Genomic DNA, 144,179 nt, shown 5'->3' on the forward strand with positions numbered 1-144,179 from the left:
CACTGTTGGGAACATGATGTACTCTGTCTAATCCTCCCGAGTCCTGCAAAGGTGGGCATGAAGAGCCATGTTTCAGAGATGAGGAAACGGGGAGAGGCTGAATAACTCTCCAAAGCTTATCCTGATAGTGAGTTGTGACGCTGGGATGGGAGCCAGGCCTGTGAAGCCTCCCGCAAGGCAGCGGCTGACTCGGAAAAGGTGTGAACCCAGCCTCAGCCAACACAGGAAAGGAAAGGAGCGACAATGGTAATCGAGGAAATTAAGAGTCTAGGTTCCATTCTGAAGGTGGCATGCTGCCTGCACTGGTAATTGGGCAATTTAGGACTAGGAGGGTCCATCTGTTCTCAACACTCTGCTTCCTCAAGGCTTTCAGTCTCTGGCTCACATCAACTCCAAGGATGGTGTAGGTGAGGGGAGTACAAGTGCCTCTAGAGCTGGAAGAGGCTCAGCCTCGAGCAGAGTTACGGCAGGCTGAGGGCAGGAGGGGAAGAAAGATTTGTTTGAGCTGAGGCTTGACATTTTTATAACTTTTGAAGGTTTGGAGACAGAGGTTCATACGCTGGGATTGCATTCATTTTAATGTTATTTCCACTTAAAAGGTTCTTTTTTGGAGATGGAGTTTTGCTCTTGTCGCCCAGACTGGAGTGCAGTGGTGTGATCTCGGCTCACTGCAACCTGTACCTCCCGGATTCGAACGATTTTCCTGCCTCAGCCTCCCGAGTAGCTGGGATTACAGGCGCATGCCACCACGTCTGGCTAATTTTTTTGTATTTTTAGTAGAGATGGGGTTTCACCATGTTGGCCAGGCTGGTCTCGAACTCCTGACCTCGTGATCCACCCGCCTTAGCCTCCCAAAGTGTTAGGATTACAGGCATGAGCCACTGCACCTGGCCATCACTTAACAGTTTTTCTCAAGGTCATCCTCAAAAGCTTTTCTTGTCTCTAATCTGAAACTAATCACCCAGGGATAAAATCATCTCCAATTTAAGCACAAATCACTTCAAGGCATCTCTTGTTATTTCAACTTCCCTGGACCAGCACAATGAATATTTTCAATTCAGTTTTATTGTTGATCACTCCAGGAGAAAGCTAATAAGATCAAATTTATAAGCCACTCATAACAGGCTATTATTATAGTTCTTTTGTGAATAACTTGTTTGTAAGCTAACATTTTAGTTGATATTGAATACCTTTAAAAATTTTTTTCATACATCTCTATTTTTTCCCCCAATAATCTCATCATTCTTCTCTGATCCTTTTTAAAAGTTCCTGGGGTTGAGGGTGCTATATATCTTGACTCAAGAACTCACCATCTGGGAAACAAGTTATGCATTGAGAATCCCCAAAGAACAGGCCATATGTATGAACTTCCTAGCACTTAAATACTAACATGTTTTTCACAATTGAGTTAGTCTGCAGTTTCTTCTGGTTAAATCCAGGCCCATTCATGTTTCAATCTGGCTAAGTCTACGCTATACATATGACTAAGGACTTAATTTCTCCATTTAAGAACACCTATTTAAGATCACTTTATACTTTAAAATTACTGGTTTTGCTAAATCTGTATTTCCTAATAGGTTGAAATAAAATTTTGTTACATTCTCAGAATCTACAGGAATGTTGAAGCTATTTTCAGAGGACATAAACTAAAAACCATTACTTTAAAGACCAGTATTTATTATTTATTTGCTAATGTTGGATTCCCACTATTTGATTATTTTTATGCTAACTTCTCACGTAAACAATAATGATTTAATGGACAGATGGATGTTACACCAATGGCACAGCAATGTATTCAAATGTTAAAAATACATCCATAGCGCTATGTGATTGCTTTACAACCGCTGTATTTCTTACAGGATAGAACAAAAAAATACAACAACAAAGCAGATGCCACTTCTCCTAAGTGTGTAACATGGGGAAAAACCCAATAATGCCCAAGTCTGTCAGTGTAAGATGTAAGAAAATATATTTATTTTTTCCATGACAATACTATGATAAAATTGTTAAATACATGCATGTTTTAAAAACAGACATAAGTAACATCTTTAGAGTTAACAGCCAAGCATACTAGTTTTACATTTATGGTGTTTTAGTAATAGATGACTTATTTTCTATGTTTTTGCTATAATCATGTTTTCCAAAAGATACAGAAACTAAATTCTGAAATTATACAATGATATAAAGTGTCCAAATTTCCCATTCTAACAGCAATTTAATATCCACATTTTCACAAGGCAGGAAATGCTTCAGTTATCATCTAAGTGGAACTGTTTTATTCCATATTACTCTCAGAATTCTGTGAATCAGACTCTATCACACACATGTACTTCATCTATAGTTTTCTTCCTGTATATGTGTATTGAAATGTTTCCTTCTACGATTAAACATGATTTTAGGTACAGCACATCACAACTGTTCATTCACCTTAAAAAAAAAATGGCTGTAGTGGTAACATTTCAAGAAATGAAAAAGGGAACAGTTTGGGATCCGCAGTTTCTCTCTATCTTCTTTCAGCTACATTTACAAGCATTTGACCAAACAAAAATTAGTAAACAGTTACTAGTATTTATAAAAAACTTAAAATATTTAACATATAATACTCACTTTAAAAAAATATTCTACAAACAACCTTATAAAAGACAGAAACATATCTGTTCACAGTATGTGTATTTTGTAAACAGTAATTCACTATAATGCAATTTTTAAAAGTAAAAGAAGGTAATTTCCTGGAGTTATAAGGACCTTGACTTATGGCCAGCTAATGACAGAGAAGAAAACCTAACATTCTTATTAGGAAAGTTAAGTATTTTGAAATGATTTATTTTACCTTTCAACATACCTTTAAGGTGGTACTATCTTAAATCCAGGATGTCTATCTATCCAGGCCAATCTTTTGCAAGCAATTCTGAATTTAAATGTATTTAAGAAAAAGCCATGCTCTTTTTTGAGAAAATAACAGGATAAAACAAATGCCAGGAAGGGCATCAATCACATAATACCTACACCTCCAAAACAATGAAAGGTTTCTTTTTCGTGTTGTCTCCTGCTACTCACAATGTTATTCATATTTTTCCTCAATATTGTGTTGGAAGGAAAAATTAAATAGAAGGAAACACTAGCTTATGATATATTAGAAAATTTGGGGAAAAGCATTTGGAATCAAACTGGAAAAAGAATGTTTTACAAAAATTGTATGAAAACCATTATTCAGTGTTCTTTTCTATGAGCAATTGCAAAAACACTATACTAATGTTAAATCTAACAGTTAACTTTTCCACATTATAAATGAAAATTGTATTACCACCTAGAGATATTTTGATCTTTTATAATACACTACTGGAATGTTTAGGAAAATAGTTCAGAAGCTGAAAGTTACCCATTTAAAATGGAATAATACTAAATGGAAGTACACTTTAAATGTATAAGGAAATTCAACAACTTAAGTGAGCCATTCAATCAGGTGTGCAAAGTATTTTAGTCTTAAGTGCAACACATAGGATCTATGTTGTTACCTTTTTTTTTTAAAGTTCTGATTGGCTACTGTAAAGGCAATCTTAGAAGACACATGTAAATATAATATAAATCAACTTTCTTATCAATTAGACATTTTCCCCACTCAATCTCTTAGTTTTTAGGGTATTCAGTCCCAGCAACCAAAAAAAAAATGTAAATTATATTTTGTTTCTGGTTAATGTTTAGTTTTTCTTTTATAAGAGCTTTTGATGTATTGTTTCTATGGTTCTTTAGGCACTTACACATAAAAACATTCAGAAGGTTTTCCCCTTAACACACAACTTTTAATTCTCATGAAAATGTTGCACAGTTAGAATTTGTCTTGCATAGGTAAAATTCTGTTTATAACATGGACTCTGATAATCCAAATATTAACATTCCTAATATAGGGAAAAATAAGCACCATTCATGGCTAAAAATAATAGAATCCTGTCATAACCCAATATCATAATTATAAGGATCTGGATACATTCTAGACCAAATCACACTCCCTGAAACATTACCATGTACAATAAAGCCTGAAATATCAGCCAACTAATTGCATGTTATTCTTAATCCTTTACACTGGCACTAAAAATAGTTCATCTGTAATAAGCATGAATACGACCATGTAATAATTAACAGCACTAATTGAAAAGGAATAAAAAAATATAACCAGCATAGCAAAATAAGGGGTTTAAGTATTATTAATAGCCCTGGTACATAATCCATAAAGATATAAATGAACCAAATTCAAGCCAAGTAATTTCCAATGATATTCTAAGGCTAAGTCTAAAAGATGGATGTTCTGTAACTTTGGCCATAAATCATTTTCTTCTATGAAAATTTTCTTCTAGAATAAATAAGATGGGCATGACAGTATGAAACTTCATTTCAGCAGGAAATAAAGACTTAAAATAAATGCTTTCAAGAAATAGTTTATCAAGAGAATGAGTTCTGAATCAGTTAACCTCACACACGGACACACTGCTGGGCAGAACACACGCTGGCTGGTACAAACAGGCCCCAGTTGCACGCCCAAAGAAGAAGAAACTATGAACACTTAAAATTATGGAGAAATAAGATATCTAGAGATATACAGGCATGAGTCCTTCCTCAGTTTTCACTCAAACCGTGGAGTCACTTCCAAAGTAGATTTGAATCTTTGAGTCAATAGTCTCAGATCTACACAAGCTCGATTTTGGTGTGTATCACCCTTCAGGAAAATTCTGTTGAATCTGTGACACTCTGGGATAGGACTCAGTCAAGAAAATTAGTTACTGAGCTTTCACGGTGTGCCTAGTCTTTGTAGCTAATAATCCCACATTTTACTTTGAGATGCCCAATTTTACACTTTCAAAATAAGAAAAAAGGCATTTCATAAAATGCACACAAATTTTAACATAATTCAAAATAGAGAATAGCAAAAATAACCTTAGAGCAAACAAAAAATTTTATCAGATTATATACCTGAGCAATAGAAAACTTTGAGATAACATTTTAAAAATATTGACATGTTAAGGAGCATTTTACTTTCAAAATACCATAAAATTGATTTTAAATTCCCTTTGGAAGAAAACATCCCCTAGTCTCCTTCATAAATTACAAATAATTACCCAAATACAAAAAGGACTTGTAATGTTCGTTAAATGTGGACGGCATGAAGACAATTAAACTACAGGACTTATTTCCAACAAGAATACAATATGCATAAAGTTTTGAAAATGTGACTTTTTACCACAGTTTCTGAGAGTGTAATAGTACTAAATGTTCTAAATGTAATCTTTCAGATCCATGAGCCGTGAAAGTAATGCTGGTTTGGAAAATGAGGTTGATACTTCCTCTCTTAAGCTTCTCAATGAATGGCTGTTTCTGTTTCTAAGCTGCAGGAACAAAGCACCTCTATCACATAAGCACATAAACACACAACTCAACTATCCAGATACTCAGGGCCACAATCTCAAATCCAGGGCTGTATAAATTCAACAAACTGATGACCTAGATGCATACATGTGCTAATCTATGCAATATATGATTCACAAGGTTCATCTAATGTTAAAAGTCTAGCTGTCTTTAATAATTTAATATTAAATAAAATATTACTTATTTAAAATGGTCACTCATAAAAGAAATGTAGTCATAACGAGCCCCATAATGATCTCCATTCCTCGCAAGGGAAGCTTGATTTGAAACTGGCTTGTAAGTGAATTGACTTGTAAGAGAGGTAAAAATGTGTCTTACGTGAATTACTATCTCACAGATATGATGGAACATAATGCTAGTTTGGCAATTAGATTTTTCTAACCAATGACTGGGCTTTTACTGAGGAAAAGAGGGATTTCTCAATTATTTTCCCAGTCAGTAAGGGCTGGAGAGAACACATCTAGACTCTGCTTCTAATTAGTCCTTAATTGTTGCTTCCAAGGGAGAAGCCACAAATCTAACTGGACAGAGCACAATCAGTATGAGACCACCTTGTAATTGGAGGCATGCAACCTTCACTGACAAACTGCACATTTACCAGTGTCTCAGACAACTGAACATGTGACCCATCTCCTTCCCACATCCCTCCCCTCTTCCTGTGTTGTTACTCTCCTTACACACACAGGATGGGGGGAGTAGAGGTAATATCCTGGGATCTGCACAAGGGTCTAGCTGTCTTCAATTCAATGAGGAAGAAGAAGGAAAACCGCTTTGGCCCCAGACATAAACCACATTCTCTTAAGCATACAGCAACTTATAAGGAACTTGCCCAGATTTAATAGTGTTACTCTGCTTCTCATTAAGCTGGTGATCCTCGTGTATGAAACTCCAAAAGTAGGGGAAAGGTGAGCGATATTCTGCACTTTTTTCATACAACGAAAGGACTTAAGAGCCCCAGTGATATTCATCATTAGCCAAACAAATGAGTTGTTATATAGGTTAGAAAGGGCCCTGGATCCAGATGGTCACAGTTGAAATGCATATATATTGACAGACAGAGATCAAACAATCTCTCCTGGCCTTTTCTCGTTATCTCAGGTTAGCGTCGTTTAAAGCGATAAACTTTTACTGTAGCCACACTTATCCTTGTCCTGGAGAGATAAAGTATGGGATTGATACATTTCAACAGGGAACAAGGCAGGAGTTGAGGGCAAGTAGACAACGCTAACAGCAAGCTTTGGTAGGGAGAGAAGGCAGCCCCAGGTCTGATGTCTGGGGTGGAAGCTAAGGGAAGGAGCCAAAGAGGATACAAAGGAAGACAAGAAGACACTAGGGATGGCTCTGATTGGATATAGTTTTCATTACTGAACATTTCTATGAACTATTATATAGTTTTAATATACTATGTATGTACAAAATGAATTGTATTTCACTCCAAATTTCCACAGATCATAAAGCTCAGAAATTTAGCTGAATCCTAGCAGTTAAAATCAGGATTCATACACAGAGAACCTAAATAGATTTTGTCCCTTGTCACTCTGGCTTTTTTCCACAACATGGTTTTTAAAAAGATACAATATGAGCTTCAAAAACAATTAATTGATCCATTATTTGCAAATACATTACAGAATCTCAGATGATAAAAAACAACCAACCAACCAAAAAAACAAACAAAAAAGACATCTTATTCGGACACTTAAAATTTTCAAGTACTTTTGCCTTAACTATGAAAAGGTAAAATACATAGGCAACCTGAGGGCAGGGAAAATACAAGATACATTTTTTAGTTTTTCCTTCTGCTTTTCCAAGAACCACAATCACTCCAGACATCGCTTATGAGAAACAAGGGTGGGCAGAGGATGCTGTGCTGAAGGCACTCAACTCTGCACAGCTCACCAAGCAATTGCTGCACCTGCAACACAGGTTCACCCATGGATTTAGACCAGTTTATGACAGTTACTAAGAAACAGCCCTTGGTTAACTGTTCCTGTAAGAAGCATTCTCTCTTTAGTTTTATATTTAAAAATGTGAGGACTGGATCAGATAATCTGGCATGATGAAAAGACTCATGAGCGGGAGGAACATCCACTAGAAGGTGTCAAAGATCACCACTGCCTGGGTAGCCAGGCTCAATGGCATGGTCTCCTCAGGAGGAATGAAATCCAATCAGAACTATATGGACAGCTAATGCTGCTAGATATTGCTTAGTAGTCATCTCACATAGTAAGTCACTGGAATTATATGCTTATGAATAATATTGAATTTGCTCATATAAAGCTGTCACTGTATCACAAAATAAAATGATTTTAAAAAAAGTGGGTCTCTAGTCTTAGAAATGTAAATTTTAAATATTAGGGCAACCAACTGAAATAATAGAAGCAAGCATAAAAGCTAAAAAATAATGAAAAGGCTTGCAAAACCTATCACAGCAAGAAAACATGATTATGATTTGGGCTGGTCAGTGTCACACTTGTTTTCAAAGTTTGTACCCCTGAGACAACTGTTTGATAACCATTATACAGTAGGCACAGAAATCAGCATACTTTATCAAACAAAACACTAAATCGCTGTCACTACATTAAAAATTATATTAATTTTTGTGAATGCTGTGGATAGAGGAGAATAATCTCAGAAGTTTTAAAATCTGTGCTTGGTTTTCATCTAGAAAGGAGTAAACGTCAGGTAAATAAACATCACCTGTTACTTGGACATTTTCTCCCTGGCCTGCAAATCCACTTGCAATTCCACCAAGTATACATATGAGAAAACCACAAACAACAGAACAGAAAACATTTGCGGTGGGATTTGTTTTACATGTACGTACAAGTAGGTATTAGCCTTGAAATGCTTCTTGAAGGTAGAGTACATGAGAATTCTTTGGCTTGATCACAAAGAGCTCCAAATCTTGAGTTTTGTGGATTGAGGATTCTGAGTCACTATACTTTGGCTTTTAGACTACATTAAAAGCACATGAACACTTGTAGTGTAACTTAACATGTAGTGAAGTTCACCTCCTAACAATACTTCACAGGATCCCTCCAAGAATGCCCAGTGCTGATGTAGCAACACTAGCAATAAGAGCTTATTGAGATGGCCAACTGAAGTGACATGGTGACACTGTTAATCGTTTGGTTTGTTCTGAAAAAAGTTTGTAAAGGACCACCCTCCTCCATTAGATTTAGGAGAGTCTTCATCTTTAGGAGGAATCAAAAATTGTCGGGAATTAATGGAGCATGGACTTCCAAATGAGACAATCTCACTATTGCTGTCTATGGATCTAGGAGAGTCTGGAGACACTAAATTCCATGTATTTACATTGGCCTGAGGTCTGTAACCCGCAGTTTTATCTAAGTCCTCTTCTGCAGCTATATCTTCCACAGTAGAATTAATGGGGAGGTGCATCTGTGGCTTATAGCCTGCCCCTCCTACAGGGTCATTTTCTTGTTCTTCTTCTGGTTTTGCTTGAGGCTGATACATCGACTGAACATCAATGTAAATGACCTGTGCAGTCCCTCCAGCTTCATCTGCGGCTGGGTTTGGTATTTCTTCCTCAATGATGGGTGGACAATAGGACACAACCACATGGTTTTCAGGCTCTGCATCACAGCGATCTTCGGGACGCTCAGCTACTGGGGAAATTATTTCTGTATCTTCTATTTTAGGAAATGCTGATCGAGTTTCCAGAACCTCAACATTATTTGGGGTACAAGGATTCATTTCCAATGTTTTAAGAGCACTGCTTCCCTAGAAATAAATTTAAAAACAGTGATTAAAAATAGCACTAAATGCTATTGCAATGCTCCTCCTATAAAAAGGGACACTTTTTTCCCCAAATCTGCTTGTAAACAGGTGTCTCTACTACTCTGTATTTCACACTACAGCACAGCCACTTTTTTCTTCTGTATCAGTATTTTCCTTGTTATTAATATTTGTAGGAGAAAAAAGAGCATGGTATAATTTAAAATTAATAATTTTAGAAGCTGAGATGTTTTAAAGTATACAATTTTCCCAATACTTTTTACTTAAAATGACATTTGCATGTTAAAAACTTTTCACAAAAGATTAAAAAAAGAAGCCAGCACGTCAAAGATAAATATAAGAAAATAAAAGATTACCTCACAGACACTCTTTTGAAACTGTAACGCTTTACAGTTTTCTGGATTTGGAATATCAGGGTAGAAGGTTTCTTTAATCCTTTAAATAAAAAATTATTACTGTAAATTTAATAGTTTTAAGATTATTAGATAATAAGTTAATAAATCATTAGGCTTATTTTGAAGTATTTATGAATCCTTTAATGCACATCTGAGATTAAAATGGAAGATCTTTAGTGTGATCATTCACTAGAGCTATCTATACAATGCACTGAGAAGTTCCAACTTGAAAACCATAAACAGTAATTCCATTTCTAGAACTACAATACCCATGTATCTCATGAAAATGGAAAGCAAGTAATTAAAATCATGGCTGTGCCTTCTAGTCCAAAGGATCTGGACTATGTAAGAACAGCTGTGATCCCATGGCACTGCTTTACTGAGGTGGTTAAAAAGGTGGTCACAAAGGTGATAACTACATGTCATGAGTACACTGCAGGCTGTGCTAAGAAAAAGGCTATTAATCTTGACCAAAAACTAAATGCACCCAAAAATGAGATTTGCCTTTACTGAGGTGGTCATAAAGGTGATAGCCACGTGTCACGAGTACACTGCAGGCTGTGCTAAGAAAAAGGCTATTAATCTTGACCAAAAACTAAATGCAACCAAAAATGAGATTTTCTCAGTGTCCTATCATATTTTTATATTTATAGCTACTAAAAAGAACTGTATTACTTGAAATTCCTACAGAAAAAATAACTTTGTTAATGTGAATTTGAAACGCTGTAACTTCTAAACTCCCTTCTTATTTTGTCTTTTTTTTTTTTTTTTGGTACTTTAATAGTTGGTTTTTTTTTTGAGACAGAGTCTTGCTCTGTTGCTAGGCTGGGGTGCAGTGGCACAATCTTGACTTACTGCAACCTCCAACTCCCTGGTTCAAGTGATTCTCCTGCCTCAGCCTCCTAAGTAGCTGGGATTACAGGCACGTGCCACTATGCCCAGCTAATTTTTTGTATTTTTTGTATAGACAGGGTTTCACCACGTTAGCCAGGATGGTCTTGATCTCCTGACCTCGTGATCCGCCTGCCTTGGCCTCCCAGAGTGCTGGGATTACAGGCGTGAGCCACTGCACCTGGCTTAATAGTTGTTTTAAAAATGTGACTTTTGGTAATGAGAATATGGTTACCAAAATAGACTATTCTATAGTTCTGCAACTATTACTATTTTGATTTATAAGCCAGGATTGCTAAAATATGTTCTCTTGTCATAAATGATGGCATTTTTAAGGTCGGTGAGGACTGGTCTAAGCATGAATGCAGCCACTGGCTCCATACCCAGCCAGGACAGCTCTTGCCAGGTGACCACGCACATGGCCCTCTCTCCCATGGAGCCCCCGCTGACCTCACCTCACCTCACGTCACTCATTCCTGCTTCACCAGGCACACAGCTCCTCCCACTTTCTCTGAAGGTTTGACTCTTTCCAATTTCAGGGCCCTCAAAGAAATAATTCTCTGTCTGTAACATTCTTTTCCCTCTCCTTACCCTTTGGAACTCTCCCACGGACCAGCGGTGACGGGCCGTGGCCGACCAGCTCGCAGGACGTAGCCCCCTGCTGGTCTCCTCAGGGTACCTGGTTCAGTCTTCCTAGCACCCACTCACACTCTGCAAGCACACACTTGCTGGATGCCTATGGTTTACTGTCCCTCTTCCCACACTGTGCTCCAAGTCTATAAGAGCCATGGCTTGTTCTGTGCACCACGATATGATATCCCCCTTCACAAGGAAGAGGTCATTCATATTTGTAGAATAAATGAGCAAATGATCAAAATGACCAGATTTTCTAAATAGGTCACCAGGGCAAGTGAGATCTTAATCATTGAATTATGCTTAATCTTGTAGATAGCTATTGCCATATTTCGGCCTATAAATATTTTTTATAATAGTAACAGCTATGACTTTAAATTATTAGGAAAAACAGTAGAAAACATTTACACATTGACTCTATTAAGACCTTTAAATAATGTCATGTTCTTGCTTAATATTAAATCCAACATTAATTCTAATTAACTTTTTTTACTAACTCATTACAACAAAAAAGATACACTTATTTAATACATAAACTAATCTTACAAATCTTATAATCATGCCCTTAAGAAGAAAACAGCAAGAGTAAATGCAGAACCATTACCATTCTCGTTTCCGATAGCAAAGGATACTTGTCACCACTCCAACAATGACAGCCACTGCCACTGGGATGAGAATGGCAATAATTAATCCCACAGCTGAAACGAGAGCATTGCAAATATTAAAATCACCATTTTTAGTGTGAAGTACAGAATACATTTATGTTAGAAGGTATTTAGGTTGGTAGATTATTTAGGAAAAAAACAAAATTAACTGCTGCAGGGACACTGAAATACTATTAAAATCCAACCTTCAGGTATTGTCATAATTTTTACACAAATACTTAAACTCTTTCAAGTAGGGTTTCTCAATCTTGACACTTTTGACATTTTAGGCCAGACAGATCTTCACTAGAGGATCGGGGGAGGCAGTCCTGTGCACTACTGGAAGTTTAACAGCATCCGTGGCCTCTCACTGCCAGTAGTATCCCCCAGTTATGACAACCAAAAATGACACCAGACAGTGCCAAGTATCTCCTAGGGGACAAAATCACTCTCCGTTGAGAATCACTGCTTTAGAGAACCATGTCCTCATGGCTCTTTATTTAAGAGCTGTGTGTGAACTCCAGCTCAGGGGTAGAGGATAAGCCCATGATCCAAGTGAAGTTCTTTACTGCAGAAAGACAGTCAAGGCCATCACTCTTCTCTCAAATTTGAGTGTTGTGTTTTACAAAAAAATTTTTTAAGAATATCTCCTTCACTCTTCCCTAGATATGTTAAAAATCACATAACAGCTGGAGCAAAATATTTTTAAACGTTGACCGTTAGATAAATTCAATATGACTTTAGACCTCTAGACTTCAGATGTATCCCAAATTCATTAATTTCTTAGGTACTCATTTGGAAATAACTTCAAATAACCAACAAGAATAAACATGAAGTAATCTTATAGCTTTTTAACCCTTCCCTCTACCAGCCAAAAACTGCAACAAAATGTGAATGTTTTTTAGAAAGGGCGGGGAGGGGTTCCTACATAAACCAAGAATCACTAGGAACATTATGCATGCAGGATGGAAAGCACCTCAACAGCAACCTGAAACTTACAGTTTTCCTTTGTCACCACGTACATACTCTTCTCTGGGCCCACTCCACCATCTGTATAGGCTCGCAAGACCAGGTGGTAACTTGTTTTACCTTGAAGATCAGCAATTCTCAGTGTCTTCTGGGATATGTCAGTAATATTCTTAACCTTTATGTCAGAACGACCTATTTTTAAAATGAAGTATGTTAGCACTAATCTCTAACCCGTTTCAAATGCATGGTTACCCACACCTGTCTCACCAACTACCCTTCTAAGTGGGTCTAGCTGCAGCCATCCCAGCCAAGGACTCTGGAGCTGCCACTACCTTGTTCAAGCTCTACCCCCACACCAGTCATTAGCTGTGTGACATGGGCCCGTTATTTAAACCACTCTCATGTGGAGTTTTTCTACTGATGAAATAGAGTATCATGACTTAAGCTGTTTGAAGTTTTCACACACATTCTCTAGCCTAATGCCTGGCACACAGCAGGCAATCAATAAAAGTCCCGTTTCTGCTACTAAAAGCATGAAAACCACCACAACCAAAACCCACTTGGGCTGAGCCTTCCTATGAGTGAGAGTGAAAGATGGGATGAAGCAAACGTGCAGATCAATAGAGATGACTCCAAACCACTTAGAAAAAGGATCAGTGTGATGGGAACTCTCAAATGAGACTAGTGAGAAACCCTTTGGGTTATAACTTCAAAAGGAAGAGTGAGGAATCATTTGAACTACTATTTTATTTTTAAAAATTTAACCAGAATAATGCAGGATAATAGGTTAAAAAATTAAATAGTACTAAATGGTTACTAACAAAAGTGACTGTTCTCTACCAGCTCCTCCCCTCGCCCCCTACAACCACTGTAAAAGCCATGTAATCAGTTTCTTTGGGTATTTACCTCCATATTCCAAAGTAGCAAACTTAGAGAGATGTGACTTTTAACTATTAGACCTTATCTACACATACTTTATAAGGGCAGATAAAGATAGAGCTCTTTTACGCTACCATCACGCTTTCCCCCACCACATCCTTCATATAGAAACATCAGAACATTTGATGAATTCAGTGTTTGGATTACTATGATTATATGAGTTACTGCTAAGACAAATTGCTTGGTGTCATCATGTTTCCTTTCTTGTTTTCCCATTGTTATAACTGCTTTTTCTCTCATTTGCTTGATTTTCTATATACCAGTCAATAATTCTTCCCATATCCTCCAATGTACACTCAGTAAGATTTTCCACGTGGTCAAACACAACAAAATCCCAGCTCCACTTCTTCTCTGCCCTCCCCTCCACCCATCCCTTGCCTCCTGCACTAGACTGGATGCCTTCAGGGCTGCAGCCCTCCTGGAGCTCCCTGCTCTCTCTCCCCTGTGGCTTCCTGGATCGGCCTCACTTCATTTCCTCATTAGGATGCACTCTTCTAGTAGCTTCTTGAGAAAAGCAACATGGGGAAAGTAAGTATTTGCAGCCTTGCATGTATAAAATGTCTGCATTTCACTCTCACATTGGTTGACAGACTGGTGGAGTATCGAATTTTAGGTTGAAAATAATTTTCATTCAGTATTTTGAAGAGACTTCTGTGGTACCTTCTAGTATCTGGAGTGTTGCTGGGCTGTCTGTTGCCATTATTATTCCTGATTCCTTGCACATGACCTGCTTGTCTCTGATCATTTCTTTACACGTTAGCTGCTTGGAAAATTAATAATGACATATCTTGGTGTAGATCTTTTTTCTATTTATTTTGCTGTGTATTTAATGAATTATTTGGCTCTATATACAGTAGTCCTCCGTTTTCCTCAGAGAATAATTGTAACAATATACTGTTATAAAAATTATGTAAATATGGTCTCTCTCTTTCTTAAAGTATCTTATTGTACTGAACTCATCTATTTTCAGACTGCGTTTCACCAGGGGTAAATGAAATGGCAGAAAGCGAAACCATGGAAAGCGAAACCGCGGAGAAGGGGATCTGCTTGTAGTTAGGCCCTTCAGTTCTAAGGAACGTTCTTCAATCGACCCCTCCGTTCAGACCAGATTGATCCTCACCACTCAGCCTCCAAGGCCTGGTCTGGCAGGTACTGGAGAAGTTCCTTCTCGACAATGCCTGACTGCCCACACAGATTTCACAATCCTCCACTCATTTAAGTCATTTGCCCCACTTCCACCCACAAATTTCTGAATCTTCTTGTTCGGTGTTGTTTTGCCTCTTCTGTTCTCTCCTTGTGGCTTTATTAGAGTTTGGGGGTTTTTCCCCTTCTTTATGCTAACTTTAGTGACCAACCTACCATGTCTCACTGGAAATCCAGATGCTACAATTTTAACTGGTTCAAGTGTAAAATTTCCAAGCACGTGAGGCAAGTCACACTAGACTCTGGATGTCTGTGGAATTTGATATTTAGGATGTCCCTCATTCACCAACAACCATGAAGGTTCAGGAAATCCAGAACTTGGGGGCTGAAGGGGAGGCACACACTTCCTGCAGGTGCTCTGGGGAGTGACTGAGACAGTGCCCGGCCAGCACTGCCATACCGTGGTGGAGTTCTCTATTTCTCAGACAGGCATTAAATAATTAAAATGATTTCTTTCTGAGGAGAGGTCATCCAGGGAAATGAAAGCTCTCAAACTGAAAAGATGATATGCTTGTGTTATGCAGCTATGAATAAGAAACAACTGATTCTCGGCAGAAATATAATGAAAGGAAAAGCCAGAAATCTGCACAATTTTGTATTTGTAAATCTGAGAATTGTCTAAAGTCTTTGGATGTACACTTGCCAATTTCCAAGGATTGTCTGTACTTTTTAATACATCCCCAATCAAGTCAATTAAGTTTTCCAGCTTATCAAGGACATGGCTAAGATGCTAATAGGCCAATGGTTTTTTGTCTAATTACCACTGAGGATCTGAAGCTAACTCTTTGGATTCCTGAGTTTTTCTCCTCCACTGTTATAAATACAAGATTTCTTTTTTGGAAGTAAACTTCATGAGATGCCTTGTTATGGATTATGTACAGCTCTAATAAGAGATGGTTTCTGTCCTATGAGGCTTATAATCAACGGCTTCAGAATAAATGATTTAAATGATTTCTGAAAGACTATACATGTCATTTATTACATACTAAAATCTTAAAACTCTTATATTCATAGAATTACTGCCTTTTCATTTCTCTATCTTTCAGATAGTTTTGAAAACCAGTACTAAACTACTGAGCAAGACTTTCTTTTCCTTTTTTTTCTGTTGTGGTTAATGAGAAACTTCGAAGAAACACTATCCTCGTGCTATCAATTTACTTACCTGATTCTAAAACCCTCATCTTAGATGTGTCTCTTTCTCCTTTTCCAAAGTAAAACAAATATCCTCTTAAAAAGCCTCTAAGTTCTTCCACAGGAATGTCTTCCCATTTTACTAATATTGAATCTGCAGAAGTATCCTCAACAGTAAAATTTGGTGCAACAATGGGAGCTGTAAAAGGAAAAAGTCAATTGCTAAAGGGGAGTGTATGAATACAGAGTAATACAGTAATGTTTCCTGAGCTTTCTAGCCTCAAAAATAATTCAACTTGGAATTAAAACTTTATTTAATCATAAAACTTTCAGAGAGAGATGATCACAAACGCTTTTTCTGTGAAGCTTACATACTAATAACTATAGACAAAAATATTTTTAGGAACAAAGGCAGAACTTACAATATCACTTTTAGACAAAACACATATCTAGGGAAGCAATCTATGCAAAATCTTTCAGTGGCTATTCAGATAGATTTCATTCATATTTCCCATCTTTATTGATAGTCCTGAAGAAGTTAATAGTTTTTTAAACTTGTAAAAGTACTAATTAAATATTTTTGACATCCAAGTTCAGACTTAATTTTCCTGAGGATAAGATTAAAATTGTGAAATATAAACATTCAACAAATGATTTCAGAGTAAGCAGGCCCAGTGCAGTGGCTGATGCCTGTAATCCCAGCACTTTAGGAGGCTGAGGTGGAAGGATCGTTTGAGCCCAGGAATTTGAGACCAGCCTGGGCAACATAGTGAAACCTCATCTCTACCAAAAAAAAAAAAAAAAAAAAAAATTAGCTGAGCATGGTGGCATGCACCTGTAGTCCCAGCTACTCAGGAGGCTGAGGTGGGAGGATCACTTGAGCCCAGGAGGTTGAGGCTGAAGTGAGCCATGATCTCGCCACTGCACTTCACCGTGGGTGACAGAGTAAGACCCTCTCTCAAAAAAAAAAAAAAAAAAAAAAAAAAGAGGAAAAGGAGGAAGAGGAGAAGGAGAAAAAAGTAGTAATCAAATACTTTTTAATTTATCAAATTATTTTACCTTCCTTGAATTAAACATCTTATTTTTAGAATTCAATCATACCATTGTTGCCAATTTATAATTTCTCATGTTACCTTGAGCTCTTAAAAATAAGTACCCATTTAACTTACCCAATTCTTCTATATATCCAATCATGGAGCGTAATAATTGATATCCTTGATTTCTGCATCCATACAGGAAAAAATTATATCTTACACCTGGTCGAAACTGATCTATAAGATGAACACATCAGCAAACTTTCATAAATATATTACTATGAATATCTATTTTAGAAACATTAAATTTATAACATACTCTAAAATTTCCAAAGCTAATTTTAAAGATGTTTTCTTATTAAAAAATACATAAACTAGTAAATATTCGAATGAAAATTGACTAAACAAAAATTAAATTTACTTCTATTTTAACAAAAAGTTTAGTAATATAAGATGAGATTGCATTGAAGAGAACAATGATGATTTAAGGCTTACATTTTGTTCCTTTTTCCAGGAAGAAATCATCATTGCTTGATTTTTTTTTTTTTATTTGATGGAGTCTTGCTTTGTCGCCCAGGCTGGAGTGCAGGGTCATGATCTTAGCTCACTGCAACTTCCGCCTCCCGGGTTCAAGTGATTCTCCTGCCTCAGCCTCCCGAGTAGCTGGGATTACAGGTGCCCGCCACCGCACCTGGCTAATTTTTGTATTTTTAGTAGAGAAAGGTTTCACCATCTTGGCCAGGTTGGTCTCAAACTCCTGACCTCATGACCCACCCACCTTGGCCTGCCAAAGTGCTGGCAACTGCTTGATTTTAATGAACAAAATGTAAGTCTAAATCAACTTCCTGGGTCAGTTCACTAAGCCATTCATTCGAGGTCCACATCATGCCTCTATAAATCCCTTCCTTACCTAGTGTTATTTCTGAGTTGGAAAAAGCAAACAAACCCACTCCTCTCTCCTCTTGTTCCAAGAAGCAGAATTATAAGTTGCACTCTGCCTTGAAGCTTCAGTGTTAAAGGAACTGGGTCTTAGAGTTTGTTCCTCTTTATAACATCACCATTAAGTGTCCTTGGGTGAGTTAACTCCACAAGATATAGAAATACTTTGAATTAACTCCACAGGACATAGAGGTAATTCCAATGGACGTACCTTAACTGAAATTCGAAAGGCTGCTTTTAAATGTCTCCTGAATACAATGCAATGTGTGCAATGTGAGCAACACAGACATGCAGAAAACAAATGCCAAGCATGGAGACACTTGCAGAGTGGTGGGGAAGACAGACGAACAAGGGTAACCGTAACAGTGTGTTATATTAGAGGTATGTATCAGATGCCATGGAATCTTAAGTGAGGGGCCAAATGAGTCTAAAAAGATCAGAAACAGCTACCATAAGGGCCATCTGAATAAGGCCTTGAAGGGCAATTAGATGCTCATCAGTGGTGGTTGAGAAAGAAGATAATGCCGGCAGACACGGAGGGGGATTGGCAGCATATGGCATTGCATTTAATTTGCAGAATGCAATTACTCTGGTGTCATTAAAGCATTAGTTCTCCAATCAAGTGCCCATAAAACACCAGTGGCCTGCAGGCTCCAATGTGAGACAGTAGTCAACTTCTAAAATCATACAACCGAAGAAATACTGAATCAACTTGTCTAAAATGTTAACTTTTCTTCTTGCAATGATTTTCCTTAAACGTTTGTTATGTGCTGGCACGTCCCAAGTAAGTAGTAACGCAACTCAAGCTCAGCCAACTGTGTTTAGTTTTGTAACATTTTTCTTTGGAGAAAGGTATGCTTGAGGTTATGATTTTATACTGCATGTACATCTGTGAATCTGTACCTCTTTTTAAGTTAAAATTATTTATTAACAATATTTTATAGGGCTCTGACACTTAAAAAAAAAGAGGCTGAGAAGGTTAGAGCATTAGGAATGTACTAAGGTCAAAAGAGAGCGGACAGCTTAATGAGTAGAGAATGGGATGAGAGAGGAATAAAAGGTGTGCCTACTATGTGCCACTTGCTGTTCCAGAAGCTCAGCAGTAAATAAAAGACAATATTCCCAGCCTCTTGAAGCTCTGAATAACTCTGAATTTGAACCCGGGTTCTATCACATACTAATGTTGTGACCTTGGAAAAGGCACCTAACTTCTCTGAGTTTTTGTTTTCTCAAGTTTTGTGTCTTTGTTCAATTGAGTTGGCACAGAAAGTTCTCTTCCCACAATCATCGCGGGGCAGCTTCTCCATACCCTACAGGTCTCAGCTAAAACTTAAATGGGTAGATACTCCATTTATATCCAGTCCAGCCTACCCCAGTCCATCCTGATTATTCTAAAAGCCCAGGTGAGAAAGGACAGACTGGAATCGTGTAAGGCTCATTCAGCACCATGGGAGGGGATGCAAGGGAAGGTGCAGGAAAGAGAAGGGTAGCCTGTGGCTGGGCCCTCGATAAGGGAAGTACACTGTAAGAAAGGACAAAGGGAGCAACTCAGGAAGATCGTTACCACTTCAGCCAATCATACATGTGGAGGAGTCTGGCTGTATTCCAAGTAGAACTGGAAAATAATCTGAACTCATACATGATAATCCAATGAATGGGACCCATCCTCATCATCTGAGAGAGAAACAGTAAGCAAGTAGGAAGTGTTCCCAGAGAGAGAGGTAAGGAGCAGGCTGCTTGCTCTTCTGCACTTCCCTAACATGCAAGGGAGGCAGGAGACAGGAATCAGCATGAAGCACCACTACTGACAGGCTACAGGGTCCTGAAATCCCATGGGGACAGGCAGGATACACTCCCATCGTGCCAGGAAAAAAACGATGATATTGGAGAGAGGGCTCTAATTCCTAAGGACAAGGCTGGATTAGCCTGTAGGTTATTAAACACTCTTCTGTGGAAAAACTTCTCAGGCTGCATCCCATCAAGGGCCACTCACCTGCAGCTCACAAGCTCCTGAGCATCAGGCTCATGGAACGCAAGGTCTCCCACCCACACTGCGCTCAGTCCGGCCGATGCCCCCTTGCCCTGCATCAGGGAAAGTGGTAAGGGGTTCACGGCCTTTGTGCTCAGTCTCTCCCTAACCTCGGTAACCTGGGCCCTGGGCAAAAAAGGCAAAGGCCCTTGTGTGAGACCAGGCTACAGTTCTGTAGTTTTCTTTTTTCATTAACATTTATTTATCCATGTTGCTAAATTTTCCACATAATTTTTAATGTTACTTAACATTCCGTTTTATAGGTATACCATCATTTACTCATTCCCTTATTTGCTATTTGGGTTATTTTTTCACAATTATCAATAATACTGTTGTGAACATTCTTAGATTAAATCTGTGTTGTTCTCTGATTATTTCTAAGAATAAATTTCTAGACGAGTAATTACCAGATCAAAGGGTTTGGATCCTTCCACGTGCTGCCACAACTACCCTCCCAGGAAAATCAAACCTATTTACACCCACCCAGCAGTAAAGAGAATCACTTCACTGCACCCAGTCTTACGTGTTGCCTTTTAAAAATATTTTGTAGAACTTAATTGAGAGACACTAATTCATCTTACCAGATTCGATTACAGTTTCAGTGCTGTTTGATGGAACTTTTCTCCAGTCCATAAGGCATGGTTCCAACCGAGATGAGTTACACCACTTAATGACGTAGTCGCAAGTCATGTTGGGGTCGTAATGCCAGGTGAGGAGAATCCCCTTTCCCATCCCAACAACTTGTTCTATTTTGAGATCATCTTCAATAAGAAAGGAGGATATTTTACTGGCATTAAAAACAATAAGGTAAGGCAAACCTCATAAAAATGGACATGAGTTAGAAAAATCACTTCACTGCGAAGAAATTATAAAATAGTGTTCAAACTAGATAAACCTTTAGCAAAGATTAGAAGTGTTGCTCTGTTGTTTTTAACAACTGTAGCACTTACCTGTATACATAGATTAACATAGCAGCTGAAAGAAAGTGATTTTTAAAAAGCGCCTAGGATCAGGTAGTGACATACTGGGGCTAGGACCTCAAGATCAAGGCCCAGGAAGGACGCAGCTAAGGACACTGGCTGGGACAGGGCGGGAGACGGGAGACGGGAGACTGGGGAGGGGACGGCGGACAGTCTGAAGCCCTCCTGTCATCACTCACTATGAATGCGTGCAGAGAACAGGCAGGGCCCTGCACAGTGCGCAGAGTAGGTACACAACAAACTTGTGGAAACAGTAGATGAACTAGCCCCCTCTCTTTCTTTCAAGGAAGACTGCAGCCCCAGAGCTGGGCTGAAGGGGTTGTCTGGCTGACCAGGGGTAGGGAGGGGGCAAGGGAGAAAGCTGTGGAGACACCCAGAGGCTATGAGGTGGGATGGCCAGTGTGGGCACCGAGATGGAGAAGCCTGCACAGCATCCTAGGAGATACGAAGGGACAAGGGGCAAAGGCTGAGGGCAGAAGACAGGAGCAGAGGCCCTGGCAAGGTTTTGTTTCCCTGTCTTGCCAGATCTTGGTCTAGGGAAGAAGTGGAACCCAGGGCTGGGGGTGAAGAATTGGGGTGGGAGATAGGGCAGTGTGGTCAAAAGGGAGAAGAAAATTTCCCACTGTAACAGGAGAAAAGAAGTAGATTTTATAACTGATTTGTATTTAAGGGTTCAGTAAAAACAAACATAGAAAGGTTTTTGATTATTTCTAAGAATAAATTTTTAGACAAGTAATTGTCTCAGGAGCCAGATGCTCAGGAGCCTGAGAACTGCAGGTGAGCGGCCCCTGACGGGGTGCAGCCACGGCAGAGTACTTCATCACCCACAGGCTACAGAGAGGGTTCAGTAAAGCCAACACAGACATTACCCACTGTAACAGGAGAAAGTAATAGCTGTAACTGATTTATATTTAAGGGTTCAGTAAAAACAAACATAGAAAAGTTTTTTGAACAAAATGTACATTCATAAAGCAACTACTACTAAACGCAAGACAACAATTTGGCTTAGAATAGAGAACGCTTTGGACCTAACAGCTTTTTTTGCTCAACGTGATTAAAAAGCCACAGTGTAAACCTGAGTTGAGGCTGCAGAGCCTCCCTCCACTCAGGAAATCCTCAAGGAATGAGGATTTGTTCTGAGGCTTCAGAAAGTGTCTGAAAGCTGATGACAGAACTGCTGGTTCTGTAAATTACCATTTTCTAAGGGATACACAGAAAAGGTAGAATTATGTTTCCTGAATTAAAAGACAACATAGCTATTGCCTAGCATTGTGAGAGCAATGAAATATATAATCTAAATCAGTATGTTATCTTCTTATGGATGTTGACATTTCTGTCTCCTTCATTTTTTATTTTGTTATTTTTGCCAGGCCAAAACGAAGAAGCCATTATTAAGCCCCACCTCCCAGCACCTGCCACAACCCCTGGGCATCTCCAGCAGCACTGCTGCCTGGGGTTTGTATCTCTGAAATGCACTTTGTTTTCCCCCTTCCTTCCTCTTAATTCTCCTATGACTGACTCAAAGAACAAAGAAGCAGTCAAGTAACAATGAGAAACGGCCTCAAACTGGAGTTGGAAAGCTACTTAGAGGACCCTAACTGGACCAATTTTTCTTCCTCTAGGAGCTGTGGTTATAGAAAGGTGCTCCCATATTGGGGCAAGGGAGCAAAGGTGGGTAGGCAGAAAATGACTGGAGCACAGAGGTCAGTGGAAGACAAGGTAGGAGTGGCCGTTTAAAGCTCGTAACTCTCAAAGTTGTCAAGGTAGAAGCTGGGAAGAATGTATTAATCACTGGACATCTGTAAAATTTAAAGAAAGGCACTAAATTTAAAAAATTACACCACAGTTGTTTTTCTAAAGCCTATATTGAAGATCGAATCTATACCTTAAGAAGACTTTTTTTAATCAATAAAGAATTTCTATTAATAAGGAATTTCTTATCAAAAAAGATACTAACTAAAATAAGCGTTTTTTTTCTCCTGCCCAACAATTTGGAAAACAGCCTAGCTGATCTAAAATAAACTTTCCTAGTCTTGGGGAAGTGCCTTGAAGTGTCTGAATGTGATTTGAATAAACTGTTAAAATATTTCTTCCTAAAAGTACTATCCACCACTGTACCTCTCCAATATTATCCACTATAGTTACTGAGTACAGTAATGATTGTATCCATCAGTGCACATGCTTCAAGTCAATACGAATGACTTCTTTCTCAATGAACCATAGCCATCAATCTGCTCATTCTGCCTTCTATGTCAGCAGCAACAAGGTATACGAGAAGAATGCTGACATGACAAAAGAGCAAGTAACATCAGATATTTCTCACTTTAGTTTCCCGTTCTTATATACTAAACCATCTCAAGCACTCACCATTTGGAATTTCCATACTCGCTATTTTGGAAGGTGGTGATGAGCCCACAGAATTTTTAGCTACCACGCTGATGATGTAATCATTCTTATCAAGTTGTATCTCTGCTTTGTGCTGAGGATCAGGGATTTCAGAAAGGGACTGTGTTTCCTCATCTGATGAACATGATACATTGTAGGAAAGTATTTTTCCGTTAGCTTCATTAATGGGTAAAGGCTATGAAAAACAGACAAATTGTTATAAAAACCTGCAAAACGTGACTGTGACTAGGCAAGGTAATTGGGTTTAAACTGGACGCTATATTAACAATAACAAGGTTGGCCAGGCATGGTGACTCACGCTTGTAATTCCAGCACTTAGAGAGGCCAAGGCAGGTGGATCACTTGAAGTCAGGAGTTCGAGACCAGCCTGGCCAACATGGTGAAACCCTGTCTCTCCCCAAAATACTAAAATTAACCAGGTGTGGTGGTGAGCGCCTGTAATCCCAGCTACTTGGGAGGCTGAGGCAGGACAATCACTTGAACCCAGGAGGTGAAGGTTGCAGTGAGCCAAGATCATGCCACTGTAATCCAGTCTGGGCAACAGAGTGAGACTCCATCTCGAAAATAAAAAACAACTAGTTACAAGGTAATATCAGAAAAGATGAAGCTGGCCAAGTGCGCCTATAATCCCAGCACTTTGGGAGGCCGAGGCAGGTGGATCATGAGGTCAGGAGTTCGAGACCAGCCTGACAAACATGATGAAACCCTGTCTCTACTAAAAATACAAAAATTAGCCAGGCATGGTGGCGCCTCAGGAGGCTGAGGCAGGAGCATCACTTGAACCTGGGAGGTGGAGGCTGCAGTGAGCCGAGATCGTGCCACTGCACTCCAGACTGGCTAAAAGAGTGAGACTCCGTCTCAACAACAACAACAAAAAAAATGAATCTCTCAACAGTGTGAAACACAGATTCAAAATCCACTGGGAGCAGGGTGAATCAGGAAAGAGACACTGAAGAAAAACTATACTTGCTATAAGCAATAAGAGTACACAAAAATTTAAAAATTAAGTGAATAAAAAACAATATTTACCTCCACATTTTTCAGGAGCAAAACTTTTAAAACTATCCAGAAGCACTGCTCTACTTAGTAACAAACAAAATATTTTAAAAAATAGCATCATGGGTTTTTTCCTAAACATTTGTTTTCTCATTTTAAAGTATTACATGCCCACTATAGAAAATTTGGAAAATATACAGAAGTTGAAACAAGTAAACATCTCCCATATTCCCACCTCTTACGTATTCTTTCATTTTGATATTTCTTTCAAGTTGTTTTTCTAGGTATAGGTTTTTTATTAACATTGTTTTAATCATATTACACCATTTTACTTTTTACTTTTCCATAGTATACACTAATATACACTTGTCCATAATAGTTATATACATTTTCATGGTTTTATGTCTCATGTAGCATTTTTACCAGTGTACTTGAATATACCTTAAATAAATGAAATTTAAGTTGTTCCTAATTTTTCACAATACTAAAACAAATATTTTGGTGAACTTTTTTGTGCCACGTTTTTTTCTTTTTCATAGAAATTTTTAATATGAATTTCTAAAAGTGAACTTACCATATAAAAAGAAATGAACATTCGAACCTCTTCATTTATACTGAAACTGCTTTTCACAACAACTGCCTTAATTTATACACCAATGTATGGGGCTCTCTGGTCGAGACTGAGGATGATGTAATACTGCTAAGCACTCCGCTTCAGCAGAGGTCTCTGTGATGCTCCAAATGGCCTGCTCTAAGGGGCAGGCTTTAGTCCTAAGACTTACGGGCTTCTTGGGATACTCCAGACCACACACTGTTTGAAATGTCCTCCTTCCCCAGCTTCTCTACTTCTATTTTCTTCGTTGTTCCTGCCCCTCTAAACCTTCCCCATCTCCTCTGCTGGTTCCTCCTCCTCTGCTGGTTCTATGCATGCTGCTGTCACCTGGGCTCCATCCCTGGCCCACTTTTCACCTTGCGTCTTCAAGTGATCCCATTTATATGCTACTCAAAGCTGTTTTCAGTGCCAACCTCTCCCCTGAGCTCCAGAGCCTTCCATATATCACTGAGCTCCAGAGCCTTCCATATATCAAACTGCCTACTGAATTCTACTCATGACATCCCAGTGGCATACCTTTTGAAAACTCACTATGACCAAAACAACATAATTTTCTACTCGAACACACTCTGACTTGGCAAATGGCGGCACCATCAGCACAGGTAATGAAGTTAGCATCTAAATCATTTCAATGTTTTTAGTCTTAAGTCTTCGTCTAGTTTGAACAATATTCCAAACTTTCCTATATTGAAGTAAATTGTATAATCATTGCTACATTATCATGAAATCTGACAGGCAACTGAGAGTAGCCAGGGGATTTTCTAATCAAGAGTGGATGTAACAGTCAAATACAATCTCAAAGCAATGGAACTCACATTGAACCTGCATGTACACTTCACTTTACTCAAAGCTGTATCGATGTCAAAAGTTTTTTTAAATAAAATTATGTTTTACTTTCCATAACAAAATTCACTATTTAAAAGAATCCTATTATGACTGCTTGTGTAAAATCTAATATAGACAACAACTGTTCATGTTTTTGACATTCATAAAATACTTAAAAATATAGCAACAAAAAATGTTCCAGCAGAGAAAACTTAGTAAAATATGCAATTCATATTTCATCTAAATATTTTACAAAATCATACAAAACTTTATAACTTGCATGTTATAATGCAATTTATTGAAGGGAAATAAATTACACATGAAATACATAAAAATTTACTTTCCTATTAATAGAAGAAAAATATAACAAACACTTAGGATTCTAACCTATAGATTTCGACTGAAGTGAGGGAGATGCAATTCATGAAATCTTCAGGTCCTTTACAGGGCTTATCAAACTCGAGAAGGCTCAGATCTGACACAGGAGATCCTCAAATGACTGTGGGGAGTTAGGAGTGACGAGGAATTTGGGGGGTTTGGAACCAGGTTAGATTCTCACCAATACTGCAACAAAAGCCAGTCTGGGAAGTTTCAGCCCCTTGATAACCCAAGTACCATGTGTAAGTTAAACGGTTTAGCAAAGTAATGTAAATGTTCACAGAAAAATTAGATATTTACCTTCCAATAGATTATTAAATTTTTTCCATCAGAACTCCACTCTCTCCAAGTGTCAGGCCCCTTTGAAGGAACTAAAAAGGAGGTTTTAAAGTTAATATCTGAAGACACACACTATATGTATATATGGTGCTTGGCATTTTTTTTCTAGGATATTTGGAATTCTCAATAAAATGTGAAGCAGTTTAGTGGCTTCCACTTAGAAAATGAAGCAATGGAAAATCTAAGCTCTCAACAACTTTTGCAAAACACACAGCCCCTTCGAATGGGTGAAAATCTATCTGCAGGCCGGCTGTACTGGTTCCCTGCATTCCCCTCTGCCTCACATCCTCTCACTCCCTCCTTACTTGGCCACACACTGGCTTCCTGGCTGTCCCTCAGATATGCCAAAGACACACCTGCCTCAGGCTCTCTGCATCTTCTGTGTCCTCTCTTCCTCTGCCTACAACTCTCTTCTCCTAGATAAAACAATATGGCATCCTCATCTTTGTATCTCAGCTTGAAGATTACCTTATTAGTGAGGTCTTTTCTAACTACGCTATTTAAAACTGCCATTCCCTTCACCCCCCCTTATCCCTCAGCCTTTATTCCTATCACTTCCTCTCCTCTGTGGCATTTGTCACCACCTGATAAACTGATGTGTCTGTGTCTTTGTGTGTGTGTGTGTACATATATACATACATATAGATGTGTATATATATAAATTTATTTCTAGTCCTGGATCCTACAAACTCCATACGCCAAGATCTCTGTTTTATCTGCTGCTATATCCCTGCTAACTAGAACAATTCCAGACATATACAGGTTGAGTATCCCTTATCCGAAATGCTTGGGAGCTAAAATGTTTCAGATTTTGGATTTTTTCTAATTGTAGAATATTTGCATATACATAATGAACTATCTTGGAGGATGGGATCCAAGAACACATAAAATTCATTTGTGTTTTACATACACCTTATACACACAGCCTGAAGGTAATTTCATACAATATTTTAAATAATTCTGTGCATGAAACAAATTTGTGTTAAGTACTTAAGTGTGGAATTTTCCATTTGTGGCATCTTGGTGGTACTCAAAAAGTTTTGGATCTTGGAGCATTTCAGGTTTTCAGATTACGTATGTTCAACCTGTAATGCATACTCAGTAAATATTTGTTGAGTAAATTGATGCCTTCATCTTAATGAGGTGCAAATAAGATGCTTCCTCTTTCAGACGACAGCTCATTAACTGAAGGCAAAAACTCCTATAGTGGCTAGTCTCCAAAATGACCACTAATCCCCACGTGTGTGGTGCCCTCCCACATTGCATCGGGGTTGGCCTGTGTGACCAACAGTGTACAGTAGACATAATGGTATGTTACTTCTGATTTTAGAGCATAAAAGATACTGTTGGGTCACTGGCTCTGGGAGGAACTGGCTGCCATGTCATGAGCACACTTAAGCAGGTCTAGAGAGAGGCCCACAAGGTGAAGAACTGAGGCCTCCTGCCTTTAGCCACATGAGTGAACCATCTTGAAAGTGGATCCTCTAGCCCCAGTCAAGCCTGCAGTCCCCACCCACATTCCTGACTGCAGCCTCATGAAAGACTCCAAGTCAGAGATATCCAGCTAAGCTGCTCCTGGATTTTTGACCCATAGAAATGGTAAGATAATAAACATGTGCTGTGTTAAGCCACTGAATTTTAGGGTAATTTGTTGCACAGCAATAGATAACTCGTATCCTCCCTCTCTGTACTCATGCATAACTTTCACTTTTGATGATACAAGTAATTCTTACACATGTCGCAAAATGCCCTCATCTCTATTCTTCACATCTCTTCATGCGGAGAGGCAAAAATCTAGATTAACATCTATCATTTATTTGTTTTGCTATTTCTTAATTTTTTGGAGGAAGTATTACATCTCCTGTACTGCATAATATAAATAAAGCTCTTGCTATCTTTTGTTAAATGATTCCTAAAAATTAAACCTATTTCGGCCAGGCACAGTGGCTCACACCTGTAATCCCAGTACTTTGGGAGGCTGAGGCAGGCACATCACAACGTCAGGAGTTCGAGACCAGCCTGACCAACATGGTGAAACCCCATCTCTATTAAAAATACAAAAATTAGCCGGGCGTGGTGGCGGGCCCCTGTAATCCCAGCTACTCGGGAGGCTGAGGCAGGAGAATCGCTTGAACACGGGAGGCGGACGTTGCAGTGAGCCGAGATCGCGCCATTGCACTCCAGCCTGGGCGACAGAGTGAGACTCTGTCTCAAAAAAATAAAAAATTAAATCTATTTGTAAGTTTTTTGTTTGTTTGTTTGTTTACACCTGACATCTGGTTATTCGAGGACAGAATATCATTGTCTTTGGAAATTATCATATTTAGAAAACCAGTTACCTGATTTTATACCTATCTTGACCTAGGTATACTACAGAAACTGAAGTTCAAGACCTTTTAGCCACATCATTTCTCAGGTCTAGGTCACAAATAAAAACTAACAAATTCTCTTTTTTAGTATTTTTTTTTTTTAAAAGGCCAATGAGTTAAAAACATAATTAAAATTCCAAGCAGAAGAGAAAGGAATATCCATAATATGGTGGCAATCATATTATAGATAGAGGAGCCCTGTCCTTTCACATAATTTATGCCAATCATTTTTCTACATTATGACAAAACTTCAAAAACTATCATTTAAAATATCTGTGATATTTTATTAGCAGGTATTACATAATTTATCTACACATTCCCTCACTTTTAAGGACTCTGATAACATTTTTTTTTTTTAATTTTGAGATGGAGTTTCGCTCTTGTTGCCCAGGCTAGAGTGCAATGGCGCAATCTTGGCTCACTGCAACTTCTGCCTCCCAGGTTCAAGCGATTCGCTCCTGCCTCAGCCTCCGGAGTAGCTGGGGTTACAGGCATGCACCACCATGCCCAGCTAATTTTGTATTTTTAGTAGAGACGGGGTTTCTCCATATTGGTCAGGCTGGTCTCAAACTCCCAACCTCAGGTGATCCACCCACCTCGGCCTCCCAAAGTGCTGGGATTACAGGCATGACCCACTGCACCCGGCCACCATCTTTTTAAAGAAGTTGTAAAACTTCAGGACACACAGTAATTATTAGCCATACATCACTTAGTTAACTTACTGGCTTCTGTGGTTAAATGTTGTTTTTTATTGCTCCATTTGCTCCATTTCCAGAAAGTTTCAGTAGAACAACGAATCCGAAAAGTATACAGAGTGTATGGATTTAACTTGTCCAGAGCAACAAGATAACTTGAATTTTCTACTCCTTTGATGGTGACATTCCGCTATTGGAAAACAAATAAATATGTATATATGTATATATTGTGTGTATGAATACATATATATATATAAATATACACATACATACACTTTTTTTTGGTAAGAAAGCCTTCACATTTGTAACACAAACCAACGGAATGTCAATGAGCTTGTATATATAACACCCAAAGCAGTTTATCCACTGTAATATTTTAATTCTTATATACCTGCGAAGCCAATGAAATTATGCCCTCTAATAGTAATAAAAAATTGGGTTGTCTTTTTAATCCAAATACTGGCGCTAAGTAATAATGGTCAATTAAATTATCTAAAGGATTATATAATTTTGATAATCAGTCAAAGGGCTAATGGTGATGCAATAAACCTTAACATGATTTATAATTTGAGATGACTGTGAGGAATAAACATATTATTTGGATGATATTTGGAAGTTTCTTGGAGGCAGGCATTACCTTTTGTGCATCTTTGTTAATATGACACTTAGAACTTCTAGTATGATGCTAAACATGTAGCAAATATTCAACAAATACTTCCTTAAACTAAGTAAATATAGTTAAAATGAAACAATTCTCAACAAATTTGAAGACCTGCCTGTCTCACAAAAGCCTCTGAACTCCCCAAAACATTACAAAGAAGCTTTTCAGGTTTTATTTTACAGTTGTGACTGATTTTCTAGACATCGGTAAATTTCCAAATGAATAGTTAAGTACACCTCATTTATTTTAGACTTACCACAAATTACAACATAGTATAATATAAAAGTCAACCTAAATATTTAAAATGTATTAAAAAGTCACGTTGTGACTTATAAGTACCAATTACAGCTTGTTCCCACTGCCACACTTCACAGTTTTAAAAAATCACTTCTGCTGTCTGGTGCCAATTCATCCATTAATGATGCTAAAGGTTACAGCAAAAACTACTCATTCATTCACAAATTTACTGAGCACCAGCTATGTGCCAGGTACTATACTGCATCTGGGAACATTCTGAGGAGTGAAAGTCAAATTTACAATTGTTTTTCAAATGATACAATGCTGTTATTACATGGATACTAATGTCTTTCTTGGTTCTTAGTAAATCTCTATAATAAATAATCTGAGAGCTTAGGCATATCAATTTGCTTAATTCTTTTTGAGAACTGTTTTATCCAAAATAATCACAAAGGAAGTCTTTAGGAGAATCTTACCTGCTCTTGTACTGAATTAGATTTCTTAATTTCAATTTGACATAAAAAATTAATCTTTGCAAAGTTGCCTGGTAAATGCCAAGAAAGTTTAACAGCTGTTGAATTAATATCCTTCACTTTGAATGAAGTAGGAGTATGGGGATAAACTGCAAATATAATTTTTAAAGATTACTTTAAACACTTATTTAAAGGGGAAATCTATCTTCTAATATGACAGATGAGAAGAAAACATAAAAAACAAGGAGGCATCATTAGTGCTGACCAACAACATCCTACCCAGTATTTGTGGAATCGACAAACCTGCTTTCTACTACTGACATCTTGCCAACATTTTTAAACAATCAATCATGCTCAAAGCTCTTAAGTTAGTGTCAGGAATACTGAAAGGTAGTAAGATCACAGTATCTACCTTTCAGGAACTTCTAATTTACTTGGGGAATGACTAAAAAAAAAAAAAAAGAAAAAAGAAAGATAATAAGAATATAAATGCTAAGTTCTAAATGAATGATACAGATATTAACCACCACGTAAATGTAAGCATGGTAGGGTAAGTCTTACAGTGAAGATGGAACTTAAGATGAGCTATGCAGGAAGAATTAGACAAAAATTGGCTAAAAAAAAAAAAAATGCAGAAAAGCATTTTAGGCATAGATGGCAATAATGAAGGTACAGCGAGGCAAACTGCATATTACACTGGTGATAGTGTGTGTGCCCAATTGAGTGGTGGGAAAGAATCACATGGGAAGTAAGGCTGAAATGGCAGAGGGCAGACAAATACATACAAATACTACCATGCACGGATAAAATGTGGCCATGGTGACACTAGCAAAAATCCAGAAATCACAAAGATGACAGGAAAGAGTAACTGATAAAAGTGACTTATGCTTACAAATAAGGCAACAGGATCATCTACTAATCAGTTGTGAGACTGTATGATACATGCCCTTGGTTTAGGCCCTTTCTCCCCTGCCTGAGACTCCAAGAGAAGGTCTAGGCTGTTGCTCAGTGTGCTGCGAGCCTGACATGGAGTGTTAATGCACATGGACCATGGGAATGAATACCAAAAAGATCAACCACATTTTATTTTTATTTGGAGCTATGTATTAATACGATTGGTAAAAATGCAGAAATCATCAGTAATAAAAGGGACGAACTATTAATACGTACAACAACGTGGATGGCTCTCCAGGACATCCTTAAAAAAAAAAAACGCCAACCTGCACACTGATTTCATTTATGTAACAATCTCAAAATGATAAAACAACAGAGATGAAGAATAGATTCGTTGTTGTCAAGGCATAGGGATGTGACTGTATGTACAGGGGATGCTGGAAGCGCAACATGAGCAAGTTCCTTTGTAGTGACAGGGCAGTTCTGTATCTTGCATGTGGTGGTGGTTACCTGAATCTATACATATAAATTGCATAGAACTACACACACACACACACACACACGAGTACAAATGAATGCACATAAAAACTGAGCAAGGTCAGTAGTCCAGTTAATAGTGTTTTAAGAATGTCAATTCCCTGGTTCTGATATTGTACTAGAATTATATAAGATGACACCACTGGGGATAGCCAGGGGATGGGTTCACAAGGCTCTTATTATTGCAGCTACCAGTGAGTCAACAATTACTTCAAAATAAAAGTTTTTAAAAACTGGGCAGAAGATATTTCAGAAATCAAAAATTATCAGAAAGAGCTACTTACAGTTTATTTGTAAATTACTAATTCAAGTATTTAAATTCAATAAAATAGTAAAACTTGAAATTATACATTTAAAGTTTCTATAAATAAAGTTTATGAAATTAAGTAACTATAAAGAAAATAATCAGCAAAAAGTAATCCCTATAAGCATTTTTCATTAATTAAAGCATTTCACCACTTCTAAAGTTATTTTTAAGACATTAGTTTATGTACAGCTTACCTTTTTCAGTTATATTAACTAAAATTGTTGATTGTGATCGACCCAGAGGATTGTGAGCATTCAAGGTAAAATTATATATTTCTTGATATGGAAGCATTTGAAATAATAATTGATAGCTTTCATTTGTAGGTGCTTCAGTTCTTTTAAGTCTAACATATTTTCCTGAAAAACTGTTAATTAAAAGAAAAATAATTTCAAAATGGCAAGAGATAAATATTGCAGGAAAAAATGGGCAAACTTGTAATAATTTGTATAAAAAGTTTAAATTTCTAATTAGAGGCATATTACATACTCAGAGAAGAAAATGTATATGATACAGAAAATAGAAGAAAATAATCAGCCATAAGTTTACTACCCAGAAACAGTCTCTGTTCAAGTGTCCTTCATTCTAAGCTTCTTAAAAGAGGAGACATGAAATTGAGTGTACATGTGGCTGAACTGCAGTACTTGTAAGTGTAATTTTATACAGCATATTTGGTTTTATATCTTGTTTGTAACATAAATGATCTAGTGCAGTTTCCTATGTCATTTAACATGTACTTCCAACGTACTCCTTGCCATCTGACATCCTTTCCCAGTTACCATTACCTTTCAACTAAAGTGTAGCTTGTAGCACGTGGGCCCACCAATGCTGTCGCTCTTCCTGGATTCCAACTACATATAATTTCTTTTAAATCATGTGTCTCACAATTCAGTTGTTGAGGAGTATCTGGTGGATCTAACAGAAGAAAAATGTAGGTACTTATGATTACACATATTTTCCCTGAAAACATAATATTTTATAAATGTCAATGTTTTCCACAATTTCCTAAAAAATGAAATAATTTACTATTTACATTTTACTTTTGAATAATGCAGGAATTATTCTCTCTGTAGCATGTCTTGTCAGAGTTCATATTACATTAGAATTGACAGATTAAAATATACTGAAAAATGACTCTTAGCTCATTTGGAAACTCCCTATAGCAACTTGAAAGATCAGCTATCACTTTTTTTCCCTTAATCCTATTTCAGAGGCTACCAAATCTCTCAAAGAAACCTGTGTCTAATATGTTAAGTCAGAGAAATCTACAGGGTAAAAGCATTATCATCTATCCTCAATACATTGTGATTTGAAAATACCAAATCATATTGAAAATCAGTAAGTCATGTTACATGTTTCAGAGTTCTAAAATACATTATAAGTACTGTTATTTAGAAAACTCTTGGTAAAATTCTGCATCTCAGTATATTCGAACTGACTGCAGCTCTTTTGTTGTTTTTCTCTTTATCAAAACTGTTCTCCCTGGCTTTAAGGCAGGACTAGAAAAATTAAAAAAAATTTTTTTTTTTTTTTTTTTTAAAGACGAGACCTTCAAAGTGATAAATGAGCCCAGGTGCGGTGGCTCACATCTGTAATCCCAGTACTCTGGGAGGCCAAGGTGGGCAAATCACCTGAGGTCAGGAGTTTGAGACCAGCCTGGCCAACATGGTGAAATCCCATCTCCACTAAAAATACAAAAATTAGCCGGGTGTGGTGGAGGGTGCCTGAAGACTCAGCTACTCGGGAGGCTGAGGCAGGAGAACCGCTTGAACCTGGGAGGTGGAGGTTGCACTGAACTCAGACTGTGCCACTGGACTCTGGCCTGGGCGACAGAGCGATACTCCGTCTCAAAAAAAAAAAAAAAAAAAGTGATAAATGAAAATTCTGCAGTCTGACACTGCTTATTGTAGAAATTCATATTTCTGTAATCATGTTTAACCATACACATATAGAAACTGGTATTTCCTCTGTCATATTTATCCAAACTATCTTTCACTTTAGGTAAAAGTTCTTTTTAAAAAAACTACTTGTTTAAAAATTCTGTAAAATTTTTTTTTCACAAACCTGAATTAAAAAAAAATACTCCTTAGTTTATCAACCAAAACTTAGAAAATTTCATACCTTCCCCAGAGATAAGGATAACATCCTTCAATGATATTTTAGGTAACATTAAGAGGATTAATGAGTGTTTATATGAGAGTTTAACAATTAGATAAGTAAACAAACATTGACATATTTATTCTGAAAACTGTTTTAAATCTAAGGCCAAATATTCAGTCACTCTATTAAAACCACATACCAAAAATTTGGAATATATTTTAAATGCTGGTTATTTTAGGATTTGGTAGATATTAAGTTGAAACATTAAAATCTAAATAACAAGAGCAAATAAGAGATAAATAGAAGGACAGACAGAAGGAGAAAAATTTGAGAGGACAGTATTTGAAATGTACTATTTTCTTTTCAAAGAAATTAACTTCTAAAATAATCAACTGAAGCTAGGTTAAAAGCTAGGTATACATCGACTACATTTTTATATACCAGTCAATAGAAAATGCAATTTAAAAAGCAAAGTCACTTTTAATAATACCAGAAAACACCAAGCACTAGGAAAAAATTTACCAAAAGATTTAAAGACCTCATATTGAGATGAATTAAAGAAGACCCAAGTAAATGTAGGGATATACCATGCTCATAGTTTGGGAGATACAAATATTCTAAGAATGAAAATTCTCCTAAATTGATCCATAGATTTAATGTAATCCCAATCAAAATGCCAGCAGGTTTTGATTGGGTAGGTGTGTGTGCATGCAGACGTGTGTGTAGGGAAAAACTAATAAGCTGATTCTAAATTTCTTTTTTTTGAGATGGAGTCTCGCTCTGTCACCCAGGCTGGAGCGCAGTGGTGTGATCTTGGCTCACTGCAAGCTCCACCTCCTGGGTTCATGCCATTCTCCTCCCTCAGCCTCCCGAGTAGCTGGGACCACAGGCGCCTGCCACCATGCCTGGCTAATTTTTTTGTATTTTTTTTTTTTTTAATAGAGATGGGGTTTCACCGTGTTAGCCAGGATGGTCTCGATCTCCTGATCTTGTGATCTGCCCGCCTCGGTCTCCCAAAGTGCTGGGATTACAGGCGTGAGCCACCGCACCCGGCCTAAATTTCTTTTCAGTCTTTTCAGTAAATGGTGGCTTAACAGGATATCCATAAAGAAACGGAAATAAATGAATCCTGATACCTAACTCACGAAATAACCTGCTCTTATAAATTTCCTAAAAGTTCCCTCTGAAGGGAGATGTTACTGCTGCTCAACAAATATTGTACAATATTTCAACCTCCAAACGTTATAAGTGAAGGTTAAATTATAAATTAAATCAGCTTGTTCTATTACTATGATAAAAGATTACAACGCTGTCTGATATAACAGAAATGGAAACAGTGCATAGTCTCATCTTTTAAGTTTTAATTTCTTCTTTCATACTTTTAAGTAATAGCTCACTTTTGGTATTGCTCACGAAGCAACTTCACTACATATACCACTGGGTCTCAACTTAGACTCCAGGACTATTTGTGAGAAATGTTGCAAGTAATTTCCTAACACTCCATTAAGAAGGATGGTATGATTTCCAGGATTTAAATTTGAACATAACCTCACTTTCACTTGAATTCCAAATGCATTACTCAGGAGACAAAAAGAGAGTCAGATTACAGCCATCAAGCTGAGACGAGCACCTAAGCCTGGCTATTCCTTTGGGAATACATCGGTATCTGAATGAAATTCATCATGAAGTACTGTATGAGTAAACGAGAGAGCTGCTGATCTAGACCACAGCTGAGAATCATAAAAAGAAAGAAAGAAAAAGCACTAAGCAATCAAAAGAAATATCATAAAATCTAGTCAATCTATCTTACACACATTATTCAGGTGACCTTTAGACCAAAATCCCAGACTTCTAATTCAGCATACAGGGAGAAAGGGACTCACTGATAAAGATGAAGCTGTCAGTGACACCAAAACATTACAGTTGCTACAAGGAAGGGAGGCAGAAAAACTAAAATTGAGACCTAAAAATTCTACATATTTATCTGTGGACATTCAACACAAGCCACATGGGCAGGGCAGCCCACAACAAACAACTGTTTTTGGAAATACCATGGAATTTTAGACTGTAGGGTGATCATGTTAATAGACACCTTGAATGATAGAGCATACATCACATATAGAATGCAGTGGGAGAGTATGTTTCCCCTCACCCATGTCCTCCTGCCAGCCTGTTCTCCTCAAACATAATAGTTAAAAGCTGGAGAAGATATGTTATGCTACTGAAAGATTTTGTGTAAAATTGCTATAATTTCTTTAATTTAGATACTTTAAAAAAGGTATACTTTAACTGGAAAATGAATTCACATAATTTCTAAACAATGCACGGTTAAGAAATATTATATACTATCCTTGACTTAACAAAACTGTTAACTAAAAATTTAAACTAAACATTAGAAGCCAGATGTTTCAAATCTGATTACAAAACCAACAAATTACACAGATATCGGTTATGTAGAAAACAAGCTTGCAATTCATTTTAAAACAAGCAAATATTCTACTGCCTCCTTTGTATATCCTTTATATTAAAGAACAAATAAATGAGAAAGAAACAGAATCACTCCTCCCACCCCCCACTCCAGAAGAATTAAGGCTTTCAAGGAGGACCAAAACAGGTTAATAGGAATTCTCTCTTTAAAATCATATACTTACATCCAGCAAAAATAACCGTTCCAAATATGTTATCTTCGGTTGTAAAAACTACATTTGTTCCACTACTTGCAGAAACAGAAATATTACGAATCTTGATTGCAACATTTTCCCCATCAAGATGGATCAAGGGGCAGTTTGTATGGCCAATCAGTGCTGATAACACTTTTTCTTGACTCACACAACAAAATGTTATGTCTGAGCCTACAAGTATCACTTTATCTTGAGGAAAAACCTTAGTCTGAGAATCAGGTATCCCTAGAAAGAAAAAGAGGAATTATAAACATTTTATATACAAGTATTTTACGTAAACTTTTCTGTATTTTAAGACTTTTTTTTTTTCATAAGATGACTTTTAAAATAGCCCAGTATATACACTACAAACTGTTAGGTGCTTTGTAATGATAATGGTCCAAAGATAAGGTGTGTTCCACAGGTTTTGTAGGAGCAAGATATATACGACAAATTTTTTAAAAGTGTATGTGGTTTTATTTACTTATGAAGGGATAATGGTGAGGAAGCAGAAGCAGATTACAGGTTAGTGTCTAAAGTTAATGCCATAGGCTTATGTCTAAGAAGTCTAAGGGTTGAAATTCAGTGGGTTTATATATACATGTGAACAATCCACGCCCCCCAAAAATCACTAAATAATTCCATTCCTTTTATTCAATGTATTTAGGGCATATGTCTTACTTTCCATCTGCCTGAATATATGCCCAAGTACTCCACACCCTAAAAAAGCAATTTACTTTAATCTAGTCCCCTTCCTTCCTCTAATCCTTTTCTCCACAGAGTGATCTATCTCTACAATGATTACCAGCCTTTTCAGGATTTCATTTTATGGTCAACAATTTTCCAGGCCCCCCATTCCAAACTGCCAACATGCTCCCTATATATGAGTTTTACTTAATGTACGGACGCTTTTTGGTATGATTGCAGATCCCCGTGTTCCTGGCAATAACTGTAGCCTCTAGGGGTCTGCTCTGTGAGCCAGAAATTGGGAACTATTTTTTGTTTTTTTTTTTTACATAGATTTCATCTCAGTATCATCTACACACAATTTTCAATGCTCTTCAATTCCTATGACAGTGATTTTCAAACCTGTATGTTTATCCAACCATTCAGAAAGTTCTTTCGAAATACAGATTCCTGAAGCCTATCTCAGCCTTTTTGATCAAAATCTCCAGGGATGGTGGGCTTAGCAGCTCCCAGGTAATCCTCATGCAGCTGAATGAGGTTATGAGAAGTGAAAGCTCAAACTAAATCTTACTCTTAAGTGAGACTAATTTAATTCACTTGAAACAAACATTCTTTAAATATAAGCTTACAAGAAATGTTCTTCACAGGGCTCCAGTCACTCCACTCTTTGCGACCAGAAAAATGAAGATTGTCAATGTAGCATCTAATTTCCACAAAATGAATGGCACACTCCAAGGGCATATCTGAGGCCCAACTCCAGTGATGAAGGGTATCTTTGCCATTCAGAGTTGTGTTGTGGGTCACCTAAAAATGAACACAAACACAAAAATGTATTTCCAAGTAGCAATATGTTTTGCTTTCCTTTAGAATTAAAAGACACAATAGATTCCATAAAATCATCAGCTAAGTTTATGGTTTGTCCTTTAATACAACTCAGTTTTGTGTAAGGTATAATAGCAGAGTAACAACAATCATGATTCATTTTTGTTTACTTCTTCAACTTTAGACCCTAATGTATTATATAAGATGTTGCTATTCATTGAAACATTCAATTTGGTATGCAAGAAAATACAGGTTGAGTATCCCTTGGGACCACAAGTGTGTTGGATTTTGCACCTTTTCAGATTGCATTATATACTTCTCAGATGAGCATCTCTAATCTAAAAATCTAAAATCTGCCTGGACACAGTGGCAGGCAGATTTACTGTAATTTACTCAGCACTTTGGGAGGCTGAGACTGGCAGATCCCTTGAGCCCCGGAGTACAAGACCAGCCTGGACAATACGGCGAAACCCCGTCTCTACAAAAAAATAAAAAATAAAAAAATAAAATTAGCCAGGCATGCTGGCTTGTGCCTGTAGTCCCAGCAACTCAGGAGGCTGAGGTGGGAGGGTCTATTGAGCCTGGAAAGTCAAGGTTGCAGTGAGCTGAGATCATGCAACTGCACTCCAGCCTGGGTGGCAGAATGATATCCTGTCTAAAAACAACAAAAAATAAATAAATAAAATAATAAAAATCCCAAGTCTGAAATGCTCCAGTGAGCATTTCCTTTGAGCATCATGGTGGTGCTCAAAAAGTTTTGAATTTTAAAACACTTTGAGTTTTGGATTTTCAGATGAGGGATGCTCAACCTGTATACCACTGCCTCACGACCTAAATTTTTCAGAGTAGAATTAATGGGGTTGTACTTTCAAAAGTTTAAGTCAAGGAGAGGGGCAGCATTTCAATAAAATAGTTTTAGACTAGATCTGTTTTTTATATAAGTATTCTATATATTTACTTTTATTTTTAAATAGAAGATTAAATATGTATGTTATACTAATACAAAATATTATCAATTGTGAGAAATGAGCAAGATTTCAATAAAATATTGAGGTGCTATAAAAGATAACTTGGGACTTCTAGGTAAACACAATAGATTAAACAACTATTTCCTTCTCCCTTACCTCCTGAAATCACTCCAAAGTAAGAGTAAACTTTTTTTTAAGGTGTGAAAGACAAAATATAGGAGATAAAGCAACATCACTAAAATCTGGAAGCTGGAAAGCAGATGGATAATGGTAACTGATGTAGAAGACCTGAGAAAACGAAATCTTAAGCATCCAATGGGAAATACAGGAAACCAGCTTGTTTCTATCACAGAAATGCCAAAGGGCTCAGTCAGTGGCTGTCCCAGGCTCCCCTGGAAATAAAAAGCTCAAAACAGCAGGACTGCTTGAAAGTCGTTTGAAGATATGTTGGCTACCCAGATCCCTTCCCACACTCCATGCTACCGAAGGACTACCTTCGTTTACCTTGGTAGAAGAATAAAGATTTATGCTCTGGAAAAGTAAAACAGAATATCTTTGGATTGAAGAATTTTAGGAAGAGATGAAAATGGGGACTATCACTCCAAAAACGGGCGGATTGCTAACCTATGCCTTCTTCCTCTGCTCAGCTCCCAGGATACTGGTTTGCCAGACTAATCCTCACCAGGTAATAGTCTAAATGAACTTTTCTGAGTCACATGAACACATCAAGATGAAATACCTAAAATAATATTTGGCATTTGCCACCTGCATAGCCCATCCTCATCACTCTAGAGGGAGGGCCCCCATCAACAAGTCCTATCCAGAGAAACCAAAGTTCCAATTAGATTAAAAAAAATTTTTTAAGAGCCCCTCACTTAACTATGAGCAGCAACCAGGATGACCAGAAAGTGTACAAGAAATTCTAATATGAAAGTCAATAACTGAAAAGAAAAAGAAAAAATGTGAGGAAACAGGGCATGTAGAAAAAAAATTTAAATCATTACTATCCTCAGAGAGAAGATATTGCATCATGAAACAAAAACTGGATACATTAAAAAAAGAACATAAATCCTTTCAAAGAAAGGATCTTCTATAAATTAGTAAACATATGAATAGAAATTCAATAGCAGGATGCAAAATCCAGTTTAGAAAAAATTTCTCAGAAAATAGAAAATACATAGAAAACAAGAAAGATAAAAACAATTAGAGGATTGTTGTGTAAGGTTCATGAAGAACAGAAGTTCTAAGAAAAAAGGAGAAGACAGAGAAGGACGAATCAAAGAAATAAAATAAGAAATTCCCAAGCTGACACACATGTGTTTTTAGACTGACAGGGGCCCAATGAGTGTCCAGCACAACAGATAAAGATAGATTCACACTAAGAAACAATGGAATCATACCTTCAAAATCTTGACAGAATTTCCCAACCTGTAATTCTATACCCAGTTAAACTAGTAATCATGCAGAAGTGCAGAATAGACATTTTCATAAATGTGGTATCTGCATGTATTCATTTGGTAAGCATTTTACATTCCGCCCAGTAACATATGAAAGTTCCAGTTCCTCTACAACTTCTCAGTAATAGTAGCTGACATGCTTTTAAATTTTCAAATAATTAAATTAAAAGAATAAATTATATTTGCAAGCTAGCTACTATAGATAGCAGAGAATATCTACAATAGCAAATAACTACTGACAGTTGGCTCCCTCTATTCATCCCTCCACATCTGTGGGGTCAACCAACTGTGGATCAAAAATACTTGGAAAAAAAATTGCATCTGTGCTAAACATGTGCAGACATTTCTTGTCCTTATTCCTTAGACAATACAGTATAACAACTACCTACACAACACTTACATTGTATTAGGTGTTACAAATAATCTAAAGAGGGTTTAAAATATACAGGAGGATGCCCGTAGGTTGTATGCAAACACTACCGAGCATCTTTGAATTCTGGTATCGAAGGGAGGTCGTGGAAGCAATCTCCCGGAAGATATCAAGGGCAAGTGCATATGCTTCTACAAAAATGAGGAAATAAGAGAACGACTGGAGATTTAGCAAAAAGAAGATCCATCATAAAACAAAGTTGTAGGAAATACCCTAGATGACGGAGACCCCTTGGACCACAGCTTCCAGAGAAATGTGCTGAAAGACACTGAAGTCTATCTTGCGTGAGTTGTAAATATATCTAGGTATTAATCCATTCAAACCTAGAACTGCGTGGTAGGGGTTGGGCTACTGGAGCCTCTGTGATGCCTCTGGCCACAGGTGGTCTCGGCTATTTACCACACTCTGTGCTATACAAATATTATCAGTGTCTATGTGAGCCTTCTGTGAATAAGTTTGGGAAGCCAGTCAGAAGGCCCTCAGAGAGATTTATTCGCAAAGATAAAACTGATAAAGTACTTAGTATATTTGAAAATTCCAAGGAGATCTACACAGCCTGCAAAGAACTTAGGATTAAAGTAATGAAGCAGAGACATAAACAAAAAAATAATATAAGGCGTGTACAAAAAATTGTGGATTTTTTTATAGACCATAATACAAATGATGAATACTGTTCTACCAAAAATTATCATAGACTCTATTGGAAAAAGCTAGGAAAATGGCAGGCTGCAGGGAGAAGGAGGGCGAGGGAGGAGCAGAGAGAAATGAGGCGGTAGGGGGAGAGAAGGGAGAGGGTTGCTATCAAGAAATAGCAACATAAGCATGTTATTTGGAGAAATGAAGATAAATAATGAAAGGGATCAGTTAAAAGAGTTGAAACAGGTCGTTTCCAGGGAAAGTCAAGGAGGAGTATTTGTGTGGGGGGGAGCAGCGCCTGGTGAGCTCTTCCCAGTGTGTGCAGCACACAGCTCCCACTGCCGGACACAGAGACCATGGACAGACAAGTGCCTCACAAATGAAACATGAATGCAAAGAGTTCTTGACTTTTAAATTATTATAAAATAATAGCATTAGTATAAAATAATAGGATTATATCATAAAATGACTGATCACAGCAATTTTGTCTTAAATACTGACATTAATAACACACTATTAATAAAAATGCCCTGGGGCATTTTCCCTTACTTTACAGTTCTAAAGAAATGTGTTCTTTCTCATTGCTTCTTGCTATTATTTTCCCAAATTTTTTCCCCAAAGTAGGGAATTACTGTCTTGTCATTGGCTGACTTACGCATGTTGTGGAATGAGCTATACGGTTTTAGCATAACAGTCCCTTCATTTAAGTTTGATTTCACTCACATTTCAGTGTCCCTCTTTAATTCTAGTATTCTCTAGTTAGTTCCTCCTCAAGTTACATTAAAAATAAAAAAAGCCTCGTCCCTATCCGTCTGACAAAGGGCTAATATCCAGAATCTACAAGGAACTTAAACAAATTTACAAGAAAAAAATCAACCCCATCAAAAAGTGGACAAACGATATGAACAGATACTTCTCAAAAGAAGACATTTACGTGGCCAACAACAAAAAGCTCATCATCACTGGTCATTAGAGAAATGCAAATCAAAACCACAAAGAGATACCTTCGCACGCCAGTTAGAATGGCGATCATTAAAAAGTCAGGAAACAACAGATGCTGGAGAGGATGTGGAGAAATAGGAATGCTTTTACACTGTTGGTGGGAGTGTGAATTAGTTCAACCATTGTGGAGGGCAGTGTGGCTATTCCTCAAGGATCTAGAAGCAGAAATACCATTTGACCCAGCTACTGCATTACTGACTATATACCCAAAGGATTATAAATCATTCTGCTATAAAGACACATGCACACATAGGTTTACTGCAGCACTATTCACAATAGCAAAGACTTGGAACCCACCCAAACGCCCATCAATGATAGACTGGATAAAGAAAATGTGGCACATACACACCATGGAATACTACACAGCCATAAAATAGGATGAGTTCATGTCCTTTGCAGGCACATGAATGAAGCTGGAAGCCATCATTCTCAGCAAACTAACAGGAACAGAAAACCAAACACCACATGTTCTCACTCATAAGTGGGAGGTGAACAATGAGAACACATGGACACAGGGAGGGGGACATCACACATCGGGGTCTGTCAGGGACTGGGGGGCTAGGGAAACGATAGCATTAGGAGAAATACCTAATGTAGATGACGGATTGATGGGTGCAGCAAACCACCATGGCACATATACACCTATGTAACAAACCTTCAGTTTTGCACATGTATCCCAGAACTTAAAGTGTAATAAAAAATTATAAAATTTAATAAATAAAAAAATAAAAAAGGCTTGTCCCTAAAGGGAGTAGTGACAAATAATATTTGTTTAGCAGCTTTACAGATATACTATTTACTTTTCAGACCCCAGAGCAAATATTGCAAATGATAAAAACTAGGTTTGAGGAGTTATCCTAAGCCCGTAAGTGGTAACCCAGAACGCAAAATGTTAGGCCACAATGACAAGTTAAGCAATATAATTTAAATAAATAACAGCTTTAAGACAGCACTGGCAGAACTGTATCAAAGCTAGCTGCAAATTAGATTAACAGACAAGACTTGCCATTAGAATCACGAAAAGTGAGAGTATGCAGGCTGAATTAAGATAGGCTTTAAGGCCGGGCGGGGTGGCTCATGCCTGTAATCCCAGCACTTTGGGAGGCCAAGGCGGGCAGATCTCAAGGTCAAGAGATTGAGACCATCCTGGCTAACACGGTGAAACCCCGTCTCTACCAAAAATACAAAAAGTTAGTCAGGCATGGTGGCATGTGCCTGTAGTACCAGCTACTGGAGGGGCTGAGGCAAGAGAATAGCTTGAACCCGGGATTTGGAGGTTGCAGTGAGCCGAGATCACATCACTGCCCTCCAGCATGGGCAACAGAACAAGACTCCGTCTCAAAAATAAAATAAATAAAAAAAAGGATGGGCTTTAAAATAAGGAGTAGGCAGACGGCAAAAAAGTGAGACCCCATCTATAAAAAAAAAAAAAAAAAAAAAAAAAAAAAAAAAAAAAAAAAAAAAAAAAAAAAAAGCTGGGCACAGCAGCATGCACCTGTAGCCCCAGCTACTCAGGACACTGAGGCAAAAGTATCCCTTAGAAGTTTGAGGCTGCAGTCAGCTATATGATCATGCCACTGTACTCCAGCCAAGTTGACAGAGCAGAACCCTATCTCTAAAAACAAATGAATAAAATAAATAAAATAAAATAAAATAGGGAGTAGGATTTGACCTGGGTCTTGAAATGTAGGTTCGTGTAGGATACGTGAGAAGAAAGGGGAGGACATTTTAAATTAAAAAATATATATTTCTTATAAAATATAAATTGTAGCAGTTAAGAGCAGACTCTGAAACCAAGCTGCCTGGGTTGGAATCCTGACTCCACCACTGAAAGTCTTCCTGTGACTCTGTATCATCTGTAAAATGGGAATAATAATAGTATCACCCTCCTGGGACTGCTGTGAGGATAAAAAGAATCAAGGTGTACAGTAATGTGCTATATAACAATACTTCAATCAATGTGGGACCACATATACCATGGTGATCCTATAAGATTATAATGGAGCTGAAAAATTCCTATTACCAAGTGACATCATAGCCAACATAATGTCATAGTGCAACGTATTACTCGTGTCTGTGGTGATGCTGGAATAATAAACATACTGTGCTGCTGGTATAAGAGTGTAACACATAATTGTGCTCTGTACATAATACTTGATAATGATAATAAATGACTATGTTACTGGTGTATGTATTTAGTGTACTACACTTTCTATTGTTATTTTAGAGGGTACTCCTTCTACATGTTTTTAAAAGTTAACTGTAAAACAGCCTCAAGTAGGTCCTTCAGGAGGTATTCCAGAAGAAGGCATTGTTACCAGAGGAGATGACAGCTCCATGCATGTTACTGTCCCGAAGACCTTCCAGTGGGACAAGATGTGGAGGTGGCAAACTGTTATACTGATGATCCTGGCCCTGTGTAGGCCTAGGCTAATGTGTGTGGTTTTGTCCTTGTTTTTAACAAAAAAGTTTACAAAGTTAAAGAAAAATAATTTTTAAAAATACAAAAAAGCTTATAGAGTAAGGATATAAAAATATTTTTGTGCAGCTGTACGATGTGTTTGTTTTAAGCTAAGTGTTAATACAAAAGAGTCAAAACGTTTTTTAAAAATTAAAAGTTCTGAAGTAAAAAAGTTACAGTAAGCTAAGGTTAATTTATTACCAAAGAAAGATAAAAAGTTTTATAAGTTTAGTGTGGTCTAATTGTACCATGTTTATAAAGGCTACAGTGGTGAACAGTCATGTCCTAGGCCCTCACATACACTCACTGACTCACCCAGAGAAACTTTTAGTCCTGCAAGCTCCATTTGCGGTAAGTGCCTTACACAGGTGTACCATTTGTTATCTCTTTAAACATTTTATTGATACATACTATTTATGGGATACATGTGAGTACTGGTTACACGCACAGAATGTGTAATGATCCAGTCAGGGTATCTGGGGTATCCATTATCTCATGAGTATTATCATTTCTATGTGTTGGGAACATTTCAAGTCTTCTAGCTACTTTGAAACATATAATACATGGATGCTAACTACAGTCACCCTACTTGGCTATCCAACATAGAACTTGTATCTTCTATCTAACTGTATCTTTGTACCCATTCTCCAACCTCTCTTCCTGCCCCTGTCACACCAACACACCCTTCTCAGCCTCTAGTATCTATCATTCTATTACTAATAATATCTTTACCTCCATGAGATCAGCTTTTTTAGTCTCCATGAGTGAGTGAGAACATACTATACTTATCTTTCTGTGCCTGGCTTATTTCACTTAGCAAAGTGGCCTCCAGTTCCATCCTGGTTGCTGAAGGTGACATGATTTCATTCTTTTTTAGGGCCAAACAGAATTCCATTGTGTGTATATATCACATTTTCTTTATCCACTCATCTACTGAGGGACACTTAGGTTGATTCCATATATTTTCTATTGTGAATAGTGGCATGATAAACATGTGAATTCAGGTAACCCTTTAATATACTGATTTCTTTTCCTTTGGACAGATACCCAGAAGTGGGACTGCTGGATCCTATAGGAGTTCTCTTTTTAGTTTTTTGAGAAATCTCCATACCGATTTCCAGAGTAGTTGCACTAATTTATATTCCCAATTGCATTGTATAAGAGCTTCCCATGCTCCACATCCTCACCAACATATAAGTTTTTTTTTTCTTTTTAATAATAGCCATTCTAACAGAGGTGAGCTGATCTGACTGTGGTTTTAATTTGTATTTCCCTGGTAAGTAGTGATATTGAGCATTTTTTCATATACCTGTTGTCCATATGTCTTCTTTTGAGAAATGTCTATTCATGTGCTCTGCCCACATTACAATGGGAGTATTAATTTTTTAATTGTTGAGTTGTTTTAGTTCACGGTAGATTCTGGATATTAGTCCTTTGTTGGATGAATAGTTTGGAAATGTTTTCTCCCATTCAACCGACTGTCTCTTCACTCCACTGTTTCCACTGCTGTGCAGAAGCTTTTTAGTTTAATATAATCTATTTTTGCTTCTGTTGTCTGTGCTTTTACAGTTTTAGCCATAAAATCTTTACCTAGACCAATGTCCTGTAGTATTTTCCCCATGTTTTCTTCTAGTAGTTTTATAGTTTCAGTCTTATGTTTAAGTCTTTCATCTATCTTGAGTTGATTTTTGTATATGAGAGACAGAGATCCAGTTTCATTCTTCTGCATATGAATATCCAATTTTCCCAGTACCATTTATTGAAGATGATATCCTTTCCCCAACTATGTATGTTCTTGGTACCTTTGTCAAAGATCAGTCTGCTATAAAAACATAGTTATTTCTGGATTCTCTACTCTGTTCCACTGGTCTATGTATCTGTTTTTATACAAGTACCATGCTGTTTTGATTACTATAGATGACCTTTTAATATATTTTGAAGTTGAGTAGTGTGATGGCTCCAAGTTTGTTCTTTTACTCAGGACTGCTTTAGCTATTTGGGCTTCTTTTGACTTCATACAAATTTTAGGATTGTTTTTTCTATTTCTGTGGAAAATGACATTGGCATTTTGGTAGGGACTGCATTGAATCTAAATGTGCAGATTGCTTTGGGCAGTTTGGTCCTGTTAATTATATTAATTCTTCCAATCTGTGAGCATGGAATGTCTTTGTGTCCTCTTCAATTTCTTTCATCAGTTTTGTAGTTTTCCTTATAGAGATCTTCCAACTACTTGGTTAAATTTATTCCTAGGTATTTTATTTTTCTGTAGCTATTGTAAACGGGATGGCTTTCTTGATTTCTTTTTCAGCCAGTTCATTATTAGCATATAGAAACACTTCTCATTTTTCTATATTGATTTTACCTCTTGCAACTTTACTAACTTTATTTACAAATCTAAGTTTTTTGGGGGAGTCTTTACGCTTTTCTAGATACAAGATTATATCACTAGCAAAGGGTGACAATTGGACTCTCTCTTTCCCAGTTTGGATCCCTTTTATTTTCTCTCTTGCCCAAATGCTCTCGCTAGGACTTCCAGTACTATTGTTGAATAAGAGTGGTGTAAGTGGTCCAGTCTTTGGGTCCCAGCAGTGGAAGTGGTAAGCTGAGTATGCCTGTCTTTGGACCCCAGGATGGCATTCACTGGCCCCACTGTTAGTGGGTCCAAGGGGGCCAATTCTTGAGCTTCCAGGTGGCTTGATTGGATGCTGGTATTGACAGTGGTGGGCTGGGTACGTTCTCAGGCCCCTGGCCAGCAGGTGTGGTGTCGGTGATGGCAGTAGCAGTGGTAGGATAACCCTCTGGGTCTTGAGCAGTGCGCTCTGGTGCTGACAGTAGATACAATGTGCTGAGTGGGCCAGTCTTCAGGCCCGCAGGTAGCGTGTGCAGTAGGTGCCAGCTGTGGAGGTAGCCGCAGGGTGTGTGGGCCCAATCTCAGGCCCCTAGGAGAGGTGCTCAGGTGCTGATGGTGGTAGACTAGGCTAGGTGATTCCTAGGCCCATAGGCTGTAAGTTCTGGCACCAGGGCAAGGGAACAAGGCTGGGTGGGCTTGGCCTCAGGCCCTCTCGTAGTACATGCAGACACTAGCTGTGGTAGGCAGGCATGCAGTGTTCTCCATGCTCCCTCCAGAATGCTCAGGTGGACAGCAGCAGTGGCTGTGCTGTGGCCCTGTTACTGAGGAGGGAGAGATTGCTTTCAATGGTAGCCATAGGCATGCAAGTGGGGAACGCACAATTTGCATTCTAGTCTCAGTAGCTGTAGTCTGTGCTTCACTCATGCTTCAGCCTTAGCGGTGGCACATCATGTCCCACTTGTGCTTCAGCAGCTGCAGGCAGGGGACTCTGGGAACACGGAATGCACTTTAACAGTGGAGCTACTGCTGGTGTTCTGCTGGCTGCCTCACTTTCCTCTTCCTTCCCTGCTTTAGGTGCTTCCTGTCACTTCTCTTGAATCCCGATGCTCTCTCTAGGATGATCTATTTGAAGTGTGACGATCTACTACTCCCTATCTTGGTTCTTCTTTGTAGAGAAGGTGAGTACGAGATGCCTCTAGTCAGCCATCTTGAAGCCACTCCTCCATTTAAAGTCTTCTATACCATATTTTTACGTATCTTTTCTATATTCAGATACAGAAATACTTACCACTATATTACAATTGCCTCCATTATTCAGTACAGTAACATGCCATACAGGTTTGTATGTGGCCTAGAAGCAATAGGCTATTGTCCCATATAGGCTAGGCGCTAGCTGACTATTGTTATTTTAGGAATGAAATACATGGGTTGTCAAAGAGAAACAATAAGAACGTATGAAATATAGAATAATCTTTTTTTATTATCTTTACTATTTTATCTATGTACTTGAGCAACTTGAACAAATAAACTGTAAAATCACGAGATGGTCTTCTAATTCTTAAACCTGTAACTAAGCAAACTCCAAATCTATCAAGAAAAAGAGTAAAAGGCTGAAAGGGAGCATTTCCAGGTAACAGCTGTCAAACTTTTCATAACTGTTGTTCATTACTCCTTAGAGGCCATTCATAAACAGGATTGAAAAAACAAGAGAGGGAAAAAGCATGTACTGATAAATTCAAGCTTATAGATTTATAAAAAAAATTCTCTATGGCTAAGCTCTGGCTAAACATGCTTCAAAACATTAGACAAAGGTAAAATAATACACTAAATTAAAGGTACACTTTCATTTACATAAAAACATGCATATAAACAAGTCCAGACAGGAATACACAAAAACAGTGCTTACTATTTTCAAGTGGTAGAATCACGGCTTATTTCTCCCCTAATTTCCTATGCTATCTATAATGGTTACATATCATTTAATAATTAACAAGTCATTTCTAAATCATGCATGATGTTTTTAATGAACCCTGAAAGGTATCTGATTTACATCCTAAATAATCCAAAAGTTCACTGATACCACCTTAAGTCTTCTTGAAAAAAATTACTCCGTTTCTTTAATGTCATAGGAAGAAAATCTATGTTCAAACTTACTAATTTTATGAGTTCCATACTCTTTTTACGTAGAAATTTAATTTCCCAGATAACATTTGAGCGGTGTGGAAAAACTGAACCCCTGTCATTCCACTTTAGGTATAATGTAGAGGTTGAGAAATCAGCAGACAAATTCAAGATCTCTGGAGTATCTGGAATTAAGGCTTTAAAAAAAGGAAACAAGAGAAAACTCAGTAAAATAAGTAATGATTTTTCATTCTGTAACTCCGCTAATCAACTACTTATAAACTCTATTCCTTCTTGATCAAAAAATCAATAATCAAGATTTAAAAGGAAACTCTAGAACCTAGTAATAAGGACATGGACTGAGAAGCCATATATAGAAAAGATAAAATGTCATGGATATTTCAAAGAAATGACTGGATCAAAGAAATGAAGGGTTGGTTCTAATAAGAAAGGGTAACGACCAACATTCTCTCAAATTTCTGAAAAAGGGGAATATATTATTTATTTGTAGAGGTAGCTCCCAATGCTTAATCAGCCAAATTTAAGAAAATTATTTATTAGCTGGCTGTTTTAAATCCACAGCACATTTTCTAATACAAACAGCAACTAGATTTCCACAGTACTCTAGTGTCATTTAGTCAGGAACCTACAGGTAGGCAACATCAGAGAGAAGAAAACGAGTTTCCTCTGTATGGCTGTAGGCCAGCCCTAAGAAAATAACAAAATATAGAAAGCTTCCTTTGGTAAAGGCTTCTCTCTGTTTCCTCTGCAGCTGTCTCAGGCATCTCCTGGTGTCAGAGTCTCTCGTGCTGGGGGATGTCACCCACTTGAGAAATGCTATGGGCATTACTGATTTTAGATACCATTAAATAGTAGCAGGATTGTCTCAGTGACTAAGGCATTGAGTTAAGAAGCCAATGGTTACTGTGCAGAAGTAGCAGGATATAAGAAGTGTGTCAGAAAGGTTCCTTTATCAGTGGTATGCAACACAGACTGCGGGGGATTGAGACAGGTGATAAGGTCACCAATTAGGAGACCACTGGAGCAATCCTGGCTAGAGCAACAAGGATATAAACTAAGATGCCATGTATGGAAAAGATGTCATGGACATTTCAAAGAAATGACTACATCAAAGAAATAAAGGGTTGGTTCTAATGAAAATGGGAAACAACCAATATTCTCTCAAGTTTCTAGCTCAGAAAGCAGCAAGAGGAGCAAAAGGAATCGGGAACCACTGTGAAGAGACACAGAAGCCTGGCAGTGGATGAGTAAGCGTCAAGGGAAGAAGATACCATGGAGTCAGAACCGTGGATGCAGACTTAAAAGGAACTCACTGAGTGTAGTGGTAGAAAAGAGCATGAACACAAAGACATAAACCAGCCAAAGTTCCTTTTAGGGGCTGCCAATAGACAATTACACCTTCGAGGAGCCAAAAACACCAACATGAATCCAGAGAGGGAATCCTAGAAGCGGAAGGAAACCAGAGAAAATCCAGGATCATCGAAATAAAAACAAATAGTTGTTACCTGGGCCAAATAAAACAGTTTATAGAGGAAGACTCTGGAAAAACCACTGGCGAGGCTACTGTTAATATCTGAGAAAGAAGTTTAGGAGAACAGTGGGCTCTGAAGCTGCATTACAAAAGGTAAAGAGAAAAAAATCCATGCTCAAAGGTTTGAGCGTCTCCTAGGGAGAATCTAGGACACTAAAAAAGGTAGCAGGAAGAGTAATGTATCCTTGAAAATCATTAACTCTCCCTAAGGGCAGATAAATCATGGAAAATTTTGGACCAATGGAAAACAAAGAAGGTATGAGCATGTTCCATTCTATGAAATGTAGGCTTTCTGGTTTGAGAATCAGAGAGACTTGGACTTTCTTGCATGTTTCCTCCTCAAATAACAGTAAAGTAAAGGTGAGTTAGAAGAAATCCATAGACTCACCCTTTCTTGCCTCATTTCTATCCTAGAAGCTCAAGGACCAATTACATATAGTCATGGTAAGCCCCAAACTGCAGGACAGTGCAGGGCTAGGGTAGCTGAATATGCTAAATAACAAAAAGGGCAGAACAAACCAATACACATGAATCTCGGAACTTAAAAATAGTTCTTAAAAATAGGTTTAACTAAAATTTGCCCAACACAGTGTTCGACACTGGATTTATGTAAAGTGTTTAGGGCTGTACAGGACACAGAACATGTGGATTTACAGTCTAAACTACAGAGCAAAGTCAACAGTTACACAGCTGTATAAGGACAGTGGAGGATGCTTTAAAAAGAAGTTATAAGTGGGCAGCTGCTTGTGGAAAAGGAAAAATGCAGACAAACGAGAGGCAAGAAGTTGATTTAGTGCCAGGACAGGGAAAGTTCAGGGTGCTAGTGTGACCAGAAAAGAACAAGAGGCTTCCAAGAACACAGCTCTTCTTTCAAATGATTCAGGATGTCACATGATGTAGTAACTTACAATTTATGAAACACGGGAGTATTTTACTAAGACAACGCTCATCTTTAAAATGCTTCCCTCCGTGAAAAGTCCACATAATTTACATTTTATTTAAATAGCATTGGGCTACTCTTAAAAACACAAGTAATATCCAACATTTCAAGCTAAAGACAGTAAGGGCCATAATTACAAATACAAGGATTTTAAAAAGCCACTGTTCCCTTTCTTTTCTTTAGAGCATACAGGGAAGTTTCTCCTAAGCTCCCATTAACTGCCATCTGCATTTCTTTGTGCTAAACAGACATGTGAGGACAATGTTAACTTGCTTTCTAGAAACTGAGATAGGGAAGAAATTTAATGAAAATCTTTCTTATGTTCTTCTTATGCTAATTCAGCTTTACCCACAATCTACGTGCTCCTGCTTCCTTAGGACATCAGGAGATAAAAGTATTCCCAGCTTTTTTACAGGACCCACATTCTGCTTCAGAATGACCCAAATTTTCAGGTGATTTTAAGAAATGCAGAAATTAAAAATCTTATGAAGAATTTTTCATGCTTACACATGGTAAGTACAAACTTTGTGTGTGTGTGTATATATATATATAATCTTGTTTGCTTTATATAATTTAGAAAGCATCTTTAGATCCACAGACACTTAATTTTCATACTTTTATTTAGTAGCAAATTGTCAAGAGACCCAGATCCTCTAAAGGACAGCTATACATGCATTGCAGAGCTTCTCTTGCACACAGTAGGTGCTCAAAGATTTGCTGATGTATCCATCTCCTCCGTTCCTTACACTCATCTAATTTGCTTTTCAATTATCTTATCCCAATACTGTTATTCTAATCATGATCAGGACCAATATTATTTATAATGCTACCAATACATTACATGATATGTAAAACACAATGAACTATTAATCGACTGAGTCTCCTACAGTCTGTCTTGATTTGCCTTTCTGATTCTAATACTGTCATTTTTCAGTAGCTTCCCAGATAAGACTACGCCCTAGAGCAAGGGGCATCTGAGAAATTCTGAAAGGTACGCAGGAGTCAAGGGGGCTAAGGAAAGAGTATGGAACTGAGGGAAGGAGCTTGAATTCTGGGCTATTTTGACTGGCCAGAAGAAAAGTTTGCTTCCTTCTGATCTTGGCTACCATCTACAATTCACAGGAAGGTTGCTGAGTGAATTAAAAGTATTAGCATAACACATGAAATTAAAAAAACTAGAAAGCACCACAGTACTAACAAGTGACACTTGAGTTACTTTAAAATCGAGTTTGTTTTCAAATACTTACAAACGTTTTGTTCACTTAGTGTGAATTTACTTGTAGAACTTCCAAAATCATGTAGAGAATTTATTGTTATTTCATAATCACCATGTGAAAGAGCTGGAATTTTAATATTTGTTTTCTCCAACTGGTAACAAGAATGGGACCTGTAATAAGATGAGAAATTGAATTTTAATTAGCAAATAAAATTAATAGTATAATTTCCATAAAAATTTGGTTAACACAAAATACAATGAAAAATACTTTATGCCCTTTTTGCTGCAAAAACATGATAGGTTGTACTGCATTTTAAGACTGAAAAAAACAGACTGATAGTAATTTTACCAATGTGGGGGTACGAAAAATAACCTGATTGTACCAAAAGTAGAGTAAGCATAGATGACTCCAAACAGCTGGAGTTTCTGCATGCCTTTCAAAATCCCACCTCAACCTTCCCTTTGTAGGCTGACTTCCACTGTTCACACTCCACCCCTTCACTGAGGGACCAGTGCATCACAGTGCTCCTCATGCTAGGATGATGTTCAATGGATGCTGATGAAGGAAATGAAACTGGCAACTCCCCTGCTCCTCTGCCTTGGTTCATGGTTTATTCTTAACAGAACTTCCTCTTCAGTTCTGTTTTCAAAATTCTTCCAGTCCCCCTGGTATCTCTTAGGCAAAATGATATTCTCCTCTCTTGTTCCACAGCCCTTGATATCTCTCCAGAGCATGCTTATATTCCTTTTACTGTTGTCCATGTATGTTTCAAACTTCTTATAAAAATTTTTACTTTACTGAAAGGACTTTCCATGCCTCTTGCATTCCTGCCCCCACCAACCACCCAGCCCCAGCCTTAGGGCTGGGTGCTTAGGACTCTGGACTTGAATGGGTCCAGCTCATCTCCTTCTAAACCTCTCACATGGCGAGGCTTCTTTAGGCATCAGCAATGCAAAAACACCTGAATTCTCCAAATCATGCCATCTCATACATTCAAGCCATTGTACCCAATATTCTTTCAGGGTAGAATGTCCTCCTATTCCTTTTCTGCTGAGAAAACTGACTGTGCCTACTCCAGAATTACACCTCCTCTGAAAGCCTTTCTAGTCATTCATACTCCTAGTGTCCACTCCCTTGCACAAAACCCACAGCCTTGCTACTATTTGTTTATTGTGACCTCCCAGGGGAGCAGAGGGACAGAACTAACTTCCTCTCTGTTTGGCCTGTGGTGGGCATGTGTGCTCTTCAGCAAACTTTTCAGGCTCCCTCTTCCGGACTCACACTAAGACCGTCCTTCCCTGCCTCTCTGAAGCAAGGTATGGCCATGTGGCTTTATTTGGTGGCAGAAATCTGAGTGACAGTCTTATCTACCAGATCTGCACTGAAAGCCAGTGCAGACTCTGTCCCCTCTTCTCACCTTGCCATCACACCTCATAATGCCTGGTGCCCTACAGGAGAAAAATGAGGCAGAGGTCACGGCAGACTCTGCTGGACACAGAACACAAGCAGGAAATAACCCTTTAGTTTCACAAGCAACAAGGAAGTAAGAACTGAGGGTCGTTTCTGCAATTCAACCTAGCTCATTGCGAGTTAAAGTACATTAAAATTACCTGTTTTCAATGCAAACTTCATAATCAGTACCACGGCCTGTTCCAGAGGGTGCTTTCCAAGAACAGTCCCACACTTGCAAATTGTTAGTTACACACTTCAAATCATGAGGAGCCCCTGGAGAATGAGACAGACACACACACACACACACACACAGAATATGCTGAATAAGTCAACTGCACTCTAAAAGGTCAAACATTTTCAGTTGTAAACACAAGCATGTGTGTCTGCAGAGAGCCCCTGTTTTTTTTCAAAGAGATGATCCTGCAGTCATGGGAATGGACTGGTTTTCTATTTCTTTCTGCAGCTTTGGTTAAAGAAAAAAAACTAAAGGGTAAACTGATGAAAGTGGGCCAGCTACTAGACCATTTTGGGGTTAGGCTGCTATCAAAAATTCCACTTCCAAGCAACTAAGACAAATTAAGGGGGTTGAGTGGCTAGTCATGTAGATTCAATAATGGGACCAAGAGAGGGCTTGAGGTGATTCTAGCAACTCTTGAATCTTCAATAGCCCCACTTGAGGAAAAAACAAAAAACAAAAACAAAGAATTCTTAAGTAAAAATGATGTGCCCTCCAAGTCTTTAAACAGAACTTTGAAACTCCTAGCCACCCCCACTTCATTGCTTGCTACCAGACTGCCCCCTTGGTAGAACTCCCATAACTAATCTTTAGGTTATTATGAAGTATATTAAATTTAAACAGTAATAAACTCATGAGTTCATTTGAGAAATATATTTTTGGTGTGGGCCTAAACAATTGGAAAGTAACAATTCAGAAGATTACAATCCTACTAGTATTTATTCACATCTATAAAATAACATTACATCATGGAATATGTAAGCACTATGCAATGAAAAAAGTCACCCCGAAAAGAAAATGACTAAAAAGAAGGGGGGTATAAGAGAGAGGGAAAGAGGGAAGAAAGGAGGGAAACAAGGGGAAAAGGCAACTATAAAATAAAAAAGGTAGTCCATCTCAGATTCTATAAATGTTTATGAAAAATGTTTTTGTTTTTGTACATGGTTGGTATGATATTCACTGTAGCAATAAATATAAAGCTATTTATATGACAGGAAAACAAATATTACATTAAAAGTACTCACATTATAAAGCAGCAATAATCATAATAATAAAGTAATTTAATGAATGACCTTGGGGAAAAGAGATCTGTTTAAATATGGAAATAATATAAAAACTAAACCAAGGGGCAGGAGGATGATAATTTCTTTACATAAATAAGCTATAAAATATCTACATAAACATTCTTAATATATTTAAGATTCAACATAATACATTTAAAAATATTTGGATTTCATTGATATGACATTCTAAAAAGGTAACATTATAGAGACAGAAAACAGTGTCTATGGAGACAAGGAAGTGCTGGCAGGGGATGGGCCTGGAAGGGCTGACTACAGAGGAGCCAGGAAGCTTTTGCAGTGCCGGGGCTGTTCCCTATCTTGATTGTGCTGGTGGTTACATAACTATATTCATTGTCAAAACTCACAGAACTGAATCTTAAAAAGGCAAATTTTATTGTACGTAAATTATATTTTTTCATAGTAAAATAATATTTTGATCTATCATTAAGGATCTTTTTAAAAGAAACTAAAAGTACATAGAAAAAAGATGACAAAAAAATGAATTTTAACCAACAAAATCCTAAAGGGGTCAATAAAGCGACAAAATTGCTTCGTCATCAAAATGGAAATAAAACTGCAATCTGTTCATTCTCTGGAAGGCTGATGCACTTACCCTTTTTCTGGCTATTTACTTGATTCATTAGATATAGAAGAATAAATGTTGATAACAGCCACTGGAAATTTGAAGCAGTCCTCATTCTTTTATTGTCCACCATCCAGGATGGTCGTTTCAAACATACGTAAATATCCATCGTCTGTGCAATGCAGTCAGTCCTAGGTTAGGAGAGGAATTCCAGATGGTGTTCAGATTGTTCTGAAGGCTCACCTTATACTGTGCACACAAACATTCGAATAGATTCTGACAGATTCTGAAACATTGTACATTTAGAGATTTTGGAGATACTCAAACTCAAGCTTCCCTGGCTTGTGGTGACATCAATAATTGGACACAGCTGTTGCTTTAGGTATCTACTACAAGGCCAATTTTCAAATGATGGGCTTCAAGTTAAAGATTATAACTATAATTATAGAATTACAATGAAATTATAAGCACATGGCTATCAACTCTACTCCAACCCCACTAAAATGTAGAAAAGCAGTGCATGAGACTGAATTTTTGACAATTTTAAGTGATACCTGGATTGATATTTTTATGTATTTTATTAGTACGTTAACTTGTGTTTAGTCATTTATGACAAATAATATTAGTTTTGTTTCCCATTTACATGGTGATGGAAAGTTTCTATTTCATACAAATTTAATAATTTAAAAAGAAAAAACTAGGGTAACGGTATGGAGATGTTGCACACTGGACATTTAGGGATCCCCTAGACTAATGAAATTCCCATCCACCCTTCACCCTTTCTTCCTAGAGGGACACCGCCAGCCAACAGGATCCTTCTGATACACTGAAAACTTTGTGTCAGACCTAAAATTGCCTCATTTATTACAACATTGGCACAGGGCACCAAAGATCACAAAACATATAAGCAAAGGTAAAATATTAAAGAGAAATTTAGGATAACCAAAAGGAAAATAAAAAGTACTTCCAGAGAAAATGGGGATGATATAGGAAACAAGAAAACTTAAAAGAAAAAAAAAAAGAACCTAAAAACTCTAAATAGTATCCTCAGAGCAAACATGGCATAACTATAAAAAACAAGAGGATGCAATGAAAAAGCAGTAACAGGAAATAAAAACAGCTCTTAGAAGTTAAACATATATTAAAAATTAAAATAAGAAAAAGATTGAGTAATCTTTCAGAACAAAATACAAAAAAAAAAAATAGAAAATGTGGGAAAAGAGATAAGAAATGGAGACTGGATAAAAGAAAGGAGATCCAACACCTAAATAACTGGAGCCCATTGAGAGAATTCAAAAAAATATTCTTCTTAGTGAAAGCAGATGGCAAGATCTCTTCTTGGCTACTGTTAAGTACCGTCAAAAACCCAGGAAATGAATCCCAAATAGCTTAATTATAACCAAAACATGCACAAGGTGTGAGCACACATTTCAAAAGTGTTCTATTATTTTCTGGATGAATGAATAACTTCCTAGTCAATTCCAGGGTCACTGAGTTTACTTACTAGAATGAAAATGTATTCACAAAATGTCTAAAATGCCAGTTGCTGAATTTACAGAATTATACAACTGTACAAGAATAACTGAGTAATGGAGCCAAACATGACCCTAAAACTCAAACTCTGACTAAAATAATCATAAACCATATTCACTGACTGGCTAAACATTATCTTGAAATGAAACAGTCCCTCACTATAAGTTTCGATTATTCTAAAGAGAGACACAGGCCCTACAGCCATGCCAGGAAGAAGTGCAAGAAGGGGTGGAGGGAGGCAGCTGAGAAAGAGCTCTGGACCAGGTGCTTCCAGATTTAGATGCTAATCTTGGCTCCATTACTAATTAGTGGTATGGCTGAGGGTAAATCACTTAATCCCTCCCTGCTTCAGCCTCAATCATTGGAGCAGAGAGGCATGCTCTCTTCAGGATCCACATAAGAGACTTCCCAAAGCAAAGCTGTAATATTCCATTCCTGCTGGCAGGGAACAGGCATGCAGACAGTAGCGAGCTCGAACAAAGCCTATGCCAGCAACAGCCACGGATCAAAGACTCTGCTGAGGAGGTCAGTGAGCAGGAGGAAGGCGGTGCCCAGGGACAGAGGGATCAACGGCAGTGTCACTGAAGCCTGCCTAACTTAAGCAGGATAATAAAGAAGACTTTCTGGTGTGATACATTTATACAGAGAATTCTGGGCAAGTCTATTTGGGCAATACAATATTGTGCTTATAACACATCAGACTTCCCCACCAAGCAAAATTTTCAAATGGACTTACTGTGGGCCAGAACAATACACAAACAGAACCTTCCAAGGTACTTTCAGAAAAAAAGGGATGCTTGTGAAGCTTTTCTCTGCTCACTCCTGATAGAAACATTGTCAGAATTCACTTTTTTCCCCTGTCAATGCCTTATTCCTTAGAGGAGCATAAATTTTTATAGAATTTCAGGAGCTAACTTTCAAAATTAGGATGCAGCAACAGGGTGCAAATGCAAATATGCTGGGGCAAAGAAAGTAACAAACGTGTTCACAGCAGGTGCAAACTGCAGCCCCTCTGCCTAGCATAAAAGTGGCAGCCACCAGCCTCATTTTACCAAATATGCTGATTTTTCCGGATGAGGTAGAAATCTGGCATTTTAAATGAAACACCAAAGTTTGTAAATCTAAGAAAATAATGCATATGTTTTACACATTCTAAAGGCCAGACAAAATATGCTCATGGGCAGTATCCTTCCTGCCCAAGGGTGATGAGTTTGTTTCCTATACTAATTATTTTAAAGGATTTAAAAAGTCAATAAACCCTTCTGCTAAAGAAAAGTAATCATGCAGAATAAATTTGTAAGATTGTTGAACGGAAAGAAAAATATCTGGTTCTATGCTGACTTCAATCTTAGACCATCATAAAGCACAGGCAGAACTTGAGCCCGGGGCCCCACATGGCAAAGTTCGGTCCTGTCAACACGTGCCCCTGAGCTTTTAAAGGCCTTGTTTGTGAAGATGAGTGTTCATACATATACTTTGACTTGTATTTTTCTCAACCTTGAGAATTCTGGTTCCAGTGTACATGAGGTTTAGGGCTTTTCTGCTGAAGAAAATTAGAAAAAAAGAGTTGAGAAAAGTAAAGCTAAATACCAGAAACTGTAGTCCCAACACATTTTGTTGCTTATTTTGTCTCTGTTCCCCTGTCCCCCAACCCTCTCTCTATATACATAAATATGGTGGCAGTGATGGGGACAGGCAGGTAGAGAGAGAGCAGGAAATGTGACAGAGAATGAGTCAGCATGTCCTGCTGGCACGAACCTAGCCTGGTGGCACTGAGGCCTCCAGCCTTGTGTGCAGAAGGAGGCCTCAAGCAACACCTGCACAGTCAGGGTGAAAGGAATTAAGAGAGCCCAAAGCATCTTTTATCTCAAGAATCTATCTTTTTGCCATACAATGAGATAACTCCCTTGTCGTTAATTCTCAAAAGAAATTAAATGCTAAGCTGGAACACTCAAGGGAGAAAAGACTCTGAACTACTGTAAAGGTAAATAAGCCTACGAGTGGGTCACCCATCCACAGGAGTGGAGATGCTGGGAGTTGAGCCAAACAAGGGCAATCACACAGGCAGTAAACAATACCCGCATTGCTCATTTGTATTCTTCCTAGTGTCCCTTTCTTTACTGTTTCCCAGGAGGAAATATCAACGTTGTTTAAAAACTTTGACCAGCAACTATTTTCCTTATCCCATTTCCCTCCCACAAGATCTTAAATTCCTCCAGCATTAACTCCCAGTGAAGAAGGCTTTTCAGGATCATAAACTCTGCAGTTTGGTAGACTCCATTGTGTTATTGAAGTGAAGTGTAGGAGCTCTTCAAGTTAAAAGAAAGAAATACTTACGAAAAACATAAACTTGGTCAGACTGAGAAGTTCTATCTGGGAAGACTAGACTGCACAGGAAGGCATGAATAGCTTTTCAGAAAGAGGGAAGCTGGAACAAAGTGATGTTTCAAGGAGATTAACTAGTACATAGCTGCAGTAACAGAGATGTACGCAAAATTTATCAGTATATAGGTCTAGTCCTAGCAAAAATCTAGTCCTCAAAGAGCCCACACAACCCAGCACAAGGAATTTGAAAGGACTGATACCAAGATGCATCACTGAGAATATCAAAATAACTGTATCAAAGATGTTACAAGTTTCCAGGGAGTGGAGGCCATACACAAGGGCTCAGGAATAAGAACATCAGAATAAATTACTCAAGTCAGGCCTCTGTGACTTGCGGTGTGAGTGTGGACAAACCCCCATTGCAACACAGGGATGGTGACAGCAACACCTCCAGAGCAGGTTACGGGTGTACATGAGACACTGGGTGTGTGACCCATAAATATTCTTGAGAAGGGGAGGAACACACCAGACTTCTTAGCAATAAAAGCTAAAAAGAACACCTTCCAAAATACAAGTAAAAATTATTTTCACACTTGAATTCTATACTAAAACTCTTGAGTGGATAACATATATTTTACAAAGACATGCAAGATGTCAAAAGATATATCACCTTCCGTGTACCCATTCTCTGGAAGCTACTGCAGGACATGACTGACCAAAATGAGGTACAAAACAAAAAAGAACAAGAGAGAAAATATACAATCCATACAACTGGAGTCAGAACCTAGAAAGAGGCCTTGCACACTGCCCCTGCTGTGTGTCCGGGCCACACTAAAATGGCTGCCATTCCACAGCTGCCGGACCCTTCAGGACTCCTTAGGCCAGCACCCATTTTCCCTTCTTGCTAATTTCATCTGCACCCTCCTCAAGTCAGCAGTGATGCTCCTAGCAGGAGGTATGTTTGTCATCACCTCTTAGAGTCCACAGGTTAGATGCCATCTGCTGCTGCTTCCACAACACTTTATATTTATGTCATGGGGTTGCACAATTCATGTTCCATAGGCCAAATCTTACCCGCCTCTTGATTTTGTAAATCTTCCTAGAACACAGCCACGCCCATTAGTTTAAGTACAACCTACGGCTACTTTACCATGACAATGTTAGAGCTGAGTGGCTGGGATAGAGATTGAATGGTCCACAAAGCCTAAAATATTTACTGCCTGGCCCTTTACAGAAAGAGTTTGCTGACTTCTGCTCTACTGCTTCACTTCCTAATCTTATAATTCTCCCCACAGACTGTCAGATCCTTGAGAGCAAACACGTCCCTGAGTTCACTGTAACCCTCAGTGTCCAAGCAGTACCTGGCACAAAGCAGACACCAAAAACTCTAAGCCAGCTGGCTGAATACCAAGGCACAAATGATTATATGCCCACACAGTACACTTTCATTGTTAGGCTGCATGCTAACCCAGGTACGCCAACACTAGGAACCTAAGTTACAGCTCTGGCTCTCAAACTGCACTGAGGCACCCCAAGACACCAAAGCAAACTGACAGAGCTATCACAGAATATCTAAGTTTTTGAAGGAAACAAAGCCACATCTGTCCAACACTCTGAAAACCATTAGTTCAAGGTAGTCCACAGTTTCAATATTTGGTCATGCTACTTTTTTTTGTTTGACGTCGTATGTTTATCTTTGGTGAAGAGAGGGAGGGACTAGTAATTGCTGGGATGAAACTCAAGTACTACCCAAACAAATCAATGTAGAAATGGAAACGAGGGTGCTGGTTTCCAAGATTTGAGAAGCTATGCAGTACTCAATAGCTTCACACATCTCATCAGTAATTAAGGCTTTTTAAGAATGAAATAAAAATACTACCACAGGCCCTCCATATCCCAGGGTTCTGCAACCACAGATTCAACCAACCTTGGATTGAAAATATTCAGAAAACAAAACCAATAAAAGATAACAGTACAATAATAAAAAAAACAGTATAAAAACAGTACTGTTTAACAACTGCTTACATAGCATTAACATCGTATTAGGGATGATTTAAAGTAATCTAGAGATGATTTAAAGCATATGAGAGGATAAGCACAGGTTATATACCAATACCACACTATTTTATATTAGGGACTTGGGCATCCAAAGATTTTCACATCTGTGAAGGTCTTGGAACGTGCCCCCACAGAGACAGATGGACAATTATATTTTTCCTTTTAAGTGGATACACGTTATTTCTTCAAACTGCTACTAAAGTGCTTGATCATAAATACTCATTAAATTGTTTGGACCCAGCTATTTCATAAAGAGAACTGTTAGGTAATTCTTTTGACTACAAGCATCATGAAAAACATTAACAAAACACGTCGGGCACTGTGAACTGTGACAGTCTGGGAACTTGAGTTAGGGGATAGCTCGGCTGCTTAGGGATTCCACTGTATCATACTTCAATATGCATTCTGCATGTAGGAAAATAGTATTGAAATTTAACATTTGCTACATGATAAAGACAAACCTATCACTGTGCATAATGCAGGATATTCATTCCCCAAAATAACTTTTTGGTCTATTATTCAAATAGAATAATCTTGCCAATTTTTTTTTCTTAATTCCTTTGCATTTCCCGGGAACTTTTAAAAATAGACTGTCTTCCAAAGTCTTTGTTTTTCAGGATCCTCCATGTCAGTTTTAGTAATCTCCATTGCAGTGTGGACTTCCCTGTTAATTCAAGAGCCAGTCCGTTATGAACCTCAGCATGTCAAGACAAGTTTGAATACATCACTTCCATGCTTAGGTTCCCCACTGCTTCAACACACAGTTCCAGTTCCACACTGTGGGCACAGCCCTTCGAGACGGCCATGAACCCCTTCCTCTCCACACCACAGCAGCTCCCCAAACACTCCACATTCCCTTTGGTCTCAAGGCCTCTCCCAAAACCACTGCCTCCATGGAGTGCCCCCTGCAATGTCTCCTATACTTTCCATTCTTCCATCTTTCAGGACTCACTCTATCATACTTTAGAGTAATATCTGACTACTCATATCCCTCCTCAACTACGCTATAAGAGTGACTGGTATGTAACAGTCTTCAATAAATATAAACGTCTACCAAACGAATGAACTTGTTTCTTCCATTTTAACGATGACGCACTCTATTATTAAACAACCTGAAGAACATTCCTCCAAGAAATCTTTAACATGCAGGAAAACATGACGAAAACTTACCTCTAAAAAGAAATAGGAACATCTCCATTTCCCAGTACTTCTCACTAATACCAAGGATTGTCTTTAAAAAAAAAAAAAATTCTGTTGGGCCATAAATGGCATTTCTTTTTATTGTGTAATTAAAATATCCTTTCGTATGTTTATTGGTAATTTGCAATGCTTTATTTATAAGCTGTTTATTCTCTTTTGCCCCTTTTTCTAATTGGGCATTAATCATTTCCTTAATGACTGCTAAGAAAAAAATCTTAATATGCATATTAACTCTGTTACATACATAGCAAATAGATTTCCCAATCACTTTTACTTTCCAGTGAGTATTTTGTTTAACTCTTACTAGATCAGATTTCTCTATTTTGTCCTTTGTGGTTTCTAACCATAAAGGTTTTTCTCATGCCAGGACCACCGAATTGTCCTGATGTTGCCTTCAAGTACATTCAAGGTGTTTCACATTTTAAGCTTCATGCCATATAAAATTAATTTCAGTGTACAGTTGAGTCAAGGACCCACCTTTTCTGTTTCCCTCTAAATGGTTACCACTTATCCCAACACCACTTATTAGGTAATCCATTCCTTCTCTCAATGACTTGAGATGCCATTCAGATTCTATTCCTACTTAGCTTCCTTGGTGGGACTCCTTAGCCCACTGCTCCTTCCATTCTTCACTTCCTGACTGAACAGTATTATCTGTGCTTGTGGCTATAACATCACTTGCATGCTAATTACTTCCAAATCCATGTTCCCAGGATTGGCCTCTTCCCAGTTACAGACTAACCATTCACTAGACAATTTCTTGCTTACTTACACAAATCCACTCAAGTAAGGTTCCTTCAGGCATGACAAAATATTCTGATGCTTCATATCCACTTGGATATTTCAGATTCCTCAAAAACTCCAGATGTACTGAATTAAGATCACTTTCCCCTCCAAACCTGCTCTCTTGTGCCCAGTCTTAGCCCATGGCACAGTGTCTTCTGAGTAACCCTGACTCTTCCTTCTTCCTCACACCTCCCACCTGACTTGCCACTTTTACCTAAAACATGCCTTGACTCTTTCCCCATCCTCTCCCTCAAATCCATTTCTACTGCTCTGGAGGCTCAGGCCCTCCTCACCCTCTGGCATACGTAATTTACAACCTTCTGGCAAGGGCCTCACACAATCCATCTTCCATAGTGAGTTGCAAAGCTTTAAATAGCATTTATATCACTAACCCTAACATTCTTTGAAGCTCCAGGCCAAATATCAGGAGGCTGGCCCACCAACAGCTCAGACATCTGTCCACACTAAAATTCACACGTCTATTCCGCAATCTTCTTCCACCTCCTCTACTCCTTTCCTGGGGGCATCTCTTCCTCTTGGTTCTCTCTCTCTTTTTTTTTTTTCTTTTTTTGAGACGGAGTCTCGCACTGTCGCCCAGGCTGGAGTGCAGTGGCGCGATCTCGGCTCACTGCAAGCTCTGCCTCCCAGGTTCACGCCATTCTCCTGCCTCAGCCTCCCGAGTAGCTGGGACTACAGGCGCCCGCCACTGCACTTGGCTAATTTTTTGTATTTTTTTAGTAGAGACGGGGTTTCACCATGGTCTCGATCTCCTGACCTCGTGATCCGCCCGCCTCGGCCTCCCAAAGTGCTGGGATTACAGGTGTGAGCCACCGCGCCCGGCCTTCCTCTTGGTTCTCATGCTGACCACTATGTCCAACCAGAGACAGTGCTCTGTTTATGCTCCCACTGGACATCAATTTCCCCTTTAAGCATTGTTCTTATCATACCACGTATTACGGAAATCATTCTCTCCCTTCCTTCCACCCTCTTTTCCACTATAAGCTAAGATCAGAGACTTATCTTTGTAAAATCCATAATCTAGGAGTGCTTTATATCCACCACACGTACAAGATTTATTTGGTGACTGAAGCAAATCCATTCAAAGAGAGTCCTCGGTGAGGACTTAAAATATTTTCATACCATTCAGTTGTTTGTCTACATTCTGAAGAGTAAGCTGACAAACTTTATGCTTTTGAATGAACCTGTTTGCTATACAAAAATTCATTAATAAAAAGAATACTGGCTCAAATTGAAGTTTTTTTGTTTTTTTTTTTTGGGGGGGGGTAATACATAGAGTAAAACTATCCCTAAAGGCCTTTCTAAATTCTAGGAGGGGGAAAAATACTAATTACACAATAATTCTATCTAGGTAACATGCTGGTTTTAGCTAACTCTATCATGTAAAATATAATTTATACATATATTTCAGATATTATGCATTATTTACATACTGTTTATTAAGGAGCAGCCACTTTTCTAAGTTCTTTCAATGCAAAATTGGATTTAATTTTCATATCAATCCTATAAGATCGGTATTATTATTTCCCTCTTTTTATAATAAGAAAACTGAGGCACAGAAAGGTCACACAGCTAGTAAGGAGCAAAGTGGGACCTGCAGCCAACTCTGACTGCAAATCTCAGCTCCAGGCCATTACACTAAACTGTAAAATGAGCAACTAAGCTGGAGTCAGGAGTCCTGGACTCCAGTCCCTATTCCACCACTGAATAGGTGACAGGTAGGGGTTCGCAGATAAATCACCTAACATCTCAGGTCTTAGCTCTCAAATTACCCAACTAAGATCCAGCACCTGCTTTCCCTACTTTAAGTATCATAAGAAACTTACGGTTGTTTTGTTTTCAGAAAACCTTGTTTGTCACCTACAGGAACAAACTGGTAGATGTACAATGTGATTAGAAATTCAGCTCTCCTCCGACCTGTCCGGTGAATACTGTTGCTGGGGGAAACACCACCTGCTCTACCAAGCACTTCCACTAATCACATTATAACAAAGACCAGACAGTCCATGTTCAGAGAACAAATGGAAAATAACTGCCATCTTACTGTTCTCCTTCCAACTCTAAGTACACTTTTAATTGGCTAAGCTCTCAACTCAGCAGGTGCAAACTCAAACATACTCCAAGAGCCAGCCAGATGAAATGACTGGAGCCGTTCACATGACACAGGGTGGCGGGCAGCCCCTCGCCAGCTCCTTGTGTCTGTATTATACCACAGAGGACGAGCAGTCAGTACAGCCACAGATGTTCCAGTTTTTTCCAAAAGGGCAGGAAATCCAGGTTGTTGCTTTTTGAGTTTTTATTATTATTATGAAATATCCTTATTTTTAAATGCTGGCAATTCCAATTTAAAAAAAAAAAAAAACACTATGTGGGCCAAACAAAATACACTTGGAAGCCAAATACAGTTCTTAAGGAGCCAGTTAACCTGTCACAAAATGTACTGGCATTAAAAAATTCTTGTCTTCCTGCTGAAATAATCTTAAAATATAAACTGTTTTAAGACCTAGATTTCAATGCACAGATGTTGACCAAAATGTGCCTGAATGCTTTCTTAACATTCTTTAGGGTCAGAATCTGAAGCTCTCCACTCCAAAATAATTCAAAATTTTTTTCTTTATGACATTATTTAATCCCAGATATCAAAATCCTAAGCATCATCTTAGATTATGCTTCTCAAAACAACAACTAAAATAAACCCTTTAGCTCTGGCTTCAGACCATGGTCCACAACATCTTCTAAGCAGGTGAAACATCTTCTATGTAAGAGTGGAACAGAGTATGAAAAACATAACAGCACCTAAAATAATTGATATTTGGCAAAGCTATTTCAGAAAGCGGCATTCTTGTTAAGAAATAAAATCCTACAGACACAGAGGCCTGTGAGCTTGATAACTGATCCTGGATAAGATGATCAACAGTATTAAGAAAGGAATCCTAAAAGACCTCAGACCCATGCACGTCAGCCCATCCTTAGCCTCGACTTGATAAGCTGTTGTACTGGGAAAAGCAAGGATCAGAAACAACAAAATGTATCTCTGTTTGAACAAAATCTTTTCTAATACATAAAGATGAGTATTAGCAAGGTAAAGAAATTCAAGCTGTGTAAACAGAGTGAAGAGGTTGCTTTTACCACATGATCAGCCTTACTCAGAGTGCTAATTCATAGGATGATGTCAACCTGGACAAAAGTGATATAGACAGATATCAAAGACTTCTGTTTTTCTCGGTATCTTCATTAATGAGTTGGATGAAGATATAGGATCATATCCAACTTATCTGTGGATGGAAAAAAATGGGCAAAATAGCAAATATACAGGGTGTAATAATAGGATTCTAATAAATAAATCCAGTAAAATAAATTTAGCATGGATGTCAGGGTCCAAAATGAAATGATAATGTTGATAACAGTAACACACAGAAAATGAACAAATACAGATGGGAGGAGATATGATTTAGCAGCAACGCATGGGAAAGCCACAAAAAAACGGTTAATAAGCTGGGCCAATATTGTAAGATGGCCATAAAAATATTAAGAAGGACTACTTTTTTGTCTTCTCACTTTATCAGAAACATAATGTCTAAAATCCTGTCCTCCAGTGGTATTAAAATTGGAGGACTCATTTTAGTTTGAAAAATAAGTAGATAATCTAATATCAAAGTATTAACATGAAACATAAATTATGATTGTTGGTTTTATTACTGCCCAAGTCATCATAAATTCTTGCTCAATGTAAATCTTACTCTAGTAAATCCCATCTCACCATAAGTGCCAGCTACTACCCATTTCACAGAAGAAGTACCCACATGTGGGGACGCTTGAACGTTTAGCAACTTGAGGGTAAGGCATCAATAAATCTGTGTTTGAGAGCTTTAATTAACAAATCCTTTTTTATTATGTAAGTTTAATCAGAAGCTTTATAAAAAGGACATGATAGAAGACGGCAGGGGCAGCACGATGCCTCTAGTTATGACTACTGCCTGTGCCACTCCCTCAGCTTTACTAGCTAAATAAGGACAAACCTCCAGAGTCAGGCCTAGCTGGGGCCTCTTTTCCCTCAGCCTGCACAAATGCAATGCTTCTAACTGGTCTCAGGACTTCTGATCCTCCCATAGCACAAATTCAGTTTTGTATGCCTAGAATCCTCCATGGCTCTCTCTGGCAAGTTGAACATGGCATGAGGCTCTAGCTTTTTCATGCCAGCCTAAGTCACCAGCGCCATCTCTGTGCACCTCCTCACAGTGGCCCCGTGCTCAAGTTCCACCAAATGTGTAAACGTGTCAGGCTCTGTGGTGCCTCAGTGTTCCCACACAGACAGATCATCTACCCAGAATGTCCTTCCCACTCCACTCTTCCTTGCCCCTTTAACAAATATCAACTCATCCTTCAAATTTCAGTGTGCACTGTTCCAAATCCAACCTTCCCCAGTGTTCTCAGGGCGTAATGCATATGCTTACATTACTACATATAATATTATATAGCAATGATTTATAAAACCATCTTTCTCACCAAACTGAGCACAGTGAAGATTTTTTCCCTGGGAAAAAATATGTGCAACAAATATGACAAGTGTCACTATACTTAGGATATACAAATGGCTAAAAAAGATGCTAAAGTAAGATGAATACCTTCAATACAAATAAAAATATGCAACTCACATACTAAGAAATATAAATAGGCAATAAACGTGAAAATGACGTGAAACCATATTTCTACTGATTGGAAAAGGTTAATAAGAATGATACTAGATACTGCCCTGGACAATGTGGAGAAATTGGAACCCAACCTGTAGTTGTGTAAAGCCACAGGCCACATGCTCCAGGGAGGCCCCAGCACTTAACCTGTACTCTCACAACCCTCCAAAGAGCTTTGGTATTTTTCACATGGCATGCATGAGGAAATAGATTAAGTGACTTACCCAAAGTGTTGTGGCTCGTAAGGAGCAAAGCCAGAATTTGAACCTAGACTTGCAATTGTGACTCTAGAGTCTGAATTGTGAGCCATTATGTTGTCTTTCCAACTGAAAGCCTTTCACTCAGTAACAGTAAGAATGATGAAGATAAACCAAGGCTACAAATATTTATCAAGAGCTCACTATGTGGCAGACTCCGTTCAAGCACTTCACATGCAACTTATAATCTACTTCTAGGAAATTTTCCTCAGGAGATATCAGACAAGATTTCAAAGGTGTGTTCACTAAATGCACTTATAATTTAAATGAAATAACCTGAATGTCTATCAATTTGGGATTGAGTAAAGAAGATGACATCTCTGCATGCATTCCAGCCCACTTCTCTCTTTCTGTACTCTTAATAATTTCTCAATCATGTTAATTAAAATCTATATCTGGTAATTTAAAAATTTATCTTACCCTTCCTTCCTCCCAGATTTATATGCCACTTTCTACCTGACTTTTCTCCAGATATACGTACAACTTGTCACCTGCAAGTCTCATAGGTATCTTGAACTATGTCCAAAACTGATTGATTCATAACCCTCCTAAATTTGTTCTTCCCCTAACCTACACCCTCTCAAAATATAGCTAATTTATTCAAGCAAAAAAACCTAGCAGTCATCCTTGAGTCATTCCTTTCCTTCCCTATCAGCCTCTACCCACTCCCCATGTCCTATCAGCTGCTACACCTTCAAATGCATGCCGAAGAAAAAAACACACATCATCCTCATTGCTACCCCCAAATTAAGCGCACCAACCTCTTTTGCCTGAACTGCTGTAAGAGCCTCTGAAGTGGTCCTCTTGTTTCCAGTCTTGCTCCCCACCAATCCACTCTGCACAAAGCAGAACCTTTCAAAAACAGCCATCAGATAGTGTCACTCCCCAGTTTAAAACTGTCTGGTGGATTCTCATTATAAGCACATCCCACTCTCTGTCCTGCATCCCCTTCCACACTCTTCACACACACTTCTCTCCTTTGGTCACCGGCTTGCAGTCTCCAGGACTTTCTTCCATTCCTCACATGCACCAAGCTCGATCCACCAAGGGCCCTGGCACTTGTCATTCCTATCATGGGGAATCACCTTCCCCTGACTTTTCTCATCATTCAAATTAACACTCACTTCCTCAGGAAGGCCTCTCCTCATCACCTAGAAAGGGGGACAATTCCCTGCCTACCTCCCTCCCCCAAATCCCGCACCACAACCACACACAGCTCACTCTTCCTTGTGGTATCCTATTTTATATCCTTCAGTGTACACATCAATACCTAGAGGTATCTATGCATACATAATTCCGACTTATTGTCCCTCCCTCCTCACCTAGACGCTGAGCTCCATGAGTCTCCAGTACTGAATATCCAGCATGACCTGAGAGTTCAGCATCTAGGTGGGGAAGAAGAGACAGAAAGCAGGCTCCTGTTCAGCACTCCTCTTCAGTGCTATAGCCCCCGACAGCTAGAAAAACTGCCTGGCACACAAAAAGTGTGCAGTAAATATCTGTTAAGTAAACTGAATAATGGATGAATAAACTGAATCTAGTGTGCAGTCATGCACCATGGAAGATTATTAACATAAGTTAAAAATTTTAAATCATGGCCAGGCACAGTGGCTCATGCCTATAATCCCAGCACTTTGGGAGGCTGAAGCGAGTGGATCACCTGAGGTCAGGAGTTCAAGGCCAGCCTGGCCAATATGGTGAAACTCCAACTCTACTAAAAATACAAAAATTAGCCGGGCGTGGTGGCGGACGCCTGTAGTCTCAGCTACTCAGGAGGCTGAGACAGAAGACTCGCTTGAACCCGGGAGGCGGAGCTTGCAGTGAGCCAAGATCACGCCATTGCACTCCAGCCTGGGTGACAGACCAAGACTCCGTCTCAAAAAAAAAAAAAAAAAAAAAATTAAATCATGTTACAAGACAGTATGTACATACCATTCCAACCATAGTTTAACATATTTGGAGATGTAGACATAAATGTGTGTGTGTGTGTGTATACACATATATATATGCATAGAAATTAATCTAGAAGGATATGTAACAATGTTGCCTGGGGTTATCTCTGAATGGTGAAACCGAAATTTTTTATTGTATTTTTACTTATATTCCCTGAGCTTCCTTTTTATAAAATGAGCATTTTTACTTTTATAATTTTTAAAAAGCTACTTATGTTTAAAAAAATAACAATCCAGGGCAGGGCATGGTGGCTCACGCCTGTAATCCCAGCACTTTGGGAGGCTGAGGCTGGCGGATCACGAGGTCAAGGAGATCAAGACCATCCTGGCTAACACAGTGAAACCCTGTCTCTATTAAAAATGCAAAAAATTCGCCAGGCGTGGTGGCGGGTGCCTGTAGTCCCAGCTACGTGGGAGGCTGAGGCAGGAGAATGGCGTGAACCCGGAAGGTGGACCTTGCAGTGAGCCAAGATCACGCCACTGCACTCTAGCCTGGGCGACAGAGCCAGACTCTATCTCAAAAAAAAAAAAAAAAAAAAAAAAAAAGAGAAAAGAAAAAAAATCCAATGTAAAATCAAATAATGGATAAATCACAAAATAAAACTAGCTAATAAAATGAACAAATATTTTATTTCCTAGTACTCAAATAAATGTGGAGAAAATTCAACTGTATCAAAAGTCTTAAAGGTCTTAAAGATATTTAGTTGTTTTGACTCAATAAACCAATTTTAAGGGAAGAATGTGAAATTTATTGGAGAAGGGGAAAAATCCAGCTTTAGGCTTAAATATATTTACTGTAACTTTAATTAGGAACCGGAAAAATTTAAAACAATGTAAATGCTCAAGTTATGGTTCATCCAGAGAATAAAACGTTACACAGTCATCAATACATACTAAAGAATTTTTAGCAACATGAAGAAACATATCATACACCATTACATGAAAATATGGGGAACAAAACTGAATATCCAGTATGACCTGAACTATATGAAAGAGTGAAGGAAAAGATGGGCAAAGAAATGTTACCTACCATAGTTTGAAACTGGCAGGCTTTGCCTTTAGATGTGTTTTGTTTGAACCATATACATAAACAAACAAAATTTTAAAACCCTTGAATTATTTGTCAATATTGCAAAATAGAGTGTTTAAAAATCAAAATTAAGAAGCTCTGGAAATACTCATTCCACATCTCACAGGACAACAATCAACTCCAGGTAAGAGCAGTCACTCCTTCCTAAGAACATGTGTTCTGGAGTTTTTCATAGTTCTCACCTTTCCTTACTGGTCTTCAAAACTGAGACAAGTTCCAGTTGCCATTTATCATCTAGATTGTCACTGTTGTCTATCTTGCAGTAGAGTTAAAGAGAAAGTGACATATTTCTGATTGTCTCTATATCAAAAGCATAAAGACAAAAGGCAGGACAGGCCCACTTCTGCCATTTATGTAACGTCCACTGTCCCTGTAAGCATTTGAGTTTTTGATTCCAGCAATGCAGCCTGTGGAATGCATTGAGTACAGCACTCACAGCTTTGACTATTTGTGAGCCGAAAAAGTTTCAAAACAGTCATCTGTAATTTTATTGAAGCTGGCCTTCAGGAAAGGGTGAGTTGGCAAAGTCCTAAGTCTAGCCAGCGACCCAATGTCTACATGTCAACACAGCTTGGTTGCTCTCCAGTCACCATTACATATTCAGTGAAGCTTATACAGTGTTTCTTTGTGAAAAGTAAATCCCTGACACCCCCAAAAGAAAGCTAACTGCCAGTTCTGGTGGGGGCAAGGGGAGTAAAGTCCATGTAAGGCAACGGTATGGGGTAGAACAATGTGAGATAGACAGAAGTAATACGTATCTATATGTACAACTTGTCACCTGCAAGTCTTGTCACCTCCAGATATATGCACAACTTGTCACCTGCAAGTCTCATATGTATCTTAAACTGTGTCCAAAAATGATTCTTGATTCATAACTCTCCTAAATTTGTTCTTCCCCTAACTTACACCCTCTCGAAATATGGCTAATTTATTCAAGCAAAAAAAGAAGTAAAATGGTGACTTTGCTCTTGGTTACAACCTGTGATGTAACTTATCCTACCATGAATTCTACACAGGAACATGAAAACATGACTCAGGAAATTTTCTTTCTTTTATTTGGCCATATGAGGAAAATAAAAATGCATTGAGTATTTGTCATAAAGGTTCCAAGACATATCTTTCACGACTACTGAGGGTCTACATGTTGTCAAAATATTTACAACAGTTGCCAACTTAAAAAAATATGTCCCTGCATAAAACTAATTACAAAACTAATGTAGTTTTACACACTGTCAAATGGAAACATTATTTTTAAATATAGTTTTGTGTGCTTAATGACAAGGATACAGTTCTGAGAGCTGTGCTAGGCAATTCTGTTGTTGTGTGAACATCATAGAGTGTACTTACACAAACCTACATGGTACAGTCTACTAGACACCTAGGCTACATGGTATAATAGCCTATTGCTCCTAAGGCTATAAATCTGTACAGCACGTTACTGTTCTGAATACTGAAGGCAACTGTAACAGAACGGAAGTATCTGGGTATCTAAACATAAAAAAGGTACAGTAAAAATACACATCATAATCTAATGAGACCACCATCATATATACGGTCTGTTACTGACCTAAACATCTTTCTATGGTACACGACTGTAAATGCTTTATTGCCACCCTCTCTCAGTAAGATCATGCGCTAGAATTTCTCAAGTGGGATAGCCACAAATTCCATGCATCCTAGATTTGCTAGGAGGAGCTCATTTTCAATAATTTTACAAAAGATAATCTCAAAAAGGCATGAGGTCATACTTAAGATAATGAAAGATTATCCTTCACGGAAGATATATAGTAGCAATTTTAAGCCTATTAACCTAGGATATTCTCACACTTGTGTAATGCAAGTCATCACTAAATCATTCATGAATGTCAACAAAGTGAAATAACCTAGTATGTTCCTCATATACAGCAGTTTGTTGAACAAGCAGGAGGCAATGTTTGTGTTCAGTAAGATATAACATCACAACAAAATTCCTTTTAAAATCAGAGGAGAGGAAATGAGAACTACTTGATACTTAACTGTAGTAACCATTTATTTATTGAGTGGGCCTCCTGGCTTTGAACCACACTGGTCACTTCCATATGTCATTCACAGGGCAGAGACATGTCTGTCCAGGACACTGCTGCAAATCTGATGCCTACCTAGTGCTTGTCAAAGAAAAGGCACTCAGCAGTGTCTTGAATGACTCATATCCCACTCTAACACCTCTATAAAAGGAAAGAAAGATCAGACCCTGACCTTCAAAAATTTATACAGGACTATTCAAGACAACAACAGAAAAAGAAGAAAAATGCCTTCAATTCAAAATAAAATGTATTGGCAATGGAAGACATTTCAGTTTTAAAGTAAATAAAACTCGACAAAATATTTCCCAGTGACCAGAAGCAACAACAGTTTGTCAGAATGCCCTGAAATGCTTTCCATGACAGTTAGATAAAACTTCCATAACACAATTATTCTGCTTGGAAATTCTGTATTATTAAGAATAGAATACTGGCTTTAATCACCATATCAGATCAGTGAGATCAAGGTAACATTTATTAAATACTACATGTGGGCATCGTGAGCTGGATATTATCCCCATTTCACAGATAAGGAAATACAAAACTTGCCCAAGTTCACACAACCAGTAGTAGTAAATGGGAAATGGGATCTGATCCAAGACTCTTCACCATACAGCATGCTTTATGTGTGGGAAATCCAGGAAAGTAAAAAGAATAACACTCAACTGTAATTTCAACACATGAGAGACAGTATCACCTAACATTCGGCCTATAGTCTTCCTGGCATTTTCCTACATAATATGTAGAAAATTGTACACACATACATACACACACACACACTCCATAAGCAAAAACAAGGATCAATGTACCCATACTGTTTTACAATCTGCTTTTTCAGTTTACAAATATTGAGTAACTTTCCACATCTATAAATATTCCCCTACATCACTGTTAAAGAAAGGGTATTCTATCACATGTATGTACCACAATTCATTTAATCAGTCCCCCTATTATTGAGCATTTAAGGTGTTTCTAGTTTATAACTATTACAAACAAACTTACAGACTGGGTACAGTGGCTCACGCCTGTAATCCCAGCACTTTGGGAGGCCAAGGCAGGCGGATCACAAGGTCCAGGAGATCGAGACCATCCTGGCTAATACAGTGAAACCCCGTCTCTACTAAAAATACAAAAAATTAGCCAGGCGTGGTGGCAGGTCCCTATAATTCCAGCTACTTGGGAGGCTGAGGAAGGAGAATGGTGTGAACCCGGGAGGCGGAGCTTGAAGTGAGCCAAGATCACACCACTGCACTCCAGCCAGGGCAACACAGCGAAACTTCGTTTCAAAAAAAAAAACTTACAAAAATTATTTTTGCAAATTAGAGGAGGGTTTTTTTTAATGTAATTTTTGTGGTGGTCACTAGAATCTGGAAGTGAGTTTTTTCCAAACTTCAGAGGACCTCCCTCCAGATTTGGGTACACCCCAGTAAGTAGGCTTCTTAAGAATCACTGCGAGGAGAAAGGTATTGACAGGAGTATGGTGCACACATGCACTATAACCACTGCTAAAGACTGGTCTCTGTACACATGCTTTATCGTTTCTCCTTCATTTAGATTCCTAGTGGTGAACATGCCTAAGGGACGGGGCACATTTTTGAGGCTTCTGATGAGTAATACAAAATTGCCCTCCTATAAAGTTATAACAATTGAAACACCCACCAACAGCATTTGAAAGTGACAATTTCCAAAATCCTCCAGTTGACTAGATTTGGTTTTAAACAATCATATCCCCATATGGCCATAAATTTTTAAAATAGCTGAGCTATTGATAAAGCACATCTGAAAAAAAAAAACAGGGAAAAAAATTCAAACAATAAATGCTAGATTTTAAAGCATCTGTTTTCAAATATAAAATATAAAACTTAATGATACCAGATACCAGTAGGCTGAACTTAACAAAATGGCTTTAGAAAATCCAGTTGATAACAGACTTTGAAGTGTACCAAGCTAAGATGTAAAACACTCTACCTTCGTTTGCCTGCCTGGCTTGAGTTTGGGTTTTAATAGCAACATGCTCTATTTTTCTAATAAGAAACTCATAAAATTGTATATTCTTTCAGATTGTCTAAGTACTGCCTTATAGCTAACATGGCAATCTGAAGTTCTTAAAATTCCTTTAGATAATCACTTATTCAACAAATATGTGAATGTCTACTATAGACTAGGCACTGTTCTAATGCTAGGGACACGGTGGTAAATCTCACAAAAGTTCCTGCCCTTGAGGAGCTGTTGGTTCTAGAGAGGAGTTCAGAACCCTACACTTTAGAGTCCGAAGATCATGGTTACACTGCCAATCAGGACCCCTGGATTCTTCGACAAATTATAACACCACCTCTGGGTCTAAGTTTCTTTATCTTAAGAAGCTGACCAGATAGATCTGAAGGGCCTTCCAGCTTTCAATCAAGTTATCTACTTTACTCGATTTTTGTTTGAGTGCTTAATTTTCTATTATTCATAACAGCTTTGCATTTTAAGCTCTATATAGTTTTTCCACAAAATCGGACTCTCCCAAAAGAACAATTTTACATTTACAGTAAAATTGTGGTGATCCAGGCAACTTCAAGGAATAAATGTAGGATGAAGTTCCAGTAAGAAGAAAATGTATGCTCCTAACTTTCACTGTTTCTATGGAGATGTTTTTGCAATGGTCTTGCCTCCTTCACCTTTGTACTGCACTATAAACACTAAGGCATGAAGCATGGCACGGCTGTGGGTCTCCAGGCCCGTTGCATGGAAACAGTTGGCATCCTGTCCCCATGCAGCAGGCGCCTTAGTGCTTATTGTGGCACTTGGGTGTCCTCAGGGGCTGCAGCCTAAAGTCCTGGTGGCGATTCTCATCTCTCTCCCACTCACCTTACCTCCAACTCAACAGGTACAACAATTCTGCCTGAAGTCTACACCTCACTGCCCCATTAGCATTTCTGTCACCTCTTGTTATTTTCCACCAGATGTTCCACAATTCAACAGTCCTCGGATTCAGGGTGTCTTTGGAGAAGCCCACTTTGGGGAGAAGTTAAAAGAAGGTATTGCAAGAGGCCTCAGTATTCCAAGGCATTCTCTGGAAGAGCACCACACATACACTTCAGGTAGTGATATCACCGCCTTGTGGCCTCTAAGGATACTGCCACTTAGTAATATAGCAGATATACAATGACTCCAATTCTTTCTCTGTATCTGCCTTACAAACCAGAAGAATGATTGGAAGCCAAGATTTTCACCTCTGTACAAAAGTATAGGAAAAATCCACCTACCAGAAGTTTTTCCTCAACTTCCAACATGAAAGCGTACAATAGTATCTCCCAAACACATAGCTTTGCTCACCTGAGCAGTATCAGCAGCAACATCCTCTAAGAATGCATGTGTTGTCATTTTAGACAACGTAAGGCAAATTTGCAATTCCCATATTTCACAAAAGTAAAGGTAAAGGAATTGGTAAAAGTACTTTAACTCGGGCATCTAAGCCTCTAAATTTACCCCAACTGGTAGGTGTTTCTACTCTTTTACTGAAGAGCTTTTGCTATATCAGGACAAAAGGACACAGGCTTCTTTACTGAAGACTAAGGACCTAAAGAAACCTCCTTTACATATAATTTGCACAGAACTTCAGAGAAACAGTTGGAAATAAAATTGTCATAAGTAGGAACAGCTTATTATGCTAAGTTATTAATCAATTAAGATAGGAAATAAAAAAGTTAAAAACCATCACTCTGGAAGATCACAACACTTCTCATATGGAACAGGAGTCCAAAAGTCACAGTCAGGAGAAAGACGTAGATTCTTATTAGGCATCTATAACAATTGCTTGGCATAAAACTCATTTCCCAAGTTTTCAATTAATATTTAGAATGACAGATTAGAAGTTGGGAAAAGGAAATGCCACAAATTATTGATATTCCCTATAGGGCAGGCACACATTCCTCCTGTGAGAATAAAAGTACCTACATATATTTTATTTACTCATTAGTCTGTCATCTGGCCCAAAGAATTAAAACATTCAATACACACACACACACACACACACACACACACACGCGCGGCATCTTTGCATCTTTGAAATCTTACACTTACACAAATGGCTATTCCACGGAAATAAAAGATAAAAATGCTCATCTTTCTGAAAATCTCTCATAAATCACTATAATTTACTGAAAAGGTTTGTTTTTAAGGTTTTACACTTGAATTTCATGGAAGAGCAGTCAAGTGTAATTGACTTAAAGCAATAGTTTGACAAAAGTGATAATTTGAAAGAAAAGTGATAACAATATAACCGATTGGCTAATGTCAAAGGCCAGAGCCAAGCTGGAAAACTAAAAGACTCCCGAATCTAAGTATTTTGACCAAAAGCAGGTAAGATTATTTCGTAAATTCTCTAATTATTAATTTACTCAATAACTATTCATAGCCCACTATGTGATGAAGGTGGTTCCCGGTGCTGCAAATGCAATGGGTAACAAGCAGATGTGTTGCTAGCCCCCTGGAGCTTCCAGCCTATAGAGGAACTCCACCACTCACATCTTTCCCACTTCTGTAAACATTTCGTGACATATGCAACACATATGGGCACCAACCCCAGCCCACTCCTCTCCTGCCTGCAGCTCTCTCCTTTCCTTTCACCAACTCCAGCCACAGAGGCGGTCCTCTGTCCCTCAGGTATGCAAGGCTCAGTCCTGCTCCAGGGCCTTTGCACTTGCCCTTCCCTCTGCCTGAGCCACTCTTCTTTCAGATCTCCAAAATCATAGGCTTCTTCCCCCTCATTCAACTCTCAGCTCAGACCCCTCCACCCCAGAGAGGCTTCTCAGGCCACTTGATGTAAAACAGCAGCCCACATCCTGTCCCATTCTACATGCAACCCTGCTTGATTTCTTTCGCAGCACTTAGCACTATCTAGTCACCATCACTTATTGCATCTTTGTTTCTTATCCATCTCCTTCGCTGAGATTATAGCAGGATCTGTCTGTCCTGCGCGGTGCCATAATTTAGTCCCTAGGAAGTTGTCTGGAATATTAACAGATGCCCAATAAATACCTATTTAAGAACAAATATAGACAACGTTAGCAGTTTTGTATCACAACAGTACCAAATAAAAGGCAAGAGAATGCCTTAAATTCTAAGAGGAGTTTGGACCATTTAAACTATATGTATATTATACATACATATATATTTTAAAAGATTATCATAGCTTACACTAGTCCTAAAAAATAGCCCTCAAAAATAAGCATAATGAAAATACTGAAGCTCAACATTGGCTAATGTTCAAGCTTTATAATGTATTAGGCTCAATTTCTAGCATTAGCATTACTTTTACAATTTATTCTTTTTCAAGAGCATGCTGACAAGAGACCCCAATTTTTTCATTTTAGAGAAAAGCAAGAGCTAAATATTTTTTAAAAGCATCCATCCACTTAAAAGTTATTAATCCCATCATAAACTGTAAAATTTGTAACCATATTATACTAACATTAAAATATAAGATACTGGTGATAATCTACAGAAGGCAGGGATTTGAGTGCCTAATGGCAACCGAATTTTATGAAACATAAACTACCCTCATCTTCAATTTAATCAAAGGTACAAGCTGCCTCTCTATGTTCAAAAATATTTAAACACTTAAGAATTTTTCCTACAGATTATTCTTTAAAATGTGTATCTGTTCCTTCTTTTCTTTTGTTAAAACAAAGAGCCAAGTTGTTACCCAAGGAATAATGACTTAAGGTTACTGACCATCATGGCTCCCACTTCACAGCAAAGATGCCAAAGACTCTTATGGATTACTGTGAAGTTATATAGAAGCAAACAGTGTATGCTGGGGAGAAGGCACATTTATTTCCTGGAAGGCGATATAAAGAAACAAATGACTACTGCCTTTAGGCCTTTGGGAATAACCAAATCCACTTAAAAACCTCAAAACCTAATGCTTTACAATTTCATAGCAAATTATTAGAAACAACCTACATATATCACAATAATTAAATAAATTATGGTCCATCCCTAATGGAGTACTCAGCAGCTGTCAGAGAATGAGGCAGGCTCTCTTAGATACCAATGGAGACTGCCATGATTTAGTACTCTGGGGAGGGAAGGGGGGGCAGGGGGAACTGGTGCAGAGTATACAATGGGTCCCCATCTTTAGGAATACAAACAAAAAGAACACGTACAAAATGTTTACATGAGCATACGCTATGTCTGGAAAGACATACACAAGGAGCCAGTAGCTGTGGAACATGATGGGAGAGAGGTATACTCTCTACTCCGTATCTTTTGTATCTATTGAATCTTCTCCAGTGTGAATAGATTACCTGCTGCACAATTAACATAAGAATAACGCACACTATTACCAACATATTTGTCAAGGATGACCATTCAGAAGCAAATTTTTCAAAAATCACAAAAGTTTTGCTCCTTCAACAGCAGAGTCCCTGATTCTCGTTCCCCAGAAGAGAATACAAGTCTCCACTAATCAAGAGGCTTGCTAGTGATCTCACTCACCTATTACAAAGCAAAGAAGTCTCAATTCAATTCTTGAAGAGGAAATAGCTGCTCAGATCACCTTGAGAATACTTTATATATTTAAATTGAGCTTGCAACTAACTCCCTAATGAAGTTTCCAAGTGAACAGTTGCCCCCGACTATAAAGCAGAAAGTCAACTTAAAAGACAAGTAAAAGGGCGGTCTCATGTTTTTAAAAAACACATTATACTTAGGCTTCCTTTTCTCTGCCAGGCTTAGACAAGAAACTCTCTGGTAATAGTGAAATGTAATTTCAGATCTGTGGCAAAATAATCATGTAAGGGGAAGGGCAAGTAGCATTCGCGCTGAAAAAACTCCTTGGTTTTTCAACTTGTGAAAAGGAAAGGTCTGCCTTAAATTTAATTTCTGTACCATTTCTGGACCCCTGCCTAAACGATACTACTATATCACATTAATCTTACTTCAAGCAAATACTTTTTAAAATTAAAAACTAATCTGAAACTGAACACGAATCGGAAGGCAAACTTTGAAACTTTTCTGTTTAAAGAATATATCTTTTAAAGACACATAAAAAGAAACGCAAAGAACCGATTTCCATATAAATGCCATTCAATAACAATACAGGTTATAACAATATTTGACTGCATTAAACACATTCAAAAAAGAACACAAAGATACCCAACTGCAAATAAAAGACCTCATATATTTTTGGTAGCGGAATGTGGGGGGTGGGGGCAAAATCACATTAATTCAGATTAATCATGTAAATTCAGAACACGTGATGTGCAGTTTTGTGTTGCTCAGAACTCCTGAATCCAGCTTTGTGCTTTTACACAACAAAGCAGAAATGGCATCTTTCACAAAGCCTAACTTTGACCTCCAACACTTTAACTTCGGGTTTATCCAGTACACCACCTTCGGAAGTAAGCACATAAAAATACAGGTAAGTCAAATGCACTACGGATACAGAAAGGACGAGGAACAGGTTTAAAGAGGAGTTGAAGCACAGGGGCACGAAATCACCTGGCAGGTCACTTCTTCAAAGGAAAAACATTTCAAGCTCCCTCCCATCCCCCAGGTAACCTCTGGCCTCAGAACTCACTGCCCTGCGTGGGGCAGAAGTTCTGGGCGCTCGAGTCCGCGTCCCCCGGGACACGAGGGTGACCCAAGGGCGCGCGGAGAGCGGCGGGACCCGGAGCGGCGCTCTCCGGGGTCACTCCCCTAGGACGCTCCGCAGAGCCGGGAGCGCTGCCCCACCCCGCCCGGGCCGCCCCTGGGGACCCCGCTCGGAGCTCCGCGGCTCCCCTGCTCCGTGCCGCGCCCACCCGCCCCCGGCACTCACGGTACGCTCCCGCGCCGCTATCTTGCCATCCCCTGCCGCCGGCTCTGTAGCCTCGGCCGCCGCCCCGGGGCTGCCCAGAGCCCGCAGCCGCCCGGGGGCAGGAGCCGCCAAGGAGGGGGCCGGGCACAATGCACCGCCGCCTCCGCCGCCGCCGTCTCGCCACCCCTGTGCCGGCGCGAGGCTGCTCGAGGCGGCCACGGGCGAAGGGCGGCCCGCTGCGCTCTGCGAACCCCGCGGGCCGCCGCCGCCGCCAGAGCCTCACAGAGGCAACGGTAACGGCCACCGCCACGGCCGAGTCGCTCCAGCCGGGACTGCGGCGCGCGGGGGCGGCGCCTGCACGCCGCTCGGCTGGGGGCGCAGCGGGCCCGGCCCCGCCCCTGCCCCGCCCCTGCCCCCGGCCCCCGCCCCGCCCCAACCCGCGCGCCCCCGCCGATCCCCGGCCGCGCGCCCGCGCGCCCGCGCGCCCGCGGGAATGCTCCAAGGAGTCGGAGGATCGCGGCCGCGCGACGGGCCCCGGACGCCGAGGGTGGTGCTTCCTCCGAGCCTCCGGTGGTGAGGCCGCCCTCAGAAGGTCATGGAAGCGCAGGGGAGAGCGAGGCGGCCGAGCCCAGGCAAATCCTCGCGAAAGGCCGAGTGCGCGACGGCTCTGCGGGGAGGACCGCGGCTCCCCGAATGCTGCCGCTGCTGCCGCTGCAAACAGTGCCTTGAGGAGAGGAAAGCGCGGAACCGTGTTTTCGCCGCCTCTGTAACCACGGCACACAAGAAAACCAGCTTCTGGGAGAGGGGGATGATTGTTGGGACTTTGCGAATTACCTAAACAGCCCAGGGCCGAGGCGCCGCCGCTCGCGTCTCTGTCCTCCTGCCGGGTGCGGGGGGCTCCCCTGCCCGAGAGGGCCAGCGGGCGCGCCGAGAATATCCTGGAGCCATCTAGTCTTGCCTCCGAGACGGGGTGGGCTTATTTGTGCGGAGAAGAAACGGATCTCTTAATGGGGTGAGATTTTTCCTCCGTACATTGTTCCCATTTCCGCAGTTTCACTTGGCCTCGGTTTTCTAGCAGAGTAATCACCAAATGAAATTAGCTGGAGAGCGTTTGATGGCGCAGAATCACGGTCTGAAGATGTTTACGCTGTATGCCGGACGCGTTTGATGGTGTTCTCTTCGGCACAATTAATTTTGCAAAGTTCAGAAATGTGCCAGATAGAGCCCCTGGCACGCAGTCAGGACTCTACAGACACACCTTGAGTAGGAAACAGGCTTGTTTGTTTCATCTGTGATTTATGTGATGCACCAGCACCAAGGCCAACGTGCTTTTTAAAGACCTTTCGATGAAATTCCAAAGCAATTTATAAATTGGCAAAATGAAGCTTGTTTTGTAAAATAACTCTTCCTTGTTGATCATGTAATTAAATGGGTAACAAAACACCTGAAAGTACATTTATTGAAAAGTAGACTCCCAAAACAAAAATATGTATTTCACAGCTAGATACGGTCGCTATTAGCGTCTTAATGGCCAACTCCATCCATGTGCGTATGTTGAACACTAAAAACGCCTCCTGTTTGGATAAGGTCCTAAGACCTTGTTTGGGTAACATTTTTCTATTATATGTACTCGAAACCAACCCCATTTAAGATGTTTACCCTTATTCTTGAGTCCTTGATGGTTTGGGAAATTTATCATTATTCATATTGCACAGTCCTGTCACTGTCTTTTCCATTAGGCACAGTGCCTAAGGTCCACAATATTTTTAGAGGCCCACAAAAAATATTTTAATTTCTTTTCAAATCAGAAGGAAAAAAATTTAGGTTTAAGAAAGTATTTTAATATGTATTAATGTATTTGTTTTTGTGCTAATACAATCTTAAAATGTATATATATGTGTGTGTGTGTGTGTGTATATATATATATATATTTTAATGGAGTAAGGGGCTCAACGAAGGCAAAAAGGCCTAGGGCCCAAGAAAAATATGATGTGGCCCTGTTGCCTGGGGTTGAAAAATCCCATTCCATGAGAAGAATTTAGTTTTAAGCATATTACATAAAATGCTCATTTCTGTGGGCTTGCTATAATAGAAAGATGGAGATTCACAGTAGTGATAATGGCTAACAGCCACCTGATACACACCATTTGTCCATTACCTCTTAATCCTCACAGCACCCCTGTGAAATACGTACTATTCTCACACTTAGGAGGTAATGCAGGTTTTGTGGGGCCAGCAATTTATGCAATTTGGGTGGTCCTCTTAAAGAAAAAGCAAATACTGTGTATTAGTCCGTTGTCACACTGCTATAAAGAACTGCCCGAGACTGGGTAATTTATAAAGGAAAGAGGTTTAATTGACTCACAGTTCCACATGGCTGGGGAGACCTCAGGAAACTTAACAATCATGGTGGAAAGAGAAGCAAGTACCTTCTTCACAAGGAAGCAGGAAAGAATTGTAAGCGGAGGAACTTGCCAAACACAAAACCATCAGATCTCGTGAGAATTCAGTTACTATCATGAGAACAACATGGGAAAACTGTCCCCATAATCAAGTCACTTCTCTCCCTAATAAGTGGGGATTACAATTCAAGGTGAGGTTTAGGTAGGAACACAAAGCCTGACCCTATCGCACAGCATGTCCAGGCTGCCCCAGCACCACCCAATAGAAGGGAAAATGGCAGAGGGAAAGTCCAAGCGGAAAGAGACCTCAGTCTCAGCTAATTGTGGTGACAATATATTGCTTTTGCAAATTGTACATAAACATATGACCAGGTGGATGTATCGCCAAGGCTCCTGCCAAGGCCTGGGTTGGAGGCCTAGGGAAGATACCCGAAAGTTTATGCTGTGTGAGCTTCACAGAAGACCTGCCTTCCACGTATACCCATTTTACAGGTAAGAAATTTAGGAATTTGCCACAGCTTCTAAGGAACACCACATTCCTTACACCATACTGAGGTACAATTTGAAGAGTTCCAGTATACGCACTGTTTCATGAGAAAAAACAGAGTTTGTATATCTGTAGCAAAGCAAGAGCTTGAAAAATACGTTAGCAATGTTTGACCAGGACATAACCCAGCTTGGGGCACCTGACTGCTGTCTGTGCTGTCAAGAATAAATTCTTCTTATCTGTTGTATAAAAATCTGAATTAATCCATATGGACTCCTGAAGGAATTTCAGCTCAATTTCAAATCTCATTGAGACTATTTTTACTTACTTTGTCATAGACCAGTCTATGTTGTAAATTCTAATTTATATAATACTTTTTGCAGTTTCATGAAGTGTTGCAAAATAAGTATCAGAACGAGAACATATTTTGTTTGATGCTTATATTGCATAATACAACGAGCCTTATCTCCATAAGTGTTTGTTGAATAAATAAAGTAATGAAACAGAGTAAGTCACAAAACTAGAAGTAAAAGTGTAGGTTTTGTCACAAGCTAAAATTGAATGGGACTGAAGTAGCAAAATGTCGAAGCTGTAAGTACTTGCTGGATAAGCAGAACTGACTTCTTAATTATTTTGTGCTAAACGTCTATGGTCTTCTTCACAGCTACTGGCTCTTCTTTCTGTTTTTGTTTTGATAATTTATTTTCTTTTTTGTAAATGCTATTGCATTTGAAATGCATCATTATATAATAATGTTTAAATGAAACAAAAATCCTAGTCACACCTGTAATGAAAGTTCTGGAAATGAAACGCTTTGTTTTTTGAACAGATCAATTACTCACAGAAACAGCAACCTTGAGTTGATGGGGATTTTTTCATTAAATCACCTACATCTTGACCCTTAAACAGGCTTCTCTTTATGTGTGATCTAATATATATAGTGTTTATCAGTCAGCAGGAGAAGATATGGCTGTGTTCCTGGAATAAATTTTGGAAGCAAAAAAAAAAAATCTACAAATTAAGCATAGTTTATTAACCAGTGAATAATTGAAATGAGTGAAACTATTTTTCATTTTAAGCCTGACTGATAAATGTAGATTAAAAATTGGTTTATTTTTGAGCACAGTGTTGGACAAGATTCAAAACTTTAATTATATCCCTGTAACATGAAGACATTTGAGAGTAATCAGCTAATTTTCTCTAGATTTTATGTTCTTTACCCAAAGTGGTTTGGAATGCTATTTGAGAGACATGAAAAATATGACAAAAACCATAAAAAATAGTATCTGCTCAAAATTCTGTTTAGGATATTCTCTTTTAGATGCAATGATTTCAGGGTGCTATGTCAAGTAATTTGATAAATTATATCTCTAGCTTGGCCCCAACAGGATTGCATTTTGTCTTTTTTTTTTTTTTTTTTTTTTTTTTAGACAGAGTCTTGCTCTGTCGCCCAGCCTGGAGTGCAGTGGCGCAGTCTCGGCTCACTGCAACCTCCACCTCCCAGGTTCAAGCAATTATCTGCCTCAGCCTCCCGAGTAGCTGGGATTACAGGTGTCCGCCACCACGCCTGGCTAATTTTTTTGTATTTTTAGTAGAGACGGGGTTTCACCATCTTGGCCAGGCTGGTCTTGAACTCCTGACCTCGTAATCCACCCACCTCGGCCTCCCAAAGTGTTGGGATTACATGCATGAGCCACCATGCCCAGCCTGTCTTTTGTTTATTTATACCGTGCCTTCTTCCAAAAGGGACTTAAGGTGGTTTATTTACAATGAAAGACAAATATTTTTTAAAAAAGAAAAGTTGAAATTCTGGCTAGACAAACAACAGCATTTGAGCATAAAACTGAGCCCAAGCTTCCTCATAGCAGTGAAATGGGGGAAACAAAGGTTTGCATAGCTCTCATTGTCAAGTGGAAGGAGTCCTACAGTTTCATCAAGAGAAAGCCTTTCCTGACCCAGTCTCTGGGAAGAATTTGTCTTAAGGGTACTTATCTGAGTGATACTCACATATCTAAGTTAAGAGGGACACTACACAACAACAATTTTGGCTATCTTTCGGCGGCACACAGAGCTAATTTTTTTTTCTGGTGATTAACTTCAAAATTGCTATTGTTGAAAGTAAGTAGTGAGACTCTTACTTGGTTGTTTCGTTTTTGTTTTTGTTTTCCCTAGCCTTTGAAGTCAAGCCAATGATGTAATATCAAGTCTTGATTTTCCTAGTTTCCTTCTCTATAAAAGGGCGTTATTAAAAGTACCTACCTCATAGGCTTGTAGAGATGACAAAATGAGTTAATTGCTATCAAACCACTTATTGCTGTATCAAATTTACTGTAGCTTTCCTCAGCCAAGGTATATATATATTTTTTTCCTCCCCTCTTAGAAGTTGTCTTATTGTAGACCATCTGAAATCCCTTTTGGAAGGATGCATGCATATATGCCTGACACAAAGTAAGCAATAAATATTTGCTGTCAATGTTATCATTATTATGATTTCTACTACCACTCCTAAATCTATCAAAGCAAATACGGGAGCCTACTTTGGGAGTAGGAGTGATGGTGAGGCAGTTCTAGCCTCCAATTGTCCTTACAGAGTAAAGCTTAGAGAATTATGAGGAGTAAATTGGTATCACTGAGATACCCATAAAGCAGTCATTTTCCCTTTGGTTCCATTGTATTGTTTACCATCACCTCCTGTCCTCTATGACTTCACTTCATTGTTTAATTTGAAGAATATGAAGTAAGAACACTTTCCCCCGATATACTAACATTTGCTTAACTCCCTCGGTCTTGGAGACCTCTTATACTCTTGGGAGGCTAAATGGCACAGCTGTTAAAGCCAACTCCCTGAGCCAAAAGCCTAGTGTTGGGGATTGTGGGAGCACCACAAATGTGAAGAGAGCCAGTGACAGGAGGGAGGGAGACAGCCCTAGCAAACCCTCTCTTTCCAGAGTGAACTCTGCCCATCCCCTCTGCTCTGCCCCCTCTCCATATGGTTGGTCCCAATTAACTTCTGTCTGATTGGAATCTTCATTTCACATTCTTACTCTTCCTCTCCTTAAGGAATCTTCTTGTTTCTCTTCTTGCCTCTCCCATCTTCTTTTCCACCTCCGTCTTCACCTATACCTTACTTCTTAGCCCTTGAGCCTCCATCCCTTTACCTCTTCCTTTTGACTTCCCAAGCACTCTCCTCTGTCCCTGCCTTTCTTTCTGTCCCCTTATTCTTATATTCTTATTCTTATCTGTTGACCAGAGTCATTTAGGGAGGCAAAGCAAAACATTTAAATTGATGCTACCTTCTTTCTTATAGCCCATCATACATCCAGAATACTGAGATAATATTCTCAATTGAGCTAATGGATCCCACAAAAAAGCAATTTACTCTCTTTTGAGTGGTGATATTAAGCCCATTATTGAACGTATTCCTATGCTACTGCACTCAGTGCGTTGCCAGAGGCATCTTGTGCAGATGGAGAAAGAAGCCAAAAAATTAAGGGATTGAGCTGAGGTCCAGCCATGGGTGATGGAGTGGTTCAAAATTGAACTCAAATTCCTTAAATCCTTGAATATATTATTCTAAATATTGCACTTAATCCACCGCCTTCAATATTATGTACAAAACCAAAAAATCTAAAACTACAGGGGTGAATTTTTCTTTCCAGTTTCTGACTGTGAAGAATTTTCAGTGGTTACACATTTGCCAATAGGCATAATTCAAGGTCTCTGAAACACTGGGTAGCTGAAAAATAACTAGTCAGTTAAATAATTAATTTAAATAACAGTAATCTCCCCAGGGTTTTCTTCGGGTACCTAATCTGGAGCACTGCCTGGGTCTCATATCGGGAAGACGAAAGTGGCCATCACTACGGCAGCTGTGGTAAACAGGGACATTTCTGTGGATGGTGATTCTACTGGAATTTAAGGTAACTGAGGACGCCACTCTCAAAGGGAAAGTCTGCAGCTTGGAATTTTTTTTCTGTGACATGCCCAAGAAATCTGTGTTTCTGGCTATTTTGTTCCCAGGGTCTTAGACTTGAAGGGCTGACAGAAACCTTGCCACTACCCTAATCAATGTAGTATCCCACTCAAACGTGAGTTCACATAGAATTCCATTCTACCTACCCAAGTAGTCTTGACCTGGACTATACCAATTAGTCTAACCTTACTGGATTTTTTCTTAACTCTAGAAAAGAGAAACACAGCTGTGCAGGTGACTCTCAGGTTGGGAGATTAATATTAATTGGTTATTAACATAAAGAGTCCCCATGCTAGGCACTTTCTCTGTGTTTTATATATGTAGATATTAGTCTCACTTTACAGGTGAAGAGACCAAAACTCAAAGGAGTAAAATAACAAAGATATGAATGCACCAGTCTGTTTAATTCCAAAGTCATCATAATTTATAATGATTTAGAAGATGTTGCCTAAAAGTGGGGCTCAGAATTCATAATCACTAGAAAACATCGAACATTTGTTAAGCACTTACAGCATGCCAGGTACTGTGTACCAACTCAGCCCATCTTCCCTACAACCCTGCAAGTTACAGGGAGGGTTGTCATCTCCATTTACAAATCAGGCAAAGAGGTTCACTGACTTGCCAAAGGCCACACAGTTACTGACAACAGTGTGATTCAAACCATGGCAGTCTGGCTCCAAAGCCCACACTCCTCATTCCTGAACGCTATGTTCCACTTCAGTGCTGGCCACTGAACCTTCTCCGGCCACTTCTAGTTTCAGGAGCTTCACTAGGATCTCACCTACACCGCAGTGCCGCTGTGAGTGAGGCTTTGACAAGGTTGGGTTTTGACTGAGTGCTGTCAAAGGCTCTTCTCAACCCAAAGGACATGCTCTGAATTCTGTCTCTCTTTAGTCCAAATGGCTCCTGTCCTTTGTCTCTGTTGGGTTGAATCTAACTCTTTCTCTCCTGCATTCCTGTTTCAGATTGTATTGCTCATTGAGATAGAGACTTGCCCTTTCCTTTGGGTGTTGTTTGAGTGCAGAATTGTGTCTCTGTAGGATCAGCCCATCCCCCTTCCCCACACTACTCTCTTCTGCTTTGAGACCCCATGATTGGATTTTTTTTTTTTTTAGACTACTGCCCAGGCTGGAGTGCAGTGGCACCATCACAGCTCACTGCAGCCTCGACCTCCTGGGTTCAGGTAATCCTCCCACCTCAGCCTCCCAAGTAGCTGGGACTACAGACATACCACCATGCCTGGCTAATTTTATTTTTTGTAGAGACAGGGTCTCATTATGTTGCCCAGGCTTGTCTCAAACGCCTGGGCTCAAAGGATCCTCCCATCTCAGCCTCCCAAAGTGTTGGGATTACGGGTGTGAGCCACCACACCCAGTCCCCCATGACTGGATTCTCATACTGCTATTCACCTCTGGTGGGTTATTCCTTTCTTCAACCTTAAAGTGATGTTATATTCAAAACCACCAACAGCCGGGAGCATCCCTAGACACTTCTATTGGATTTAGAGAGTGTTATTTTCGTCTATGCCATATATATGCGTATGTATATATATATACAAAATATATATATACACACACATACATATATATATATTTTTTTTTGAGTCAGAGTCTTACTTGTCACCCAGGCTGGAGTGCAGTGGTGCAATCTCGGCTCACTGCAACCTACACCTTCTGGGTTCAAGTGATTCTCCTGCCTCAGCCTGCCAAGCAGCTGGGATTACAGGCACCTGCCACCATGCCTGGCTAATTTTTTGTATTTTTAGTAGAGACAGGGTTTCGCCACGTTGGCCAGCTGATCTGGAACTCCTGGCCTCAAGCATTCCATCCACCTTGGCCTCCCAAAGTGCTGGGATTACAGGTGTGAGCTTTCATCTTTATTTTGCACAGCAGTTTAGTAAGGACTTTGTTGAAATTATACTAGACTTATATTCAGTATTGAGCCTTGGATGTTTAATACTTTATCTTTAGAAAATAAAAATTTTTAGTTGAAGAACAAAACGTATCAGTATTCCATGAATATAGTTTTCAGTATAACAGATATAACAATGAAAATTGTTCAATGAAGATTCCTTATCTGCAAGTGGTAGAAATACAGCCCTCACTAATTTAGGCAAAAAAGGAAGGGGGAAAGATCATGAAAAAGAATATTAAGTCCCAAATGGCAGTATAGCTGTTGCCTAACTAATTTAGGCAAAAAGGGAAGGGAGAAAGGCCACATAAAAGAATATAAAGTCCCGGATGGTGACATAGCTATTGGGGGAGGGTAAATTCCTACATGAAGGAAGGTGGGAAGGGCAGACAGTGCCTTCACATGTCCACAAAACATATGAAATGAGATGATGTATATGAGAAAGCATCAAGTGGATAAAATATACCTCTGTCATGATTGTTGATTTTTTTTAGACAGAGTTTCGCTCTTGTTGCCCAGGCTGGAGTACAATGGTGCAATCTCGGCTCACTGCAGCCCCCACCTCCTGGGTTCAAGTGATTCTCCTGCCTCAGCCTCCCAAGTAGCTGGGACTTGAGGCATGCACCGCCACGCCTGGCTAATTTTGTATTTTTAGTAGAGACAGGGTTTCTCCATGTTGGGCTGGTCTCAAACTCCCGACCTCAGGTGATCCCCCCGCCTCGGCATCCCAAAGTGCTGGGATTACAGGCGTGAGCCACTGCGCCCGGCCCCATTGTTGATTTTTAAAACTCAGTGTTCAACAAATATTTATTGAGTACTTAATACATATGCATGCTAAGGAAACAACAGTGAGTGAGACAAAGCCCTTTGTCTTATGAAGACTCTTATGAAGCTTACGTAGTAAGACTCTCAAAACATGGTCAGAATGTCCTTGATTAGCCTGAGTTGCCAAAAAAGAAACGATTTTAAAATTAATTTTTATTGCTTTCTGTCTTTCATTTTTTTCTTTCTTCCTATCATAGCACTAGATGAAGTTTTAGATATAAGCTTAAAGCCTGAGTACTTGATTTCTCAATGACTAAAGGTTAATTACAGCTCATAAAAATATTAGAATTAACATGTAATATTCAGCCTAAAAGATATAGGAAATATATTGTTCCTTTGATTTTAAATCCCTTTTAGTGGCTCAAAGTTAAAGTTTGCAGACATATCAGTTGGTTTAAAATCAATATTTTCTTCACTTTAGGCATTTTCTATTTGCTATTTAAGGGAGAGGAAAACATAAAGAATCTTTTTCCCCCAGCCACTAACACAGCAATAGATCTACATATAAATTGTTAGTTCCCTTCTTTTGTATTAATATCTCTATACTCTCGTTCACTATTTTCCAAAGGCATTGAGAAGTTAATCAGAAGTTTATGAAAAAAGAGACTTTCTAATCAGAGAAGGTTGGATAACACTGAGTTAAACAGCTTTATAAGTCACAGGCCTTTTTAGAACCCTTAGTTCATTGTGGCTCCTCAATTATAACATAATGTAATGTAATAATATAATATATGGGAGGACACTTCCCAACATTCATCCCTTTTCCTGGTAACAATATCTTGATTGTCCTTTAGGGAACCCATCCCTCATTCTTAGTCCCTGAGTTCTGGTGAATCTGTCTCCCATTCCTGGCTTTAGAAATGTTTATATGACAAGTGATTCATTGGTAAGTGTTAACAACCAATTCTAAAAAAAAAAAAGAAAATCCTTGATTTGTAGCATTTGACATTTTCCATGGTGTAAATACGCTTACCATGGCCAACTTCAAGCTACCAAGGTGAAATCACTAAACATGGAGTTGGGAAGAGAGGTACATCATCAGCTCCTGGGAACCTGCAGCGCACAGTGTCAGAGATGACCCAGTCTAAGTGAATCAGACCATTTATCCGTCTGGGCCCAGGACTCAAGCCAGACCAGCTCCTTAGGTCCAATTCCTTTGATTTTTTAAAGAGCTGTTGTGAAAGAGGCACCATCTTTCACTGCGTTCGTTGAAAGGAAGGTTTTGGAACCAATTCTGGTGATCTACTTTCCATGTGGTCAGTTTGGAAAGAGCCTGGCTGAGAATGCAGACCCTCAGAGAAGTGACTAGCAGAGCTGAGAGATGGAGAGAGACCAAATTCTGGTATCACTGTTGGAGTCCTTGGATCTTGTCCAGCCTGAACCTCTGGACATTGCTGTTACATGAGCCAATAAATCCCCTTCCTTTCTCTGTCTCTCATTCTGTTTCTCTTCATCTCCCTCTTATCCATTATTTCTTTATTAATTTTTATTAAACCTGGTTGGTTTTTATTTCATTGAAAGAATATGACCATTCTGTATGTATGTATGTATGTATGTATGTATTTATTTATTTATTTATTTATTTATTTTGAAGACTGAGTCTCACTCTGTTGCCCAGGCTGGAGTGCAGTGGCATGATCTGGCTCACTGGAACCTCCGCCTCTTGGGTTCAAGCAATTCTCCTACCTCAGCTTCCCAAGTAGCTGGGACTACAGAGGCACGCCACCATGCCCAGCTAATTTTTGTATTTTCAGTAGAGCCGAGGGTTTGCCATGTTGGCCAGGCTGGTCTCGAACTCCTGACCATAGGTGATCTGCCCACCTCAACCTCCGAAAGTGCTGGGATTATAGGCATGAGCCACCGCCTGGCCCAACCATTCTGTATTTCAAAGAGCCTGCCATGAGGTTGATATTCCTCCAGAGCAACTTAGGAACTGCCATTCTAGCTCATTCTCTCCCTACACCTCACAGAGACTGGGTACTGTGAGTAACTATCTTCTAAACATCTGATCTGACTGCTTTGTTGTAAAGGCTGTTCAGATTCAACCTACTCAAAATTGAACTGATATTTTCTGCTGAAAACACGCTTCTCCTATGACTCTCCTTTTCATTAACTTACGTACAAATTATGTGCCTGACCAGGAATATAACAGTGAAGACGATAAAGTTCTTGCCCTCATGGAGCTCTCATTCTAGAGAGAGAAAGAGACCATGTGTAAACACATAGGTAAATAATGTACCAATGGCAACTTGAAATAAGTGCTTTGGAAAAAAATCAAGTGGGTTTAACGGGATAGAGAATGACAGGGGTTTCTATGGTAAATGGAGTAGTTGGAGGAGGCCTTCTTGAGAAGGAATTTTTGAGCAGAGAGGGCTAAATGAAATGAGACAAGGGCCTATGGGAGTTTCTGGGGGACCAACAGGCACATGGTTGGCATGTTCCAGAACTGCAAGGAGGTCAGTGTGGCTGGGGTCCAGAAGCATGGGGAGGTTAGAGAGGTATCTGGGGGGCCAATTAGGTGGGATGTTGTAGGCAGGATAAAGGACTCTTGAATTTCTTCTGCACATGATGGCAAGATTGGGAGCATGAATCCCTCTGCCCCATGTGTGAGGAGTAGATTATAGGGGTCAAGAAGAGACACCACACTGAGGGGCTGAGTATAGTTAGTCAAGGGAGTGACCATGCTGGCTAAGACCACCCTCCTAGCTATGCTGGTTGGGAATCATCTTTGACTTTTTCTTCTCCTTCATTTGCTACGTTCGTGCATACATGCCCAACTGGGGGTTTTGTTTTTATAATGCACCTTACAGCCATCAGAAGCAGGTTGAGCATCCCAGGATGCAGACTCTAGGACAGAGATTAGTGTGGAGGAGGTTTTTTGGGAGTGCTCTTGAGACAGTAGTTTGTCAAAGAGAAGGAAAGAAAGCACAACTGGGTAGAGAAAGAAGTTCAACTGCAGTGTGGTGAGTTCTGAGGCTAAGATGGCCCTTCAGAGCTGTCCTGAGCTGTGGTGAGAGGTAGGGGCCTTTACACCCCCAGTGATGATCAGTCATTGATGCCACCATCCCAGGAAGGTCATGACCTTGGCCGAGGGCCCTCTTTTGGCAGCATTCCCAGTGACTTGGATAATCTGATCATTATTACTGAAAGGGAGGTCTGGGCACCATATCGCAACACCCTGGTACCACATCACCCATTTTTACACTTGTTACTGAAACTGCCTTGATTTAATTTCTCATTCTTCCTGCTTAGATTATAGCCCACCATTCTATCTCGAGTTATACTCCAAAGTAAAAGTCAAATTAGTCCTTATTGCCTACACAATGACATTTAGATTCAGCACAGCACTGAGACTCTTCAAGAGCCAGATGTCATCCTCTACCGCAGGGTTCACCGGACTGTGTCCTGTTAGGAACCAGGCTGCTCAGCAGGAGGTGAGAAGCAGGCGAGCAAGCATTACCAGCTGAGCTCCACCTCCTGTCAGATCAGCAGCAGCATTAGATTATCATAGGAGTGTGAACCCCATTATGAACTGCACATGCGAGGCATCTAGGTTGCGTACTCCTTATGAGAATCTAATGCCTGATGATGTGATCTGAGGTGGAACAGTTTCATCCTGAAACCATCACCCCCACAACCCCAGTCCATGGAAACATTTTCTCCCATGGAAACTGGTCCCTGGTGCCAGAAAGGTTGGGGGCCGCTGCCCCACTGTGTGTCTTACAATCTGGGCAGACAAGCCTAATTGGCACACCCTAAAATCGCACTGTTGCTTGAACCTGAAATGTTGTCTTTCCACTCTATCTATTAAAATCCTATTCTTCAAAGCTAGATCAAATTCTACCTCCTCTTTCCAAAGAATCTTTATTCTGATATTCATTTCATTCTGCCTAGAGTATGTTGCTTATTTGTTAGCTGGGTAAGTGCAGTAATGAGGTCCTCATCATTTTATTCCCCCTCAGTTCTTTACAGCATTTAACATGGTGGACTCCCAATAAGTGTCAGTTGACTTAGTCTGTTTCAGCCTTCATCAATGGCTAGATGATATCCTGAGTGGCAGTATAGCAGAGGGGTTACCAGCAGAGATTCTAGACCCATACTATCTTGATTCTCCACCATTTAATAGGTCCATAACACTTAGATGATTAAGCATGCTATACCTCAACTTGCCCATCTGTAAAATGAAGATAATAATCCCACCCAGTTCTTAGGGCTATGGTTAAGATTAAATGAATTTGTCTAAGTAGAGCATTTAGAACAGTGGCTGCTATTTAATAAGTACATGTAAGTGTTGGCTTATATTGGTACCTAAAGATTATTAGGGGACCTGCCCAAGTCACCAGTTCCCAAGGTAGTCCATGTTCATCAAGACTGTCCCAGAAGAGAGTGCTGTTCTTGCTGAGATGCTGTGAAGAGGCCTTCATACAGTTCTTCTGTAGGAAAATATAATAGAGTTCTTGTTTTCCTCTTATGAGCATACCTTTAATGAGTGAGGATTTTCTTGCAAAACATTTTGGAATTCTGTGCTTTCCTGAGGCTTTTTCGGTCTGGACTTAGACTGGGTTTTAGAATGAACATTATGCACTTTACCAGTGTTGCAAGAAAAAAAAAAGTACAAAGCATCATATTTATAAATGAATAGATTCATGGACACTTTAGAACTTAGAGTTCACCTATTGTAGGGGCAAGAAAACAAAGAGATTAAGTGACTTGCCTAATTAAAGGACAAAGTTACTTAATAACGTTAGCCAATTTTTGTCTGAAGATGCCATTTTTTCAGCATGTATAATTCAGACAAAAGTAGATCTAACTTGCTAAATCTCCACAGAACAAAAAAAGGAACTCTTGTTTAATTTTAAGGCTATTGTGTTATTTAAAATGTATCCTAGATTTGGCACAATACTTACTGGTCTTATAATTAATTACCTTTTCTCATGAGCAAAAATAGTTACTATAATTATTCATTCATTTGTGTATTCATTCATTACTCAAAAGCCATTTGTGAGTCCCTTTTATGTACGAAGCACTGAACTAAAAATTGGAAACTTTGAAAATGAATAAGTCCTAGTGTTCTGTGACTGGCTCACATCTGTAGAATCTGTGTGTGTCTCCTGAGTAGTCCAAATTTAAGCAACTTCAAAATGTGGGTGTAGGCTGCAACTCGATCTTCATCGGCCAAAGGTTAAATATTGTTAGCCACAATGTCAGTGATCAGATTCAGAGCCAAGGTGCCACTATATACAACCAGTTATCATTAACTGAGCATCTTTCTCTAGAAACAAACAAATAATATGCACTAGTCGGCCGGGCACAGTGGCTCACGCCTGTAAACCCAGCACTTTGGGAGGCTGAGGCGGGCAGATCACTTGAAGTCAGGAGTTCGAGACCGGCCTGGCCAACATGGTGAAACCCTGTCTCTACTAAAAATACAAAAATAGTCGGGGGTGGTGGTGAGTGTCTGTAGTCCCAGCTACTTAAGAGGCTGGGGCAGGAGAGTCACCTGAACCCGGGAAGCGGAGGTTGCAGTGAGCCAAGATTGCGCCACTGCATTCCAGCTCAAAAAAAAAAAAAGAAAAAAAAAAAGCACTAGCCTCCTTTTCCTCGTCTCCTTTGCTCCTACTGATTGAGCTGTATAAAAGCCAGAAGAAAAAAGATGACATTACAGATTTTGTAGCACAATGTCTTGTTATCATAATGCAATATTAATGCAGGCATTATGTTTCTATGGGATGTTAAGCATAAAGTGAAAAAATATCCCATGGTCAATGAATTTGGAAACTTCTGGTTAAACAACCTTAAAAATGTGTCTTTTAGTGTGCTTCCCTTTCTGAACTTTTAGCATGCTAATATGCATCGTGAATCTCTAAGAGAGGCTAAAACATTTGACCTAAGTCAAACTAACTTGCCTGTGGAAGCTTTTGTTTGCAGGGAGGGCACTGCACATGAATACTTTCAAATCGAAGGTCAATTTTGTAAGTTTCTATAGTTCATCATCCATTAGGTATTGCTTTTTTCTAATAAAAAGGATTGTTTTTACTATAGCTTAAGCCCACTTTATCTTTGAATATTATTATGGAGAAAAATGGTTCAAAATCGTCTGTGTAAGAATCTTGTCTTTCCTTGTATATTAATCTGTTCTCACATTACTATAAAGAAATACCTGAGACTGGGTAATTTATAAAGAAGAGAGGCTTAATTGGCTCACAGTTCTGCAGGCTATACAGGAAGCATGGCAGCTTCTGCTTTTGGGGTGACCTTAGGAAGCTTCCAAACATGCAGAAGGCAAAGAAGGAGCAGTTGTCTTACATGGCAGGAGCGGGAACAAGATAGATAGAGTAATGGAAGGTTTTTAAACAACCAGGTCTTGCAAGAACTTTTTAAACAACCAGGTCTTGCAAGAACTCACTCACTATCATGAGAACAGCACCAAGGGGAGGGTGTTAAATCATTCATGAGAAACCTACTCCCATGATTCATTCACATCCCACCAGGCCCCACTGCAACATTGGGGATTATAATTCAACATGAGGTTTGGGTGGGGGCACAGATCCAAACTATATCAACTTGAAAATCCTTATAAAGCACCCCTCAACATTTGTGCTACGACCTGTTTATCCAGAGCTTATGACAGGCATCTCCAGTCTATCCTGGTGCTCCTTCCGTGCGGGCCTGAAGGGGGGGTCAGAATGTCTTTCCAATGCTATGCTTCAGGCAGTCATTTCCAATCCATGAAATGTAGCCTGCTGGATTGAAATGAATTTGCCATGGTTGTTAACAATAGCTACCCCTTAATAGCACACCTACTACATGCCAAGCACTTTGTGCAGCCTTTTACTTAGAATCTGTTGTTTCATCTCCATTTTAACTACCATCATAGTCGTCTAAGTCACCATCATCTCTCACCCAAGCTGTTGTGATCACATCCTAACCAATCATACTCCTTCCCTACATACTAAGAAACAGTTCAAACTGTGTGCATGGTCTATATAACCTACAAGACGTGGCCGCTGCAACTTTCCCCATCTTTGTTTCTGTCACTCTCCTGTGTTCTAACCATTGATCCACAGCTGGATTGCACGTTTGGAAATTCAGCCTTATTAGTTCACTAGAAGGGAGCAAAACCCTAGAGAATCAAGTCACACTAATCAGCTCACAAGAGCTTAATGTGTAAGGCACAATACCAATTTACTAATTTAAAATGAGAAATGCAACAATTAAACCAACCAGATGTTTGCGTTGCTTGTCTGTGACTTCTTTCCGGAAGCTAGTAGTAGCCATCAGGAGCTTTTGAGCAAGAATCAGACTGCCTGAGTGCGAATCTTGACTCTCTGCTTACTAACTAGGTGATCTCAGGCCAGTGGGTCAGTGTGCCTTTTGGTGTCTACTTCACCATCAGTAAAGTGGGGGATAATAATGAATCCTACCTGTCTGCGTTGTGGTGAGGAGTGAATGAGAAAACACACCTGTTACATATTACCATATTACTTAGAACAGAAGTTGATGCATAGTAAGCATTCAGCAAATATTAGCGACTGTTCCTAGAATGAAAACCTACTGAAAGAACTAACTTAATAGCACAGCAAATGAAATTAAATAATTTTAAACAGAATTTCTTTTGCCAGTGTATTGACCTTGTAAGTTACTGTTTATGCATTCATCCCATTCAGTAGTTACTGACACCCAAATAATTTCAGACATGATCAGATGCACTTGGTAGTCCCTCATCACATAAATATAAATGAATGAATGGATGAATACTGAAACGTAAATTTACAAATCAGCGTATATTTTTGCACTTGCCTGATTTTGTCACCACTCCCACCCTATTTCCCAGTCCCCTTTTTGCCTGCAGTTTAAAAAGCTTAAAAAGCAATCAAGGGGCTGGGCATGGTAGCTCACACCTGTAATCTCAGCATTTTGGGAGCCTGAGGGGTATAGATCACTTGAGGCTGAGGCTGGCTGATTACTCGAGACCAGCCTGGCCAACATGGTGAAACCCCGTCTCTACTAAAAATACAAAAATTAGTCGAGCATGGTGGCATATGCCTGTAGTCCCAAACTACTTGGGAAGCTGAGCCAGGAGAATTGCTTGAACCTGGGAGGCAGAGGTTGCAGTGAGCCGAGATGGCACCACTGCGTTCCAGCCTGGGCAACAGAGTGAGACTCCATCTCAAAAAAACACAACACAACAACAAAAAAAGCAATCAAGGTAAGCCCACCACTTTAAAGCCCGGCCTGCCACTGCATCTGGTCTGTACTCTCCCCTCTGCTTACTTGTGTCAGCCACACTCACTGTCTCTTTTCCTTACACATGCCAGGCTCCTTCCCTCTACAGACTTCCCTCATGCTATTTCATCTGCCTGAAATTTGTCACCCCAATTCTTGGCCTGGCTCATGTCTACTTGCCTCAGAGACTCCTCCCAGACCTCCGGGACTGGTTGGATTCCGTTATTGCAATTTTCATAATTGTCATTAAATGGCCATTGTTTACCATGGGTATTCCTTCCCAATAAAATCAATGAGGACAAGGACACTTTTTTGTTTGCTGCTGGATCCCCAGTCTTCAGCACATGGGTAGGTAGTCAATCAATCATTGTTGAATGAATGAATTTAATCTTCTCAACAATTTTCTGTAAGGGAAAGTCAAGGCTTTGAGCTGTCAAGTGACACACCTCAGTTACACAGTCAAACTGAGAGCAAGTTCAAACTCAGGTCTTTCAACGAAAGCCCTTCACTACCCAGCACTGCTGCCACTTGGTTTCTGCAAGTTACCTAACTATCTACACACACCATCATTTTCCTTAGCTTAGACTATACTCTACTTTGCATCCTGATGGTCACAGTCTTTTCCTAAGCTCTGGACTTTTGCTTTCATTCTTGAGCCTATCCAAACCTTCCCCGTAATATCTATACACATTGTTTTACCTCTCTAGCTAGAATATGTTATATTTCATCCTATCGAGACATCTTTTGTTCCCCTGCAACCCTGCAATTCCACACCTACATATATACTCAACAGGAACTTGTGCATATTTTCACCAAAAGGCATGCACTGAAATTGTCACAGCATACTATTCATAGTAACTCCAAACTGGAAACTATCCACATGCCCATCCAAGCAGAACAGATCAACTGTTTTGTATTCGTATGTCATATTATATAACAGCAAAAATAAATGGTCTAAACTTTACACAACACAGATGAATCTCACAAACGTGATGTTGGAGGAAATAAGAACATTCTATATGATTCCACTTAGAAAAAGTTCAAAAACTGGCAAAATTAATTTACAGTATTAAAAGTCAGGAATGGCAGCTACTCTTGGAAGAGTAGTGATTGGAAGGGGATGGTGAGGGCCCCAGGGTACTGATAATGTTGTTAGTGTTTAGCTTATAAAAATTCACCAATATATACATTTATGATATGTGCACTTATATTTATGTATATTATACTTTAAGAGGTTTTATAAAACAACTTTGTATCTGTTTCTGATTACTTCAATTTACAGAGACAAGTTTGCAATCTGATGCCATTGTCTGATGTGCTGGTTACCCACTATTTGCCCAGATAGAGCTTCCTATACATGAAAAGAGACCACTCTGAATTGTTTAAAGTCTAAATTGTGGCAAATGTGAAGAACACAGGGCTGCCTGCCATAGACTGTCAGAAATCCACTAATGGCTGTGCTGAGTCCATGGGCAGCTGTGGTTTGGGGCACAAATTAACAAACACGCGTTACACAGTCTGCTGATCCAGAAAATGTGCTGGACTGGTTTCCCACCTCTCATATCTCTTCTCCATCCTCTGTAGGACCCAGAGGCCCCCCACCTATAGGCTCACGCCTGCTCTGGGTTCTGGGACCAATCCTGTCCTTAGGGGGAAATTTAAAGAGACAGGTTTGCGCAACTGAGGTGACCCAGGCTCAAGTCAGTTGAGCTCAGATACTTGGAATGGTAGGCCTGGAAAGGAACCTTGTGAAAATTGCTGTTTCTAGGATTCATTCCTGTGTCACTGGTTTTGCATTTTGTTTGAGAAAGAGATACAGAGGAAGGTGATGGGGGAAGGGCATCATAATGCTGTGGGAAGAGCATGGCTTTGAAATCAGACGCTGGGCCCACATACTAATGCCGTGGTTTAATCAGCCACGTGGCCTGGTTATATTCCTCCCTGAGCCTCTGTTTCCTCATCTCTATGGTAGGGATAAAAGAACCAAATTTAAAGTTGTGAACATCAAAAACCACCTTGCTGGTCTGAGTCACTATCATCTGTCTGTTATTGCAATAATCTGCTAACAGTTCTCTCTGCTTCCTGCTTGCCCCACTGCCGTCTGTGGTCAACATCATATCCAGAACAATCCTGTTTAAAAATGTAACTTGGATGATTCTTTCTTTTGCTTAAAACCTGATCATGCCTTTCAGTTTCTCACAGGTAAGAGCCAGAGTTCCTATGATCATCTAAAACAGGCATAACCTTGCTCAACCTTGGCACTCTTGACATCCAGAGCCAGATAATTTTTGGTTAAAGAGGGTTGTCCTGTGCATTATAGGCCTCGCTTTCCATGACAGACTTGCCGGCATTTTCTTGGTTCCACTTGACTATAATGCAAGCCAGCACTCGCAGTCATAGAAACGTGACACCATCTGATAAGCAAACAACTACAAATGCCAAGAGCAAAAGAAGGCTTGGAGGCCTGGCTGGTTGTCATTTTTAATGTGTTAACGTGACATTAGACAGTTTCTTTGGCAGGTATCACAATAGTGTCAGCAGGCAATCATCTGGTTACAGTAGTTAGTTGCCTGTGATAAACGATCAAGTAATCAAGTACATATTATTTCTATCTCAGATTTTCTTCATGCCTGTTGCAGGGAGGGATTCGGGGCAATATTCAGACACATTCAAAGCACAGAGTTGTGAAAATTTGTCAAGCAACACTCTGAAACTAAATTTTTAAGTAGAAATAGATCTGTGGACACAATCCTAAAGTGCTCACATAAGCAAAACCATTGATTGAACCATAATGCATTTGAGATAAAATTGGAAATCATTTATCAGGCTGTCAGTGGAATCGATTTGAACTGACACTGATGACACAAACAGATACTGAAGGTTTTAAGAATTTCATGAAAAGCTCAAGGCATTCAAAGACACCAGTTAAAAAGATTTTTATGATTTGGTTTCTAAACATCTGGTCATGGCATTCAGCCAACTCATTCTCCTCCCTCTCCTTTCTTCTCATCCTGACTTAATGTCTGAGTATGAAGCTAACAATGGAGGAGGACGTAGTGCTGATTGATGGAAAGAAACAGATATTTGAAGCTACGTTTTGAGTATCTAGATCTAATTGTAAGTGGAGCCCTGATTTCAGCTGACTGACACCTCGTCTTCCTACCCACCTACTCCTTCCTTTCTGGTTATTCCCTACCCAGCTGTCAGGACTTCCACTTCTCACACCTGGCCAAATCTCCCCAGTGCCAGTCATCTGCCTAGACTGCCCCTTCACCTGTTCCCACACTGTCCAGAGAGTGCCTTACCTGCCTTGTCTTCCTCCCACAAGAACCTGAACACCCTCCTCTTCCTGCCCTCCGACTGATAGCATCCCCACCTCCCAGACACCTTCCCAGAGTGCTTATCTCCAGTTTTGACATGTCCTGTCCTGTCAACCAAGACCTTCATCCTCTCAAAAACCATGGACATTTTAGCTCTCTAACAAATGTTTGTTTTGCTTAAGACAGTTTGAATTAAGTTTCTGTCACTTGCAACTGAAATAGCCCTTGATCTTCATTGGTAATAGAACTTAATCTTTCTAAAGCAGATTGGGTTTGGTTTTATTTTTTTGAAAGAGCTAAGGGTCACTTAGAATCAGGCTTTTTGAACAACATAAGCATTTAAGCATGAAAGTATCATTTGTGCATTAAATATTTTGCACTAAAATGTAATGAATGTAAACTCAAATGTGATAAAACTGATTTCATACATGCTTCCAGGAATTCCAAGGAGGACCCTCCATGGTGCCTTCTTAAATTGAAATGACATTTATTTAAATGCATGTTATCACATGACTGTTAATCAAAACAGTGGCTTTAGAGTGGCATTTTTCCAAGGTGTGGTTAACAGACCACCTGCATTGGTAATATCTAGTTTAAAATTCAGATTCCTAGGACCCATCCAAGGTCCATTAAATCAGAATCTCTGACAATTGAGCCTGAGAATATTCTTTTCCTTTTTCTTTTCTTTTCTTTTTCTTTCTTTCTTTCTTTTTTTTTTTTGAGACAGAGTTTTGCTCTTGTTGCCCAGGCTGGAGTGCAATGGTGTGATCTCAGCTCACCGCAACGTCTGCCTCTCAGGTTCAAGCGATTCCCCTGCCTCAGCCTCTCGAGTAGCTGGTATTACAGGCATGCACCACCACACCCAGCTAATTTTGTATTTTTAGTAGAGACAGGGTTTCTCCATGTTGGTCAGGCTGGTCTCGAACTCCCAACCTCAGGTGACCCGCCTGCCTTGGCCTCCCGAAGTGCTCAGATTACAGGCGTGAGTCACCACGCCCAACAAAGAATATTCATTTTTGATAAAATTCCAGGTAACTACTAGACACTATTTCTTTTCTTTTTTTAGACAGAGTCTCACTCTGTCGCCCAGGCTGTAGTGTGTAGTGTAGTGGTGCGATGCTGGCTCACTGCAAACTCCACCTCTTAGGTTCAAGTGATTCTCATGTCTCAGCCTCCTGAGTAGCTGAGATTACAGGTGCCCACAACCACACCCAGCTAACTTTTTTTTTTGTATTTTTAGTAGAGACAGGGTTTCACCATGTTGGACAGGCTGGTCTCAAACTCCTGACCTCTGGTGATCTGCCTGCCTCAGCCTCCCAAAGTGCTGGGATTACAGGCATGAACCAGCACGCCCAGCCTAGACACCATTTCTTTAAGACATGTTTTATATATATATATTTTTAGTTCACCTTCAAGTGTACTGTCCTAACCTAAAGAATAATTCCAAGAACACTTCCTCATTTAGACAATCAATACAGAATGAGTACACCTGTGAAAAGTGGTAAAGGTTCAGAAAATTTAGAAATACTTAGAAGTAGAAGGCATTAGTCACCTTAGGCTCAGTTAGCTGTGGTAACAAATGATGCAAAATATTAATGGCTTACAATGTCAAAGACTTACTTTTTATGCATTTACATTTCCATTCTAGGACTCTCCAGAACTCTAAGACGTCAGAACAAACTTTGGGACATAGCTGGTCTTGTAGCAAAGGATACAAAGAATCGACGAACTACACCTGGCTCTTCGAGTGTCTGACAGAAGCAACACACCTTACCCACAGCCATGATACATTGGCCAAAACAGGTCATGTGGCCACACCTGGGGTCAGTGAAGTAGCGAAGGATAATATTTCTACAGAAAAGGGATACCACAGGGAAGAGCAGCCAACATTTTGAATAGAAATATAGTCTGCTATATAGGACATTTCATAAAGTAGGTCAAATATTTTTTGAAAAAAAAAAGAGGGGAATCTATGTATGGTCAGATAAGTTTAGGAACTCCTACATAATATCCATCTCTAGAGCTATGCAATGTAAACTAGCACACTGAAGGCTCTCAGAAGTCCTGCAATAGACAAATAAAATCAAGATTGTTTAACCCCAAGTTTCCAAGCTTTGTTTCCATGGAACATTTTCCAAACACCATCTCAACATACCTCAATAATTTGAGGTATACTCACCAAGGAAGTCATTTATGTTATAGACAAATACTGTGACACTTTCTTCTACTATAAAGCATTCATTTGAGCTATTCCTAATAGAGTGTTGCATAATAAACTCTGTGTAGCTTTGAGCTATTCATATGTTTTTAAAAATGTGATATTCTACTAGGTCATCCAAAAACCTGGGGAATTCTATGCAAATATCTTAATATTCTTTGAACTAGTTACAGGCTGTTGAAATTTAACAGTGTTAATGGAGAACACATAAGAGGTGACTTTAATAAGCTAGCTCTTCCAGGTAGAAGAGTGTTCCAGAAAGGATTTTAATTTTAAATCCTTCTCATTACTATGTTTGCAATTAGGCAATTCCTGTAAATTGAAGCAATGCACTTTTTTCCCCATTTATGGGAATCTGTCATTTTAGAAGTTCATAAATAAGTTCTGCAGTTATAAATTAGTATAAAAGTACTTAATTCTATGAGAGTCATCATCAGGGAAGCTCGTTTTCTACTTTTTCTCCACCTCCACCCAAATGCATCCTTGTACCTCCTCCACTGGGATACTCATAAGGTGCAATGTGATTTATGCTGCTGTGGAAGTGGAGGTTCTTGTTTCTCAAAGTCACTATGGCTGGAGTGTGCCACAAACAGAGGTGGCTGTGGTTGCCTCCTAATTCCTCCAGTTTTAAGTCATTATGGTGATCATCATTTTGAAAACCCATCCTCTCTTCTCTCCCTGCCACCTTCCTTTCCCTTATCACTGCCTCCCAGTCAAAGTTCCTCTGGCTCTTCCTCCTAGATCTACTCCTTAAATCATGGGGTTCCTCCAAATTCTTCCCTTGACAGTCTTTTCAAGTCACTTTCTACGTCTGCCAGAGTGAATTAATCTGCTACCTGGCCTTCTGCCCCACCTAGATCTGTCTCCACCCCACATTGCTCCTAGCTTCGGTCCCGTATTCTAACTGCCAGTAGGTCATCTCCACCTGGTGCCTCACATCTGCCTCAAAATTAATGTATCCCAAGCAAAACTTGTCATTTTCCTTTCCTAAACCTGCTCTTTTTTTCCCTCGTTCCAATTCATTGCTTCAGCACCAATTGAGCCTCTTCAGCAAAGAATGAGGCATTATCTGTGGCTCCTCCATCTCTGTCACCCCTAAGCTTCACCTCATGCCCACCTTCAGCCTCTGCAGCCCCATAAATATGAGACTCGAGATCTTCTTCTCTATCTCCATGTGCTTCAGATGCTTATTACCACTTTCTCGGCTTCTGAGAGTGGCATATGGATTCTGGCACCCAGACTGCTTGGGATGGAACTCTAATGCTACAGTGTCTTTGGAGTGACTTAGCCAAGTTATTCAACCTCTCTGTGCCTCAGTTTCCTCATCTATAAAAAAAGGATCATTACAATATCTACCACAGGGGGTGGTTGTGAGTATTACTTTGGTAAATAGGTGCAAAATGCCTCACACATGGTACGTGCACAATAAATTGTGGTGGTTAGGATTATAATAATGCTTTAGCTGATTTCCCCGGTACTAGCATCCTTCCCCTCCTATTAGAATCATCTTTCTAAGAGAAAAAATCTTATCAGGTCACTCCTTAGCTTCTGCTGGCTTTCTACCATTTAAAGACTAAAACTCAACTTTCCTAGCAGGACATTTAAGACCCTTTGAAAATCGTCCCCAGTGGAGTATTTCTGGCTGTCTTTCTCTAAATGCGGAGTCTATACTCTCAGCCAATCTGAACTTCTCACCATTCCTCAACCACTCCATGCCCTTTCATAGTCCTGTGCCTTTTCAGTGACTTTTCTGTGCCTTTTCTGTGTTAATCAGCTTTCCTAAGGTATGCTGCGGTAACCAGCATCCCATGTCTTGGAGGTTTTCAACAGCAAGGTCTATTTCTTGCTTGTATGTTACACATTGGCTGCAGGTTGGCCTCAGCTTTATTCCAAGAGTCTTCTTTTTTCTGGGACTGAAACGAAATGAGCAGGTCCTTTCTGGAAATGGTTTTCTCACATGTCAGAGGGAGAAGAGTAATATTGGAATGTCATGATGAATTTTGCTCATAAGTGACACAAATCACTTCTGTTCACATTTTATTGGCCTGAGCAAGTCACATGGCCAAAACTGACCTTAAATGGGGCAGGGAAATATAAACCTGTCCCAGGGAGATGGGACAAATAATTGGAAACGATAATGTAATCTCGCACACTATCCTATATTCGAAATGCCTCACACATTCCTCCTTTTCCCCATTCTTAAAACCTTCAAAGCTGCATTATCACTTCCTTTGTGAAGCATTTCTTTTGCCACCAGGTAGAGTTAGCTCACTTCTCTGCATTCTTGCAAGCCTCACTTCTAAGAATGTGCTTATTACATTGGACAAATGACCACTTCTTTTTTTTTTTAGAGATGGGGTCCTCACTGTTGCCCAGGCTGAAGTGCAGTCTCATGATCATAGATCACTGCAGCCTCGAACTCCTGGGCTCAAGTGATCCCTGCTCCTCAGCCTCCCAAGTAGCATGTGACACCATGCCTGGCTACAGCCTCTTCTTGATTTCTCCACTGCCAGTTCTAAGCATCTCAGAACATACTGACAGAATGAATAAATCAGTCAGTTTGTCGCTTGGCAATTCATTAGACAGGATTGGGAACTAATATGCAGAGGTAGGTGACCAAGTAACTCCTTCAATCAGGCAGAAAGGAGATGGAAGGATCAGTAAGACTCAGTTTGGTTTTTTCTCCTTGTTCACTAAATACTTACATCATTTTCTTATTTTGCCCTCAGTCTGTTGCTATGCAAGAACAAATACCTTAGAGATATGCTATTTATGCAAACAGCCTTGGGCATTTATAGATATATAATATTCAAATTAAAATAAATTATGCACATATAGTGTTCGTTAAAACTTTGCTTCAAATCAAGTGATCTATTAAAAAGACAAGACCAGCAAAATTATCTCCATGAACCACCAGTAAGCTTCATCTTTAGTAACCTTTCTGGACAATACTAAATCAAATTGCCAGGTTTTCAGTGTTACCTCCAAAGTACTGCAGATTCATCCCCTGCCAGCATTTCACTGGCACTGTCTTAGTTTCGGTTCTCATCACTGTTAATCTGCACTTTTATCACAACGCTTACTTGGTTTCCTTCTGCCCAGGGAATTCCCTGCTGCCACTTCCTCAGCACCCTTCAATCAAGAAGCTATTCATCAAGCATTGCCTTCCTTCTGAACCCTCTCTGATGCCCTATCTTCACCATCCTCCAACAGAGTTAAATCCGGCCTCTGTGTAACTTTTTGTCATCGTGTTTGATCGCATTGCATTGTAATTATTTGTTTATTTGTCTGTTTCCTCTTGATGGAATAAGAGTCGTTTGAGAACAGGCACTGCAGTATGCTAATTCCTCCCTATACTCAGAACAGAGTGCCTTGCACATACATAACGTGTTCAATTGATGCTTGCTTGTTACATGGAGCTGCTGTTGAACTGAAGGACAAAATTATGATTTATAAATTTCATGATCAGTAATATGGTACAACTTAAAACACTTTTTTGATCTTGCATTCTAACATATGCTAATATTTTCATGATACATGGAGAATGGAGTGTTTCTAGTATTAATGATATGCTTTTTATTAAGTAATGTAGATTTTCACTTTCATATATAAGCACCATGCAAGGCTTTTTGGAAATGAACCAATTCTCATGAGAACTTATTAGTGTATTAAGAAAACACCGACACCAAAAATTCAGGCTAAAAAAGCAAAAATTAATAAATGAGACTACAACAAACTAAAAAACTTCTGCACTGCAAAGGAAACCGTCAACAAAAAGAAAAGGCAGCCTACAGACTGGGAAAAAGTACTTGCAAAGCACATATCTGATAAGCGGTTAATACCCCAAATTTATAAAGAATGTTTATAACTCAATAGCAGAAAAATAAATAACCTGATTTAAAAAGGAGTAAAGAACCTGAACAGACATTTCTCCAGAGAAGACATAAAAATGATCAACAGGTATATGAAAAGGGTACTCAACATCACTAAACACCATTGATATGGTTTGGCTGTGTCCCCACCCAAATCTCATCTTGAATCGTAACTCCCGTAATTCCTATGTGTTGTGGGAGGGATCCAGTGGGAGATAATTGAATCATGGGGTTGGTTTCCCCCATATTGTTCTCATGGTAGTGAATAAGTCTCATGAGATCTGATGGCTTTATAAGGGGTTTCCCTTTTCCCTTGGCTCTCATTCTGTCTTGCCTGCTGCCATGTAAGATGTACCTTTTGCCTTCCACCATGTGAGGCCTCCCCAGCCATGTGGAACTGTGAGTCCATTAAACCTCTTTTTTTTTTTTTTTTTTTTAAATAAATTACCCAGTCTCGGGTATGTCTTTGTCAGCAGCATGAAAATGGATTAATACAACCATGGAAATGCAAATTAAAGCCACTGTGAGACACCATCTCATACTCATTAGATACCGTATCACAGCCTTTTGATAATAGGACTATTATTCAAAAGTCAAGAAATAACAAATATTGGTGAGATGGTAGAGAAAAGAGAACACTTGTACAATGTTGGTGGGAATTTAGATTGATAGAGCCATGAGGGAACACAGTATGGAGGCTCCTAAAGAAATTGAGAAATGGAACTACCATATGACCCAGCAATCCCTCTTCTGGGTATACACACAAAGATGAAATCACCCACTCATAAAGATATCTGCACTCTCATGTTCACTGTGGTACTGTTCCATAGCCAAGACATGGAAACAACCTAAGTGTCAACAAATGAATGGATAAAGAAAATGTGGTATATGTACATACACATACACACACACAAACACACACACAGGAATATTATTTAGCCTTAAAAAAGAAAGAGATCCTAATGCTTGCCACAACATAAAGACACAGAAAAAAAATAGTGCAGGACCTAACTTATATGTGGAATCTTAAAAGAAAAAATCACATAGACAAGGAGAATAAAACCGTGGTTATGGGTCAGTGGGGAGAAAATAGGGAGATGTAGGTAAAAGGATAAAAAGTAGCACATAAGTAGGATGAACACACCTAGAGATCTCATGTAAAAAATGGGGACTATAGGTAATAAAACTGTACTGCATTAGGGATTTTTGTTAAATAAGTAGAGTTCAGCAGCTTTTGTCACACACACACACACAAAAGTGACTATGTGAGAGGATAGATATGTGAATTTGCTTCATTATAGTAACTGTTTTACTCTCTATTAATACATGCATCTCATCACATCATGTTGTAAGCCTCAAATATACACAGTAAAATTTATTTTTTAAAAAAGAAGAAAATGCTTTCCAAAGAAATATTCTTCATAAGATATTGTATGATGGCTAAAGAAAAATTAGATGATGCCATAAGTCTTTTTATTATCTTTGTAATAGAATACAAAAGCTAAAGTTTTACTTAAATACAAAAATTAAAGAAATAAAGAGAATTTAAGTTATGTGTGGTTTAGAAAAACAGTATGACATACTGACTTAACCAGCTCTTCTAAAAGAAAAGAAGTCAAGTAAAAATTACATCCATTTAACTAGCTCAAAGATGAAAATTTCAGTTTTAGTAACTGTAATACATGTTATGTAAGAGACCATGAGGAACAGATCAAAAGGGGTTGTAATTAAAGTGAATCTTCCCAGAACCCTGGATTACATCAGGAACATGGCCAGAACAAGCAAGGCTACTGACTTTTGCCAGGGTCATGTTTGGAGGTCGCTTTATCATAGCTCTTTGCTTAAAAAACATAATTTGGGCATAGAAGGGCTCCCAGCGTTCAGTGATCTCCATGTGCTTCCCATTAGGGTTAGAAGAAGAAATGCTGTGGTAGTTTCTTCAAATAAAATGGAATGGGATTTTCAGACCTCTTTCCAACTTGGCAAAAGAGGCTGTGTGTCAACCTGGACATCAGGAAGGCCCAGATATTTCTAAAATAGAGGGACACACAGTCATTCAGTTACATATGAACCATTGCAAATGGTAACCTAGTTGCTCTTTTTTTTTTCATGGAGGAAAGCATCTAGGTCAGCTCACATGGCTATCTACTTTATTCTAAATAACATAATAATTTTAAAAATATAAGTCAATAGTAAAATATTGTCAGTGAGTTCCCTTGCTAGCTAAGCTATTATAGACTTGGAAGTTGCCAGAAATGACCTGTTACAACTTCTCTTCTTCATCCAGTCCCCACCAAGAGAGCATGATTGATGACCCAGAGCAGTCAATCCCCTTCTGTTTCCCATCTGCAACTGGGATAATATGAAGCAACTAAGCCGAGTGTAGCATCACTGTTGGTTACTTATCTGGTATCCACTTCCCCTTTTCCCCACTTCCCCAGCCACTGAGACATAAGTAGATATTTGCCTGGGGTTCTGGTAAAAGCTTTTGGTTTCCTTTTTTCTTTTCTTTCTTTTTGTTGAGACGGAGTTTCACTCTTGTCAGCCGGGTGTCAATTAAAAGCCCCCATTTTAAAACATTGGCTCTGACCCATGACATAGCAACATTATGGCCTCGTTCCTTTAACTCACAGTTTCTTCCAGTGCTAAGAATCATGACAAACTGTCCTACCTATGTTAAATTTTCAGCAAAGTTTGTAACTTAAGAGACCTGGTCAGTTGGAAATAAAAGAAGTCTCACATTTACAATGTTTAAATAAAAGAATATACAAGTCTGTTACACCAAGCTGTACATAACATGGTCCTCATTATGAAAATCCTAGCTCAGAATTCTAGCTGTAGTTATAGTGTTCACCTTTCATTATTCATGTAGAAGCCTTAGATGTGAGACTTTCATGTGGATTCCATAATTATCTTTTGCAAATTGTGTTTTTATGTGATACTCACTGTAGTCATTTTCCAAGTGCTAACATGTAGATTCCTATAGGCACCACTCATATTTCTGTTTAAAAAACAACAAAAACTTTCAAACTGGTAACATCTGATTGATAGACTGGGTTAGGGATGCTTGCACCTGGAGTGTAGCCAGACCCGAGGCCCTTGCAAACACACAATTATACTAGATCCATCACATCAAAGCCATTTTCTGTGTTGGCTCCAATTTTAGGTCTGGCACATTGTTTCAACTCGTTCTGCTTTAAAACTCTCAAATAGTTTTCAGACAAATGGGTGCAAAATGGTAGTTTGCATATCTTCCTTTAACTCTCCTTTTTGGAAAAGTGTCCACCAAAGAATTTAGAAATGAAACGAATCCATCAATTAAGCATTTGTGTTATTAATAATAGCCACCATTGACTGAGGCACTAACTGTGTGCCAAGAATTGTGCTGATCTCCATTGCCCTTCACCAGTCTATCAGGTAGACTGATGTTGGTCTCTTGATATTAAATCCTTCCCTCATCCATTTGGAGAGTTTTATGAACAGCCACAGGACTACACTCTGGGAATACAGTACTGAAAAAAGTAGACCTCTTGCCCCTTACCCCTCCCCACCCCAGCCCTCTACAAACATCCCATGGAGTCTAATGGGGAACAGACATCCCAATTCAGTGAGTGTCAAGAAAGAGGTAAACTGAGGAGCATATACCAGGGGCCCTAACCTAGACAGGGATGGGAAGAAAAACCTCACGGATAAAAAAGATGTTCAAGCCTGGACATTAAGAGTTATTCCGGCAAACCGGGAGGTGTTACTGGTGCTGGAGGTGAAAATCACTCCAGGCAGATGAGACAAGATGCTGTTGGACAAGATGGCCCAGGAGCAGGAAAGAGTCAGGTAGCACTTCTGAAGGACTGAAAAAAAAAGGGCCACTATTGCTTGAGCTAAGAGAACTAGCAAGAGAAGACTGGTGCGATAGGCAGGGACCAGATGCTGTGGGCCACATTTGGAACTTTATCCTAAAGGCAGTGAAAAGCCATTAAAGATGGTGGTGGTGGTGGTTGTTACTGTTTTAAGAGAGTGTACGGGATGGGGGACAAATAGGGAGAAGAATGATCAGATTTAAACCCAGAATCTGAGAAACAACATTACCCAAAGTCACTTTAAAGCTGGAGTTTGAACCCAGCGTGCTAGATTCCCACCTTTTGCTCCTAACCCATACATCTCTATTGCCTTCTAGTTTTACCAGCTTCATTCTAGTCGGGGCAACTTGTCGTCAACAAATCCATCAAAACACCCTTCAAAAACACATGTATCTAGTGCTTACCATGTGCCTGGGCCTGCATTAGGTGTAGGGATTCAAAGGCCCTGGCCTGGATATATGCCCTGCCTTCTGTTCCTTCTCAGTTGCTACTGTAGAAGTTGGAATCTGTATTTCTGACTCTATCCATTAATACATATCACAAGGCCTGTTTTGTTTTTGACCTAGAGCAACATTATATCAAAGCATAAGTTAGCTGTAATCAGAGGTTGTGAGGGAAACCACTCTCCCCTTAGCAAAATCCCCAATGTTCAATATAATGCCAACATTAACATGTGACATGGGTACCCAGTTGCAGATGAGTAGACTGAGGTTCTGAAGGTTAAGCCACCAGCCCAAGGTCACACAGGTGGAAAGTTCTAGGTTGAGAGGCCAGAGTCGGTCCTCTGGGAAACCAAACTCTCTGGGCTACACAGCCAAGCAGATTTTCTCTGATCACATGCTCAGTCTGAAAAGGAAGGAAGGGGAGAAGAAAGGGCTTGAGGAAGAATTTTAATATGAAGGACACTGTATGCAGGATGATGAGACTGTCCAATCATTCCCTGTGGCTTTAAATACTTTTTTTATTGACCTCATTGTTAAAAATCCTCACAGAAGTCAGTATTACAGAGAAAAGAAATGAATTTTCACTTTTAACGAAACTAATTTTTCTTTCCTACTTGTTTTTTAAGTTAAATGTTACATGTAGTTGGAATTGTTAGTAAGATATGCAATTTTGCTCAGACAAATAAGTAAAGAATAAAATATTTATAAAATTCAGAAGATATATTTGCTTAGGTCTTTGAGTGTCTTTTTCAAAAGGCCTTAAATCTCTATGGATTAATCAAGCACATCTCAGATACTGTCCTTTCAATGCTCAGGAAAGAAATGGCCCCTAATAGGATAAAAGACACTTTATGATCTGAACTTGAGAATTTGCCTGAAAATTTTTCTTTAGAACTGGAATTACTCTAGAAAGTATATGAAATGCTCTGAGCTCTTCATTATTTCCCCAAATCATCTATCTATAGGTTAGCAATGCATTTATACATTTTACCCATAAAAATAAAGTAGATCCAATTATGCATATGTTTATTGGTATTTATTGTACTTTTACATTGAAGAACTCTATGTTCTTTTTTTTTTTTGAGACAAAGTCTCCCTCTGTCGCCCAGGCTGGATCTCGGCTCACTGCAAGCTCCGCCTCCCGGGTTCACGCCATTCTCCTGCCTCAGCCTCCCGAGCAGCTGGGACTACCGGCGCCCGCCACCACGCCCGGCTAATTTTTTTTTTTTTTGTATTTTTAGTAGAGACGGGGATTCACCGTGTTAGCCAGGGTGAAGAGCTCTATGTTACTGATCTCATTTTAAAAATCATATTCTTTGGGATACTGCCTCCTCTAAGTGTAGGGCTAACTCCTTTCCCCATTTTTTTACAAGTTAGCTATTGATCTTGTTAGATCATGTTTAAACAAGAAATAGTAATGCTCATGTTATAACTTTAGAGGACTATGAATATCAAAGTGAATGTTCCTTAACTATTAAAAAATAAAATGGATGAAAGTAATTTTGCTTATTAAAAATAATTCAGCTTTACAACAGCTAGTTCTCAAGTGAAATTGAATCCCAAATTAATCCCAAGTGATTCTTGAAAATGCTATAAAATTCAAATCTGGTATGAAATTTAAAAAAATGGGAGAAGGGTTAAGGATAAGATTTGATAACCTTATTCCATTAAATAATAGTATATGGAAAGTACTGAAATGGGATTTTAGAATTATTAAAATTTAATTCCCAAATTAGAGTTACAATAGCAAAGGGTCAGAAGGCAGAGAAGAAAATGTGTGTGTGTGTGTGTGTGTGTGTCCTCCCTCCTTCTTTGTCTTCGAGCAGAAAGTAGCTCCACCACTTGTAAAGGGAGTCCCTAGAGAAAGGAAAAGCCCTTAGCTACATTTCCCAGATTTGGAAACCTGGAAATGCTAGAATTGTGAGGGCAAGGTGTGGCAAAATTTCTACTTTTCACTGTTTAGAAACTCTCTTATCTAGTTGGAACTAGACCATCTATGCAGTTAACTCATTTAATTCTTACAAATCCGGGACACAGATCCCATGTTGATTATTCCTACCAAACCAATGGTTTTTCTAAGACATAATTCACCAAGTAATTTATTAGAGGTGACTTAGTAAATGCAGGATCTAGAGTTAGCCTCATGTCTTTTCTATTATTTTCTCTTCTTCTCCTGAATACAGAAATATAGGCTTTGATCATTTACTTTCTCTGAATAAATTATTTCCACATGAGAACAGATTACATCCTTTGACTATGATGAGTAGAGACAGATCCTCTGGGGAGGCTGATTTGCAAGCTGGGTACTTGAAAATCCCCAGGGAAGACTGGTCAAAGAGCCAGAAGACCATACAAGCACGGAGGGAAGGGACTGGGAAGTAAGAGGGAGATGAAAGTAGGGAGGTGGGAAAATACTTGGTAACTTTTCCTTGGACCCTAGAGACCCGTGTACCATTGTAAACATCATTTGGGTATCTCCTTTGACACTGCCTCTGTCCTCTGTGCCTGGCATAACATAGAAAGGTAAAGCAGTGGTCCTGTGATATTTTAGGTAACTAAGGACCACCATATGACTGATAATCAAAAGGCAAATACTGTTTCAATGATGACCGTGAGTAACAATTAGAAGAAGAGCTATTATTTATGAAGAGCTTATTGGATGTCCACCGCCACCACCACCATCTTCAAAATTCATTAGCATGTATTGAGTCCTCACTATGTACCAGACACTGTCCCAAGCTCTTTGCAAGTATTATCCCACTAAATTTGTACAACTATTCAATCAAGTAGATACCATTATTATCTCCCCTTTATAGAAAGCAGAAACGAAGGCAAAGGCAGAAACATTACTTGTCCAAGCACACTGCATCCAAACCCAGGAATTTGACACCAGTAACTGCAAATGACTTAACACATTTCATTCAAAAGATTGTTGTTGACTCCCTTTTATATGCCAGGTTCTATGAGGAGGCGGTGAAGCAATGTTGAGAAAAAGTTGATATAAATCCTGTCCTTATGGAATGTACAGTCAGCTGAGGGACAGTAGTCAAATGATGATATAAATAAATGTAGAACTGTAATGGTGCCAAAGATTCTGAAAGAAGGGCTTGCAGCACTGTAATAGTATCTGTCCAGAAGACCTGCCCTAGTTTCATTTAATCTTCACAACAACCCTATTCCTATTTTGTACATTGGGACAGCAGAAGCAAGGTTTAGGGAGAGACAGGAAAACCCTCCAGGCACTTGCCTAAGGGCAACCTAGTCAAACCTTCCCGAGTTATGAATCAATTTTTTCACTCTGGGCCATGTCACATTTTAGTTGCCATTAGCAAATCATTTCGCTTAGAAGCCTAAGTGGTAATTATGTGCACATTAAGGGATCCAGAATACTGATTTTACTTTGGTACAGCTCACAATTTTTGTATGCAAAGATTTCCCACTGCTCATATAACAGATATCAGGCATTTAACTGACTGCTCACATGGGCATACAGGCAAGAGGTATTCAGCTGAGGACTCCACACTAATGTTTTGGACTTAACGTTATGCTTTAACTTTTCATCTGTTTTGTGGAATGTAGAATTTGGCTTAATGACTATGTTTATTTCTGTTCAAAGCACTGGAAATAAAAGGTTTGTGCAGATGTTTGAAGGACACCATATAGACTATTCACAAACTTTTGTGGTCAGTTTAGCCACCATGGTCAGGCCCAGTGACTCACTCTAAACTGAGTTTTGTTGTTTCTTAAAATATTGTTTTGCTCTTGTCCTCAGGAAAGTTGGTGTATTCGTCACAAACATTGCTAGGTGGGAGAAGGGAGTGATAGGAGGTGGATTGATGTGAAATAGTCTGTGTGACAAAAGTTTATTTCAACTTTCCTAGTTATTCCTAAGACTGTGTTTGACCCAAAGAGCATTTTGATCTAGAAGACACCTTGAATTGGAGTGTCTAGTGAAAACCTGCATGCTGTGAAGCAGAGAGCTGAGTCTCTGAGAGATTCAGTGATATGAAAAATGCCCTGGGCTGGTTGGTGGCACAGACAGGCTTACTACTAACTCCAGCCTCCCAAGAGCCACAATCCATAGTTCCTTAACTCCACTCCATGCTGACTCTTGGACTTAAACTCTTAATTTCTTTTGGTGTTATTATTTCTTCCCTTCTCCCCTTTTCATACCTTAAAGGTGGTGCCACAATCATCTGAACTGACATGTATTAGCCCACTAACTATGGCCTTGTAGTTTTTGCCAAATAAAGCATTAGTTATGTAACTCTACTCTGTTTTCTAGGATTATAGAGTTTTAAACAGAAAATTTTAAAGAAATTGGAAATTTATTTAAGAAAAAAACAGGGAAGAATTAAAAGGTATAGACAAGCAATATCAACTAGCTTCATAAATTAAAGAAATTTTAAGTACATTATGTGAGTATGGGTGCAGTGGCTCACGCCTGTAATCCTAGCACTTTGGGAGCCTGAGATGGGCAGATCAGTCGAGGCCAGGAGTTTGAGACCAGCCTGGCCAACTGGACGAAACCCTGTCTCTACTAGAAACAAAAAATTAGCCAGGTGTGGTGGCACATGCCTGTAATCTCAGCTACTCGGGAGGCTGAGGCACAAGAAATGCTTGAACCTGGGAGGTGGAGATTGCAGTGAGCCGAGATTGCGCCACTGCACTCCAGCCTGGGCGACAGAGCGAGACTCCGTCTCAAAAAAAAGAAAAAAAACCATGTTACGTGAGACAGCAGCATATGTGCATATTTTTTCCATTTTTTTTAGAAAAAACTAATAGTTTAATAAAATTAAACTAATACTTATAAAACTATTTTTAGTTTGTATGGATATATAATAGTTGTACATATATATGCAAATTTAATGGTAATAAATGTGACGGACATGGTAGCTATTCCAGCAATGGGGTCACGAAGAATTGTTATCTTTTCTAATTAGCCAGGAAAGAATCAAGGGGAAGGAGCAGCCGGGCGTGGTGGCTCACGCCTGTAATCCCAGCACTTTGGGAGACCAAGGCGGGTGGATCACGAGGTCAGGAGTTCAACACCAGCCTGACCAACATGGTGAAACCCTGTCTCTACTAAAAATACAAAAATTAGCCAGGAATGGTGGTGCGTGCCTGTAATCCCAGGTACTCAGGAGGCTGAGGCAGGGGAATCCCCTGAACCTGGGAGGCGGAGGTTGCGGTGAGCCGAGATGGAGCCACTGCACTCCAGCCTCGGCGACAGAGCTAGACTTTGTCTCAAAACCAAAAAACAAAACAAAACAAACAAACAGACAAATAAAAAAGGGGGAAGGGGAGGATGTCCAGTGTGAAACTGGGCGGATGTTTATGAATTCTATTAGAATGGGGAATCTGGCATAGGTAAAAACTTAAACCTATGCTGTCTAATACAATTGTTGCTTGCCACATGGAGTTCAGTTTAAATTATTCAAATGAAATATAACTTAAAAATTCAGTTCTGTCACATGAGACACATTTCAAGTGCTCAATAGCCACATGCAGCTAGTGGCTATTATATTGGACCACACAGGTGTAGAACCATTCTCATCATTGCAGAAAATGCTTTCAGACAGGGCTGACAAAGAAGATGCATCAGAGAAGAGGAGGGGGATGGATGGGTGGGTAGACGGGGGGGCACATAAGGTAATTGCAACAGAATGAATGTTTATGTCTCCCCCAAATTCATATGTTAAAATCCTAACCCTTAATGTGATGGTATTAGCAGGTGGGGCCTTGGAGAAGTGATTAGGTTGTGAGGGTAGAGGCCTCATGGGTGAGATTAGTGCCCTTATAAAAGGGACCCCAGACAGCAACCTTGTCCCTTTTGCTATGTGAAGACATGATAAGAAAACAGTCCTCTAAGAACGAGGAAGTGGTTGCTCACCAGGCTTTGATTCTGCCTGGTGCCTTGATCTTGGAATTCCCAGCATACAGATCTGTGAGAAACAAATGATTTTTGTTTAAGCTACCCAGACTATCATATTTTTGTTACAGCAGCCTAAACAGACAAAGATAGAAATGTTTACCAGGAAAAGTATATGCTAGATGGATAAGGGGAAACAAGAGAGACAGGACACACGGACATGATCCAGGGAAAGGTCTTGAATTGGGTTAGAGCTTGGATTCAAGGCATTGGCTGGCTGCGATAAAACCTTCGTGCATATTTTTTAAAATGGTGTCCCTCTGGGCAGAAGCATCCTGTGGTTTTGGCTGGTAGATAGTTCTTTGTGCAAAGAAAAAAGTGTACTTTCCCCAAAACAATGGAGATGGTTAAAAGATCAGTGATTGTCAGGGCCTGGAGAAGGCAGGGAAGAAAAGAAGGATGAACAGGCGGAGCACAGCAGAGTTTTAGCATCAGCAATGAAGCTATTGTAAGATATTATAACGGTGCATATATGTCATCACACGTTTGTCAAAACCCATAAAATGCACAACACAAAGCGTATACATAGTATACATTACTATGTATACTATGTATACTATGAACTTTAGTTCATACTAATCTATTAATATTGATTCAATTGCAAAGAATGTACCACACTAACATAAGATGTTAATAATAGGGGAGACTGGGAGTGGGGTGGACAGGGTGTGCAGGGGTATATGAAGCTGTCTGTACTTTGTGCTGAGGTTTTTTGTAAACCTAAAACTGCTCTAAGAAATAAAGTCTAGTAATGAAAAATAAAAAGGGAACCTATTTAACTATTTCTCATAAAATATTTTCAGGCACTCAAAGTTTTCATGTGCACATACACAATGATGTGAAAATAAAACACACTAATCTGGTTTTAGCTGATAATCTAATGTAGTTATATGTGATTCTATCAATATCCGACATGGAAAAAAAGCAAAACAATGTACCTTCCTCCGGGATTCCACAGAGCAGCTTCAGGCACTCATCTTGGTGAGCAGAGTGCAAGCTGGATTTTCCTACCCACTTGCTGTCTTCCTCAGGTGTCTGTGCAATGCACAAACTGTACAACTGTATACAGTGACCATTTCTACTCTGGGTCTCCAAACAAGGGCTGGTATCATTACAGAGACTGAAGACTGAAGAGGACCATCTCTATAGGATGCCAAGGATTGACTGGAGAAAGTCTGGGTAAGTACAGGCCACAGGAAACCACACAAGAAATACCCTTTTGTAGGACAAAGAGGCAAGGTCAGAGCCCTGAGAGACCCTCACAACTGGTATTAAAGCAGAGTGAAAAGAAATCTAAAGGGACAGGTCTAAGGGGACATGGGACACAAAGCCAGGAAGGAAGGAAGCAAACCCCAGCAATGCTGTACCTGGAGGGCGATGAATGAGTCGCAGAGGCTCCCTTTCTGAGCTGGGATTAGGAGTTGATAATGGTCTTGCAAGTGCAGTTCTGCAGAGTGAAGGGCCCGGTGCCTTGCAGCAGAGACATGCTCTGGGAGAGAGGGTTAGGATTTGAGTAAGTTCACACTAGGAGGCTATATATACATGTGTGGCATTGCCCAGGGGCTGGAGGGAAAGAGGAGAAGGAAAATGCATCCCAACAGTGACTGGAACGCATCAGCAGTGCAAAACAAAACTCTTGGGAAAACCAAATTGTGTCTTGGATAGTGGTTCAAGGAACTAGTAATGGGATAAAAAGCTTTTGCCTCCAGGCCAGCAGCATGAGTCCAACCCAGGTTAGGAGTTAGCAGTGTGCTTCAGATGTCAGTGTGAAAGGAATCCACAGGGCCAATCTAGCCTTCTAGTATTAGAGTAATCCTGAAAAGAACCACCTGCCACAATAGGTTTTGTTTTTTTTTGAGACAGAGTCTCGCTCTGTCTCCCAGGCTGGAGTGCAGTGGCTCCATCTCTGCTCACTGCAAGCTCCGCCTCCCAGGTTCCCGCCATTCTCCTGCCTCAGCCTCCCGAGTAGCTGGGACTACAGGCACCCAGCACTGCGCCCGGCTAATTTTTTTGTATATTTTTAGTAGAGACAGGGTTTCACTGTGTTAGCCAGGATGGTCTCGATCTCCTGACCTCGTGATCCACCCGCCTTGGCCTCCCAAAGTGCTGGGATGACAGGGGTGAGCCACCGCGCCTGGCCCACGATAGGTAATCTTAGCAACCTGCTTCATGAGATGACTTGGAAGGGAAGATGAATTGTGATAGTGGCTCATACTTAGCCATGGAGGGAGCCTCTTTAGAATAAGACTGGAGCGATATGGACAATTTGTACCACTCCTTTATATACAGGCCAATGCTCCTCGAAGCTTGGTTCATGGGCCAATTGCACCCAAATCACCCTGGGATGCTTATTAGCAATGCAAACTTCCCTGGGTCCACTCTAGACCAAGTGAATCTGCATCTTTAGGGATGGGATCCGGGAATCTGCATTTTAGCTTCTTAAGTGATTCTTGTGTACACTGGAGTTTGAGATTATTGGAGCAGATTAGAGGTTCTCAAACTTCAGCATGCATGAGAATCACATCACTTAAAGGGCTTTTTAGCTTACAGGTGCCTGGGCCCCACCTCCAGAGTTTCCAATTCACTATCTGGGATGGGGCTTGAGAATTTAACATTTCTAAAACATTTCCAGGTCATGCTGCTGGACTAGAGACCACACTTTGAGAACCATTGCTATAAACAGAGCTCTTAACCTGGCTCGGAAAGTGTAAAATCACCCTTACCATTCATCCACATAATTCAGCTAGCTTCTACCATCCTGTTATATAGATGACTAACACCCATGACCTCTTTTTCATCTTGTTAGATAACTTCTAGTTTTAAATTGACAATATGAAAAACGATCACACCTGGCCAACCCTAATCTTGTATATTGTTCTGGTTCCACATGTTTATATTATTATCAACACTGTCCTTTCCTCGTTTTTGGTGGTGACCTGTTCAACTTTGTGTTACCTTGGGCTTCAAAATGCAAAATCAGCTCCTTTCTTTGCTTGCCATAAGAGATGCCATGCAAAAAAAAAAAAAAATGCTTCCAAAGTAGAGGAACCTGAAAATATTCTGAAATTCGGAAGGTGTTATTTTGGGGAGCCTTTCTGGGACAGGATGTCCCCATCATCAGCTAGAGGAAGCCCAGCTTCTGATAAACAAAGTTGTGCCTTGCACAGATCAAAGGGAGCCATTTATTGAAGGAAGGGATGGAAGTATTTGATGAGGCCCTTCTGCAGACTCCCTGTAAACAGGATAAACCCTATCAATGAAAGCTTATACTCAGCCAGGCCACAGTCCCCAGGAACAATGGAGCAACAAGAACATTGGGTGGTGAGGAAAGAGCGTTGGTCCAGACAAGATTGTTCTGCCAAGAGAATGGCCGTAAACAGGATTAGTTGTAATGAGATTATGAACTTAGGACCTGGAGGCCTGAGCTGGAGAGTTCAGTGTTACATAAAGAAAAGACACAGAAGTAGCTCCTGGGGTGAGAGGATGCCAAAAGGACAAGGACTTTTCCTTCCTAGCATCCCTCTAGCCCAGGGGTGCCATCTCTCTGGGGAGGAAAAATGAGTCACTGTAATTGCACATATTGCCTGTGGGAGCAGACAAACTAGGGACTAAAGCACCAAAGTAGTGGGCCTCAATTAGGGGATGCTGGCAATGTCTGAAGACATTTTTGGTTGTCACAACTGGGTGAGGTAGTGCTACTAGCATCCAAAGGCAGAGGCCAGGGATGCTGCTCAGTATCCTACAATGCACAGGACAGCCTTGCACAACTAACAACTAACAGCCTTGCACAACTAACAGTTAGCCTAGCAACTAACAGCCTTGCATAACTAACTAGCCCCAAATGCAGAGGTTGAGAACCCCCATGCTGGAGTGACGGAGAGGGAGTCCAGCTAGGATGCTGGTAGATGACCAGCTGGAGATGGAGCGTGGCAGTGGTGGGGAGGGAACAGGCAAGTATTTCATGGGCTTAGTCTAGAGGGATGTCACATTAGCAGTCCTCAGAAGGTGAAAGTTGGTTGTTGAGTGGGGGTGGATGGAGGAAGAAAGTTATTTATTTTATGCATAAAGCACATACAGTGCATAAAGACACAGACAGCATTTCTGGGGTATTAAAGTTTCATGGGGATTGGTGGGGTGCTTGGGAAAATAATGTCTAAAAAGCCTCCTTAGGAGGTGACAATGAGAAAAAAAAAAGGTTGAGAAACACTGATTAGACTCTAGAAATTCATCCACTTTCCCCAGCTGCATCCAGGATTCACGTGGTGGGATCTTTCTAAGAAATAAATCTATGGCAGTGAGTCCATGGCTATGACTGGTTTCTATTGCCTTCAGGATAAAATAGAAATATCCTTGTATTTTAAGGCACACTTTTTTTTTTTTTTTTTTTTTTTTTAGAGGGAGTCTCGCTCTGTCGCCCAGGCTGGAGTACAATGGTGCAATCTTGGTGCACTGCAACCTCCCCCTCCCGGGTTAAAGCATTTCTCCCACCTCAGCCTCCCAAGTAGCTAGAATTACAGGCATGCACCACCATGCCTGGCTAATTTTTGTAGAGACGGGGTTTCACCATGTTGGTCAGGCTGGTCTTAAACTCCTGACCTTAGGTGATCTGCCTGCCTCAGCCTCCCAAAAGGCACACTTTCAATCTGGTTCCTGCCACATTCTACCTAAAATTCCTAGTGTCAGCCGTAGTGAATCACTGATAGCTGTTCCCAACCCACTGAGCTTTTTCTCTGCAGGCCTGCATCACCCCTCCTGCCCCTTCCCCTGACACCCCTCAAGTGGCTAACTGCTACTCCTTCTCAGCTCCTCCACGAGGTCTGCCCTAACTTCCTCAACACTGGGCTGCTTGCCCCTTTTCTGCACTTCCCCTAGCATAGGATGTATCTTACTCCTATTGTAGCATTGTTCCCACTTTGCTATAATAATTTACTTCCTTGTCCATAAGGAACTCTTAGGCAGGCGTCTATGCGTAGCACAACGCCTAGTGCATACAGAAACCTCAATAAATATTGGTTAAAACCAGAAGATAATTTGCACTCATTATCTCCTTTCATCCACTTAACCTCCTTTGAGATAGCTATGATTATCCTCATCTTGTAGAAAAGTGCATGGATTTCTCAGATGAGGAATGAGTATAACCCTCTTCTATGCCCTCTTCTGGGTCCTAAACCTTATCTAGACCTATGGCCAGAAAAGAGAATGAGCAGCCTTCCCCCAGGAGCTATGTTACCAGTAGAAGGAGCATAACTTAGAAATGAGTCACAGAAAAAACAAAGAGTAAAGACAGAAAGTGAGTCAGGGATAAGGGTTTTATAAATACAAGGGTTTCCCTTTCTGACATCTGTAGGATAAACCAAAGGCAGCGCCTAGCTCTCCAGGAAACAGTTTGAAACCCATTGCCTTAAAGTCCTAGAGCTAAGATATGCATTTGCAATAGAGTGACCCCAAGCTGGACTTTCTGGCACCATTACTGAAAGGGTCACTGGCTCAGTTACAGAATCCACAGGGAATGATAATAGTTGAGATGGAAGTCCTCAGGGTGCAGTTTGAAGCATAGACCTTGAGAACCTGGAGATCAGCGGGAAGGTCAGGACCCAAGGCACAGTTTGGGAGTCATCATTAGTACATAGGGCCTATGTTACGGGTGGTCTTTGAAGCTGTGAGAGTGAATGAAATTACAGAGGGATAAAAGTGTGGAGTGGAAACACAGCTGAGTATGGAAAGTGCCAAATAATCTCTCAATGTCTTGCATTTTCAGTTAAGTTTTTAATCTATAGCTTATCTTTTCAATTAGTTTACAGACTCCTTGGTGTTGGGGACAGCTTTAGATACTTTAAAAATTTTTAAAGATGCTTAAGAATTTAATTAACAAATTAATTAAATCTTTCCCTCCATCATTAAACTTCTGGAAATAGCTGTAAACCAAAAATAGAATTCGAAACCTTCTGACCATGTGAATGGACCCATCCTCTCAGTAAGGGCATTCCAAAGTTAACCTGAAAAACTAGTTCAGGCCATGATGGGAAGGGAGGGTCAGACATGTCTCATTATACCTTCCTCCCTTTTAGACATACTGATAGAACAGACTCTTTAACTCTGATAAGAAACATTTTTACAGTCTATTCTCTCTGAAGCTTGCTACCTGGGGGCTTCATCTGTATGATAAAACCTTGGTCTCCACAATCCCTTATCTTAACCCAGACATTCCTAAGTCTTTAGACAATAACTTAACTCTTTCAACCAATTGCCAATCAGAAAACCTTCTAATCTACCTATGACCTGGAAGCCCCCTCCTTCCAGTTGTCCCACCTTTCCAGACTGAACCAATGTACATCTTACATGTATTTGATTGATGCTTCATGCTTCCCTAAAATGTATGAAACCAAGCTGTACCCCAAGCACCTTGGACACATATTCTCAGGATCTTCTGAGGGCTGTATCATGGGCCATTTGTCACTCATATTTGGCTCAGAATAAATCTCTTCAAATACTCTACAGAGTTTGACTCTTTGTCACCACAGCTTTCCTTTCGTCTTTACTTCCTTTAGTTTTAACTATTTGGGTTCTGCCAGCATCACAGGACTGAAATTCCCTTTAGCAAGTTGTCTACATCTTCTGCATTGCCAAATCTATTGGCCTATTCTCAAGTCACCTTCCACAACCTCTGTAGCATTCAGCACTACTAGTTCCCCTCATTCACTGAGCAGTTGCCATCCTTGTCTTTCATATCACTGTGTTCTCTTGGTTCTTTCTCAGACTTCTTTGCTGAATATTACTTTCATCCTCAGCCTCCCTTCCTGGCTCCTTTTCCTCTCTTAGTCCCCTAAAAGAAGATTACTGTTCAAATTTCTCTTTGTCCCTCTCCTCTCCTTTTTCAGGTTCTTCCTTGACAGTCTCATCCATGGTCTCAGCTGTGGCTTCTAGGATGATGACTCAAGCCCTGATGTCTTTCCTGATCATTTTGGGCCTGATTCTCTGGAACTGGGGGAGGAAACTGAATGCTGGTCCACCTTGTAACAATGTGGCCAGCAGCCCTGGGTTGATACTGGAAGCAAACATTAGTCTGGTAAACTACACAAGGACAAAGGTAGAACAGGACACATGGGGTAACACTGACCTTAGAGGGGTGATATTGACTGAATGCTTGTGTTCTCTCAAAACTTGTATGTTGAAACCATATCCTCTAAGGTAATGGTAGTAGGAAGTGGGGTCTTTGGGAGGTATTTAGGATTAGATGATGTTACAAGATGGAGCCTTCATGCATGGGGTTAGTGTCCTTAAAGAGAGTCCTGAGAGAGCTTGCTCCCTCTTTCTGCCACGTGAGGACACAGTGAAAATACTGCTGTCTATGAACCAGAAAGCAAGCCCTCTCTAGACACCTTATCTGCTGACACCTTGATCTTGGCCTTCCTAGACTCTAGAACTGTGAGAAATAAAATGTCTGTTGCTTAAGCCACCCAGTCTGTGGTGTTTGGTTGTAGCAGCCTGAGCTGACTGCAACAAGGGACAGTCAGCCAGGACACAAACTTGAAGGACTGGAGCAAAGATGGGAAGAGAAAGAGATGCCAGGTGCAGGCGGGTCTGCTGTCAGTTCAGGATTTCTCTCCTGGACCCTGAGTTCCCGCCATGGCATAGCTCTTACCTGGATTCGTGTACTACTTATAGGGTCAGGAACAGTATATATATACTGATTTCCAGACCACATTTCCATGAGGCCTTGCCAGATCCTTCCACAGGGACCTCCTGGCTCCTTCCTCCAAGCTCACTTGACTTTTGTTCTCCAGGGTTCGGCACTTGGCTCATATCTTTGCATTTCCTTTTTCACTTTGCTGGGTGATCTCATCCACTCCCATGGCTTGAGATACTATTTTTAGGCTGACAACTCCCAAATATGTATCTCTAGCCTAAACTCCAGACCTGAAAGTCTACCTATAAATTAAATAACCTAAAAATCAATATACCCCCAACTGAAGCTATTCTCTTCTCCCCAAACTGACTCTGTTCTGTCTCCTGTGTTCCCACTGCTGGATAATAACACCAATGTCCATCCAAGCTAGAAACCACCGCATCATCCTTGGCTCATCCACCTTTCTCCATGTGTGAGTCAATTTGCCTCTTAATCATCTGTCAATTTATTCACCCTTTTCCTTCTCCACTGCCAATTTCTTGGCTACTCTTCATCATTTTTCACCTGGATATTCCAGTCGTTTATCAACCAGTCACCAGTGTCCAGTTTCACAACCTCCCAGTCAGTCCTCCAATGCCATTATACAATTTTCTTTAGAGTAGGAAGCTGATGATGTTATTCCATAGTTCCGTGACTTCTTATTGTCTCCTACCAGATAAAATCTAGACACAATTCTTGACACACACTCCTCCTTCTCTATGTAGGCTTATTTACAGACATTTTCCTAGTAGTACTTCATACCTTTGGTACAAATAGTGTCAGTCTCCATAATTGACCATGCTGTTTCACAATTCCACACCCTTGCACGTGTGTGCCCACTACCTGGAATGCCCCCTCCCCTTATTCTAGTGGATTAAGTCGTTCAAGCCCCAGTCCCTGCATCATCTTCTCTTTGAGGTCTTCTCTGACCTTTTCTTTTTTTTTCTCTATGTTCTTCTTCTCTTACATCCATTGTATATACCTGTTTTCCAGCACTAGTGGGCTAAATTCTAATTCCTTGTTTAGGTTTTTATCTTCCCGTCTAAATTCTGAGTTCTTCAAGGACAGGGGCCTTATCTCATGATTTCACTCCCCTCTGCAGCTAGCACAATGCTTCTAAAACTGTGTTCCTTGGATTACTAGTCTTATTGTTACAGGCAGTTAGGCATGAGTAGGGCAGGAAAAGGATCTTCTCCCCCCACCCACTAGGAATGTCAGAAAATGGTTCGACAATTATCACAATGACTCTCTCAGGAAGAGACAAGCTCCTGCCGATTCACACCTGTTAACATTACAGTGCATGCAGACACCTGGGAAAAGCAACTTCCTGGGAATATGCATTAAAAGACAAAATGGAGTATGACTTCCAGGGGCACACCACTGGAGAAGGGAAGAAAGCCTCAGACGTGCATGCGTACAACTTCCTAAACACACTGCGCAAGCTCAATTCCCAAGGGTAAGGCAGGCACTGTGCATGCGGGCCGCCCACCCTAAAGAAAGAATCACCCTAAGGGAAAGGGGTACAAGATGGCAGCCTATAAAGTCCCAGGGTCAATGTTAGACACTGCACTTGTTCTCCAAGGCACCCACTGGATCTCTTCCACGTGTTCTTTCCTTTCTTTCCTGTTCTAAAGCATTTTTAATAAACTTCCACTTCTACTTTGAAACTTGCCTTGGTCTCTTTTCCTGCCTTAGGCACCTCAGTTGAATTCTTTCTTCTGAAGAGGCAAGAATTGACGTTGCTGTAGACCTGTGCGGATTTGCCGCTGGTAACTGAGATACCTTCCACCAGTCACACTGTTATTTTAAAAGGTATTCTTGAAATGAGAATCAGGTCAAATAAATTTTGGAAAAACTGCATATTCACATTACCTGTGAGCTCAGAGAAGTCTTTCAGCAGAAACCTGTTTAATCTGGTTTAACTGTGTCCCTTCCAAACCCAAGGTCAGGGAAAGACCCTTAAGCAGATCCTTACAACATATGTGCAAGAAGCAAAGGTAGAGATGTGCCCAGACAAAGGGTGATGTGGGAAAACAGAGAAGGGGCTGCCCCAGGGTCCAGGGGTTCTGGAAACATTTTTGGAAAAAAATGATCTCCATCACTCACAAGAAGATAATGGCCAATTTAACCCTCAGAAAGAAAACTTCCTAGTATTCTAATGTCTCCAGGGACTAAAATTCAGGATTAAATGTAACTATCCAAGGGTTTTATTATCCAGGAAGGTCAAGCCTTCCAGGATGTTTTCTTCTCTTATTCATTCCTGTGGTCAGACTCAACTTTGAACTGGTCTACTCCACAGATGAACCACATCCTTCAACTCACTTAACAGCATCTATTATCCTATTGTTGCTTCTATTTTTCTGGCTATGTCCTAATGATCTCCAGCCACAATACTGGAGGGCAGCCACTGGTCATTTACACTGTCATCTCATGGACTCTAAGAGGCCCAAGCACATAGTGAGACTCAAAAAATGTTTATTAAATGCAGTGAACACAAGCATAATCTAATTCTTCCTATTTGCCTTGAGGTGGCAGAGATGCAAATATGGTGACCCAGAGCCTGAACTTGGGCACTTGGAGCTCATGTGGAGCATTTTCTGCAGTGGCTGAGGCTGAGGTGGGCAGAACTTTTCTTCACTGCTTCTATCTAGAAGAAAGGAAATTAACTAGTCCTACTGAACTCCCAGACCTGTGGAGAGGAGAAAGGGGCAAGGCAGGGTCTCTGACTTGGATATCCAGCACATTCCCCCAGAGACAGCCATTTGTTTTGTAAACCAAAGGGTGTCCGAAGACAAGTCCCAATCAATTTAGAAAGTTTTTTTTCGCCAAGGCTGGGCACGGTGGCTCATGCCTGTAATCCCAACATTTTGGAAAGCTGAGTTGGGCAGATCACCTGAGGTCAGGAGTTTGAGACCAGCCTGGCCAACATAGTGGCCAGCTCTATTTAAAATACAAAAATTAGCTGGTGGTGGGCGCCTGTAATCTCAGCTACTCGGGAGGCTGAAGCAGGAGAATCACTTGAACCTGGGAGGCGGAGGTTGCAGTGAGCCGAGATTGCGCCATTGCACTCCAGCCTGGGCGATAGAGCAAGACTGTGTCTCAAAACAAACAAACAAACAAACAAACAAACAAACAAACAAACAAGTTTATTTTGCCAAGATGAAGGACACCCCATGACACAGCCCCAGGAGGTCCTGACAACATGTGCCTAAGGTGATCGGTGTACAGCTTGCTTTTATACATTTTAGGGAGACAGGAGACATCACTCAATACATGTAAGATTTACACTGGTTTGATCTGGAAGGGCAAGACAACTCAAAGGGAGAGGGGCAGCTTCCAGGTCATAGGTAAATTTAAGCATATTCTGATTGGCGATTGGTTGAAAGAGTTACTCTCAGTATTATTATCAGTAGAAAGGAATGTCTGGGTGATGGTAAGGGGTTGTGGAGACCAAGGTTTTATCATGCAGATGAAGCCTTCAAGTAACAGGCCTTTGAGATAGACTATAAAGGTTTCTTGTCAGTCTTTAGGTTTGTGTTCATATTAATGCTGGAGGGGTACAATGAGGCATGTCTGGCCCCCACTTTACATCATGGCCTGAACCCGTCTTTCAGCTTAAATTTTAGAGGGCCCTAGGGGGTGAGTTTTATTTTTGTTTGCAGTTTTACAGACACTGGGCTATATTTCCTGTTTTGCATAGAGGCAGGCACCACATAGAGACTAAGAGCAAGCACTGTGTTCAATGCATGGACTGGAATCCTTGATTCACTGTTTGCTCTCTTTGTGATTCTAGGCAAATTACTTGACCGCTCTGTGCCTAAGTTTTCTCATCTGTAAAATGGGGGGTGATAATCACAGTACCCCTTCCTCCTAGGATTCTTATGAAAATTAAATGAGTTGCTATTCATGTAGAATTTAGAAGCAAGTGCTATTGAAGTGTGTGAAAGGAAAATAAATTTTTGGACCCCCAAATCACTAAGCCAAAGGGAAAAGCCAAGCTGGGAACTGCTTAGAGCAAACGTGCCTCTCATTCTATTCCTAAAAATGATACCTGCTAAGATAAAAAAAAAAAGCTACAACCTTTCTCACAAGGAAATTCCTTGTGGACAAAGGACAGACAGAACTCAAAGTCATCCCTCTGCTCATGGAGGTAAATGCATAGCTGATTGTTTCCTTTGAAAAGGCTAATCAGAAATTCCAAAGATTGCAACAATTTGTCTCTTACCAACCTGTGACCTGGAATCCCTCTCCTCACTCGGAGTTGTCCAGCCTTTCCAGACAGAACCAATGTACATGTTACGTGTATTGATTGATGTCTCATGTCTCCCTAAAATGTATAAAACCCAGATGTGCCCCGACCACCTTGTCGTCAGGACCTCCTGAGGCAGTGTCATGGGTATGTGTCCTTAACTCTGGCAAAATAAACTTCCTAAATTGACTGAGACCTGCCTCAGATAGTTGGGGTTCACAGGTGTTTGTGAAATCAGTCAATCAATGTTAGTTGCTATGTTGGGGCAGATCCAGAATGAGACCGGGGCCGTTCTTGCGTTGCTATAAATAAATGCCTGTGATGGGAATTTATAAGAAGAGAGGTTTAATTGGCTCACCATAGCTCTGCAGGCTGTACAGAAAACAGTGTTAGCATTTGCTCGGGCTTCAGGAGGCCTCAGGGAGCTTTTACTCATGGCAGAAAAGCAGGGGCAGGCATATCACATGGAGAAAGCAGGACAGAGAGAGACAGAGAGAGAGAGAGATGGTTCCACACACTTTTAAATTACCAGATCTAACCAGGAACTCATCACAAAGACAGCACCAAGCCGTGACCCAAACACCTCCCACCAGGCCCCACCTCCAGCATTAGGGATTATAATTCAACAGGAGATTTGGATGGGGTCAAATATTCAAACTCTATCAGATAATTACCTGCAAGCACAAATTATCTATATTGCCAGCACCTACTATTTAAAAATAGTAATAAGAGCTGCTGCTTTCATATCTGATTCTATCCTAAACATTAACTAGAAAGTGGGCATTATTTCCATGTTTTATTGAGTAAACAGGCTCAGAGGTTAACATGCTCAGTGCCACACAGTTGCATATTACGTGGTAGAGCCAGGTTCTGAATTCATGCCTGTCTGGCTGCCAAGCCTATACCTTTCCATCAGGGACACTTTCTTTTTTTTCCCCCATGGGGAAAGTTTGGTTTAGAGGCAACCCAGTACATCCCCATGACTTACTTGTTGGGAAGTGGTTCATAAACCACTTAGATCACACAATTCATATCATATCCAACCTGTGTGTTCAGAATTAATTAGTATTTATTATAAAAGTTAAACTGATATGCAACATTTGTTTTTAAATAAAAAAAATATTAATAGCAAGTCTCTTTCCTTCTTCACCTTTTCCATCCCCACTAGTTCCTAAAGTCTTAGGAAACATCAAAAATGATCTGTTCATTTGTAAACATTTTTTAAAAATAGTATTTAGAAATGAGATTATACACTGTTTGGTATCTTCTTTGGATTATTTAACATTTGTCTAAGCTATTTTAAATCCAAGCACTCATTCTTAGAATCGTCTTATACTTATTGGGATGTTTCTGTTGAAAGTCTACTGATGGTGCTTACGGCTCAGGGTCACAGCCTGTGTGTATTAACCAGAGCCTGTGGACTCATTGTTTCTTGCATTTTCATCTAAGAAAGGTCCTTATCATATTCTGTGTGCATCAGATACCTCCACAGATCAGAGCAGGGGTCTGTGGTTAGAATTATAAAATCTTTTTTGTCTATCTGGAATTTTCAAAACAAAGGCTTCAATATTCAACATAGCTCCCAAACTCCCATCTTCACTCCCAGCCTTCTCTTTTGCTCTCTCTCTCTCTCACTCTCTCATATGAACACACACACTCTCTCTCATTCACAAGCTTTCCTTTCTCGAACCCTATGGAAAATTACCATGCATTCTTACTTCTAGCAGAATAGAAACTCTTGCACATGAGGAGTGGAACAGTGGTCAGGGCATTACAGCTGACTCATCTTGACCAGAGAAGGTTACAGCTAGAGGCCCCAGAGATTGCCCACTTCCCACCTCCATTTGACAGCAAGGGAAGCAATGGCCAGAGAGGATCTGGAACTTTCTCTCAATTTCACTGAAGGCCAGAGGTAAAATCAGGATTGTCCGAAGACAAGTAAGGTCAGGTGCATAGGGTTATATGTAGGAGTATAGTTAACAGGTGTCAGAAACTTGGATTTAATTTAGAGATGGTTAGGACACGCATAATATTTTTCAACTGTGCGTGAAATATGGGATTCTGCATTTATTTAAAATATGGGATTGTCCATTAATGCTTTCTCTTGAGAGGGTGCTTCTTTCAGAAATGTTCTAGGCACTTATAAACATTTTAAAAATACATACACGTGAGATCATACTTTCATAGTGATATAAGCATCATTGCTCATATCCCTAATGAACAGATGGGGTAAAGGAGGTAGAGAGAGAGACAGACAGACAGAGAGTCAGCAACTCAGCACAAGAATCTCCTGGTTGCCTGCCTGGGCTTCTGTCAGCTCCATTTGGTTGAATTTCTATTCAATATTATTACTGAGGTCTTATACTTAAGAACATGTTCTTTGGGTTTCCTGCTTATCTCTAAGCTGAAGAATTTTTTTTTCTTCTATTTGCTTTTCCAATCTTCAGCTTCCATGACCTTAAAAAAAAAAGTACACAAACTGAGCTGGTCTAAAAGCAGCCTGTTTGCAACCTGATATGAGACCTGGAATGCAACCAGATAAACCTTGGTGTAGGGTTCTCTAAACACATTCAACATTTTTTCCAAGAGGCAATCGGTTTATTTCCTTTGAAATGCTTGATGATGAATTAACAGTACATTTCCGAAACTATTGAAAGAGCAGAGGTAAAATGGTAGCTATACATGTCAGAATGGGAAACAGAGAGCTATGGAATTTGTCTTACTTTGAAGCTTAAACCCCTTTTAATATTCCTTATATTTAGCCACATGTATTTTTAAGGTGGAAATTAGTTAATGGAACATTCTCATAGTCCATACTTTTTATTAAGGTTGATGTTTGATGAACCAGATAATGTCTAATCACTTTCTTCTTTAAAGTTTATAATTCTTGATAAAAGGAAAAGTGGTGAATTATGTAAGCCAACCCTGGAAAGTATTTCCGTATTGAGTTTTGTTTGTTTCAAAGAACATACTGTACGTTTGCAAAAAACAAATGTATTGTCTATTGTTTTACCAAAGCCATGAGTCCCCTTGTCAGTATAGACAGAATCAGTTGTCTTTCTGTATGAGAATATCATGGAAAAGCACAGATGTAACAAGGGTTCCTTCCAAACCTAAGTGGTAGAATTATGTGACTTAAATTGTGGAGTCAGGACTAATCTCACAGGCTTTCAAAATTGCTCCCTCTCATCTCTTCAGCCTCCCCTTCCTCTTTTATCTAAGGAGAGAGAGTGAAATAAGTAAATAATCCTGGATTTGTGAGAGTGGAAGGAAATGTATTATGACTTTTAAGGTCCTATTTTAATACCTTTGACTAATGAGACAGTAATTACAGTGTTAAATAAATCTTGAGATGATTTCAAAGCAAAGCCTGCTCTTTTTTCCTTCCACTGATGTAATATCTAGGGAGTTCCACCCTACGAAGGGCAGTTTCTTCTCATTGGCTATCTTCAACAGTCCAGGCCGAATAGGACATTTGAATCTTTTCAAAGTGGCCTTCAAGTCCCCTCTCAGCCCTTTTAGGTGCTGTCTTGTCAGTTCATGTCCAGCAGCCCTAAGCAGAGTTCAGTCAACATCTTCCCTCTCCTCCAAGTCTTTGCAACTGCTCTTCTCCTCCTGGCTGCCTGGCATTGCTGCTTAACCCAGAGCCTTAAAGTCTCTCGCATTGCCCGCTTGCTGAGCCACAGCCACAATCATGACCTTCAGAGTTTCTCTTGCTGCCTAGGCCCAAACTCCCATCTCCACCAATGTCTTCACCAGCACCACCATCCTTGCCGCCTATTGCCAATACTCACAAAAGCCACAGCCTAACAGTCACCACTAAGTTCTTCATCAGAGCTTCTGCTGTTAGCTCTAGGACAACGGTTTTCTCCCAGGGGCCATTTCCTACCCACTCCCCGCAGTCCCAGGGAACATTTGGCAATGTCTGTACACATTTTTTGGTTGTCACAACTTGGGGAGGTGAATGCCACTGGCATCCAGTGAGTCAAAAGCAAGAAAGCCGCTTAAGACTTTACAATACACAGGAGGACCTCCATAACAAAGGCTTACCCAGCCCCAGATGTCAACAGTGCTGGGGTGGAAAACCTTGCTCTAGGAGACAGCGGAGGCCTTTATTCTCTTTCTGTACCTTTGGCAAAAAAAAACAAAGATAGAAGAAAACAAAACACAATCTGTCCTCCACCTGTTCTGGAGGTGTCCTCCAAAACACACCTGGAACCCTCTGTTCTCTTCCCTACTTCTCAGTTTAGGATTGAAGAGAAAACAAGTGGGATTTTCTAGAACCTGCCTTTTCATTTATGGCGTGAGTCCTCTCTCATCTGGGCAGAGGCGAGGACAGACAGGCTTCATCTGAACAGAAGAACCCATTTATGCCAGAGGTTCTCAACACTGGCTGCACATCAGATTCATGACATTTAACATTTTAAAATTACTGAAAATACAGATATTCAGAATTCAAATGGAATTGGCCTGTGGTGAGGCCTGGGCGATACCTTTTAAAAACTCTGGGCTGGGCACAGTAGCTCACCTCTGTAATCCCTGCACTTTGGGAGGCTGAGTGGGGTGGATCACTTGAGGCCAGGAGTTTGAGACAAACCTGGCCACCATGGTGAAACCATGTCTGTACTAATAATACAAAAATTAGCCGGGCATGATGGCATGCTCTTCTAGTTCCAGCTACTTGGAAGGCTGAGGCACAAGAATTGCTTGAACCCGGAAGGTGGAGGTTGCAGTGAGCCAAGATTGTGCCACTGCACTCTAGCCTGGGCAACAGAGTCAAACTGTGTCTCAAACAAAACAAAACACTCCCTAGATTATACTATCATGCAGCCAGAGCTAATAACCCCTTGGACTGGTCACTTACGGAATGGGGGAGAGAACAGATATCCCCAAAGAACTGAAGGAAATTATTCTTCCAGTATCTTTTCAGTGCTAAAAAACATCTGATCTTCCAGTAGGAGGGAAGTCATTTAACTGTGTGGTCCGCATGGGTCATCTGGGCAGATACAGATTATTTCAGATTATTTGATGTTCTTCACTGGAGTCTTTCTATGTCTTGAATTGAAGCTTATTTTTAATAATAAAAAAGTTTTAATATTTATCAAAATCAGGAAAAGAGGGTAAATTAAAGATTAAAAGCCATCCTCATAATTAAGCACTCTATGCTAGGTATTTATTTGTCTTAGAAAAAAATGACTCTTTCCTCTTTTAGAAATATACAATAATTCTAAATTAAAGCTTCAAGATAAATTATGACTTACAAAAAATAATGGGATAGTATCATAAATAAAGAACATTGTCTGCATGAAATATGACCGCTCTAATTCTGTACATTTCCTCCCCATTTCAATACAATGAAGTTTTTACAAGGCAAATTAATCTAGCATTAACCTTGAAATGATTACCCTACCTTACTGATGAAACTGATAAAACAAAAATACTTTTAATGCTAAAGAATCTTGTTAAATTCTCTGTAACTTAAGTAAACTATATCTAATTTCTCTTTTTTCTCCCCATTCTTTAGCCACACACTTAGCATTCTGTAGCAAAATAATCACCGGACCCCAAGTGAGAAGCCTGAGTTCTAGTTCAGGCCATAGAACTGCTTTATAAAGTCAATTAACTTTGCTGGGCTGCTCCTTCATCAGTAAAGTAAAGGCATCACCAGGTGATATATAAGATCCCCTCCATGTTTAGGAATTAGTAGGAAGGCAGATTATTGTTTTGACAACCCTCAATCAAATAAAATGCCTGTTTTTCTGTCCTGGCATATAGTGTGGGAACATGTTATACGTAAAATATGGTATATATGCACATATATAATATATACACACACGTATGTATATACAAAAATTAACATATATATGTTATGTATATAAAAATTAACATATACGTGTTTATATAACACATAATGACATATATATTATATGTATGACATATATATAAATTAACAAACATTTACTGAGCACTCTGCTAAAGAAATAAGGTAGTGCTATGGAGAATTCAAAGAATTAGCAATTATATCCCTAAGGTTTTACTATAAAAATTATAATTTAGGCCAGGCACGGTGGCTCATGCCTGTAATCCCAGCACTTTGGGAGGCTGAGGTGGGTGGATCACTTGAGGTCAGGAGTTTGAGACCAGTCTGACCAACATGGTGAAACTCCATCTCTACTAAAAAAATACAAAATTAGCCCGGTGTGGTGGTGCACTCCTGTAATCCCAGCTATTCAGGAGGCTGAGGCAGGAGAATTGCTTGAACCTGGGAGGTAGAGGTTGCAGTGAGTCGGGATTGTGCCATTGCACTCCAGTGTGGGCAACAAGAGTGAAACTCTGTCTCAGAAAAAAAAAAAAAAATTATATATATATATATATATATATATATATATATATATATATAATTTAGTTGGGGATATAAACAGTCACATCAGATAAAAGTATTCAGAATTTCCAGTTGATGTTTAATAAAATCAATCAACATTTATTGGATACCGACTGAATGAGTTAGGTCCTAACCTGATAAGTATCACAAATAACAGTGCTGATTTGTTTAGAATAAAGCTGGGACTTTTTCCTTCCTTTAAGTAAACTATAGTAACCCACTACATTAAAACTTCAGTTAATGGTATATTTGTAATGTTTTACTTCTAAAAAAGGCCTCTAAATTACATAGGCTCTAGCCTCACAAAACCTGGTTTTGCTCCTGATGGGGCAAACTAGGGAATACAGCATGGAAGCAAAACCCACCAATGGCCCAGTGGTCCTAAGTTTGCATTATGGCAGCTGTTGGGATCACTATACTATATCTGTGCTGGGTCAACTGGAAGTTGTGGGCAGTCATATTCTTTTCAGAAAAGCTTTCATTGTTCAAAGCTACATCTTGACCAATACACATGCACCTTAACCAGAAGCATGGTGAAACCCTGGGCAGTACGTGGATAACACCTAAGTCAAGGCTAGGAACATGGAGTTTAGCCATGGGCACCACTCTGACCAGCAGAACACCTTGTGGGCAACTGGCGGAATGACCTAGCCAACCAAGAGAACATCTGGTAGACCCAAAAAGTTTGAAAAAGGGGAGAAAGAGTAAAAACAGAGAGGCAGAACAGCTACATAATTTGGAGGGTCCACTACAAAATAAAAATGTGGACCTATTGTTGAAAAAAATGTTAAGAATTTTTGGCAATGACAGCAGAGCATAAAGCCATGAGTGGGACCCTGGGAAGCATGAAACCCTGTTGAGTCACACATCTGTGAAGTCAGCTCTGAAGACAGCAAAAAATTTAGGAGAAGGGTGCTCACATTATTGGGCATGTACTATATTCTGGACACAGTGCAAAAACACATTCACAATTCATGTTATTTTCAAAACAACTGTGGGAGAGAAATATCAACATTTCACGGATGAGCAGAACTCTCAGAAAGGTTAGGCTATTTGCACAAAGACACACAGGTAGTATGTTTGTGTGCAGTGAAGTGGAGGAGGAAGAGGAGAGAGAGGGAAGGGACCCAAAGTCATTGCCGAAGTAATGGTTAGAACCAGGAACATTTGGGTGTCTGTCATTAAGATCATTTAACAGAGCCAAGATGTCACCATGGTTTGATTGCCATTGTGAACGACAATTGAGGCGGTGAACAGGAAATTAAAAACACCATTGTCTTTTACTATTTCTTTGAGCCATTTATCCCTGTGCTGTGGCAGGGAGGTTGTCATTCCAACAAAAGCAGACACATTTGGAAGCTTCTAGATGCTCAGCTTTTGTATTTAGTTACTCTGGTTGGCTCAGGGTTAAATGACTACTGCTTTATTTGCAACTTATTTATATTAAAGGTGAAATGTCAGGTTCACACAGGGTAAAATAAAGGACTCTCTATAAACATGCAAACAAATGCAAGTGTTCACTGCCAAAAATATCCAAACAAACCAAACCAGAGAAGAGAAATATCGCCTCAGCCCAAACTGTAGAGCTCTTCCACATGACCTCTTCAGCAGATGAAAGGAAATCCTGAAATTCAAGACCAAACTCAATCAAATGCTAATTTAATGTTGTTCCCTAGTAGACACCAAGTCAAGGGAGATTTGCCACTTATCTGGCTAATTTGAGCTCTGGGACACCCAGGGTACAAACTGAGGCAAAATAAATCTAATAAGGGATTGGAATATTTTGATACTTTGCCAACCGTCTTCAGAGTCACTTGGACACTGTCATCTTTTTCACTCATGCTTGTTTGTTTACATGCATCTATAAAGCATAATTAAGAATCCTTTGATATAAAAGTAAATTTATTTAAGTACTGACATATCCATACATGCTCATAAATGAGCTTCAAATATAGAGGTGTTCTTAACCTGTGCGATGTTTTAGGAAAGAGGGTGGCAGTAGGACCTGAACACTCCTGGATCCTAGAGATGACAGATATGTGACTTTTAAAGAACTGTGGACCTGGCATTATTGATTGTCACTAAGGAGACCCAATCTTATATCAAGACAAGGAACTGGAGTTAAGCCCATAATGTGCCTGTGCCAACTCAGTGGCCCTTGAAACTGGCGGAACGGGTTTGGTGCCTACTTTGATCTATGCATATGAAACTCAGAGCTCCCACTGAGAAGAGAGTTTATAGGCTCATGGTTCTGGTATCTTTCCTGAGAAGGGAGGAGAGGGAAACTGGCATCTTTTCTTTCACCCATTCCACCCTATATAAAAGTAGACAGCAAGCCTGCAAATTATATTGCCCTATAGTTGGTCCTTCTATGGTAAGAGGGACCTGGTCAGCCTCTTTATCCCCTTGGCAAATGATTCCCAGCTTTTAAATGGCCGGGCTTCATGCAGGCTGGTGGCTGCTGTTTCCTGCTTAGCACTCCTCTGGGAAGGGGAGTTGGGAAATAAGGACTGAGCTCAAAAAGAAAAAGAAATAAAGGCTGAGCTCAAAAAGAAAAAGAAAAGAAACAGCCCCCCATCAGTATGGAAACAGCATGCATGAGATGCTTAGTGGACACAGAGGCCTGGTTCTAAACCAGGGATCTAGGTTATTATCACAGCCTAGTCAGTAACTTTGATGAGCTTTGATTTCCTCTGTGACCAAGAGATAGTTGAAATCTTGTTCTTAATTCTAGGGGTAAGGAAAACCCTGCATTTCTTAAGCAAATGGCACAATATGTGAACAAAGCCCAATACTTATTCCAGTAAATCTTAAATCTATTAAAAAAAATATATATATATATATAGAATAAAGGTCAATTTGCTGACTTACTTAAAAGAAAGAAATCACTAGAAGACCATTTTTTTGTAATCTTGCAGAAGAGGAAGTTAGGATATTGTTCTCATATCTGTTTATGTGGAATGTCACTACCGATAAGAGTGACACAACAGGGACATCACACTCAGAGCCCTGACTCCTGCTTAGTGATAAAGTGCACAGAGCCTGGAGCCAGCTGGCTGGGTTCAAATCTCATCTCTGTTCCTTTCTAATTATGCTAATCTCTCTGAATCAGTCTTCTTATCTGTAAAATGGGGATGTTAATATCCTCTGAAGGAGCTGCTAGTTTCTTACCCAGTAGCTATGAGTCTTCCTTCCTTTCTAATGATTTTGTCCAGTTCAGTGGTATTTCCAGTTAGAAACACTCATTTCCCAGACCCCAGTAGGGGGTCTGTTTGACCTGGTTCTGGCAAATGAACTATAAGCAAGTGTCATTGGGTGGGGCTATTCCCATGGAGATTGACTCAAATGGCACATGCTTTTGCTCTTCAGAGTCCCTCTACCTGGGATGTGATTCAGTACCCAGTGGTGGAGCGGTCATTGAGGAATGAAGACACATACAAAGGGTAAAGGAGCAGGTAGGATTGGGAAACATTGCTCCTTGAACTGCCCATTCCTCTCTATTCCTTGTTATGTGAGAAAAGCAAAAAAAAAAAAAAAAAAAGTACCCTATTAAGTTAAGCTACATACAGCCAAATGCCACCCTAACTGATATACTACCTAACAAGATCAGTATGAAGAATTTATGAGAGCCAAAGTGTTTAGTACACAGCCTGGCACCAAGTATTTAGTAATAGGCATTTACACTGATTTTTGCCTATGGGAAAGAACTGTCAGCAGAGTAACAATGGGGGCTGTCCCTATCCATAGAGATGTGATTTCCTGCTTATGGGGACTGGGGTATGGGTAGCTCTCCTCTGCCTGACTGCTGTGAACCAGCTGGCACAGTCTGTTGGTTCTGTTTTCTTGTAGCATTTCCCCTCCCATGGCCTCAGGGAGACCCAGGGAGCTCTGATCCTCAGATCTCTTCAGCGCCTCAGATCTCCTGTAGTTTATCTTCCCCCCTTGCTGCCTCTAGGAGTGGTGCCACATTCAATAGCCGCCAAGACTCCTGAACCCAATATGATTTTGAATCTCATTAAAATTCTTTTCTGTTTTAACTGCACCTCATAGGGGACACTAATGAAACTCTTAAAAGAACCAGATGTGGTATCTGGCACCAGTTCATAGCCCAAGAATTGAGCTAAAAATGGAATGTACTGACGAATGTTCCCCCTAATAACTTCCACACTCAAAGAGTCAAGAAGTCTTCCTAGCATAGATAGATTCTTCTGACACTAGCAGTACTGAAATATGCAGGAGTTGTATCTCAGAGACACCACAAATGTAACATATGTGATAAACCTGATATGGCTTCCTTCTTCCCAGTTTCCCCACAGTTTCAAGATGCATAAGAAGCATTTACAATCTGAATTAAACTTGCCCTGCCATCCAGATACATTAATTTGGTTCACAATATTATTTTTTCTCTTTAATGATGTAGACCTATTTGTCTACAACTGAATTTGATCTCCTTTTAAACAGCTATCTTGAGATATAATTGACATACAATAAACTACTGGTTTAAGGTATATAATTTGGTAAATTGCAACGTGTGTGTGTGTGTGTGTATAGATATATAGTCATAAAACTGTCACTGCAATCAATATAATGAACATTTACCCGTTACACCCAAGAGTTTTCCTGTGCCTTTGGTAATCCTTTCCTCTGTCCCTTCCCGCTGCCCACCAACTCCCATTTGTGTATCTACTTTCTATCACTACTTTGCATTTTCTATAATTTTAATCAATAAAATAATATAGTATGTACTCATTTTGTCTGGTTTCTTTCAATCAACAAATTATTTTGAAATTCATTTATGTTTGCCTCTATCAATAGTCTTTTCTTCTTATTGCTGTGTAGTATTCCACTGTATGAATATGCTATAGTTTGTTTACCCATTCTATGGTTGAAGGATATTTGAGTTATTTCTACCTTTTTCCTATGACAGATAAAGCTGCTATGAGCATTTATGTACAAGTTGTTGTATGGGCCTTGCTTATACTTCTCTTTGGTAAATATCTAGGGGTGGAATTGTTGAATTATCTGGTAGGTGCATGCTTATCTCTTTAAGAAACTGCCAGATTGTTTTCCAAAGTGGTACCATTTTTCATTCCTAGGAGTGGTGTATGGGAGTTCCCATCTCTTCAGTTCATTTTCTAGTCTGTTCCATTGACCTATTTCTCTACCTTTACACCAATATTACATTGTCTTGATTACAGTGGCTTTATAATACATCTGGAAATCAGTTAG

At 39.6% G+C, this 144,179-nt stretch overlaps 1 protein-coding gene across 3 annotated transcripts; it reads right to left on the reverse strand.

Annotated features, from left to right (window-relative positions):
* Positions 1–1,952: 1,952 nt before the first annotated feature.
* LIFR (LIF receptor subunit alpha) lies at positions 1,953–83,519 on the reverse strand. 3 transcript variants are annotated; one of them, XM_030814002.1, is made up of 20 exons: positions 83,209–83,519; positions 57,459–57,619; positions 55,705–55,819; positions 54,125–54,264; positions 50,419–50,582; positions 38,768–38,942; positions 37,443–37,697; positions 33,477–33,606; positions 32,889–33,058; positions 30,960–31,105; positions 29,613–29,775; positions 26,483–26,553; positions 23,332–23,545; positions 20,566–20,745; positions 17,152–17,253; positions 16,014–16,181; positions 12,740–12,901; positions 11,701–11,794; positions 9,534–9,612; positions 1,953–9,162 (listed from the first exon to the last, which is right to left on the reverse strand). In XM_030814002.1, exons 2-20 carry the CDS (start codon positions 57,595–57,597, stop codon positions 8,539–8,541), a joined length of 3,291 nt encoding a protein of 1,096 aa, XP_030669862.1. In that variant the 5' UTR covers positions 57,598–57,619; positions 83,209–83,519; the 3' UTR covers positions 1,953–8,538. The 3 variants fall into 3 exon arrangements, with proteins under 3 accessions (XP_030669862.1, XP_030669861.1, XP_030669863.1); XM_030814001.1 differs by lacking the exon at positions 83,209–83,519 and adding an exon at positions 77,058–77,166; XM_030814003.1 differs by lacking the exon at positions 83,209–83,519 and adding an exon at positions 64,515–64,799.
* Between the last annotated feature and the right edge of the window lie 60,660 nt (positions 83,520–144,179).

The sequence above is a fragment of the Nomascus leucogenys genome, chromosome 6 (assembly GCF_006542625.1).
Source record: "Nomascus leucogenys isolate Asia chromosome 6, Asia_NLE_v1, whole genome shotgun sequence".
Classification (NCBI taxonomy): Eukaryota; Metazoa; Chordata; class Mammalia; order Primates; family Hylobatidae; genus Nomascus; species Nomascus leucogenys.

Bases quoted from the DNA above. Each gene is read 5' to 3' on its own strand.
- LIFR (XM_030814001.1), bottom strand. From the start codon at position 77,140: ATGGCCATATGGGGATATGATTGTTTAAAACCAAATCTAGTCAACTGG. The intron at 50,583-54,124 runs GTAAGTATTTGA...CTTTTTTTAAAG, and splicing joins ACTAAGTGAACAAAACGTTT to CCTTAATTCCAGATACTCCA. The intron at 31,106-32,888 runs GTAAGCTGTACA...TTATATTTGCAG, and splicing joins AGTTAATATAACTGAAAAAG to TTTATCCCCATACTCCTACT.